Raw genomic sequence first — 144,179 nt, 5'->3', positions numbered from 1 at the left:
CCCAGGCCTCTCTGGATTCTGCTGAGTGAGGGGGTGAAGCTGTTTCTGGAATGTGTAAAATGGAAATGTCCTAGGCCTCTGTGCTCTAAGGTTAAGTGAATGTTCTCTGCAAATAGCACTGGTTTGGTGCAACGTGGAGGCACTTCAACAGCGTGTATTTACAGATAAAATGTTAAAGAACAGGAATGGCATTTGGGTGTGAAATCGAACTTTCAAGGTGGTGGTAGGTTGGTGATGGGAGAAGGAGATAACATTTAGCCAGTGCCAAGTACTCCTTATCCAGTGTGAATAGAACTGGCATTTTGGTCTGCTGAAAAGTCAGTGGAAGCGGGGAACCGCACAAAGTGATATACTTATACCTCAAGCATTTTACTTTAACTTAAGACATGGCTCTGTACATTTCTTTGCCAATCTATTGATTAAAGCTCAAAACCCTGCCTTTAAGTACAAGTCCGTGACCAGTGTCCCAAATCATTATTCTTCCATAGACCACATCTGCAATCCATCATCTAAGATCTCCAGTTTAAGACTCTTTAAAGTGGAGCAGGAACTTACAGATACGTGTGAGCAATGGACAGTCTTTCTCGATGTTTGCTGTTTCCCCTACTCTTTTACAGTTGTCTCACATGCATGTAATCTGATAGTAATTTATTTTAACTGCTTGCCTTTATGGAGACTCTCCAAAGCATTTAAGTTACTGTGTCATAGAAACAACAATGCTCTTTCTTTTGCACTCATATTTCATGGATTTAAGTAATGCTTAATTAAATCACATATTACATATTGTAGTTACAATTAGCAAAACAGGTTTGATAACAGATGCACCTAATTTTGGAATGCCTCTGTCTCAGCAGGTGAAGGAGGGCATGTAGGAAGGGCACGGGGGCCATAGGCCCCTACCTGGCCTCACTCAGGGAGACACAGATGGTTAAAATGGCAAGGGGGTTAGGTAGAAATTGGGTAAAGAGAGCTTCTCTTTGTTATTTACTCTACTGCATTTAATCCTTATGATGAGTTTGCTACTATCATCTCTATTTTACAGATACAATATTTGAAGTCCAAAGAAGCTGGATATCGCACCCAAAGTCAAACAGCTAGAGAGCAGTGAACTTGGAATGTCAATCCAGATCTGTTTGGGCCCATATGCAGGCTCACTGAGGACTAAGGTTCTTTTAGGGAGTGATCTCTTCACCTGTAACCTCGGATTTTTGAAAGAATATACAAGTTTACATATTGACTTGGAAATGTGAGCAGGAACCTGGTCCTTCAGCCGTGACGATTGTTCCTTCTTCTAAATCAGTGGTTCTCAACGTGTATCCCCTGACCAGCAGCAGCAGCATCTGGGAGTTTGTTGGAAACGCGAATTCTCAGGCCCCATCCCTGATCTATTGAATCAGAGCTCTGAGTCCAGCAAGCTGTGTTTTGAAAGCTCTCCAGAGATTCCAATATGTGCAGATACATTCTGATATTATATATTATGATACGTATTGAGACCCACTGCTCTGTATGTTTTATTCATTCATTCATTCATTCATTCATTCATTGGAAAAAATGTCTATTGACCGTTGTGTGACAGAGGCCGGTTAACAAACGATTAATGCAGAAAGGGCACCTGACTTCCCGGAGCTTACATTCTACGATGTAGCTGATTCTCTACCACTGCCCAGGTCCTGATGCTCCAGGCTGGCCCAGCCAGAAGCCTGCTCCACAGACTCCTGAAGATCTTCTCCCACTGCCCAGCAGAGAACTGCATCTGCTGCTCACGGAGTCATCCAAACAAACTGTATTCTTTACAGTCCTGGTAAGAAGCATCAGCTTCCATTCCTTTGCTTGGATTGTTCCCTTTATTTTTATTTATATTGTGATAAAGTATGCCTAATAAAATTTACCATTTTAACCATTTTTTAAGTGAACTCTTCAGTGGCATTAACACATTCACAATGTTATGTAATTATCACCACGATCCAGACATTTTCATCATAACAAATAGAAACTCCATACTCATTAAATAACTCCAGGGTTAGGTGTGGTGGCTCACACCTGTAATGCCAGCACTTTGGGAAGCTGAGGTGGGCAGATCGATTGAGGTCAGAAGATCGAGACCAGCTTGGCCAACATGTTGAAACCCATCTCTACTAAAAATACAAAAATTAGCTGGATGTGGTGGCATATACCTAGAGTCCCAGCTACTCAGGAGGCTAAGACAGGAGGATCACTTGAACCTTGGAGGTGGAGGTTGCAGTAAGCTGAGATAACACCACTGCACTCCAGCCTGGGCAACAGAGTGAGACTCAATCTGAAAAAATAAAATTAAATTTTTTTAAAAATAAATAAATAATAAACAATAACTCCCACTCCCTCCTCCCCCCACACCATGGCAATCACCCTTCTACTTTCTGTCTCCCCCACACCGTGGCAATCACTGTTCTACTTTCTGTCTCTATGAATTTGCCTATTGTAGGTACCTCAATAAGTGGAATCATACGATATTCTTTTGTTACTGGCTTATTTAGCATAATGTTTTTGAGGTTTATCCATGCTGTCATATGTATCAGAATTTTCTTTCTTTCTATGGCTGAATAATATTCCATTGTATATGTATACTAAACTTGTTTATTTATCTGTTAGTGAACACTTGGGTTATTACCATATTTGGCTACTGTGAATAACAGCTATAATATTTGTGAATAATAGCTATATTATTGTAATTAATAGCTATTATTGTGAATAATAGCTATAACTATTGATGTCCATTTTAAACTGAGTTGTTTTATTTTTGGGTTGTTGTTGAGTTTTATTTGTTCTTTATATATTCTAAATATTATTCCCTTATCAGATATAGGACTTGCAAATATTTTATCCCATTCTGTAGGTTTTCTTGTCACTCTCTTGATAGTATTATCTGATGTACAGAACTTTTAAATTTTGATGAATACAACTTATCTATTTTTTATTTTGTTGCCTGTGTTTTTGGTGCTATATCCAAGAAATCATTGTCAAACACAAAGTCATGAGATTTTTCCCTTACATTTTCTTCTAAAAATTTTATAGTTTTAGCTGTCAAGTTTAGACTTTTGATCAATTTTGAGTTAATTTTCTTATATGGTATGTGAGTCCAACTCATCCTTTTGCATGTGGGTATCTGGTTTTACCAGCATCGTTTGTTGAAAAGACTGTCCTTTTGCCATTGAATGATCTTGAAAACCCTGTCAAAAACAACTAACTGTAAACATGAGAGTTTATTTCTGGTATCTCTGTTCTATTCTATTTATCTATATATCTGTCCTTAAGCTGGTACCACACTGTTTTGATTACCATAGCTTTGTAGCAAGTTTTAAAACTGAAAAGTGTGAGACCTGAAACTTTGTTCTTCTTTTTCAATATTATTTTGGTTATTGGAAGTCCTTTGAGATTCTTATACATTTTAGGATAGCTTTTTCTATTTCTCCAAAGAATGCCACTGGAACTTTGGTAGGGATTACATTGAATCTCTAGATTCTTCTGGTTTATATTGTCATATTGACAATATTAAGTTTTCTAATCCATGAACATAGGATGTTGTCTTATTTCATTTTGCTATAACAAGATACCATATCCTGGGTAGCTTATAAACAACAGAAATTTATTTCTCACACTTCTGGAGGCTGCCAAGATCTTATTTAGTGTCTAGTGAGGGCCTGCTTCCTCATAGATGATATTTGCTCCCTGTGTCCTCACATAGTGGAAAGGCAAATGAACTCCCTTTAACTTTCTTGGTAAGGACACTAATCCCAGGTATGAGGGCTCCACTCACATTACCTCATCACCTCCAAAAGGCCTACCTCCTAGTACCATCCCATTGTGGGTTAAGATTCAATGTAGGAATTTGGGGGGCACATAAACATTCAGATCATAAGAGATGTTTTTTCATTAATTTAAATCTTTTAGAATTTCTTTCAGTAATGTTCTGTAGCTATCTTTCAACTGCCTGGCTACTTGTATTCTTAAGTTTTTATTCTTTTGATATTATCATAAATTGAATTGTTTTTTAAATTTCCTTTTCAGGTTGATAACTGCTGTTTATAGGAGTGAAAGTGATTTTTCCAGTGTTGATTTTGTATCCTGCAATTTTGCTGAACTCATTCATTAGTTCCAATGGGTTTTGGTTTTTTCCTTTTTTGGTTTTTTTCTTTTTGAGGACTCTTTAGGGTTTTCTATATATGAAGTCAAGTTATCTGCAAACAACGATGATTTTACTTTTTTATTTGCAATTTGGAGGCCTTTGATTTCTTTTTCTTGCCTTCTTCCTCTGGCTAAAACTTCTGTATCATATTCAATACAAGTGGTGACTCCAGCCTGGGTGACAGAGTGAGACTCTATCTCGAAAAAAAAAACAAAAACAAAAAAAAGAAGTGGTGAAAGTATTCCTGATCTTAGGGGAAAAGCTTTCAGTCTTTCACCATTGGGTACAATGTTAGCTGTGGTTTTTTTCATATATGGCCTTTATTATATTGAGAAAGTTTCTTTCTGTTCCTAGTTTGTTGAGTGTTTTTAGCACAAAAAGGTTTTGAACTTTGTCAAATGCTTTTTCTGCATCAAGATGATCGTATGTTCTTTTCTTTCACTTTGTTAATGTGGCATATTACATTGATTGATTTTTATGTGTTAAACCATACTTGCATTCTGGGAATAAATCCCAGTTGGTCACGGTGAATAATTATCTTAATATTTGCTGCTGAATTCAGTTTGCTAGTATTTTGTTGAGAATATTTGCATCAATATTCACAAAATATATTGGTCTGTAGCTGTCTTTTCTTATAGTATCTTTGGCCACAGAATGAGTTAGAAAGTGTTCCATTCTTCAAACTGTTAGTCCAGAATGATGTCTTTTTCTCAGTTCAAACTATAGATGCTCTAGTTTTCTCCCTAAGGATGGGAAGAGGGCATTGAGGCAAGCCTGGAGAGGAGCTTGGGCAGCAGGGTCATGAACTTTTTTCTTTCATGAAGGAGGAATACAAGCAAGAGTTTTGTATTCAGAACATTGTGCAGTATTTTGGAATGGAACACTGGAGTGTTTAGAGATCTTAGTTTAAAAACAAAACAAAACGATTGATCAAATATGTACAGTTTCTATTGTTCCAGATTTTTTAAAGCTTGTATTAAAAGGATGATATATAATTTAAAAAAGAAAGTATTCCATTCTTCAATTTATTAGAAGAATTTGAGAAGGGTTTATTGTAGTCTTCCTTGTTTTAAAATTATTTTGTATGCTTCTTTTTCCACCACCAGATTTTAAGTAAGTATCCTTATTTTCCCTTTTCCTCGTACAGTCCACCCCATCCCAAGAACCAAACTTTGCGCTTTTCACACAGTAGGTTCTCAATAAAAGTAATGAAATTAGTATTAAAGTGTCTGATCTTTGGAAACCCACTTTTGGAAATCTTTGGCTTTCCTGTATCTGACTTCCAAATAGTTTGCACTTTCTTAAAGTATACAACTTGAAACTACTTTTGGTAAGTTCAGATGATCATACTCCACTAATAGGTGAGCATTTTGATCTACAGTTTCAAGTGGCCTTGCCTAGCCAACAGCAATGTTTGGGCAGTGGCATCATTTTCATCTGTACAATAAAGTAGGCATTTAAACATTTTATTGCATTTGTCCCTTATTGTCTTATAAAAATAGAAAGAAAAATGAAAGTATCAATAATTGTGATTAAAAAAAAAAAGAATAGGTCTCATAAACTTAACATGGTTGAAATCATGATGCAAAACATTAGGTATGCTGAAAGTGGAAAATTTTAACCTTGGTTGGGTGTTCTTTGGAATTAAGTTGGTTGAGACTGGGTTCAACTGTGAAAAAAAGAACACAATTAAAGAATTCGAAAAGCATGTCATCAAATTTCAAGTCAAAAGGCATAAAGAGCAATTTTACAATTTTTTCTAGCTCCTTGAGAATATAACCCTCCCCTCTTATAATGCATAAATGCATTTTAAGTTTTCACATATTTGGCCAGGCGCAGTGGCTCACACCTGGAATCCCATCACTTTGGGAGGCCAAGACAGTGAATCATCTGGTGTCAGGAGTTCAAGACCAGCCTGGACAACATGGCGAAACCCTGTCTCTACTAAAAATACAAAAATTAGCTAGGTGTGATGTCACATACCTGTAGTTCCAGCTACTCGGGAGGCTGAGGTAGGAAAGTCACTTGAATCCAGGAAGCAGAGGTTGTAGAGCCAAGATTGTGCTGTTATACCTCAGCCTGGGTGACAGAGTGAGACCCCATCTCAAAAGAAGAAGAAGAGGAAGAAGAAGAAGAGGAAGAGGAAGAAGAAGAAAAGAAGAAGAAGAAGAAGAAGAAGAAGAAGAAGAAGAAGAAGAAGAAGAAGAAGAAGGAGGAGGAGGAGGAGGAGGAGGAGGAGGAGGAGGAGGAGGAGGAGGAGGAGGAGGAGAAGGAGAAGGAGAAGGAGAAGGAGAAGGAGAAGGAGCAGCAGCAGCACTGGCCAAGATATGGAGAAGTTGGAACACTTGCCCACTATTGCTGGGAATGTAAAATTATAGTTGCTGTGGAAAATAGGGCCTTGAACAGGTATTTGAAACCTACGTTCGTAGCAGCACTAGTCACAATAACCCAAAGGTGGAAACAACTCAAATGTCCATCAACAGATGAATGCAAAATCAAAATGTGGTATATCAATACAATGGAATATTAGTTAGCCTTACAAAGGAAGGAAATTCTGACACATGCTTCAAGCTGGTTGAACCTTGAGAACATTATACTAAGTCACAATAAGCCAATCATAAAAGGATAAATACTTTATGATTCCACTTATATGAGGTACCTAGATTATTCAAACAATAGACAAAAAGTAGAATAATGGTTGACAGGGGATAGGAGGAGGAGAGAGAAGTTAGGAGTTATTGTTTAATGGCAATACAATTTCAGTTTGGCAAGATGAAAGTGTTCTGGAGATTGGTTGCACAACACTGTGAATGTACTTAACACTACTGAACTGCACAGTTAAAATAGTTAAGATGCTATGTTTTATGTTACATGTAGTTTATCAGTTTTTAAAATCCTCAGAAACACTGTGCAACATAGTGAGACCCCATCTCTACAGAAAACTTTTTAAAAATTAGGCCAGCATGGTGGTTCATGCCTGTAGTTCCAGCTACTCATGAAGGCTGAAGTGGGAGGATCACTTGAATCCAGGAGGTCAAGGCTGCACTGAGCCATGATTGTGCCACTGCACTCCAGCCTAGCTGACAGAGTGAGATCCTGTCTCAACAAAGGGAAAAAAAAAAAAAAGTCCTCAGAGACCAGTCACCATGGAAATGTACTGGAAGATGTAATTTAGAGAAAAAAAAAAAATCATAAAATATTACTGAGTGTCTTTAAAATATATATATAGGCAGGGTGGACATGGTGGCTCACTCCTGTAATCCCAGAACTTTGGGAGCCCGAGGCAGGAGGATCACTTGAGCCCAGGAATTCAAGATCAACCTCAGCAATATAATGAGGTCCAGTCTCTACAAGAAACTAAAAAGTAGGCCAGTTGCGGTGGCTCGCACTTTTAATCCCAGCACTTTGGGGGGCCGAGGTGGGAGGATCACTTGAGCCCGGGAGTTCAAAACCAGCCCAGGCAACATAGTGAGACCCCATCTCAATTTATTTTTTAAAAAAATTAGCTGAGCATACAGGTGCACACCTGTAGTCCCAGCTACTCAGGAGGCTGAGGAAGGAGGATAACTTGAGCCAAGATCTCACCACCACACACCAGCCTGGATGGCAAAGCCAGATCCTGTCTCAAAAAAAAATTAAAAATAAACCCATACAGGCAAATTTTATAATTAATATTAGTACTGGGCAGATGATCGATTTTGTTAATGGAAAAATGCATATAGAAGATAGCAGCTTTAAAAATCTGCTAAGGGGAACAAGATGGCCGAATAGGAACAGCTCCAGTCTCCAACTCCCAGTGTGAGCAACACAGAAGACCGGTGATTTCTGCATTTTCAACTGAGGTACTGGGTTCATCTCACTGGGGAGTGCCAGACGATCAGTGCTGGTCAGCTGCTGCAGCCCGACCAGCGAGAGCTGAAGCAGGGCGAGGCATTGCCTCACCTGGGAAGCGCAAGGGGGAAGGGAATCCCTTTTCCTAGCCAGGGGAACTGAGACACACAACACCTGGAAAATCGGGTAACTCCCACCCCAATACTGCGCTTTAAGCAAACAGGCACACCAGGAGATCATATCCCACACCTGGCCGGGAGGGTCCCACACCCACGGAGCCTCCCTCATTGCTAGCACAGCAGTCTGTGATCTACCAGCAAGGCAGCAGCGAGGCTGGCGGAGGGGCGCCCGCCATTGCTGAGGCTTAAGTAGGTAAACAAAGCTGCTGGGAAGCTCGAACTGGGTGGAGCTCACAGCAGCTCAAGGAAACCTGCCTGTCTCTGTAGACTCCACCTCTGGGACAGGGCACGGTAAACAATAACAAACACAGCAGAAAGCTCTGCAGACGCAAACGACTCTGTCTGACAGCTTTGAAGAGAGCAGTGGATCTCCCAACACGGAGGTTGAGATCTGAGAAGGGACAGACTCCCTGCTCAAGTGGGTCCCTGACCCCGGAGTAGCCTAACTGGGAGACATCCCCCACTAGGGGCAGTCTGACACCCCACACCTCACAGGGTGGAGTACACCCCTGAGAGGAAGCCTCCAAAGCAAGAATCAGACAGGTACACTTGCTGTTCAGAAATATTCTATCTTCTGCAGCCTCTGCTGCTGATACCCAGGCAAACAGGGTCTGGAGTGGACCTCAAGCAATCTCCAACAGACCTACAGCTGAGGGTCCTGACTGTTAGAAGGAAAACTATCAAACAGGAAGGACACCTACACCAAAACCCCATCAGTACGTCACCATCATCAAAGACCAGAGGCAGATAAAACCACAAAGATGGGGAAAAAGGAGGGCAGAAAAGCTGGAAATTCAAAAAATAAGAGTGCATCTCCCCCGGCAAAGGAGCGCAGCTCATCGCCAGCAACGGATCAAAGCTGGACGGAGAATGACTTCGACGAGATGAGAGAAGAAGGCTTCAGTCCATCAAATTTCTCAGAGCTAAAGGAGGAATTATGTACCCAGCACAAAGAAACTAAAAATCTTGAAAAAAAAGTGGAAGAATTGATGGCTAGAGTAATTAATGCAGAGAAGGTCATAAACGAAATGAAAGAGACGAAAACCATGACAGGAGAAATACGTGACAAATGCACAAGCTTCAGTAACCGACTCGATCAACTGGAAGAAAGAATGTCAGTGATTGAGGATCAAATGAATGAAATGAAGCGAGAAGAGAAACCAAAAGAAAAAAGAAGAAAAAGAAATGAGCAAAGCCTGCAAGAAGTATGGGATTATGTAAAAAGACCAAATCTACGTCTGATTGGGGTGCCTGAAAGTGAGGGGGAAAATGGAACCAAGTTGGAAAACACTCTTCAGGATATCATCCAGGAGAACTTCCCCAACCTAGTAGGGCAGGCCAGCATTCAAATCCAGGAAATACAGAGAACGCCACAAAGATACTCCTCGAGAAGAGCAACTCCAAGACACGTAATTGCCAGATTCACCAAAGTTGAAATGAAGGAAAAAATCTTAAGGGCAGCCAGAGAGAAAGGTCGGGTTACCCACAAAGGGAAGCCCATCAGACTAACAGCAGATCTCTCGGCAGAAACTCTTCAAGCCAGAAGAGAGTGGGGGCCAATATTCAACATTCTTAAAGAAAAGAATTTTAAACCCAGAATTTCATATCCAGCCAAACTAAGTTTCATAAGTGAAGGAGAAATAAAATCCTTTACAGATAAGCAAATGCTTAGAGATTTTGTCACCACTAGGCCTGCCTTACAAGAGACCCTGAAGGAAGCACTAAACATGGAAAGGAACAACCAGTACCAGCCATTGCAAAAACATGCCAAAATGTAAAGACCATCAAGGCTTGAAAGAAACTGCATCAACTAACGAGCAAAATAATCAGTTAATATCATAATGGCAGGATCAAGTTCACACATAACAATCTTAACCTTAAATGTAAATGGACTAAATGCTCCAATTAAAAGACACAGACTGGCAAACTGGATAAAGAGTCAAGACCCATCAGTCTGCTGTATTCAGGAGACCCATCTCACATGCAGAGACATACATAGGCTCAAAATAAAGGGATGGAGGAAGATTTACCAAGCAAATGGAGAACAAAAAAAAGTGGGGGTTGCAATACTAGTCTCTGATAAAACAGACTTTAAACCATCAAAGATCAAAAGAGACAAAGAAGGCCATTGCATAATGGTAAAGGGATCAATTCAACAGGAAGAGCTAACTATCCTAAATATATATGCACCCAATACAGGAGCACCCAGATTCATAAAGCAAGTCCTCAGAGACTTACAAAGAGACTTAGACTCCCATACAATAATAATGGGAGACTTCAACACTCCACTGTCAACATTAGACAGATCAACGAGACAGAAAGTTAACAAGGATATCCAGGAATTGAACTCATCTCTGCAGCAAGCAGACCTAATAGACATCTATAGAACTCTCCACCCCAAATCAACAGAATATACATTCTTCTCAGCACCACATCGTACTTACTCCAAAATTGACCACGTAATTGGAAGTAAAGCACTCCTCAGCAAATGTACAAGAACAGAAATTATAACAAACTGTCTCTCAGACCACAGTGCAATCAAACTAGAACTCAGGACTAAGAAACTCAATCAAAACCGCTCAACTACATGGAAACTGAACAACCTGCTCCTGAATGACTACTGGGTACATAACGAAATGAAGGCAGAAATAAAGATGTTCTTTGAAACCAATGAGAACAAAGATACAACATACCAGAATCTCTGGGACACATTTAAAGCAGTGTGTAGAGGGAAATTTATAGCACTAAATGCACACAAGAGAAAGCAGGAAAGATCTAAAATTGACACTCTAACATCGCAATTAAAAGAACTAGAGAAGCAAGAGCAAACACATTCGAAAGCTAGCAGAAGGCAAGAAATAACTAAGATCAGAGCAGAACTGAAGGAGATAGAGACACAAAAAACCCTCCAAAAAATCAATGAATCCAGGAGTTGGTTTTTTGAAAAGATCAACAAAATTGACAGACCACTAGCAAGACTAATAAAGAAGAAAAGAGAGAAGAATCAAATCGACGCAATTAGAAATGATAAAGGGGATATCACCACCGACCCCACAGAAATACAAACTACCATCAGAGAATACTATAAACACCTCTACGCAAATAAACTGGAAAATCTAGAAGAAATGGATAATTTCCTGGACACTTACACTCTTCCAAGACTAAACCAGGAAGAAGTTGAATCCCTGAATAGACCAATAGCAGGCTCTGAAATTGAGGCAATAATTAATAGCCTACCAACCAAAAAAAGTCCAGGACCAGATGGATTCACAGCTGAATTCTACCAGAGGTACAAGGAGGAGTTGGTACCATTCCTTCTGAAACTATTCCAATCAATAGAAAAAGAGGGAATCCTCCCTAACTCATTTTATGAGGCCAACATCATCCTGATACCAAAGCCTGGAAGAGACACAACAAAAAAAGAGAATTTTAGACCAATATCCCTGATGAACATCGATGCAAAAATCCTCAATAAAATACTGGCAAACCAGATTCAGCAACACATCAAAAAGCTTATCCACCATGATCAAGTGGGCTTCATCCCTGGGATGCAAGGCTGGTTCAACATTCGCAAATCAATAAACATAATCCAGCATATAAACAGAACCAAAGACAAGAACCACATCATTATCTCAATAGATGCAGAAAAGGCTTTTGACAAAATTCAACAGCCCTTCATGCTAAAAACGCTCAATAAATTCGGTATTGATGGAACGTATCTCAAAATAATAAGAGCTATTTATGACAAACCCACAGCCAATATCATACTGAATGGGCAAAAACTGGAAAAATTCCCTTTGAAAACTGGCACAAGACAGGGATGCCCTCTCTCACCACTCCTATTCAACATAGTGTTGGAAGTTCTGGCTAGGGCAATCAGGCAAGAGAAAGAAATCAAGGGGATTCAGTTAGGAAAAGAAGAAGTCAAATTGTCCCTGTTTGCAGATGACATGATTGTCTATTTAGAAAACCCCATTGTCTCAGCCCAAAATCTCCTTAAGCTGATAAGCAACTTCAGCAAAGTCTCAGGATACAAAATTAATGTGCAAAAATCACAAGCATTCTTATACACCAGTAACAGACAAACAGAGAGCCAAATCAGGAATGAACTTCCATTCACAATTGCTTCAAAGAGAATAAAATACCTAGGAATCCAACTTACAAGGGATGTAAAGGACCTCTTCAAGGAGAACTACAAACCACTGCTCAGTGAAATAAAAGAGGACACAAACAAATGGAAGAACATACCATGCTCATGGATAGGAAGAATCAATATCGTGAAAATGGCCATACTGCCCAAGGTAATTTATAGATTCAATGCCATCCCCATCAAGCTACCAATGAGCTTCTTCAAAGAATTGGAAAAAACCGCTTTAAAGTTCATATGGAACCAAAAAAGAGCCCGCATCTCCAAGACAATCCTAAGTCAAAAGAACAAAGCTGGAGGCATCACGCTACCTGACTTCAAACTATACTACAAGGCTACAGTAACCAAAACAGCATGGTACTGGTACCAAAACAGAGATATAGACCAATGGAACAGAACAGAGTCCTCAGAAATAGTTCCACACATCTACAGCCATCTGATCTTTGACAAACCTGAGAGAAACAAGAAATGGGGAAAGGACTCCCTATTTAATAAATGGTGCTGGGAAAATTGGCTAGCCATAAGTAGAAAGCTGAAACTGGATCCTTTCCTTACTCCTTATACGAAAATTAATTCAAGATGGATTAGAGACTTAAATGTTAGACCTAATACCATAAAAATCCTAGAGGAAAACCTAGGTAGTACCATTCAGGACATAGGCATGGGCAAAGACTTCATGTCTAAAACACCAAAAGCAACGGCAGCAAAAGCCAAAATTGACAAATGGGATCTCATTAAACTAAAGAGCTTCTGCACAGCAAAAGAAACTACCATCAGAGTGAACAGGCAACCTACAGAATGGGAGAAAATTTTTGCAATCTACTCATCTGACAAAGGGCTAATATCTAGAACCTACAAAGAACTCAAACAAATTTACAAGAAAAAAACAAACAACCCCATCAAAAAGTGGGCAAAGGATATGAACAGACATTTCTCAAAAGAAGACATTCATACAGCCAACAGACACATGAAAAAATGCTCATCATCACTGGCCATCAGAGAAATGCAAATCAAAACCACAATGAGATACCATCTCACACCAGTTAGAATGGCGATCATTAAAAAGTCAGGAAACAACAGGTGCTGGAGAGGACGTGGAGAAATAGGAACACTTTTACACTGTTGGTGGGATTGTAAACTAGTTCAACCATTATGGAAAACAGTATGGCGATTCCTCAAGGATCTAGAACTAGATGTACCATATGACCCAGCCATCCCATTACTGGGTATATACCCAAAGGATTATAAATTATGCTGCTATAAAGACACATGCACACGTATGTTTATTGCAGCACTATTCACAATAGCAAAGACTTGGAATCAACCCAAATGTCCATCAGTGACAGATTGGATTCAGAAAATGTGGCACATATACACCATGGAATACTATGCAGCCATAAAAAAGGATGAGTTTGTGTCCTTTGTAGGGACATGGATGCAGCTGGAAACCATCATTCTTAGCAAACTATCACAAGAACAGAAAACCAAACACCGCATGTTCTCACTGATATGTGGGAACTGAACAATGAGATCACTTGGACTCGGGAAGGGGAACATCACACACCGGGGCCTATCATGGGGAGGGGGGAGGGGGGAGGGATTGCACTGGGAGTTATACCTGATGTAAATGACGAGTTGATGGGTGCAGCACACCAACATGGCACAAGTATACATATGTAACAAACCTGCACGTTATGCACATGTACCCTACTACTTAAAGTATAATAATAATAAATAAATTAAAAAAAAAAAAAATCTGCTAAGGGCAGACACAGTGGCTCACACCTGTATCATGCTACTTTGGGAGGCTTGAGCCCAGGAGTTGGAGACCGGCCTGGGCAACATAGTAAGATTCCATCTTGACAAAAATAAATAAATTAATAAAATTAAAATTAGAATCTACTTTAAAAACATATTGTATTACCAAAAATTAATTAAAACAATAAAATTCCTTGTTGGCAATATTTTGTATAAATAGCTATCCTAGCACACACTACTATTATAGTTTTTTTTAAAACCACAATTCTACTATAAATTGGTACTTTTTTCCTAGAGAACAATTTGGCAACGTGTAATAAGGTCTTAAAAAATGTTTAGCTCTTCCAACCTGGTTATTCCACTTTGGGGGATTTATTCATTCAATGAATAGTCACTAAGCATTTTCCTTTTATGCATTAGGCACTGTTTTGAGGACTGTGAATACAGTGGTGAAGTCCATATAATCCCCGCCCTGAGAGTTTACAATCCTACAGAGGGAAAGAAACACATTTATTGATGGAGTGAATATATATTTTCCATGCTCACAATCCAGGTGAGGCAGGAGAATAGGGTCTGGAGGCAGGGAACCTAAGGCTGTTTCAAGCCACCTTCCTAGAACTAAACTGAAAGGAAAACCCTAACTTTCCAGCCTAAGTGACAAAAAGACCAGAGTCTACTCCCTTTGCAAACTCCCTACCTTTTCTGCACAGCAGATGGGAAATTGGCTTTCCGCAACCAATCAGACTGGTTGCAGGCCAAGTCTTTGTTTGCATAGAAGCCTAACTTTGTAACTTCATCCTAGCCTCTCATTGGTTGCCTTTTGCAACCAAGCAGATGTTTGCACAGAAGTGTGACCTTTGTAACTCCACTCCAGCCTCTGGTTGGCTGCTTTCTGCAACCAATCAGACTGATTGCAGGCTACCACTTCATTTACATGAGGTGAGCATGAAGTGGCCAATGGGAAACTTCTAGGGGCATTTGGACCCAAGAAGATTCTGTATCTGGGCCCTTGAGCCGCTGCTCGGGTCTGCCGCACTGTGGATTATACTTTCGTTTTCGATAAATCCCTGCTTTCGTTCTTTTGTTGCTTTGTTCTTTCTTTGCTTTGAAGAACATTTTGTCCAATTCTTTGTTCAAAACGCTAAGAACGTGGACAACTTGCAGTCGCGACCCTCTACCAGTGATACTTGCTTCCTCTTTGTGTTAAATGTACTCCAAATCTTCTTTAAGAAACACCCCGCCTGTATCCCAGCACTTTGGGAGGCCGAGGCGGGCGGATCACGAGGTCAGGAGACGGAGACCATCCTGGCTAACACTGTGAAACCCCGTCTCTACTAAAAATAAAAATAAAAAATAAAAAATTTTAAAAAACATTAGCTGGGCGAGGTGGCGGGCACCTGTAGTCCCAGCTACTCGGGAGGCTGAGGCAGGAGAATGGCGTGAACCCAGGAGGCGGAGCTTGCAGTGCGCCGAGATTGTGCCACTGTACTCCAGCCTGCGCGACAGAGTGAGACTCCATCTCAAAAAAAAGAAAAAAAAAAAGAAAGATAAAAAAAGAAACACCCCTTCCTCATTTTCCACCCTGTGAATGGATGGTCCACTCATCCAGCTACACCTATTTTAAGTCAGTATTTGTATTTCACCGTCTGGCCACTCGGATTGGTTCAGAGATGACACAGAACTCATTTGGAGCTAATGAGATGAATAAAGATGTTTGCTTGGGCTTGTGGCAAATACACATTTTCTTCTGCCTTATTGTATAAAGGTATGAGGCTTGGGGCTGCTGTAAGCATCTCCATTTCCTGGACTGTGTCAGCCTAAAAATGAAATAACTCCTGGAGAAAGCAGGGCAAAGACATTAGAGAGATGGCCAGATGGTGCCCTCTGAGTCTCAGGACTGAAAGGCGTGTAGTCAGCTGTGCTACACTTGGACTTTCAGTTGTGTGAGCCAATATGGCCCCTTTTGTGTATAAGCCAGTAAGAACAGCACACTGTCACCTACAAAGAAGGAAAACCAACTTATACACATTTGGTGTCCAGATGGGATATCACAATAGAGTGACACGCATTGAAGTGGTGACCCCAAGGATGGTATCGGAGAGAAATCTGACCCAGACTCTAGTAGGGGAGCAAAGGCTTTCCATTAGTAAATGCCATTTTAGTTGAGAGCTGAGGCATATAACTAAAGAAATAGCTAAGAAGAAAAATAGAGCAATTTATACCAATTATAGCAAGCTTATTTCTAAAAAAAGAATATATTGGAAATAATCCAAATGCTCAACAATGGGTGCATTATTAAGCACACTATTTCATATAAATATAATGTAATACATACCAATATGGTGACAGCCATGACAAATATGTGCACAATTTGGATACGTGGTAATACTCAGTCTGGTTTTGTTAAGCACTCTCAGCTCAGTGGGATATTAGCTCGAAATAGTTTAATGTTTTTCCAATCACCGTGCTCTGTCAATTCCCTGCTTTCTTTACCTCAGCAACATTTTTGGCAGAGCCGTGGGTTTCCAGTCACTTTGAATTATTCAAATTCCAGGCTCAGGTCGGATTCCAACCTGAGCTCATCCCTCTCCCACAGCTCAGCAGAGCTCAGGGCCCTGTTAGGAGGGAGGATGTGGGCTGCTCTCACCGGCCCCTCAGTGCAGCATCTTAGAAGGAAGGTGTAGACGGGGGGCAGGGGTCTGATTTGAGGATTATTATTCTCTTGAATCTCACTTATTCTCAAGGCCTAATTCCTGTGGTGTTCAAGACCAGAAGAGGAAGAGAGGCAGAGTTCAGGACCCTGTGTTGAGAGTGACCTCTCTTGCTCCCAGGCCTCACTGTGGCCTCTGTCTCCTGTCTCCTCCATCTTCTGGCTCCTTGTACATGGGGTCACAGGAACTATGCTATCCCTTCCCAACTCTGTGAGTTGCCTCCAACGCTGGGAAGGGGTACTAATAACCATTACCCAAGGCCTTGCTTCCCCCTCCACCTTTACCTGCTCCTATAAGCTTTTTACTTCCAGAAATTTCCAGAAAATAAAGTGCCTTTTTGTAAATTCACAAGTGCTGCACAACTCCAAGAACTACAGACCAATCTTTTCCAACAATTCCCCAACTGCTGTTTCTCCTGCTGACAGTATCATTACGGGACTGCTGGTTTATAGTAATTCAGCAAGGATCCCATCTGGAGAGAGGTAGTAGTCTTTGCTTTAGGCAGGTGCCCTCAAGCTTTACAATGAATTTTCTTATGGGCCCCTTCCAAAGTTTACGTTTTAGGAAACTGACACAGGACAGGCAAGCCTCCAAATTGGGGCTTGGCCCAGAAGGGTTCTTGGTTTCACCGGGGGAAGAAGTCAAGGGTGAGCCAGTGGTGTTAGACAACAATCCTTTACTGAATGGTACTGCTCCTTGTAGAGCAGCACTACCTCATAGGCAGCATGCCCAGAGTCAGCAACGCATGGGCTCTTGGCAACTGTGTTTATACTCAATATCAATTATATGCAAATTAAGGGGCAGGTTAATGCAAATTGAGGGATGGGTTATTTAAAACTTTCTAGGAAAGGATTGGTAACTTCCAGGTCATTGCCATGGCATTTGTAAACTACCATGGTGCTGGTGGGAGTCTCTCACGCTAATGAGCAATGAGGGCACCTAGGGATCACTTTTGTCACTATCTGCTGGTTCCTGACGGTTTTTTTGCTTCATCCTGTCTGAACCAGATCCTGTTTGGATCAGCAGGGTTGTGACCAGAAAGCAAGTCTAGCTGGTCTCCAACCTCAAAGGCTTGTTGCTATGAACTTTGGACACTTCCCAAGTCCCAAAGACTTCCAACTTTGGTTCTCCCAATTGTTTACTCATATGGGTGGGCAGTAAGGCAGGTGGTTGTTGGAATGATGGTAGGGAGGAGTAGGGCTAATTTGATGGTCTTCTGCTAGGGAGGTGCTGGCCCCAATTTTTGGCAGCTTTCTCCAGAATGTAGGGTACTTAAAGCCTGTTATTTTTATCTGTAGCCCCCAGGGCTAATTCCAGGACAACAGTCCTACTAAACACCCAATATCATGTATTGTTTAAGTCTCATATATCTCCATGACTGATTTTCTGTCTCTTTGTTCTATCAAGGACTGGAAGAAGAGTAACAGAATCTTCAACTGTAATTCTGCATTTGTCTATTTCTCCTTTCAGTTCCTTCAGTTTTGATTTTTTTGAGGCTTTGTTTTTAGGTGCTTACATATTTAGAATTATGATGTCTTCCTGACCCCTTTATCAATATAACATATTCTTCTTTATTTCTGGTAATATTTCCTGTTCTGAGATGTAGTTTTCTGATATTAATATAGCCACATCAGCTTTTTTTTTTTTTTAAATGGGTAGTGTTTTCATGGTATATTTTTTCTCATTCTTTCACTTCTAATCCACCTGTGTTTTCATATTTAATGAGCGTATCTATAGACTTCATATAATTGGGTTTCGATTTTTATATCTAGTCTGGCAATATCTGACTTTTGATTGTAGTGTTTAGATTCTTTATTATAATTACAAATACAGTTAGAATTGAGTCTACCATATTGCTATTTGTATTTTATTTATCCTCATATTTTCTTTGTTGCAATTTCACTTTACCTGCCTTATTTGGATAACTGGTAATATTTTTAGGATTTCATTTTATCTCTAATATTGACTTATTAGCTATTTCTCTGTTTTCCTTATTTTTAAGTGTTGTTCTAAGATTTAACATACGAATTTTTAGCCAGGCAGGCTGTAGTTCCAGCTACTTCAGAGGCTGAGGTGGGAAGATCTCTTGAGTCCAGGAGTTCAAACCATTAGTGTGCAATGATCACTCCTGTCAATAGCCACTGCACTCCAACCCTGGGAAACATAGCTGAGAATGACTCTCTAAAAACAACAAAAACAATATTATACTTCTTCAAGTATAATTAAGAAACCTGTAGGCTGGGTGCGGTGGCTCACACCTGTAATCCCAGCACTTTGGGAGGCTGAGGCAGGCAGATCACCTGAGGTCAGGAGTTCGAGACCAGCCTGGCCAACATGGTGAAACCCCATCTCTACTACAAATACAAAAATTAGCCAACACGGTGGCATGTGCCTATAATCCCAGCTACTCTGGAGGCTGAGGCACAATAATCACTTGAACCTGGGATGCGGAGGTTGCAGTGAGCCAAGATCACGCCACTACACTACAGCCTGGGTGACAGAGTGAGACTCTATCTAAAAAAGAAAAAAGAAAAGAAACCTGTAACACTATACTTCCAGAGTATACTTTCTGTCTTTACGCTATTGCTTTAATAGATTTTTACTTTTACATATGTTATAAACCCCGTAATAGATGGTTACTACAGTCATACACTACATAGCAATGTTTTGGTCAATGATGGATCCCATACAAAACAGTGATCCCATAAGATTGTAATTGAGCTGAAAAATTCCTATCACTGGGTAACATTGTAGCACAATACATGATTTACATGTTTTGGTGATACCGGCATAAACAAATGAACTGTGCTGTAGGTTATATAAAAGTATAGCACATATAATTACTTACAATATGTAATACTTGATAGTGATAATAAATGACTATGTTGCTGGCTTACGTATTTACTATACTATACTTTTTATTGTTATTTTAGAGTTTATTCCTTCTACTTACATTATAAAAAGAGTTAATGGTAAGATAGCCTTGACCAGGTCCTTTGGAAGGTATCCAGAAGAAGGCATTGTTATCATAGGAGATGATGGTTCCATGCGTGTTTTTGCCTTGAAGACTTTCCAGTGAGACAAGGTGTGGAAGTGGAAGACAGTGATGATCCTGACCTGTTGTAGGCCTGCGCTAATGTGTGTGTTTGTGTCTCAGTTTTTAACAAAAACTTTTAAAATGTATTTTAAAATCTTTAAAAATAGAAAAATGCTTATAAAATAAGGATATAAAGAAAGAATATTTTTGTACAGCTATATGATTGTGTTTTAAGCTAAACACTATTAAAAAAGAGTCAAAAAGTTAAAAAAATTTTTTAATTTATAAAGTAAAAAGATTACAGTAAGCTAGGGTTAATTTATTATTGAAGAAAAAATATTTATATAAACTTAATGTACCCTAAGTATATAGTGTCTACAAAGTCTACAATCATGTACAGTAACGTCCTCAGCCTTCACATTCATTCACCATTTACTCATTGTCTCACCCAGAGCAACTTCTAGCCCTACAAGCTCCATACAGGGTTAGTGCCCTACACACATGTACCATTTCTTATCTTTTATACTTTATTTTTACTGCGTCTGTTCTATGCTTAGCTATGTTTAGATACACAAATACCATCGTATTATAATTACCTACAGTATTGAGTACAGTATCACTCTGTAGAGGTTTGTAGCCTAGGAACATAGGCTATACCATACAGCCTATGTATGTGGTAGGCTATACCACTGAGGTTTGTGTAAGTACACACTGTGATGTTCACACAATGATGAATTTGCCTAATGATGCATTTCTCAGAACATATCCGCATTGCAAAGCAATACATGACTACAGTTTGCTTTAAATAGTCAATTTATCTTTTAAGAACATTAAAAATAAGAAAAAATGTCTCATTTACCTACATACTAATTATATATGGCATTTTTCATTTCTTTGTGTAGATCCAAGTTATATCTGGCTTCCTTCTGTCTGAAAAACTTCATGAAGAATTGTAATTCTTGTAGTGAAGGCCTACTGTTGAGAAATTCTTTCAGCTTTTACTTATCTGAAAGTCTTTATTTCACCTTTATTTTTGCACTGGGTATAGAATTCTAGATTGATAATTTTCTCCTTTTTTCTTTCAGTACTTAAAAGATATTGCATCATTGTCTTAAGGTTTACATAATTTCTGACAAGAAGTTTGTAATAATTCTAATCTTTATTTCTCTCTGATATAATGTGCCTCTTTTTTCTCCAGCTATCTAATACTTTTAGGACTTTTCTCTTTATCACAGGTTTTCAGCAATTTGATTATAATGTGCCTTGGTGTTGTTTTAATTGTGTTTATTCTGCTAATTGGAGTTTGTTCCTAGAACTGTGGGTTTATAGTTTTTATCAATTTTTGGAAAATTTTCAGGGACTACTTCTTCAAGTGTTGTATTTTGTTTATTTGTTTGTTTGTTTTTGTTTTTGTTTGTCATCTCTCTTTCTCTCTTTCTCTCTCTGTCTCTCTGGATTCAAGTTCATTGCTCTTTTCTTCTAGAGTGTCTGATCTGTAAATTCCACTCAGTAAAATTTTATTTTCAGATGTTATTCTTTTCATTGGCTTCTCTTTTATAGCTTCCATTTCTCTCATGATTATATTTATGTTTTCCTTTAAATATTTTAGCATATCAATCCCATTCATAATACCTGTTTTAATGTTTTCGTCTGATAATTTCATCTTCTTTATTATTTTAAAGTTTTTTCTTGACTGATATTTTTACTGGTTATGTGGCACTTTTTTGTTTCTTATAAATCTAGTAATTTTTTATTGATGTAGCCATTTCTTTCATTGTTGAGTGCTAGATTTTATTTTATTCCTTTACAAGTTGGAGTTTGTTCTGGCAGGCAGTTAAATTACTTGTGGATCAGTCCGGCCCACTCAAAGCTTGTTTTTAAGCTCTTATAAAGCAGAACTAGGGTAGCCTTTACTCTAGGACTAATTTAGTCACATTCCTAAGACATGACCCTTCTGGGGTCTCTGCTGAGTGGGATCTCTGTAATTCAAGGAAGTCTCCCTGCCCTATGGCTGGTGGCCATTCAGATGATTCCCACTTCTGTGTAAGCTCTGGAAACTTTTTGGCTTACAGCTCTCTGGTAATTGTTCTTTTCCTGGAAATTGTTCTTTGCCCCACCTTGTGGAGTTTTATCCTAACCATATCCTGACTGGTTTTTCAGACTCAAGGGACCCCTGTTCAGATTTCTGGAATTCTTTCTCTGTAGAGTCCTCTCCTGCCTGTTCTCTGCCCCACATTCTAGCTGTTTGACCTCCCTGAACTCTGATGTATTTTGTCTCAATTTGGTGAGATTTCCACAATCTGGAACCTGGACTGTCCGTAGTTCAGTGTCTGAACACTGTTGTTTCACGTGTTTTGTTCAGTTTTCTAGTGTTCTAGGTAATTTTGTACTCTTTTATTTTTCTCCTGCCTATAAGTGTAAGTCCCTTTCAATGAGAACTAGAAAAACAAACAGAGATATAATAAGTTGATGGGACTTTATTTGGGGATAGGAGTGCAGTAAAGAAAATTACAGCAAGCTGTTTATTAGTATGAGTTTGTAGGCTTGAGACAGATGGGGCTAATCTACAAATATATAAAATACTTTCTTATAAAGAGAAGCAGAAATGAGCTGAGGTGATGCCCAGCAGGCAGATCTATAGGTGGGAAGGGCTGGGCTAACTGTTCTAAAAGTCGAATGCAAAGAGAAACATTTGGGTGTTTGTTAAAAGGCAGATTCTATGCGTCCTGCAAGTGATCCCATGGGCCCCCCATAATTTGTATTTTTAACAGGTGCCCTAAGGTGGTACTGATGCAGTTGGTCTGTTGGCCATTCTTGAAGAAATACCAGCTGAGGATCCTAGGTAGGGAATCCTCATATGAACCCAGACAACTCCATCTCAGGCACACAGGTAGGGTCCCCTATGTGCATGAAAGGCTAGAAGAGGAATCATTATGGAGTGAGAAAAGAGATGTCAGAGAGGAAGCAGTTGGCCTTCAGGACCAGGTAGAAGTGCAAGGGATAAGGAGAGTCAGAGCAAGAAGTGACAGGGTCTTGGGTGCAAGAATTGCTTTCCCTTGGCCAGGTGCATAGACCGTCTATGGAAGGTGCACCTTGGGATGAGGTAGCAGAAGGCCTCCAACAGGGAAAACCTCAGACACATGAGCAAGAGCAGCCCTGAAGGAAAACAGCTGGAGTCAAAACAGAATGAAAACCTCACTTTGCTGGCTGCATAACAGCAACTACAAACACTGATTTAGATGAACCTTTTACAGTGATCTAGTCTTTCTCATGAAATACTCATGTCCATTTCAGTGAGCTCTCTAGGGACACAATTTCAGCTTTGTAGTGATTCACGGTGGGTTGTTACATTGGCCAAATTGCCTTAGTGCTGTATTGACGAGCTCAGTTGAAACAGAGAGAGCTGAGTTTATCTCTTCATCAGGGTTCCTAAAAGCCCAATCTCAGCAAGAATTCTAGATTCAGGTCGACTGAGCACTGTTCAGAATGCTTTATTAATTTCCTCTTGATGTATCACCAGCAAGAGTAAAATCTTTCTACCCCGACCAAGCCCGCTAACCGCCACTAGGGCTTAAAGCCCAAAGAGAAGATGTTCAACTCCAGATAAAGGAAATACACCAGAGGCGTCCTTGGAGACAGGGAATGTGTACTCTGACAAGCAGGCCCGCTGCACTGTCCCTCAGGGCAGGACATGTACTTGGACCGGTGGGGAAGGAGAAAACATGGAACTTTCAAGTTAATTAATGACAGTAAAGAGGACGAGAACAGAGGTAAAACAATGGGGCAAAGTCTTCCTGGCTTAGTTTATGGTCTTTGGTGATTGAGAATAGCTCACAATGCCAAAACATGGCTCTGTTCAGAGGGACAGGCATGGAAGAAAGAAAATATCATTTCAATGAAGGACCAGCCTTCTGTACAGGAAGTCAAGAAATCTCAATGTCTTGGGTTTTTTTAAGTTAATCACAGTTCTGTGGTGGGATGTCTCAGAAGAGTCACAGAAACCTTATTATTAAGAGGATCAATAAATTAAGAAGGAGACCTTCTTAAATGAAAAAATTCACTTTGTAGAGAAGAAAAGCTGTTTTCAGTTAATACATGGTTACTGAGTATCCACAGATTATTTTTCTTCTCTTTGTGAATGGCAGCAGCATTTCCCGAATGAGTTTTGCCCAATATTCAACCTTTGGGATGCTCCATAGGCCAAAGAGTTCCATCTTCAAATTTCAAGGGAACACTGCCTACTGTCTCTCCCTGTGGACAGTCATTATGCACATAGGTATATTAAAGATACTGGGTAGTCTCATAGCATGGAAACTTACTTAATTAAAAAAAAACTTATTGGGTCCTAAACCTGATTGATAATGGAATCCCTTTTTTAGATGATCCCTGATAACATCCTGAAGCTTTACTGAGCTCTGAAGCACCCTCAGAAGTGTTCGTAAATACCACTAACAGAATTGGACTCTTCCATGCTTGGTCAAAATATCCTCAAAGGTTGACTTACACACCTAGTAAGATGGCCAAAATAAAAAAAAAGATTACTGATAATGCCAAGTGTTGGAATACATGCAGAGCAATACAAACTCTCACCAATTGCTGATGAGAATGCAAAATGGTCCGGCCACTCTGGAAGACAGTTTGGTGGTGACTTAAAACATTATATATATATATATTTATATATATATATGCTGTATCAACCAACAAATCTACTTCAAAATATTTTTTTAATTTTTTAAATTTTGATACATAGTAGTGTGTGTATATATATGTATAATAGTAAATATTTTGGGGTACATTTATGGGGTACTATTACAAACATGTAATAGTACATATTTATGGGCTACATGTGATTTGTGACATATTTACAGGGTACATGCATAGAATGTGTAATTATCAAATCAGGGTACTTAAAATACCATTTTTGGTCAACAATGAAAACTTACATTCACACAAAAACTCATCTATGAAAGTTCATAGCAGTTTTACTTATAATTGCCAAGAGCTTCAAACAATCCAAATGTTATTCAGTGGGTGTATGAGTAAACACACTGTTGTACATGTGTACAATGGAATGCTACTAATTAATAAAAGAGCAAATTATTCATACACACAATATGGATGAATCTCAAATATATTGTGCTAGGTGAAAAAATCCAATCCAAAAAGTTGCATATGGTATGATTCTACTCATGTGACATTATCAGGGGAACCAGCCCCCAATATTTCAATGTAGGTTCTTTTCTATTTTCCCTAAGTGTCAGCCAGTCTGAGAAATAAAGGGAAGGAGTACAAAAGAGATAAATGTTTAAGTTGGGTGTCTGGGGGCGACATCACGTGTCGGCAGGTTCCGTGATGCCCTTGAGCCACAAAACCAGCAAGTTTTTATTAACGATTTTCAAAGGGGAGGGAGTGTGGGTCGCAGAGATCACATACTTCAAGGGCAACAAAATATCACAAGGCAAATGGGCAAGGCAAAGTCACAAGGTCAGGACAAAACCAGAATTGCTGAGGAAGTTTCATGTCCCACTGTGCACACATTGTCATTGATAAACATCTTAACAGGAAACAGGGTTCAAGAGCAGAGAACCGGTCTGATTAGAATTTGCCAGGCTGGAATTTCCTAATCCTAGCAAGCCTGGGAGCACTGCAGGAGACCAGGGCATGTTTCATTCCTGGTCTACAACTGCATAAGGCAGACACTCCCAGAGTGGCCATTTTAGAGCCCCCCACCACTGCTGCCCCGGGAATGCATTCTTTTCCCAGGGCTGTTAATTATTAATATTCCTTACTGGGGAAGGAATTCAGCAATATTTCTATTACCTGTTTTCAGTAATAAGAGAAATATGACTCTGTCCTGCCCAGCTCTCAGGCAGTCAGACCTAATGGTTATCTTCCTTGTTCCCTGAACATCGCTGTTATCCTGCTCTTTTTTCAAAGTGCCCAGATTCCATATTGTTCAAACACACATGCTTTATGAACAATTTATGCAGTTAATGCAATCACCACAGGGTCCTGAGGTGACATACATCCTCAGCTTACAAAGATAATAGGATTAAGATATTAAAGTAAAGACAGGCATAGGAAATTATAAGAGTATTGATTGGGGAAGTGATAAATGTCCATGAAATCTTCACAATTTATGTTCAGAGACTACAGTAAAGACAGGCATAAGAAGTTATAAAAGTATTAATTTGGGGAACTAATAAATGTCCATGAAATCTTCACAATTTATGTTCCTCTGCCACGGCTGCAGCTGGTCCCTCCGTTCAGGGTCCCTGACTTCTCGCAACATGACATTCTGGAAAAGGCAAAAATGTAAGAACGGAGAACAGATGGGTGGTTGCCAGGGACAAGAGTGTCTGATTACACAGGGAAAACAAAAGATATTTCTTTTTTTTTTTTTTTTTTTTTTGAGGTGGAGCTTTGCTCTTGTTGCCCAGGCTGGAGTGCAATGGCACGATCTTGGCTCACTACAACCTCCGCTTCCCGGGTTCATGCCATTCTCTTGCCTCAGCCTCCTGAGTAGCTGGGACCTGCCCACCTGCCACCATGTCCAGCTAACTTTTTGTGTTTTTAGTAGAGACAGGGCTTCACTATGTTGGCCAGGCTGGTCTTGAACTCCTGACCTCAAGTGATCCACCTGCCACGGCCTCCAAAAGTGCTGAGATTACAGGCATGAGCCACTGAGCCTGGCTGGGAATTCTTTAAGTTGTTGAAATTGTTCTGTATCCTGCCCGTGCTGTTAGTTTCAAGACTCTATGCACATGTAAAACACATAAAACTTTACACCAAAAAAGTAGATTTTACTCTCTGTAGGTTTTTTAAATTAAAATAAAAAGATGATGCTGCTGGCAATAATTATCTATGTAAGAGCATTTTAACCCAGTAATATCATTCTACAAATTTACCCTATGAGTAAGTTTCTACAAGTACCTAAAGATTCATGTACCTGGTTACAGAGCAGAGAAAGTACAGAGGCTGCGTCTGGTTCCCACTGTCACAGCCATTGCTGTGTCACAGTACATTGAGCTCCACAGAGACAGCACTGGGGCAAGGGAGAGCTGGACTTGCCAGACAGGCACTGGGCAGCTCTGTGCCTTGCTGAGGAAAGATAACTAAGCATGGTCGAAGGAAATCCTAAGAAGCCGAGAGGCAAAATGTCATCATCTGAATTCTTTGTGCAAGCTTGTCAGGAGGAGCATAGGAAGAAGTACCCAGCTGCTCCAGTCAACTCCTCAGAGTTTTCTCAGAAGTGCTCAGAGAGGTGGAAGACCATACATGCTAAAGAGAAAGGAAAATTGAAGACATGGGAAAGGTGGACAAGACCTGCTATGAAAGAGAAATGAAAAGCCATATCCCTTGCAAAGGGGAGAGAAAAAAATAAGTTCGAGAATCCCAGTGCACCCAAGAGGCCTCCATCAGCCTTTTTCCTGTTCTGTTCTGAGTATCACCCCAAAATCACAGGAGAACATCCTGGCCTGTCTATTGGTGATGCTGCAAAGAAACTGGGAGAGATGTGGAGTAACACTGCTGCAGATGACAAGCAGCCTTACGAAAAGAAGGCTGCAAAACTGAAGGAAAAATACAAAAAGGATATTGCTGCATATTGAGCTAAAGGAAAGCCTGATGCAGCAAAGAAGGGAGTTGTCAAGCTGAAAGAGTAACAAAAAGAAGGAAGAGGAAAAGAACAAGGAGGAAGAAAATGAAGATGAATATGAAGAAGATGATGACGATGAACAAGTTGGTTCTAGCAGTTTTCTTTTTCTTGTCTTTAAAGCATATAACCCCCCTGTACACAATTCACTCCTTTTAAAGAAACACATTGAAATGGGAGGCTGTGTAAGATTTATTTTTAACTGTACCGTGTCTTTTTTGTATAGTTAACACATTACTGAATGTGTCTTTAGATAGCCCTGTCCTGGTGGTATGTTCAATAGCCACTAACCTTGCCTGGTACAGTATGGGGTTGTAAATCGGCATGGAAATTTAAACAGGTTGTTGTTGGTGCACAGCATAAATTAGTAACGAAAGGGGATGGTAGTTTTTTCATCTTCGTTTGTTTCTGATGTAGCTTATATGAAATAATTGTTGTTCTGTTCACTGAATACCACCTTGTAGTTGCAAAAAAAAAAAAAGTTGCAGTTGTTTTGTTGACATTCTAAATGCTTCTAAGTAAATACAATTTTCTTTATTAATAAAATAAGATTCATTTACCTATTTATTCATTCATTTAATCATTGTTTGTAATAACAAAACAAAAGAAGAAAGGGAAGAAAAGACAAGAAAAGAATCTAGGAGAAGTTCATACATACAGAACCACTGAAGTAAACTTCTAATAATAAAATACAAATCAGTCATTAAAAATAACAAAATAATCAACATCTTAACCGAAAAGTGAAAGGCACAGAGTAAGGAATATTCCAAATTAAAGGATACCAAGGAGATAATAATTTAGTAGAACATGGGATCCTGGACTGGATACTAGAGAAGAAAAAGAACATGAGTAGGACAATTGGCAAAATGTGCATATGGCATATACATCAGAAAATCATATTATGTAAACATCAATGCCTTGATTTTGACCATCATAATTAATTATGTAAGATGTTAATGTTTATGGAATTTGGGAAAAGGTATATGGTAATTTTCTCTAATTTTTTTGTAAGAAATTAGCTTAAATGAAAAGTTTTAAAATACAGAAAAAATAAGAAACCATCATAATAAGATAGAAACTTACCAAAGTTCCTGTTTTTACACCCCAAGGGACATAAGACACAGGAGAGAAAGACCAGGGGCTGCCTAGGGTGGGAAATACACTAAGAGATACCTTTGGGAGCTAAGCTATGAGGTCACAAAGGCATAAGAATGATGCAATCGACTTTGGAGTCTTGGGGAAGGGTGGGAGCAGGTAAAGGATAGGGAACTGCACTTGGGTACAGTGTACACTGCTCAGGTGATGGGTGCACCAAAATCTTAGAAACCGCCACTAAAGAACTTACTCATGTAACCTAAATAAATAAATAAAAGACTTACTGTTCTTGTGAAAAAGAAAGAAAGAGAGAGAGAGAGAGAAAGAAAAAAGGAAAAAAAAGAAAGAGATGGCTATGGCCAGGCACTGTGGCTCACGCCTGTAATCCCAGCACTTTGGGAGGCCAGGGCGGGCGGATCACCTGAGGTCAGGAGTCTGAGACCAGCCTGACCAACATGGTGAAACCCTGTCTCTACTAAAAATACAAAAATTAGCCAGGTGTGGTGGCATGTGCCTGTAATCCCAGCTACTTGGGAAGCTGAGGCAGGAGAATCGCTTGAACCCGGGAGGCAGAGTTTGCGGTGAGCTAAGATCACGCCACTGCACTTCAGCCTGGGCAACAAGAGCGAAACTCCATCTCAAAAAAAAAAGAAAAAGAAAAAGAAGTGAGAGAAAGATGACTTAAAAGCACTTGTGCAAGATAATGGGAGGATCTTAATGGGGAAACTGAGTATGCAGGAACTGTCTGCAGCTTTGCAACTTTTCTGTAAACCTCAAACTACTCTCAAATAACTATTATTATTATTATTGTTATTAAACAGCAAAAAAAAAAAAGAGAGAGAGAGAGAGATACCCTCATAATGCTAAGATCCCAAAGGGGTATACTCTCAGTGCAAGAGCAAATCTGAAGTAAGCTTGTCCTCAGCCAGAGTAGACTATGAAGAAAATTGCTGTCTCATAAATTGGCATATGGGGGAAAAAAACTCAGGGATTCATAACCTCGTGGTAGTTCTCAGATAGTTTTGTAGCCCAAATCCATACTATTTTTATGCCTAGAAAAACTTCAGACTGAATCTTTTTAAAAACCAGGTTCTGAGTTAATAGTGCCCATCTAGGCCAGGCACTGAGGCTCACCCCTATAATACCAGCACTTTGGGGGGCTGAGGCAAATGGATTGCCTGAGGTCAGGAGTTCAATACCAGCCTGGCCAACATGGAGAAACCGCCATCTCTATTAAAAATACAAAAATTAGCTGGGCGTGGTAGCTGGTGCCTGGAATCAATCCTAGCTACTTGGGAGGCTGAGGCAGGAAAATTGCTTGAACCCAGGAGGCAGAGGTTGCAGTGAGCCGAGATTGCACCATTGCCCTCCAGCCTGGGCAACAAGAGCAAGACTCTACCTAAAAAAAAAAGAAAAAGAAAAAGAAAATAGTGCCCATCTAGCAGATACAAATCCTTCCTGAAGAAAACTGCTTTTGACAGGGGACACAAAGAATTCCCACAAATACAATTCCAACAAATATGAAGTCACAAAAAATATCACTTAATACCAAGAAAACAAATCTCCATGAGATGGATCCAGGAAAAACAACAGAATCAAATCCACAAGGACTTCTGAAATTTAAATTAGACATAGAATATAAAAGAATATATGCAATATTTTTAAAGAATAAAAATATTATATGGGCAAGATTTGGAAAAATGAAAAACATAATTTTTTTTTTTTTTTTTTGAGACAGAGTCTGTCTGTTTCTGTCGCCCAGGCTGGAGCCCAAGCTAGAGTGCAGTGGCGAGATCTCGACTCACTGCAATTTCTGCCTCTTGGGTACAAATGATTCTCATGCCTCAGCCTCTCAAGTAGCTGGGACTACAGGCGTGTGCCACCATGCCCGGCTAATTTTTGTATTTTTAGTAGAGATGGGGCTTTGCCATTTTGGTTAAGCTGGTTTCGAACTCCTAGCCTCAAGTGAACTGTCCGCCTCAGCCTTCCAAAGTGCTGGGATTATAGGTGTGAGCCGCCACACCCAGCCAAAACATGATAATCAAAATTTAAAACTCAATGTTGGTTTAACAGCAGATGAGACACAGATGAAGAGAGAATTCATGGAATAAAGAATAAATATGAAGAAATTATATAGAATAAGGTGTAAAGAACAAGAGATAGAAATTTTGAGTCAGGTGCGGTGGTGCATGCCTATAGTCCCAGGTACTCAGGAGGCTGAGATGGGAGGATCCCTTGAGCTCAGGAGTTCCAGACCAACCTGGGCAACATAGCAAGATCCCATCCCAAAAAAAATTTATCAACACAAATTAAAAAATGTTAAAAAATAGAATAAATGTTTTAATTTTAAAAATAAAAGAAATTTTGCAAGAATTTCAAATATGATGTGAAGGGTACTACACATATGTATGAATACTACTGAAGGCCATCTTGGAGGCCAGCTCCCACAATTGTGTCATTCAAGTCTTCTATATTCTTATTGATTCTTTTTACCAACTTGTTCTATCAATCACTTAGAATGGAATGTTGACGTTTCCAGCTGCGGTTGTGAATATATCTATTTCTTCTTTAGTTCCATCATGTTTTGCTTTATGTATTTTGAAGCTGTGTTTTTCCATATCTACACACTTGGGGTTGTTATAGCTCATTAAGGAAATGGCCCCTCCATCATTATAGAAAGGCTCTTCTCATCCCTAGTAAAATTCCTAGTTTGGAATTTGACTTTGATGTTAATATAAGCACTCCTGCTTTGTTTGCTGTTCTCATCCATTTACTTTTATCCATATATGTCATTATATTTAAGGTGGGATCATCCACATTCCTTGGCTTGTGGCTCCCTTCCACCATTTTCAAAGCCGGGAACAGTGGGCAGAGTCTTTTTTATGGAGCCATTTCTCTGGTTCTCAGCAGCCAGGAAATGATCTCCACTCTTAAGCACTCATGTGATTAGATTGGGCCCACCTGGATAATCCAGGCTCCTCTCCCCAGCACAAGACCCTTAACCTGGAGGACCTCAACCTCTTCAAAGAGCTTTCTGCGTGACTGAGTACTCTAACCTTTCTCTCTTTCTGAGGTCTTAGCACAAGACTGTGCAGCCACACCTTTGATTTAGCACATTTGAAATTCAGTCCCCTGGTTGCTTTATAACTTACAACCTTGAAAAAATTATTATTTTGTAGATTACCTGGATTTTCTTGTCAGGTAGGAGTGACATGTTCTTGCAGTATCCTAAGCAACTGTGGAAACTCTACTTAATATGTAATAAAAGCATTCTTTAAGAAATAAGGAAAACAGGAGAGAATATTATTGATTGTGAGGGTAATAATCACAATCAATGATTGTGAGGGTAATTGCTAGTCATATAACTGAGAAGTTGGTTCGAGACATCCAAATGCATAGAGGGAAAGATAAGACCTGTGATGGACTTTGTTTTTTAACTTTTCGATGAAAAACAGAAAAAGCCAATGTCCAAAGATAGGATTCCTGGTTAAAGCATCCCCAGGCCCTCACAAAAATTGGCATATTTGATACCATCTGATAAGCTAAATAAATGCTCTCTGGGGTACCCTCAGCTCAGCTGACCTCCGTTACCAGTCATTGGCACAATACGGTCAGAGATTAACACAGCACATTTTTCTCCTTCCCACCACCGTGGACACCACCACCATCCGAAGGTCGAGGTCAGGGCAACTCCAGCATTTACAATAAAGGGCAATATGTATTGGGAGCTAGCAAAATCAATCCAAAGGTCTAGGGGGAAAAAGAAGGTATCTTCCTTGGGTCCTGTCTCTTGCCCTAAATGGAGATAAAACATGTTTCTAGTTCAATACTTCAAAGGGCAGGGATTTGTCTCTGTCACAGAACTGGAGACTTAGAAGAAACTCCAAATGTAACTCCTCACCCTGGGCAAAACCAGCATAAAGTGGTTTGTGGAGCATCAGTCAAGACCAGGAACAGTGCCCTACATATATATGGAGAAGATGTGTTCATCCCTTGAGTCAGGGCTGAGCCTATGTATAAGAACAATTTATTCATTTATCTGGTATCCGTTTATGTTATTTTTTGACATATTTAATAAAACTAACTAAAACTTATGTGAACGATTTTAGGTATTACATGATCTCAAGGAATTTCTACATGGTGGGTTTTTTGTTTGTTTCTTCTGTTAGAACTCCTGAGATGCTGTTGGATCAAGTCAAAAAATCAAAGAAACAGCATCAAAAATGAAAGAGCAAGTTTAGTCTCTGCCAAGTTCACTCCTCTCCTACACGTCGCAGTTGGAGGGTGGGGAGCTGGCATAAAACCAATACGTGCTTCTCTCCCATCGGTGTGGAAAGTTTTTTGTTTTCTTATCTTTAACGCGTCTGCTGAAAATATCTCGCACGAGGAAGGCTGTCTTCTTACAGAAGTCCTGAGGGATACACGATCTTGTACATATGTTTACAAAATTGAGGGCAGCAAAGTATGAGGGTATTTGAGGTCACTTGGATCTGCGCACAGCAATCATTTGGAGGCTGCGTCTTTGGCTCCTTATTTGTGCCTGTTTAAGTCTGGCCTTGCATGGGAGTCCCAGAGGAGCAAGAAAAGCAGGCCAAAGAAGATACAGAAAAGACTCCAGCATCCCTGTGACGTCATGAAGGGTCTGCTTGCTGCTGCCCAGAGTGAGTCGGCTTCGCTGTTCAAGTTCTGGTCCAGTGCCCGTAGGAAGAACACATGCCCTGTAAATGAGGAAGAGAGGGCCTGCTCTCTGCCAAGGTCTAGTTGCACATGAACCTGAATCCTAACACAACCCAGCAAGATTAATATTGTATCCCATTGGGCCAATACCAAAACCAGCTCATAAAGGTTAAGTAACATGTTTAAGGTCACACAGTAAGTAGCAAAGCAAAGATTCGATCCCATTAAAACCTTCCCTCTTTTTGAGGGCACCACACTGCCTTCAAAGAGACACATCCTGAATTAGGATGTGTCCACCCTCACCCTGGGAACCAGCCCTACCTGACAGATAGAAAAGCAGAATACAATTGACTGTCGAACAACATGGGTTTAAACTGTGCAAGTCCACTTATATATGAATTTATTTTCAATAAAAGTTACACCAAGTTCAGCTACCTCTCCTGCCTCCCTTTCCACCTCCTCACCTCTTCCCCCCCGATACCCCTGAGACAGCAGGACCAGCCCCTCCTTTTTCTCGTCCTCCTCAGCCTACGCAACATGAGGATGAAGGCCTTGATGATGACAATCTATTCCACTTAACGAATAGTAAATATATTTTCTCTTCCTTATGTTTTTCTTCTCTTTTTTTTCTGAGATGGAGTCTTGCTTTGTCGCCCAGGCTGGAGTACAGTGGCTCAATCTTGGCTCACTATAAACTCTGCCTCCTGGGTTCAAGCGATTCTCGTGTCTCAGCCTCCCAGGTAGCTGGGATTACAGGCGCCTGCCACCATGCCTGGCTAATTTTTGTATTTTTAGTAGAGACGGGGTTTCACCATGTTGGCCAGGCTGGTCTCAAACTCCTGACCTCAGGTGATCTGCCCACCTCAGCCTCCGAAAGTGCTGGGATTACAGGCCTGAGCCACCACGCCTGGCATGTTTTTTGTTTTTTTTTTTTTTGAGACAGGGTCTCCCTCTGTCACCCAGGAAGGAATGCAGTGATGTGATCATAGCTCATTGAAGCCTCAACTTCCCGGGCTCAAGTGATCCTCCCACTTCAGCCTCCCAAGTAGCTGAGACTACAGGCACAGGCCACCATGCCTGGCCCTGGTGTGTGTTACACCCTCAGAGCTGGTGGCTCAGTAGGGCTTGGCAGTTTTGCAATGCGGTGAAGATATGCAGAGACATACGTCAGCCAGTCAAGTTCAATTCCAGCTCTGCCTCTCCTGCTGGGGGCCTTGGGGCAAGGCCTCACTTGAGTTTCCTCCAGTGTAGGCGGTAGATATTAACAAGATTCACCTAATAGGCCTAAGGGAGTGAGTGGACTAAGGGAGATAATCCACAAATCCACAGAGCAACCTGCACAGAGCAATGCATGATAAATATTATCTATCTTGATTCTTCTTCCTTGCATTTCCCATCATTTGCAATTGCATATTCATTTGTGTGATTATTTGACTAATAACTGTCTTTTTCACTAAAAGACACGCTTGGTGAAGCCAAGGACTGTGTCTGCTTTGCTCACTGGTGAATCTTCAGTGACTCCCAAGCACAGTCTGACACCCAGTAGATGATTGGCAAATGTGTAGTGAATCGGTGAAGGTATGAGGAATAGAAAGCACTTAATACATGTTTGTTGGACTGTAAAAGAACAAAACGCTCTGGAAATGGCTGGTAATGTTTTTTGGCCTTGGTGCTGTTACAACTTGTGACATTGTAAAATATATATTTGGTCTTTATCCCGTTTCCTGGCATTTAACTCTTACAATCCTTGGAATCTCCACAGTGATGTATTTTTGTATGCTTATATTGGTGGATAGCTTTAGGATGGGCCCAGTCAGGTCACCAGAAAGAATAAGGCATAATTAGAGGACTGGGACTTTTAGCCCCATCCTGTAACCTCTGGAGAGGGGAGAGTGGCTGATGGCCAGTGGCCAATGACTTAATCATGCCTACCTAATGAAGTTTCCATGAACTCGAAAAGGGCAGGGTTCGAGGAGCTTCCAGATAGCTGAACACGGGAAGGTTCCTAGAGGGTTGCATGCCCAGAGAGGGCATGGAAGCTCTGCGCCCCTTCTCCCATACCTCACCCTATGCATCTCTCTGTCAGTATCCTTTGTGATATCCTTTATAATAAACTGCTGAACATAAGTTCGTGTTTCCCTGAATTCTATGAGCTGCTCCAGCAAATTAGTTGAACTCAAAGGGGTATCATGGGAACCCCAACTTGAAGCTGGTGGGTCAGAGTTCCAGAAGCCCAAACTTGAGACTGGTATCTGGGGTCGGGGGCAGTCTTGGGGACTGAGCCCTCAACCTGTGGGGTCTGACGCTCTCTCCGGGTAGACAGTGTGGGAATTGAATTGGAGGACACCCAGCTGGCGTCCTCTACAGAACCGACTGCTTGCTTGGTGGTGGGAGGAAATCCCCTCCACATCAGATTAGATTGTTGTGATGTAAGAGAGAAGAAAGTTTGAGTTTTTCCCAGATGCATTTCTAAGGCAATACACACATGTTTTGAAACGCAGATTTTATTATTATTCAGGTCTGATGAAGCCAACAGATCAGAAGACTGCCATTGATAAGGTAGCTTTGTTGCAATTACTGAGAGGAAGAGGCTGTCACTCCTCTACGTGGGGCACACAGGCAAGCACTAGAGTTGGTTTAAGACAGCGGGAGAGGGGAAAACCGTGAGCAAGGCTCTCTACTGTGGTTTCCGAGGAAAAGAGCATGCAAAACAGGACAAGAGGGTTGAGAACTGTCTTGTCTGAGTAATTTCAGCCAGTAATTTCTGGAGTATAGGGACTGTGCCTAGTTGTTTGCTACCTAGCCCTGGGGTGATGAGGGCAGGGAATCATGGCCTGGCCGGGAGTGTAAGTGCAACAGAGGAAGTGTCACTGATGGGCATTCTAGATTGGTTGGTTTGCATATGAAAGGTGCACTCTCAGGCCAGCCCTTGACTTTCTGGGTTCAAGAAATTAATTAGCCCTGGGAGGGGGAGTCCCGCCAAGATAGCAAGGCCCTAAAACAGCAAAGCATCAGAATACAGAAAATAAAAAGACACAGTTAATACAACATGCAATCGGGGCACCTTCGAGTGCATATGTTTCCATAAAAAGTGCACACAACAACAACAAGTACACAAAACAGCCTTTCTAAAGCCACACGGACATTGTGAGAGAGTTGCTTGACTTCTCGGGATCCTAAAATGGGAGACAAAGGCAGGCAGGAGGTGCAATTTTAAGAGGCTGTGCTCTCAGCTGGTGACCGAGGCCCAGGGAGGACCGTGTGGGGAATTTCTGTGCCTCCTCCAGGGGGCTCTGTTCTCCCTGCCCAGCCCTATCCACCCGCACACCTGTTCCTCTGCCCTGTGACCTTCCTAGGCTGACTGTTTTGAGGGGCCTCATCTGAGAATGTGGCCGGGGGTATTTTCCTGAACTGTGCTGCCTTCTCTGACAGACGTGCTTCCCATCTAAGACCGCTCCACTCTGGCCTCCAGGGGCCTAAGCTTGGCTGGGCCTTTTTCACTCGGATGAGCTTTCATCGTGTTTCTAGCAACTACACTGTGGTGCAGCAACTAGAACCACCAATTATGGAGCCAGGATGCTCCTCATTTGCAAAATGCAAATGATGAAATTAAAGTTAATAAGACTTGCTCATAGGGTTACTATATTAAGTAAGTTACTCTACCTAGAACATGCCACTTACACAGAAAGTATTATGTAAATGTTATATTTGCATACATTATAGCACTGCCTAATAATTAGGCAGAAATGACAATCAGCTCAGAAAACCATTATAATTACTGATCATTTTAACAAGCTTATCAGGTTCTTAGTTTTTCCTCTTTCTCCCTCAAGTATTCCTTGTCAGACACTTACTGGACCCACGCTAAGTGCAGGGACTGAGCTAGTCCCCGGAGGCAGATGTGGAAACCTGCCATCACAGAAGAGGAACAGTAGCAATCATTTGTTGAACGTTTACTATCAGATGGCATTTTAAACACTTGGTACAAATGAGCCAACTTCATCCTTGCCACATCATTAAGGGATGGATATTGCTAGTCCAATCTTACATGCAAAGAGAATGTGGCTGGAGAGGCTCAGTATTTGCCCCCTCTGCAGTAGTGCATGGCAGAAAGGATCCAAGCAAGCTGCACGCAGGATGTTCTATGATGGAAATTCACACAAGGAGGAGGCAGAGCACCTGCCTGGAAAAGTGACTCAAACTGAGTTTGGAAGGATAAACAGCGGTTGGCCCAGCAAAACGGGTAGTTAGGATAAAGTCAAACTATACAGAGAAAAAAACACGTTTCCAGAAGTGGAAGTGTGTGGGGGGCCATGCCTGGAAGATGCCAGTGTATCTGTGAGGTGTAAGACATGAGGCTAGAGAAGTGGGAAGGCCCAGGCCATTCTCTAGAAGATTCTATAGCAGTCCAGAATTTATTCTCAGGGGTTAAATTCAGTCATTTTGTGTATCCTCCTAGCCATTTGAAATAGCCAAACTTTCAACCACAAACTCATTTAAAAAAAAAAAACTTTCCATTATTTGTCTTTGCAGATGCCAGAGGTGAAATCTTAAAACCATCTGGCCTGCCTTTGACCTTCATGGGAAAACCTAAAGTGTTCTGTCTTCATAGGACTAGATGTTCATCAAATCCAATTACCTCTGCCAGCTGCACCGCTCACCAGGAGGCAGGGCTCTGCTGGGGACGAAGAGAGGCAGACAAAGCAGACCGTCCCCAGCCCCGCTTCCCGCTGCAAATTAAGCCAGGCATCCACTGTGCTGACTCACCACCTGGCTGCTGCCGCAACAGCAGCTGCAGCCTGTTAGCACTGAAGAGTTTCTCTCCTCACCAGTCCCATTAGTGTGACCAGCGAGGGGGAGGATGAGTAAGCGTCTGTGTTCAGCTGGGTGCTCTGGCTCCTGCTGTCTCTTTATTGGGCTCTGACCTCCAGGGGCCCGGCGGGACAGCCAAGCGCCAGAAGCCAGCATAGGCCTGCTGCCTCCCAGAGTTCTGTGCCTAACTGGGAGACAGCTCAGCAGAAGAGATTCTCAGTCCTGGCTGGCAAGCATTGCTCAAGGAGCTTCGGATTCAGAGAGACTGGGTAAGGCGGCCCCTCTCTATCTGTAAAGCACCATTGCGATTCCAAAGTACAGCCAGGGTCAGCGCTTCACCGGTCTGTATTTGCCAGCTGTCCTGCACATGTGTCTTTGATAGGACATGTGGGAAAGCCCCTTGCAGCTCCCAGCAACCAAATATAGTCCTTCACATATCTCAGGGTAAGGCACTCTTTACTTTTTCAAAGTGCTTTCATACACCTTGTCTCATTTGAGCCTGTGAGCAAGGGGAGGAGGCCACCGAAACCCCAAGGTGCACTGAATGCCCCTGATGCTTTTAATCATGCAGCCAATTAGAGGCAGGGTTGGAACTATGCACCTTGCCTCCCTGGCTCCTGGTCTGATATTTTTCATGGCCTATCATGTAGTCAGGCATAGATCCTATTAGTGTGGTTATGCTTTCAATTATTCAATACTTCTGTGTTGCAATGCACCGCTTATGTGGAACTGCTTGTAAGTGGCCATCGTTGACTTCACCAATGAATCTGCTCCCCCTCTGTCGGAGAAACTACTGAGTCATTGCCTCTAACCCCTAGCAAATGTAAAATACCTTTGCAACAGCTGGAAAAAGAAAATCACTGATGCCACAGAATCTCCTTCATTCTCACAGACTAGGTAACAAAAGGGGAAGAAATCATGTCAGCTGAAAGATCTGGGGAGGAATCAATTTGGGACTGCTAGAATCGCAGGAAGTTTTTGCTGAAGGATCAGAAACCCGTGCAAGCCAACTCAAGCAAAAGGTTTATTGTACAAGATACAGAGCGATCTAACAACTCAGCTGTAGGAAGTGCAGCTGGGTCTCCAGGGAACCAGAGAATGAATGGCAACCGTTTCTCAAGCCACATCATCTCTCATCTTGGCTTCTCTCTGTACACCTGCTCCTGTATCCTCCCTATGGACTGGCTTCCCCTCGCTGTTCACGGTTTCTGCTCCACAACTTCAGTTTGCTTATGGCTTTGCCTAAGTAAGCGTCATCATGAAACTCGACTCCACATAACTGTACTTGGAACCTAAAGCTAACCAAGTCAGTCCCCAGAATCGGAAGCATCCCTATTCCAGATTCTCAGGGAGAGCATCTGACTGTTCAGCTAGGCTGGCAGGGCCCACCCCCCTGTCCACTCATCTGATTCCAGGGAGGATTGAGTCTCATGGGATGCTGCCTAGATCTAACCCGGCTGTGGGGATGACAGGTAAAGAGACCAGTCACTTAGAATTGAGCCAAGACAAGCACTCAGATGACTCTATCCCAGGAAGAAAGGCAAAGCCTCCCTTCTGAAAGCCACTCAACAAGCAGGTCATCAAAGTATGTTGGAACACAGGTTAGAATAATAAATAATAGGCCAGGTGTGGTGGCTCACACCTGTAATCCCAGCACTTTGGGAGGCCAAGGTGGGTGGATCACCTGAGGTCAGGAGTTCCAGACCAGCCTGGCCAACATGGTGAAACCCTGTCTCCACTAAAAATTTTAAAATTAGCTGGGCATGGTGGTACATGCCTGTAGTCCCAGCTACTTGGGAGACTGAGGCATGAGAATTGCTTGAACCTGGGAGGCGGAGGTTGCAGTGAGCCAAGATAGCACCACTGTACTCCAGCCTGGGCGAGACGACTCTGTCTGAAAAAAAAAAAAAAAATGATATATAATAATGTGTGAAAAACCACGACACACGATTGTGTGTAATGAGGGCAAAATACCTCATTTCCCAACAAACCTTACAAGAAAAAAAAGCCCTGCCAGATTAAACAAGAATATGAGTCTCTTCTAGATGAGATTCTGAAAACCTGAATAAGAAAGAAAAATGCTGGACCAGGACTCAGAAATCCTGAGTTTTCATTCAGGCTTTGCTATGAATTTTTCGTTTGGTGGCCCTTCCTTCTTCATCTAGCTAACTTCTAATCAAGACTCAGATCCCAGGGCTGAGGCCAGTGACTTACTCCTGTCATTTCAGCGCTTTGGGAGGTGAAGGTAAAAGGATTTCTTGAGCCTAGGAGTTTGAGACCAGCCTGGGCAATATAGTGAGACCCTCTCTCTGCAGAAAATTTTAGAAGTTATCTAGGTGTGGTGGTGCATGCCTGTATTCCTAGCTACTCAGGACGCTAAGGCAGAAGGATCGCTTGAGCCCAGGAGTTGGAGGTTACGGTGAGCTATGATGACACCACTGCATCTAGCCTGAGCAACAGAGTAAGACCTTGTCTCAAACAAACAAAAATGCTCAGCTCCAGCAAGTTCCTGCTCTGGGCTCCCACTGGACCATCTACATACCTCCATCATGGCAGCTCCCCATTGTCCTAAAATGGTTTGCCTACCATCTGTCTCTCTCACTGGAAGTACATTCCTCTAGCATGGAGCCTCTGTGTCCTCAGTTATACCCCCATGCTTTCTGCTGCACTTGACAGATAGTACTCAATAAATATTTTTCAGCTGAACTGATTGTGAGAAGATATTTATCTGAGCTGCAAATAAAGGCACACACACTGTTGTCTCGCTGAAAACATTGAGCCCTTTGTGGTAGGAGATTGGGTACCACTTGATAGACAGTAGAGACCACAGGGACAACCAGTACTCTAGAGCATAGCCAGCCCCACCTGGGACACTGATGTATCCACCTGCCATATGTGAAAAGAGATAAAATTTTAGGATCTTCGAAAGGTACTGTGCTAAGAAGAAAAGTTAAGCCCTGCAAACTGAGTCATGTAACAGGACCATTCTTTTCCTCCGGTGCATGACCACTTCCTGACTTTTGTGTTGAGATGTTATATGTCAACCAGACTTCCCATTCTTCATTCAAACCTACACAAAATGATACTGGAGACCTTGTGGTTGTTATATCCTTACAATAGGATGTTAAGTTACCCCCTTAGCGTGGAATCAATAGTAGCCAATCAAATCCTATATCTGCATGTTAGCCTCTGTATGGAAAATGTGATTCTGTTCAGCACCTCCATTTTTGACCTCATAAGCGACCCTCACTTTTCCCCACACAAGGACACGAGGAGCACTGATCACCATTCTTTGGTGATGGTCACCCTCACAGTGCACTTGAATAAACTCTCTTAACTAGGTCCTAAGCCTTTTGACAATTTTAAGTTGCCAAATATCAGGAAGAAAATGTGCACATTCTCAAACTAAAAATGAATAAAGCCACACCACTACTGATGCTTTTCAAGATATATTTTATTACAAAAGAAAGTTTGAATGTAAAAATAAATAGAGCAACATCAGCACAATGGCAGAGTATGACGCCCCAATCTCTTCTCCCCCAACAGAAACTTTTTTTTTTTTTTTTTTTTTTGAGACAGGGTCTTACTCTGTCACCCAGGCTGGAGTTTCCGCTTTAAACTTTTTAAAGTTTAAAGTTTAAAGCAGAAACTTAAAAAAAAAAATGTTTTTATTGAGTCCAGGAGGTGGAGGTTGCAGTGGCTCATGCCTGTAATCCCAACACTTTGGGAGGCCGAGGTGGGTGGATCACTTGAGACCAGGAGTTTGAGACCAGCCGGGCCAACGTGGTGAAACGCTGTCTCGACTAAAAATACAAAAATCAGCTGGGTGTGGTGGCGGGAGGGGCGGGGTGGCACTTGTAATCCCAGTTACTCGGGAGGCTGAGGCAGGAAAATCACTTGAACCAGGAGGCAGAGGTTACAGTGAGCCGAGATCGCACCACTGCCTGGGCAACAGAGCGAGACTCCGTCTCAAAAAAAAAAAAAAAAAAAAAAAAAAAAAAGCAGAAACTTTCAAAATAAAAAAAAAGCATTTGTAACTGTTTTAAAAAATAATCTAATGTTTATAGCAACCATGAGTCCAGAAGAACACCCTTCAAAACCATACCAGGAGGGCAGTGTTGTCTGCTGGGTCCTGGAGGCCTTCGGTGTCGACGCTGCTCTCACCATGCCTTGGATCCAGACTGCGTCACAGCCTCTCTGGAGACGTGGGCCCTCGGAACCTCTTTAGCGATGGACTCCAGGCCGCAGGCAGCCCAGCGGCAGCAGCAGCAGGATAACAGAACCTCTGGATGCACTCTTCCTGGGAAGCTTTGCTAATTTGCAGCTGCTGCACCGTGTTCCTCATTAACGTCTGTCAACTTAGTCGTTACATCATTTCACTGTAGTGGCACGGACTCAGCTCGGAATTCTATATGGAAAAAACACCTGGGTCCCAGTCTTTTATTGGTCTCAACACAACCAGAAGTGCCTGCTCTTGAGGCTGGTGGGCCTCTAGGCAAGATGTCCCTGCCCATCAGGATAAACTGCTGGGCATCCAGCTATGATAATGCCCTCGAGGACCCTGTGTCCGTGACTCCTCCTCCATCGGACACGGGCAGCATCCACTGGAAGGCAGTGATTCCAGAGTGCAAGTATCAGTCCCTCACCGAGGAGAAGGAAGGAGAAGCCAGCCTACCCGCCCCTGCCATGACAGTGTGGCACGGTCCCAGTGGTGAAGTCTAAAGCTACCCATATCATCACGAATTCTCTGCTCACAAAACAGACCCAGGAAAGTACTCAGCATTTTGGGCGACAGGCAGGGCTGAGAGGTGCTGGTTACACACCCTACAAGGGCCTCACCACGGAGGAGACCAAGTACCTTTGAGTGGCAGAAGTGCTCCACCAACTGAAGCTACAGAGTGGAGAGAGAACAAGACAAGAGAGGCAGCCTGCATCGGCCCAGTCTGCCCCAAGCTGCCCTCCTCACTGTTCCCCTGAGCAGAGGCCCAAAGGCTGGTTCACTTCTGGTTCTTCCACAGCCTTACCTGGCCCAGATCCCTGCACTCCTCACTCTTCCCCTGAGCAGAGGCCCAAAGGCTGGTTCACTTCTGGTTCTTCCACAGCTTTACCTGGCCCAGATCCCAGCACCATGGATTCTGGAAGTGGAGATAAGGACAGAAACTTGTCAGATAAGTGGAGCCTCTTTGGACCGAGATCCTTTCAGAAGGATGATTCTGCAAGTTTTGCCACCCAGGCCTACCGAGGAGCCCATAAGCCCTCTCCAATGGAACTGATCCGTGCCCAGACCAACCACATGACTAGAGATCCAGCAACCTTGAAGCCACCCAAGATGGACATCCCAGTGACGGAAGGGAATACACAGCTGACACAGACCCATCATCTCAAACCCGGTGACTTGAATGTGCTCACACCTACTGGCTTCTGGAGTGCTTTCTCTTCCAGTCCTCTGGTAAAGAGGGTTTCTTGCCCCATTCCCCTTTTAACTTGGCTCTGACATAGGAAAGATATATGTATATCTTTCATATATATATATATTTGTTTTGTTTTGAGACAGAGTCTCGCACTGTCACCCAGGCTGGAGTGCAGTGGTGCAATCTTGGCTCGCTGCAACCTTTGCCTCCCAGATTCAAGCGATTCTCCTGCCTCAGCCGCCTGAGTAGCTGGGATTACAGGTGCTTACCACCACACCTGGCTAATTGTTGTATTTTTAGTAGAGACAGGGTTTCACCATGTTGACCAGGCTCGTCTTGAACTCCTGACCTCAGGTGATCTGCCCCCCTCGGCCTCTCAAAGTGCTGAGATTATAGGCATGAGCCACCGTGCCTGGCCGGAAAGGTGTATTTTTAAAAACCTGTTAATTAGAGGCTAGAGCTGGAGACATTATTGGTTTTTGAGAAACATTAGTACAAAGCTTGCCCTTGTGTGGAAGAAGCCCTTTTGTACTGCTTTAAAGCTAGACTAAATCATCTCGGCAGGGATGTATGGGGGACCTCATTACCTAGTTTTTCATCATTTACCCTAGATAAGAACTTTAAGAGGTGCTCACTGACTCGCTGAGATGACTCTGGCCCTCTTGATGGCTGGTACTGGGCTCCAGCCTTGTCACTTAGGGAACCCAAGATCTGTTTGGGACCTGGGTACAGGTAAAAGCCAGACTTGGCAGGGACCCCTCTCTCTAGGCTGAACCTTGAGTCCCCCTGCTTTTTGGTAGACCTAATGGATCACTGTCCTGCAGCCAGTTCTTCATGTGGGGCACTAGAGGCACCCAGTTACTCTAGAGGCTGAGGCAGGAGAATCATTTGAACCCAGGAGGCGGAGGTTGCAGTGAGCCAAGATCACGCCACTGTACTCCAGCGTGGGCAATAAAGCGAGACTTTGTCAAAGAAAGAAAGAGAGAGAGAGAGAGAGAAAAGAAAGAAAGAAAGAAAGAAAGAAAGAAAGAAAGAAAGAAAGAAAGAAAGGAGGGAGGGAGGGAGGGAGGAAAAAAAGGAAGGAAGGGAGGGAGGAAGGGAAGGAGGAAGGAGGAAGGAGGAAGGAAGGAAGGAAGGAAGGAAGGAAGGAAGGAAGGAAGGAAGGAAGGAAGGAAGGAAGGAAGGAAAGAAGGAAAGCTTTTAGTAATTTCACAAAGTGATATATCTAGTAAATGACAAAGCTAGAGTAGTTACGTCTGAGCCCACAGCCTTAAGCTCTTAAGTGTTAGGCTAAATAGTTGAGAAGTCAAGATGAAGAAAAAACATGGTTAAGAAATTACAGTCTGGGCCAGGCATGGTGGCTCACACCTATAATCCCAGCACTTTGGAAGGCGAGGCAGGTGGATCACCTGAGGTCAGGAGTTCGAGACCAGCCTGGCCAACATGGAGAAACCCCATCTCTACTAAAAATACAAACATTAGCCAGGCATGGTGGTGTATGCCTATAATCCCAGCTACTTGGGAGGCTGAGACAGAAGAATTGTTTGAACCCAGGGGGCAGAGGTTGTGGTGAGCTGAGATCACGCCACTGCACTCCAGCCTGGGCAACAGAGCAAGACTCTATCCCCCCCCCCCCACCCCCCACCCAAAAAAAGAAATTACAGTCGGATTATCCTCTAGAATTATATCTCATTTTGTCTTGATTGGAAGCCAAGAATATACCAAAAAATTAAAGATTCCTAGTGGCCAATGCAAAAAAGGAAGAAAATGAATTATAAAATTGTGATATTGTTAAGATTAATAAAAGTTTAGGATGGCCCCAATTTGATACCTCTCAGTACCCTGTGAGTCTTTATAAAGAGAATAGTATGTGATGTCATAGATAATGTCTTTGACAACATCTTTACAAAAAAATATCATGACCCGTTTTATACTCATGCATTTGCAATTCACTCACTTAATCACAGTCAGTATAAAGTCAAATAATGTGAGTTGAGGAAGTTCTGTATGAGGCCAAACAAACGTCGTCTCATTCACAGCTCTCTGGAGAACTGGTTTGAACCAAGGTTGTATGTATGTGTATGTATGTGTTTCTGTGGTGTGTGTGTCTGTGTAAGAAAAAAATGGATTGTATTTTCTTCAGAGAACTTACCATACATATTTTAATAAGAATTATATAGAGGGCCATGGCTGTGATTTCTGAGGTAAAACCTGGAGTACAGGTAGTCTACGTTGCTGACTTAAAACACGGTCCCAGGCCGGGTACAGTGCCATGTAATCCCAGCACTTTGAGAGGTTGGGGCAGGTGGATTGCTTGAGCTCAGGAGTTCGAGACCAGCCTGGGCAACATGGTGAAACCTCGTCTCTATGAAACATACTGAAATGAGCAGGGCATGGTGGTGCCCACCTGTAGTCCCAGCTATTCGAGAGACTGAGGTAGGAGGACGGATTGAGCCTGGGAGTGCAGAGGTTACACTGTACTCCAGCCTGGATGACAGAGCCAGACCCTGTCTCAAAAAACAAAACAAAACAAAACAAAAAAACAAAGCCCCAGAGAGAGACAGAGGTTAAACTTGAGCAACTAATAAAGATTTACACCAAAACAGCATGGTACTGGTACCAAAACAGAGATATAGACCAATGGAACAGAACAGAGCCCTCAGAAATAATACCACACATCTACAACAACTGATCTTTGACAAACCTGACAAAAACAAGAAATGGGGAAAGGATTCCCTATTTAATAAATGGTGCTGGGAAAACTGGCTAGCCATAAGTAGAAAGCTGAAACTGGATCCCTTCTTTACATCTTACACAAAAATTAATTCAAGGTGGATTACAGACTTAAATGTTAGACCTAAAACCATAAAAACCCTAGAAGAAGACCTAGGCAATACCATTTAGGACATAGGCATGGGCAAGGACTTCATGTCTAAAACACCAAAAGCAATGGCAACAAAAGCCAAAATTGACAAATGGGATCTAATTAAACTAAAGAGCTTCTGCACAGCAAAAGAAACTACCATCAGAGTGAACAGGCAACCTACAGAATGGGAGAAAATTTTTGCAATCTACTCATCTGACAAAGGGCTAATATCTAGAACCTACAAAGAACTCAAACAAATTTACAAGAAAAAAAACAAACAACCCCATAAAAAAGTGGGCAAAGGATATGAACAGACACTTCTCAAAAGAAGACATTTATGCAGCCAACAGACACATGAAAAAATGCTCATCATCACTGGCCATCAGAGAAATGCAAATCAAAACCACAATGAGATACCATCTCACACCAGTTAGAATGGTGATCATTAAAAAGTCAGGAAACAACAGGTGCTGGAGAGGATGTGGAGAAACAGGAACACTTTTACACTATTGGTGGGACTGTAAACTAGTTCAACCATTGTGGAAGACAGTGTGGCGATTCCTCAAGGATCTAGAACTAGAAATACCATTTGACCCAGCTATCCCATTACTGGGTATATACCCAAAGGATTATAAATCATGCTGCTATAAAGACACATGAACACATATGTTTATTGTGGCACTATTCACAATATCAAAGACTTGGAATCAACCCAAATGTCCATCAATGATAGACTGGATTAAGAAAATGTGGCACATATACACCATGGAATACTATGCAGCCATAAAAAAGGATGAGTTTGTGTCCTTTGTAGGGACATGAATGCAGCTGGAAACCATCATTCTCAGCAAACTAACCCAAGAACAGAAAACCAAACACCACATGTTCTCACTCATAGGTGGGAAATGAACAATAAGAACACCTGGACACAGGAAGGGGAACATTACACATCGGGGCCTGTTGAGGGATAGCATTAGGAGATATACCTAATGTAAATGACGAGTTAATGGGTGCAGCACACCAACATGGCACATGTAACAAACCTGCACGTTGTGCACATGTACCCTAGAACTTAAAGTATAATAAAAAAAATTTTTTAAAAAGAGTTTAACATGTTGAGAAATTGCCAAAAAAAAAAAAATGTACCTGGATGGGGTCACCCTACCTAAATGTTATAATTTGCTTTTGATCAACATGAATCAACATTATCTCATAAATATTATTTTTAAATGTCAACAAGCAAAATTCTAACCTATTCTAACCAATTTTAAGAGAAATATGTAAAATGTGAACCCATATGCCAATGCTATTTTGTGTTCCTTCTGTTGTTTTCAAAATATAAAGAGGAGTGACTCTTACTGTTTAATTGTAAATAGGAATTTTAATCTCGTGAATAATGACCAGGACTTGCAATCATATTATAGGTAAAAGCACATGAGACGGCTCCCTTTAAACTATAGCTTTGATTATGCAATACAGCATTATGGTTTGAAAGATGTTCTTCTCTCTTTTTATAATGAAAATAAAGTGCCTTATAAATGAAGATTTTTATTAGGTATTGAAATAAAGCAGTAAGAATAAAAAGAATTTGGAATAAAGTGGGAGTGGTGCAAAAGAAGTATTAGTAGAACATACATCAAAATATATGAAGTTGTCAAATAAAATATTACTTGAAATGTCAGCCAGGTAATATTCATCATGCAGCTTGAAATATAGAACAAAATATTCAGATGTTTCTATTTAAGTCAGAAATAACTAATAAGCCTACCACCAAAAAGTTAAAAAGTCACAATTTGGCTCATCAAAAGATATCCCTGGGTTTCAACATAAAAGCAAAACTATTAAATTCATTTGAGAATCATCTATGATCATTTTTGTTCATGAAATGGTTTGCATAATATAGATTGAAATTAATGGTAGCTGAGATCCAAGGGCTCCGTAAAAGTGAAATATATTGAGTGCAAATCTTAATGAGAAAGAAAATGAAATGATAATTAGGGAGAATGGGCTGACGTATTGATAGGACTAATTACAGAAACCAGAGAAAGTTCATTGAAGAAAAATGTGAACCTGTATCAACTTTTTAAGCAACATTTTTACTGCGGTTGCGTATGGTAAAGAAATTATAAATTTATGTTTAAATTATGATGCTGATTTGGCCAGGCATGGTGGCTCACACCTGTAATGCCAGCACTTTGGCAGGCCGAGGCAGGTGGATCACGAGGTCAGGAGTTCAAGACCAGCCGGGCCAAGATGGTGAAACCTCATCTCTACTAAAAATACAAAAATTAGCCAGGCGCAGTGGCAGGTACCTGTAATCCCAGCTACTTGGGAGGCTGAGGCAGGAGTATCGCTTGAACCTGGAAGGCAGAGGTTGCAGTGAACCGAGATCGCATCACTGCGCTCCAGCCTGGGCAACAGAGTGAGACTCCACAAAAAATTAAAATAAAATAAAAAATTATGATGTTGATTTTAGACGAATTCCTTAAATTCAGTTTTACTAGCATTAAAATAATTTGGTCAAAATACTTTCCTTATAGCCTCATTCACATAATACCTTCGTAATTACATAGCTGGATGGCACATTAATCTTCATGGCATCACTAGAATGTAAGCTCCATGAAGGCAGATTTGTCTGTTTGCTTCACTACTATACCCCTTGCACCTATAACAGTATGGTGCATAATTGCTGCTCTAGAAGTATTTGTTAAATAAATGAGTGAATTTTCTGTAAGATATGTCATTTAGACACAGAAGTAAAATGTCCCCAAAACTGGGAAATAAGGTTAACCCCTGAGAATAAAACTCATAGCGAGTAGGACATATGAAAAGACGATAGTTATCTGTCTTAAAAAGAATAATTTAAAAGATTATCTATATATATAATTAAATAATTTAAAAGATTATCTATATATATGAAAATAAGGAAACTTAGGGCTCCTGAGTATAATCAGATATGGGATATTGTATCTGTGAGTCATGATATAAACATGATTGCAACCAAGAAAATAAAAGCCTAATTTTTTACATGTTGTTAGAAGACTGTATCTAATGGAAAAGTCCTGGGGAATAGGGAATAAGAAATGAAATTTTTTTATTTCCCTGGCTCCTTTACTAGTAAACAGATAAGCTCCATGAAGGCAGATATACTTTTTTTCCTGTTTGGATGGATGGATGGATGCATGGATGGATGGGTGGATGGGTGGGTGGGTGGATGGGTGGATGGATGGATGGATGGGTGGATGGGTGGATAGAGAAAAGGGTGAAGGGAAAGAGGAATGGAGGGATGAGTGGATGAACAGAGATTTATTTGATCATTTATTCATGCATGTATCAAAGAACTTGCCCATGCTAATCCAGCACGATTCAGGAGAAAATTATGAAATCTGGCAGAGGGCTCTGGTCACCAGAATGATATACTCTATTTTAAAAGAGAGATAGGTCATTGGACTTTACTGTGCCTTGGTTCTATTAACAAACAGTTATTGAGCACTTGCTATTGAATAGTTCTCAAATGAGATATCAAGACTCATGGGAGGTCATTAGGATACAGAACCAGTTGGCTGTGATTAAAACAATAATAAGAGTGGTCTAAAGAGGGTAGAACTGTATTTCTCTCCTGTGTGCATGTCTAGAATAATATGGTGGCTCTGCTCCATGAAGTCACTCCACAAAGAGTCAATGTGCTCTTCAGGTTAAGTTAAGCTATGTTGCCGGAAAAACAACCCTGAAATCTCAGCAGCTTAACAATGAAACACTCTTTGGTTCTTCCCCTGCTCATGCCAGTGGCTGCTGTGGATCTGACTGCTCCTCTGGGAAGCTCATTCAATAGTGGTGCAAGGATTCACATTGATGCTGCCTTTTTATCAAGCACCAGGCTTAGAGACACGGCCAAACCCCTAGCAAATTCAGCCAGGAAAGCAACAAGAAGCCCCTTTTTGATTTTGACAGTTTACTACGTACATAAGCCGTGAAAGGAAACACAGCCAAAGGTGCCCACTCCAGAAGTCCTTGTCCCACACACCAAAAGGATGACTCTGAAACAAGAGGCCCAGTGAATACAACATGAGTTGCAGGACACCCCGTTGCAGAGGAGCTAATTCCCACCTCTAACTATGTGGTTTTATAGTCTGCAGCTTTATTCTGAGAGAGATGGTGCACCAAGCCCCACACCTCCTCAGAACCCAGGAGGCAATGGGAAAGGGTATAACAGCTGAGCAGGGGCAGAGGGAGGCTGTGGGCGGGGGGCTCAGAGCAGCTCACACAAGCCTGTCAACTTCTTGTGTTCTGAAAGGGCCATGAGGCATGCTGACAAGACTCAGATTCACTGCAGGGCAAGCTGGTGCCTAGGTGGTCACTGTAGATAGTGCAAGTTCACCGGGGTGTCATGTGGAGCTGTTACCTACACCTGTATCTCCATCATCCCCACCTGTCTCAGAGGAGAGGATCAGGCTGGAGAGTTGTGTGTGCTGCAGCCCAGAAGCCATCGTACATCACAATTGAACACAGCTCTGCCTGACTGCTGGAGGGGAGTCGGGGAGCTCCAGGGTATTTAGCAAACTGTAATCAATGTCACTGCCTCAGCAGGTATGGCGCTCAAGGCATGGGACCCAGGCTCCTTCTCCCTGGTCATCGACCATCCCCCAAGCATTTGCCTCATCTGTATGATCCAAGGTGGCTGCACTCCATAAAGCAGGAAGGACAATGTATTTCCCTTCTTTTTGAAGGAATGACCCTGAAGGTGTGTGCACTACTTCATCTCACATCCCACTGGCCACATGATCACTTGCTGCAAGGTAGACTAGGAAATCTAGTCTTTATGTTTGGTAGCCATGTGCCTGGATTAAACTTCATTATACTGGAAGAAGAGGGGGACAGATCCAGGGACAGTGTGTAGCATTGGTCACAGGTATGTTGGGATCATTTGTAAGGTGTTTTCCAGGTAATCTGGCACCAATAAAAGTTAAAATATTGAAGCTTGTGAATGGTTTTTTGCAATTTGTGATTTATATATCTTTCATCGTGTTTCATTTTGACATGGTTTTGAAGGAAGAGGAGAGCTGCAGGTAGCACATTTGAGAAAATGAACCTAATCTTGGTGGAAAGGCCTACATGAAATACCCTTTAGAACAATGCAGCTCCTTTCACATAACGTCATCCTCTGCAAGCAACCCCCCAGATGATGAGTCCAGCTTCCCGAAGATTATGAAACCAGGTAGAGCTCGTGCCTTAGTTAAGAGCTTAAATAGCACGGTCACTGTTGATGAATCTTGTCCATGGTGAAAACTCTTTTTATTTGGTTATCATGAGATTGTAAGTTAGCTCTAAGTATCTAGTTGATGTTGATTTACTGACATAGTGAAGTTTCTAAAGCTGCTAATAAGCTTAATTGAGTCCCCAGGACATAGGGACTCTGAATCAGGGGCCTGCCACACTGTGAGCCCTGCCTGTGCATGCAGCCAGCTAACTTCCCTCTAAGTGGTTTCTATTGCAGGCATGTCTCAGAGCAACGGGTTATTCTGATACTGTGCAACCTCATAGCCTGAAAACACATGTTTACACCAGCATGATTTCCAACCAGAAGCTGCACTGTAGAGGCAGAGCATGTTCATACAGCAGCATCCCTTTGGGATAGGAAGCACTACTGACATCACCAAGAATCACAGAAACTCTTACGGCAAATACACAGGAATTCCCAAACGCCTTTTCCCCAGCACTGAAAAATAGGACCATTCCAGTAGTTCTGATTTAACATCTGATTTGAAATTCATTGACCAGGGGAGAAAAAAGAAACAGATCTCATGCCAGCATGATACCTTGAAAATAAAATAATGAAACTACCAAAAACCCAAGTCAGAAATACATTGCAAATATAATAAAAGGTGTACAGCACCCTGCCTATCAATTTTCTTAAATGATCTTTTCATGTTCTATGGAAATTATAAACATAGCTATTCTCAATAAATGTGTAATTTGGGTGGAGAAAAGCCCAGAGCTGGCATAAAACTCATCTCTGTCGGTAGGTTTTCAGATGTTTCTAAAATGAAATAGAGCAGAAACAATTTCAAAGCTCTGAGAAAGTGAGCTGTTTCAAAGAGGTAGCAAATAAAAATGAAACACCTGCAAATCCTGCAGAGACATGTACGGCATCATCAGCCTCCGGCTTCCAGGCTCAGTGGTGGAGATTCTGATTCCAGTAGGATTGTGTCCACATTAGAAACTCCAAAAGGCAGCCTTTTCTTTTTGGTTTTCTTTTCTATTTTCTTTTCTCTTCTCTTCTCTTCTTTTCTTTTCTTTTCTTTTCCTGTGCCAAAACATTCTTTATTGCCTACAGCTACGGAGAGCAACTAAAGCTTAATGAACCAATGGCCAAGACCACAAAAACAATAGTAGCTAAGATCGGGGTTTTTCTTAAATTCCATTATGTATTTTATCATCACTGATTCTGTTATAAACCCCAACTTCTGACCTTTGAGACCAACTTCGGTGTCTATAGAGACAACCCACCAAACCCTGTCTCCAAGCTCTGTGATGTCTCAACACAAATGTCCTTCTCCTGCGCCACTCTGTCCCAAGTGGGCAGAATAGAGCTTGTCTGACTACCTAGAATGACTCCAACCTGGACATTTGAAGACATCAACAACGCCCTTTCCAATCAAAACCTCCGGAAGAACCGTACCTACTAACAACCCTCTCTGAAGCTGCCTGGCGTGTCCTCATTGAAGTGCACAACCTAACCTTCACCATCTAGTTCTTGCTTATCTTTAATCATAACAGCTTCTAAGAACATTTCCTATGGCTTTTGATTTAGTGATGGTGGAGAGGGGAAGGTTCCCATGAAGGTTTAAATATTGTTGGTTTTATCTCATAATCTCTTAATCTAAAATAACCCTTTCACTCTTTCCTTTCTTTCATGACACTGACGTTTTGAAGAGTTTCAAAATGCCCCACATTCTGGTTTTATCTGATTGATTCCTTGTGATATCATTTGCCTTGTTCCTCCACCCCCTGACTTTCTCAAAGTTAGGTCTACAGCAGTGCTGTGCAATAGAAATCTGTAAACCTGCCCAGTGCAGTGGCTCACACATGTAATCCCAGCACTTTGGGAGACTGAGGTGGGTGGATTGCTTAAGCCCAGGAGTTCGAGACCAGCTTAAGCAATATGGCATAACCGCATCTCTACAAAGTAAAAAAAAAAAAAAAAAATTAGGCAGGTGTGGTGGCATGCTTCTGTAGTCCCAGATACTCGGGAGGCTGAGATGGGAGGATCCCTTGATCCATGATCACATCAATGCATTCCAGCCCAGGTGACAGAGCAAGACCTTGTGTCAAAAAAAAGGAAAACAGAAAATATCTGTGAACCACATACATTTTAAATTATCCAGTAGCCACGTTTTAAAAAATGTAAAATAGGTAAAGCTAATTTTAATAATTATTAACATTAACTCACAAAATGCTGATTTCAACACAATATTTTCAAATTATCAGTGAGAGGCTGGGTGCAGTAGCTCACACCTGTAATCCTAGCATTTTGGGAAGCTGAGGCAGGTGGATCACCTGAGGTTAGGAGTTCGAAACCAGCCTGGTCAACATGATGAAACTCCGTCTCTACTAAAAATACAAAAATTAGCTGGGCATGATGGTGTGCTCCTGTAATCCCAGCTACTTGGGAGGCTGAGGCAGGAGAATCACTTGAATCTAGGAGGGTGGAGGTTGCAGTGAGCCGAGATGGTGCCACTTCATTCCAGCCTGGGCAAAACAGTGAAAGTCCATCTCAAAATAAATAATCACTGAGAGACTTTACATTATTTCTTCATCCTGAGTCTTTAAAACTTAGATACTACATGCCTACAGCACATCTCAATTTGGACTAGTTACATTTCAACACTGAATGGCCACACATGGCTAGTGACTACCATATTGAACAGTGCGGGTCTACAGGCTTGATTAGATGACAGGTAAAATTTTTGGCTGTGATACATCTTAGATGGTGGTATGCATTTCATGTTATACTGCCACAGACCACTATTTGATGGTAGTGTTTATTGTTAACATGGACCGATATTTCTATAATAAAGATACTTTCTTCCCTAATCGTACTCAGCAAGTAATCCTCGGGGTAATTCTTTAGTACCATGGAAATATTTTTGGAACAAGTGAAAAAAATTGACTATAGACTGGACAATATAGGGTTTTATGGAATTTGATTTTTCTTAGGTAAGAGATGGGCATTATGGGATGTAGGAGAATGTCCTTTTTACTAGGAGCAGGATGAAGTTTTTAGGAGTGAAATATGTTGGCAACTTCTTTTCACACTGCATTAGCAAAACATATTGTGTGTGTGTCTGTGTGTGTGTGTGTGTGTGTGTGGAGAGAGAGAAAGAAATAAAGCAAATATGTCAAATAGTAACAAGTTTTTAACATAGATAGAGTATATAGATGTTTATTACACTATTTTTTCAACCTCTATAATTTTGAAATTTTCACAATAAAAAGTTGGGGACAAAATTTTTTAAATAATAATAGTGCTTATTCTCTACCTAGGACTGTACTAAAGGATTTTTGTGCATTTCATATTTAATCCTTGAAACAACAATACAAGGTAGTTATAATTATTACCCCAGTTTTTCCTGACAATGAAACTAAGGTACAGAGAAGTTAGGTGGTTTTCACAAAGTTACACAGATAATTTTATCAATGACAGGTGAGATTCAAATTGAGTATATCTAACTTGGAATTCGTGTTCTGAATAACAAAAGTATATTGCCTCCTGAGCATTCAAAAGAAATATTTCAAGTTCAGAAAAGTCATTTTTCTAGGTCTTGATAACCTCAATCTTTATTCTGAAGACCAAGCAGCAGTGCGAGGTGAACCCAGAGAGAAGAAAATCCTAATACAAGACCCCAGATGACAAGGCCACATACCATGACGGTAGTCCAAGGCAGCTGCCTACTTGCAGGACCAGATTCACCGTGTTCTTACATCAGGAAACCTTTGCACTGGCTTGGTCTGTTTCCAGGAACTGGAACCGATGGTTTTCTCCAGCCACTCACAGGCAACAGGCCAACACAAATAATTTCAAATACGACTGGCTCTTAAGCCAGGTTTTATTTCAACTCACTTCTCTCATTGGCTATAGGATGACAAGGATGACGACAGCCACTATTTACTGAACCCTTATTGTTTATGTGCCACACACTGTTCTAAGTTCTCTTCATACAGCACCTAGCTTAATTCTTTCAACAACTCTGGGAGGCATGTTCCAGAAGAAAAATGAAACACAGATGCTGAAGATAGTATGTAGTGCTGAGATAAAACAATTCCAGAATACTTACTTCTCACCACTCCACGGCAGAGTGAGAGGTGCCATCCCCAGGGAGCTCGTGTGCACTGGAACTGGGCAGAAAGGCCATGAGCTCCTGGGTAGCAGCCGCTTCATCATATTCCCCACTAGGAACCATGTGTGGGGATGGCGTCAGGGGGGACATTCGTACCCACTGGACACCTGGGCTGGCATTTGATGAAGCCCTTTAAAATCCACTATCTTGTTCAAGGTGCAGGACCACACTGGAGCCAGTCGTTATTACCTCCATTTCACAGAGAAGAAAATGACACTCAGGAAACTATATGATTTATCCAGAGTCTTACAGTTACGAAGTGGTTTCTGCTATGTAAAAAAATAAATGTTGGTTAAATGAAAGCATGAATGAATGTATACACATACATATAATTTCATAAATTTAGAAACACATATGTTTTATAAGTCACACATATTTATTCACCAGAGAAAACCTATGGCCCCAATGCCCAAGGATCTCCTGTCAATAGAGGTAGCCTGATGCTGAGGACTGCAGGGAGCACCTGGCAGAAAGGAGGGAGGGAGCTGAGGCCAACAGGAAGAAAGAAAAAGGACCTAGGGCCGAATCCACAGATCTGAGCAGGCACAAGAAATCCAAGGCAACACCAACTCACCACAAGAAATCGGAATCCAGATGAGAGCGCAGGGCAGGTGGAAAAAGGAGCACCTATGAACAGTGATTCTGCTCGTGAGGAGGTCTGGGGTATTGTCCAAGACGCCTGGTCTGGGCCACAGGGCCTGACGGCACGGGTAGAAACTAGAATGTGAAGGGAGCTAAGGAAAAAGAGGCTGGAGGGGGTAATATGATTTGACTGTGTCCCCACCCAAATCTCATCTTGAATTGTAGCTCCCATAATTTCCACATGTTGTGGGATGGAGCCAGTGGGAGATAATTGAATCATGGAGGCGGTTTTCCCCATACTGTGCTTGTGGCAGTGAATAAGTCTCACGAGATCTGATGGTTTATAAAGGGAACGTGCTTTTGCTTGGTATTCATTTTCTCTCGTCTGCCACCATGTAAGATGTGCCTTTTGCCTTTTGCCATGATTGTGAGGCCTCCCCAGCCACATGGAACTGTGAGTCCATTAAACCTCCTTTTCTTTATAAATTGGCCAGTCTTGGGTATGTCTTTATCAGTAGCATGAAAATGGACTAATACAGGGGGCAACCTACCCCTGACCGGTCACTTTGGAAAACCAGCTGAAGAGAGCTCCCCCTGAGCTAATTTGGAAAAGGCACCTGCTCTGGGTGGACAAAGGTACAAGCCTCTGTAAAGAGAGCTCAGGTGATTCTGGTCCCAACTTGTTCCCTCAGCCAGGAACCTTTGGGCAGTGCACAAACCATACAACTGTATGAAGCAGACTTGAAGTTAAGCAGGTAGTTGGAGAATCTGCATCAGATACCTCTTTGTCCCACTGCAGAGTCTCTGGACCTCACCTGTCTCTCGTTCAATCTGTGTGGATTTTGACCTCCTACAGACACAATCTGACTGCACCAAACCTCTTGCCCCGTTCTATTGACGGAGGCCTCCTCCCCACTCCCCCACCAGGCGCCCAGACAATGCAGGTGCAGCCCACAGGGCAGGGGTAGAACATGCCCTCCTATTAGCTCTTTCTACGCTTGGTGCCCCACGCCCCTCGCTCCTGCTCTCTGAGATTGAACTCCATAATAAAGTAACAACACCTATGTCCTCCGTATCTTACTTTGCTTTCTGGAAGCCTGCACTAAGGTAGAATCAATGCAAGCCAGGAGCCCACCCAGAAAAGTGCACATACAAGCAGAAACTGACATGGGGTCTCAGTGGGTTTGTGGCTGCCCTGAAGGCCAGTTTTAAAACCTCAGCCTTGAGGAGAAAGGTAGAAGTTACAGTTCCTCAGTAGAAGCATGTTAGCTTTTTCTTATTCCCGGACACACCCCAGGTCTCTGATTCTGAGAGTGCTCAAGAATTAAGCACGGAGAAGGGAGCTCAACACAGCAGAGAGCAGCCTTCAAATACTCGCCAGAAGCCCAAGCCTGGCCAGAGTGAGGCAGCCGTCAGATTACTGAAGAACTAGATGAAGATTTAAAACGGATTCTGAGATGAGAGAGGGCATTTCGCCCCCACCACTCTCCGGGTTTTAAGCAGCCATCTCCTAACCTCTGCTTACAGTCTTTTCACAAAAAGTCCTTTGCATCTTAGCAAGAAGCAACAAAATTGCTCCAAAAGATAAACAAAAGGTTAATTACAAAACCTTGCGAAGCCCACAGGCAAGAACAGCTATTTACCTCCCCAGCTCACAGCTCTGCCTGCCCTGCTGCAGGTGTCTGTCCAATGCATGCAGCCATCTGAATCACTGCACCTGCTCCCACCACACAGCAAAAGAAAATACCACCTGGGATTTGGACAGTTTTCCATAAAGCATTCCAAAGTGAGTATTCCAAAGACAGAAACGTTTGCCTTTTTGGAGACCTTGAAAGGAATCTTGGCATTTCTCCCCATTGTCTTCTAAGGAGGGAAGAAGAATCCCCCAGACTGATGCCCCATCTGTGATGAATATGCGTTCAAGAAGCTGGAGGAAACCATTAGCAATTGCTGCATGCACACGTAAGGCACCAGCCTTGGACATTCATGCTATCATTTTGACAACCTGTCAATCAAAACTGGCATCCAAATGCCAACCAGAGAATCCCAGAAGAAAGTGGACATTTAAGTCTCCCCAGTGCCCTTGCTCCACGCAGACGTGCCGTGGATGAACAGCTGCTTTTCACCAGCCCAGCTCCTCTGAAACTTCCCCTTGCAAAGGGAGTCACCAGACCCTGCATTTCCAGCACAAGCCAGTGCCAGCAGCAGTACCTGTCACAGGAGCCTCATCAGAAAGTCGAATCTGGCAGAGCTGTCTTCTGCCTGTATCTCCAATCCCAATGACGATCAGAACTAGGCACCTGGCAAACAGGTGATGAAAACCTCAGCCCCTGGGGCATAAAGCAGCCCTCCTGACATTTGCTGGATTAGGGATGAATGCATCTGGAAATTGACACAATCAGGAAGCTAATGTCACACTTCCAGATTTTCTGAAAACGTAAGCTGTGGGTGTTTAGTGAAACGACGACACATTGTAATAGGGAGCATCAGCAACACTTTGCTGTGGTAAACTGCAGCCTCCGTACAGTCAGGCCATGCAGACGCACACAGTGCATGGAAAATTTAATTCACACAGTCACTTGTTTTTCCAACATTTATTCTACAAAGATGCATTCATTGACATTTATGGAAGCAAGTTGGTGGAGCGCAGTTTTCAAATTGCTCTACTCTGCTGGAAGTCCAGTATTCCCAGGGCATTCTTCATCCAAGTATTAATTGAGCACCTACTATGTGCCAGGTGCCCATTCCCAGTCCATACTCATAGCTCTGAGTAGCACAAACAGGATCCCTGCATACGTGGAGTTTAACTTCTACTAGGAAAAAGGACACCAGACAATATGAATAGGCAAAACACCTAGTAAACTGGAGAGCAAAACATACTGAGGAAAAAGTAATGAAGCAGGGAAAAGGCGACAGGATGGTCAAGGTAGGTGGGTGGGATTTTAGATGGAGTTTCCAAAAGTCATGATAAGACCGGGCGCGGTGGCTCACGCCTGTAATCCTAACACTTTGGGAGTCCAAGGATGGTGGATCACTTGAGGCTACAAGTTCAAGACCAGCCTGGCCAACATGGTGAAACCCCGTCTCTAACAAAAAAATATAAAAATTAGCCAAATGTGGTGACACGCACCTGTAGTTCCAGCTACTCAGGAGGCTGAAGTGGGAGAATCGCTTGAACCTGGGAGGCAAAGGCTGCAGTGAGCCAAGATCATACCAGTGCACCCCATCCTGGGCAACAGAGCAAGACCCTGTCTCAAAAAAAAAAAAAAGTGGTTTTTGAAAGGAGACTCCTTGGAGGTTTTGAAGGAAGATGGAGGTTCAACCACTAGGACTATTTAGAAACAATCTCTAGGATGAGTGACCGCAGGCAGTAAGAGAAAAGAGGGAAGAAACTAGTGAGAGCTGGGACTGAAGGAGAGTGAGAAATCGGTTATGTCCTCCAGATTTTCAACTCAATTCAATGACCAGAAATTGGCAAGTTTGAGAAGGACTTGCCCGGAGGCAATGGTGATGCTGGGGAGTGGAAGGTCAGGGAAGTTAGAAAGTCTAGAGAGAATTGTCAAGAACTAATCCTTGAGGACACCAGTATTTTAGGCGAAGGGAGAGAAAAAGGTAAGCAAGAGCATTAGAGATAGTCGAGGCCCTAGAGGATGCAGAGAGCCAGCAGGGGGTCCGACCAGCCAAGGGTGTCCAGCGATGGTCAAGGACCTACCACACATTCGTGAAGCCAGGTGGCTGAAGCTGACCCAGTCATCTTTCAGAGGGCAGTTTCAATGGGAAGGATAACAAAGGAACAAAGGTAGACTCCTTATAATTGTTGGGTAGTCAAGAGAAAAGGCTGATGGACCTGTGGGAGGATAATAGGATCGATATTTAAGATAAATTAAGAGTATTCTCTGTGTGTCTGTAAACAGCAGCAGGGAAAGTGATAGAGACTTGAGAGACAGAGGGCTACGGTTAAATGGCAAGAGATTGTGTGCCTGATTTAATCTGTTATAAAGCTCAAAGAGGGCTTAGAGAAAATACCAGTGTAGGCTGCATGCCAAGTCAGAGAATACCAGACACTGAATGTCACCGGCACCCACATTTGTCCCCACAAGAACAGCCATTCTCAGTCTTTGAAATGGCCACAGTTGAGAAACAGTTGGCCATGCCCTCCAGCATGACATTAAGATATAAGAAGAAACAGGGCTGACCGTGCACTGATTTGTGCTTTCTGTGGGTGCTTCTTTATCATCACCTTGGCATCCGGCCAGGCATTACTGCTGGGATTTCCCATGGCCTCATTTTTCTGAGTGTGTTTCTTGCCCCAGGCCCCAATACACTTTCACCTCCATTGAGCCTGGTCTGTGCCATTTCTACTGAGTCACACCCCTTCAATCCTCCTTTGTAATGAAAAGCCACTCTCACTACTAGTTGTGTTCATTATGGAGCATTTCACAATTCCTTCCCCTCGTCCATAACATTTATGTTCTACCATCAACCAGAACTTCACATTAAAACCATTATAACAATCCAGTCTCCACAAGCTCCTAACATCCCAAAGCTATGCTGCTTCATGGATGTTTCTTCCTCTGATGAAAAAAGACATCTTCTTCCCAACAGGTGAACCCAGCAGGAGAGAGGGAACAGGATTTTGTAAAGAATCAATCCCCATGACTCCATTCCTTTCTCCCACAACAGAGCTGGCTCTAGAGTTGAGGGGAGGGCAGAACAATCAGGGGACTCCAAAGCCGAGGAAGGAGGTGCCAGACCTAGGGATGCCAGTGAGGCACAGTGGTCATGGTGGCAATGGGGACCAAGCTGCTTAGAGGGACAACAGGGCAGGCCAGAGAAAGGACATTACAAACAGGCTCATCGGGTCAGGGATGGTGGCTCACACCTGTAATCTCAGCACTTTGGGAGGCCGAGGCAAGAGGATCACCTGAGCCCAGGAGTTCAATTCCAGCCTGGGCAACATAGCGAGATCCCATCTCTACTTAAAAACCATTAGCCAGGCATGGTGGCATGCACCTGTAGTCCTAGCTACTTGGGAGGCTGACGTGGGAGGAGCACTTCAGCCCAGGAGTTGGAGGCTGCAGTGAGCTAGGATCACACCACTGTACTTCATTCAGCCTCTCAAAAAAAAAGAGCAAGGGAAGCCAGGAAGAGTCCAACGGGGAGTCTCAAGTATGATTTCTCACATCAGCAATGGCAGATGGGCAGGAGTGGCAGTCCTGGGAATGCGGGTCAGGACATTTCAGAAGGGTCCCCATTGTGGACATGAGGCTACAAAAAATACCAGCAGGAAACAAGAGGGAAGACTGGGAAAGAAGAGAGGTCACCAGCAAGCAGGAGTGATTAGGAGAGGTGGCCCAGACACACCAGGGAGGGAGGGCAGAGAAGTCAGTGAGTGGAGATGGCAGAATGGTGTTGGAAGGACATGGGGACAAGAGGGCACAGGGCAACAGAAGTAACATCCATTAGAGACACACGAGAGACATACAGGCTGAGGGGGAAAGGGCGAATGTCACCTCTCCGTCCAGCCACTGAACTTGTCTGCTGGAAGAGCTGGAAAAGGTAAACAACAAAGTAAAATGAAAAAAAAGGAGTGTTCAGAAGTTACACAAAGGAATGAGGAATCAAAAATGACACCGCTGCTGCCTCTACAGTGGCTTTTGTGAGACATAAAGCAGAAATGTGTGAGCTTATTAGACAAAAGAATTCAGGCTACAGCCTGGCATGCTGGCAATAAATCAAAGTAACCTCTGTGAGTTATGAGACACCAGGGCCGGGTGCAGGGGCTAACGCCTGTAATCCCAGCACTTTGGGAGGCCAAGGAAGGGAGGACTGCTTGAGGCCAGGAGTCCCAGACCAGCCTGGGTAGCATAGTGAGACTATCTCTACTAAAAACTTAAAAATTAGCTGGTTGTGGTGGTGTGCACCTGTAGTCCCAACTACGCGGAAAGCTGGAGGCAAGAGGATCGCTTGAGCCCAGGAGTTGGAGGGTGCAGTGAGCTAGGACGGCACCACTGCACTCCAGCCTAGGCAACAGAGTGAGATCCTGTCTCCAAAGAAAAATGAAAAAGAGAAACCAAGGAAAAAAAAAAAAATACCCAAATCCCTTCAAGTACACACCCCCTGCTTGCTTTTTTTCTGGAGACTTCACATCACTCCTTAACAATGGGCAGTTTCCACAGCTGCCGTAGGAGGCCGAGTCCAGGAAGCTGCAGAACACAGGCTGTGAAGGAGACCCACCCACTGTGGTCCACAAGCAGCAGTCAAGGGCAAGGTTGAGAACGGGGCTGTGTGTTGTCTGTGCCACTGGGGGTCCCCGATGTGCTACTGTCCAGGACCGCCCAAGGCAACATCCCAGGCAGAGTCACCCCGCTGAGCCTTCTCTTGCCCAACTCCCCTTACACCCACCCCTCCCTTCAGGTGTCCGCTCTCAGCCAAAACCAGGGTGCCACGTGGATTCCGTGCAGGCATTAAGGATCACACCCCAGGCCCTCAGGGGCGCCTCTCACCACCCAGGCAGGTCTCAGTTCAAATATCACCCCTTTCTCCAGCCGCTGAACTTGTCTGCTTTGCTGCCAACCCCGCGACCACCCCGTGGCCTATTTGTTTCCTGGCTCGTTGTCAATGTCCCCTGCTAGAAAGCTCCCTGAGGACCAGGGCCGTGTCTCCGTGCCTGGTACAGACAGGTGATTCACACACATCTGTCAGGTGATGAGGGGTCTAGAGCCACAGCAAGTCCGGTGGGGACAGTCTCTCTGAAGCCCAGCATTTCGCCATCCCGGCAGCTGAGTCCCTGACTCTGCCATGTGGAGAGCTGGCTGGGCCAACTCTCTTTGCCTGTGAGATCTATTCCAACAGGATAAAAATGAACAACAGAGCCTCCATATTCGCCAGCCGGAAAAATGTTTCTTCTACCCTATGAATCAGCAAAATGGAGTTAAAACAAATTCTTTGCTGAGGAGCATTTGGAGTTCAAATAGAAACGATTGTGAGGAACCTGTGACTGCTTCCCCTGAAACGGGAACACAGCAGAGAGCCCTTCAGAGCTGTGCAGGGAGGAGGTGGAGACCCAGCCTTCCCTTCTTCCTCCCCTTCCCTCAAGGCTGACCGCCTGGCAGCCGCTGCCAACTCCCTTCTAAAGGCCCTGCAGTGCCACCGCCAGGACACCTGACAAACTGCTCCACATTCGTCAGCTCCCCCAGCATTCCCAAGGCAGAGGAGGAATTTCCAGCACAGGAAAAACTAGCCAGGGCTCCATGAAGGCCTCGGAGACAGTGAGTTTCCGGTCTGGGCACTTGAACCAGGGGCAAACCTAAGACCGTGATTTTAGCTCCCGCTGGTTTACAGCCCGTGTCCTTGAAAGGTCGCCGCTCACACCAACACCCATCTCCAACTGTGAACAAGAAATGGCGCCACCAGACTCTCTTCCAGGCTCCTGCAGGGCGTTCACCGCAGAAACAAAACTCTGTCAACACAAAGCATTAAGTGAAAGGATGCCAGACCAGCCCAAGCCACTTCTGGTGGCCAGAGCTTCGAAAACCTGTCCACACACAGTCTAGATGAGAAAAGGGAACGGATGACTTGCACGGTGCGTAAGGCAGGACAGTCCCTCAGCCCCCACAAGACAGCACAGGAAATAAAATCAAACGTGGGGCGTAAAACACAGGCGATTTCTCTTAGGTATCAAAGACATTCATTTTATATTGTCTGCTCCAATCACATCTGCTTGAAACTGTAGTGTAAAAAAAAAAAAAAAGTCTTTGCTTAAGGATGATCCTTCGAATAACTTTAAAAGTCTGCATTTTGGACTAATTAAAAAGGGAATTCCAACATGAATCCCACAAAGATAGTGAATAAGAAAAATAGTAAATATCCCAATTGAGAAATGTGCTATTACAGAAGATAATTATATAAACATAATTTACATAAGAAATAAAAATGGTAAATAGAAAAACGTATAATCTCTTAGTAATTAAAGAAATTCAAAACAGAATAACATCTCTCGCCTATCAAGGAAGCACAAAGAAACAAACAAAAATCAATACTATTAAAGTTGACTCACTAGTAGGAAAATAAATTAGTACATATTCTAGGGGCAATTTGGCAATATTTATATAAATCCTTTAAAAACGATGTGGCTTTCTGACAAATAATACAACTCATGAGAATTCATCTTCTGAAACTAGTTCAGCTGCAAGCACCATCTATAAAAGGGAATTTGGAAAGATACCTGTGTCTAACCATGGGGTACTTATTAAATAAAACAACAGTATCTACTAAACAGACTACCATGCAGCCAATAACAAATATATGTTGAATGTTTTCACTGACCCAAAGTTACTTAAATATTACACAGGAAAAAAGGTAACTTTTAAAAAATGCATTTATGATCCAATTTAGCTACTACATATATTGATATGCACATCTTTATATGTACACATAGTAAAGGGACTAAAACTAGATACTCCAAGGTGACAACAGAGGCTTATCTGGGTAACTGAGACTATGAATGAGTTTTTTAAATTATCTTTTTATTTTTCCTTTCTGAGGTTGCTATAATAAAAATATATTGCTTAGGTAATAAGCAAAAACAATGAGGATTATTTATTAAACTGAATAGGAAAAAATTCCTAAATGAACTTCACAGAGCTAATACAGGAGGAGCAGGCAGGAACCCTGGCACCTGTGCTAAAGATCACCCACCTGCCTGAGGTGTCCGCTATCCCCACCCAGAGCACACACCTCGGGCCACAGACTCTAACTTTCCCTGACTTCTTCAGAAAGCATACTTAGAGGGAAGGCAGAAAAAGTGACATATTCTTGACATTTCAAGAATACTTCCCATGTTTCTTGAAGAATCTGAAAGGCAAAGATAGTTAAACAGGGCTGAATTATATAACCATGTACCCAAAGTAAAAAGCCAACTTTTATGCAGTTCCTAGTGTGGATGAGGGAACACCAAGCCACTGAACCAAGACGAGAACCAAACACGGAAAGGTTCCGAGAGTCCGCAATTTTTCTACTGAATTAATCTCATCCCAGGGTCAATTTTCAGGATTCTATTGCAATACTTACTGCATAAAACTATGTATTAAAAAATAGTAAGAAAAACACGATGTAAAATACATCAAAATATACTACATACAACCCAAAGGATTTTCTATGTATACCAATATTACGAATTAGAACATCTTAAGTCTTTCATTCTCCAGCTCTTTCAGACCATGCAGCCAAAGCCTCTGCACAATGTCCCTGGCAGCACTTCTGTCCCATGGCCTCAGGCCGTATATCTTTTCTCTCCTTCATGTTTGGCCTTGTGGTACTTGAGATAGTCATTATAGAGCTCCTTAAAGATGTCTCTCATTCCCGGCTGCAGCGAGGCCCGCAGGAACTGGACGTCAGGCTCGATGCAGAGGTCCAGGACGAGGTAAATGCCCTCCTGCAGCAGACTTTTCACAGCTGGATACAAGGTCACCTGGGGAAAAAGGCAAACCTCTGTGAGAACAATTGGGGGCAGAGATCAAGCCACACCACCTGCCGACAGTATCTTGGGAAGGACTGAGAAGTGATTTCAAACTGATCTCCAAACTGAGAAAAGATCGACATTCACTTTCAAAACATAATTTTGTTGCTAAGTCAAATATTTAAGTCCTCATATTTTTAAAGTTTGTATTTTGGGGAAATAGAAGCTAACTCAAGCAAACACAAACCTGGAACGAAACTCCATGAAAGCACAAGTGTGGCTTTCCTGTTCAGTAAATGATGCTTACATGTTTACCAGGGACATTTAAAAAACCTGGAGTCTTTACATTTAAAAACCTTATAAGAAGGTAAGCTGCCTGCCCATTGTGTCAAATTCTTCCACGCCATCAATCACCTTGGAAGCTTTGCCAACCCTGTGGGACAATGACGACCACGTTCACTGTAACACTGTGACTCCATCTCACCCCAGAGCAAGGCAGCAGGCAGGCTCTGACATGACCAAAACAGACCACTGATAAGCCCACACTAGTAATTAGATCACATCATATCACCCAAGAGCAGAAGTGATTCATGATTGCCACTTAATAGATTCTTTTTTGATTTATGTCAAGAACAGCACAATAGGCACTTAATTCCTAATAGCCCTGGAATGGCTAAACTGGTCCTCATGCCTAAAGATGCACTTCTCCCCTGAAGTTCACGGTTAACTAAAATCTGGAGCACAGGAGTGGGCGTGGCAGCCAGCTCCAACCTGGCTATATCTGATGCACCACCCAAACTTTCAGAGAAGAGACTCAGACTAATATCAAACCAACCTAAAAGGCTGGGGGAGTAGGTTCTCTTCACACTTACCACATCCATTCAGGTTTCAACTAAATGGGGGCTGAACAGAGCTTGAAACCCTAGCAACTGAAACTAAAAAGCAGTAGTAATGAAGAGTTCCGGGAACGGATGGTAGTGATGGCTGCACAATATAAGAAAGTATGTAATACTACTGAAGTGCACACAGAAAACAGTTAAGCTGGTAAAATTCACCTTATACTAGATGTATTTACTATTACTTTTAAAAAGTAGAAAAAAAACAAAACAGTGGTAAAGTACCAGCAGACAGGCCTGGAATTTGGCTGATCATTTATTGCTACCCTGATAACCTGAAAGAGTTAATGTGTCTCTGCAAACACAGCTTATAATGAGGATATATTTTATTAACCAGAAGAACTGATTCACAAAGGCAACCACTGAGAAGTACATTCCTAAAGAGGTAATTTGTTTCTGTCTCTAAGATGATGCTATTCTTCAAAGTTATGATCCTTTTCATGTGATAGTTCAGAAATTTCTGACAAGTGATCATCTTGAATTTTACCATTTTATAGATGATAGGAACACTCAAGGACCGAAGATAGAATGGCATGTCTGTGAATTTTACAGCAAGGTAATTGGGAGGGAAAGAAAAAAACAAAACAAAACAAAACAAAAAATAGACAAAAACACAAACAAAGTCCTTGATCATACTGGCAGGGTGAGAGCTTTGTAAGTGGACTACTTGTTCATACTCGTTCATTCATTTATCACTTCCTAAATAAATAATTCCACTTCCAAAGGCAAAAACTGAGGTTCAGTGACCTCCCCAAAGTCACACAGCTAATAACTGGCAGCACTGAGACTTGAACCTAGGCAGTCTGAGCCCAGAGCCCATGCTCTGAACTATTCGCACCGTTTCTCAGTAGTGAAAATGCAGCCAGACAGCCTCTAGCAAAGAGCTAGGAAGGCCAGTAGGTTTTAGACAACACAACCACTTTAAATCTTTAGGTTTCAGATAACTTATATATAAAACAAGAAAAAAGTCAATTTCTACAAGACTAAGATCATTGGCCAACAAATGAAAACGTCACTAAGTAGCTTTTAAAAACCTTAGATAAGATGAGCAGCACAAACTATTCATTCTAACGTATCAACATACAGATGGTCCCTGACTTAAGACGGTTCAATTTAACACTTTTTGACTTAACATTTTTTGAATTAACAATGGATTTATCCAGATGTAACTGCATCATTAAGTCGAGGAGCATCTGCACTTAACTATGGTTCAACTTACGATTTTTTCAGTTTTACGATGGGTTTATCAAGTATTGAATGCATTTCGACTTATGATATTTTGAACATACTATGGTTTTATCGGGACACAGCCCCATCCTAAGTCAAGGAGCGTCTGCAGAGGGACATTGTAAATTTGGTCTACAGGTGAAAAAGAAGATGAAAGTAACCATAATTTCCCCGCATGTTTCCACGGGGACTCATTACCGCTTGGAGGAAAGAAGACAAGCGGGCCTCTGGAGCTGCCCCTTCTCCTGACTGACACATCTCACCAGGTCATCTTCCCTGACTACTGACAGGTCCCACCAGCAATACTCAACTCTGCAGAAGTACAAGGAAAATGCAAAGGAGACCTATTTAGCATTAGATCTGGCATTTAATTAAACTTAAAACACACTGATCTAGAAAGATTTATGGCTCTCTCAGTAGAAGCCGCTAATGCATATGGAATATTTTCTTCATTACTGAATTTAAAAACAAATGAAAGATAAAACACAGACTGTGGTGCCAGTGGATTCTGGGAGGCTGTGGCCCTAGCTAATTCCCAAGGCCTCTGGCTTTCAAGATTAAAAATAAAATATAACTAATGAGCATAAATTAGACATGAATAATGAGGCCAGGAAGCCAGAGACTTTTCATAAAGTAAATTTCAGAATAATAATTAGCGACTTAAGGGTTCAAATTACTGCTTCTCTTCTTGGCCCTTAGTGAAGTGATATTACTATGTCTCATTTTATTATTCAGTAAGACAGAAAATAGTGCCAGCTTTTCTTTCATCAAAAGCTTACATGTTAATAACTGGTGTGCTTGGGAAACATTAAGATTCCATAAAAAGGCCAAATAACTGCAAGGAAACCAAACTATAAGCCCACATCTTGGTCAAAGGACAGCTTGAAGGGGTGTTCTCAAGATCCGCAACTCTTACCAGGTGTGGGCACTCACATGGCCAGGCTGCCCCCATGTCCTCACCCACCTGCCAAGGTGAGCAAGGCCAGCGGGGTAGAAATTATTTAGTAGTTCTAGATATATCTAAAACAGGAGCAGGGATGAAAAGTGATGCAGCTCCAGGTTTTCTAAGGAAGTCCATTCAACCCAGCCTCCCTGGACAAATGCTGACACCTCTACCCTAACAAGCTTACTCGTGATTTTACTATCGTTCTTACAAGATTTACAAATGGGAAATGGATATTTTACAGAGAGATTGAACACAATATAAATGTATATCTATACATACAGAAGAAGACAGACAAAAAAATACACCACACTTTACTCAAGCCTGTGACAGTCAATTTAAACCGAGATTTATACAGCCTAGATTTATAAAGTTCTGTAGTAAGCTTACTATGGGTCACAGAGGGTCCTATAGAATTTTGAAAATAGCACAATGACATTCCAAAGTAAGATAACTGTTAAATGGCTGGGCGTGGTGGCTCACACCTGTAATCTTGGCACTTTGGGAGGCCAAGGCAGGTGGATCACCTGAGGTCAGGAGTTCGAGACCAGCCTGGCCAACATGGCAAGACCCTGTCTCTACTGAAAATACAAAAATGAGCCAGGCATGGTGTTGGGCACCTATAATCCCAGCTACTCAGGAGGCTGAGGCAGAAGAATCGCTTGAACCCAGGAGGCGGAGGTTGCAGTGAGCCAAGATCGCACCACTGCACTCCGGCCTGGGACAAAGAGCAAAACTCCATCTCAAAAAAAAAAAAAAAAAGATAGAAGATAACTGCTTGAATAATGAATTATCCAGAACGCTGAATCAAAAAGTCAGATTAATTTGGACAAAGATATTTTTTCTCAATCTATCTGAACAACCACCTTTATCTCCACCTTGTCATCTACTTTGAGTGTCTGAGAGCAGCTGAGTCACATGAATGATACACCTCCAGAGTAAAGATACATGAACTCTTGCAGCTGAGGGGACCCCAGAACCCTGAGGTCTAGAACCCCTCTTTCTAGTCTCCATTAAGCCTGGTCCTATGAGAGCTCCTGTTCTTGGACCTGAGTAATATTTCCTCTCCTTTTATATTACTCAAGAAACCAACCAAAATAGACCCCAGGGTTTGTGCTGGAGCAAGACACATAATCGAGCATTTTCTGTACACAAGGCACCACTGAGCCCTCTGTATGTCATTTCATTTGGTCCTTATAATAACCCTGCAGGAATGCTGCTAACACCTTGAAATACACAGGACTCCAGAGACTGGGGAGGCTGAGGAGGAAGGAAGGCCTGAGGCTAGGAGTTTAGGACCAGCCTGCACAACATAGCGAGACCCCATCTCTACAAAAATTTAAAAATCAGCTGAGTGTAATAGTACATGCCTGTAGTCCTAGCTACTCGGGAGGCTGAGGCAGGAGGATCATTTGAGCCCAAGAGTTCGAGGCTGTAGTGTGCTATTATCGCACTAATGCACTCCAGCCTGAGTGAGAGAGCAAACCCCTGTCTAAAACTTGCACACAGCAACAGAGAACTGTCAGACCCACAACATCACTTGCCATTTTGGTTGAGAAATCCGGCTTAAGGACCATAAACACAGCACTTGGTGAAAGACATTGAACCCGATTTTACCTTCTGTACCTCCAACACATACTGGGCCACCATAAATGGGGAAAACACAGTGAAGTCCTCAGCTCGTGCGGCGATGTGGCTGTACATCCTTTCAACCAGGCGTGCACACTTTAGGACCGTGGGCAGGTCATCTGCGCTTCCTACAGACAGCAAAGGGTTTCCCAACCAATTAGTTCAAAAACAGCACATTTTAGCTCTTCTATGTTAGACGTCTAATACAGGTGAAAATCATCTCAAGTGTTACATGTTTTCCCAGACTCTTTAATTGGCTTATTTTGCAGACAGAATAAGGGAGAACAGATATGTCCAAACAGTTATCTACACAACAAAGGGAAGGACACTTTAAAAACTCAAGAATGCTCAGGTGTTTTTAAGAGTCTAACCAGAAAAGTAATCAAGATTTTTAGGATGAAATCTGGGATTACTTAAAAAAAAAAAAAAAAAACCAAGATGGAGTTCTATAAGAAAGGCATAAAATGGAAAAAAAAATTAAAAATTATCTTAAGGGGAGAAAATCATTTACCGACATATGATTTAAAAAATGAGATACCCTAAATTATGTCTTTGCCTCCTTAAGTTTCAGAAATTGTTTGTGTATGTGCCTTTTATAGCTGGACAGACATAGGACTCAATTATCATTAGTAGACATTCTACTGTCTTCCTAGATTTACTTCTGATTCCTAGCTCTTTTCCTACCATATAGTTTCAGGACCATCCAGGGCCTCTTAACAAACTCCTCCCAAGAATCCTAATTGCATGTGTGTCCCCACAGCCTGAGTTACAGCCCATGGGGAAGTTCCAGCACACACCAGAGCACCTTCCTGCTGTCATTCAGCACAATGGTAGGCATGTTTTTATAAGACTCCAGAAAACACAAACAAATCCATAAGGACAAAAAGCAGATGGGTGAAGGGCTGGGACCACAGTGGAGAAAAAACTGCAAAGAAGCCAGAGGAATCTTTTAAGGATGATGGAGAATATTCTGTATTTTGATTGTGGGGACAGCTTCACACATACATAAAACCCATTAAATTGCATACCTTAAACAGAAGCAATTTGTTATGCATACATTGTATATAACTCAATAAAGTTGATTTTTGGAATGCATACCTTTTTTGAAGACCTGAATAAGCATACAAACATCTTTTATAGACGTAATTTTTCTAGATCAATGTAATTGTACTAAACTACATCACTGTTAACATTCATGTAGCATTTCATGTAGCATTTTAACAGAAAATATACTTTGGTGATATGCTTTAATATTTAAGATCGACTGTTTCTTCTCTTTTCAGACTATTCAACATATTACATGAATACATAGCACTTGTTATTTTGGCCACCAATTTAATGCATGCCCATTAGAAAGAGCATATTAAACACCAATAAAAGAGAGAATAGGCCGGGCGCGGTGGCTCAAGCCTGTAATCCCAGCACTTTGGGAGGCCGAGACGGGCAGATCACGAGGTCAGGAGATCGAGACCATCCTGGCTAACACAGTGAAACCCCGTCTCTACTAAAAAATACAAAAAAAAAAAAACTAGCCAGGCGAGGTGGCGGGTGCCTGTAGTCCCAGCTGCTCGGGAGGCTGAGGCAGGAGAATGGCGTAAACCCGGGAGGCGGAGCTTGCAGTGAGCTGAGATCCGGCCACTGCACTCCAGCCTGGGCGACAGAGCGAGACTCCGTCTCAAAAAAAAAAAAAAAAAGAGAGAGAATAAAAGAGTTAAAACTCTACTCAGTTAAGCCATGAATATGTCTGAGAACCAGGTCTTAGACAAGATGATGAAGCTACATTCACGTGAACACAGCACAGAGTACCAGAAGTGTGATGTGCTCCTGTGCTTCCTCAAATACATGACAAAGGACACGCCTGTGGCAGTGTGACCAGGCTGTGCTCCACCACCTTCGCAAGGCCCCTTCCGTCCAGGCAGACATGACTACAAGAACAGGGATTCCTCCTGGCTGAGCTCAGACATGATGGGAGAGGCCTTGACACAGAACTGCAGGCAGCTATCACCAACTGGCTGAGGCTGACATGGGAGGGGAAACTTGTTTACTAAGGCTGCTCCTAAATCAATTCACAATATTAAGCTGATATACTCCGCATCAGACACAGGAAGAAGTGAAATATCTAACTGTGCCACTGACTGATCCCAAAACCAGGGAGAGGAATTGAAGCCTAGTGTTAACAATGCCCTTTCCCTTTTCTCAAAAGTTGTCTGGTTAAAGGGCTATTGCTTAGGTCTACAAAACTGAACCACAATGGTGGGAGAGAAGCTGAGCACCACTCGTGTATTTCCAGTTGGCCCAGAACTGCGGTCACAGGGTCTTCTCTGACACCCTGAGTTGAGTTATGGTCCCAGAGCATCTGAGCTGACACCCTGACCTACCGCTTAGCACATCAGACAGTACAGGGCTGGTACACGTGATGCAATTTCGAAATACTGCAATATAAAATAGAAAGTCATGCAATTTTGGTTTTTATACTGTTTTTTTTTTTTGGAGACGGAATCTTGCCCTATTGCTCAGCTTGGAATGCAATGGCGCAATCTTGGCTCACTGCAACCTCTGCCTCCCGGGCTCAAACAATTATCCTGCCTCAGCCTCCTGAGTAGCTCGGATTACAGGAGTGCGCCACCATGCCCAGCTAATTTTTGTATTTTTAGTAGAGACAGGGTTTCACCATGATGGCCAGGCTGGGCTTGAACTCCTGACCTCGGGTAATCTACCCACCTCAGCCTCCCAAAATGCTGGGATTATAGCCATGAGCCACCACGCCCAGCCAGCAATTTTTAAAATAATGAAAGTCTCCCTCAAATTAGAAATTCAACAAGAATCAACTTCAAAGCTGAAAAATGAATTGTACACATAATATATGCTATTGTCATATGGCAGTTAGTGTTTCCCTAGTAAACAAACACACCCTTGCCAAGGTGAGGCTGCAGCAGTGAGCGGAAGGACCTTATCCCTTTTATAAAATGAGATTGCTCTATACCTGCCTGTTCCTTTTCATCTCCCTGTTGAACTACAAGCTCCTTAAGGGCAGGAATGGGGTTGTAAGTCATTTTTATATCCCCTTTATATGATATACATACTCAGTAACCATTTCCTAAATCTGATATTTTTTTTTCCCAGAAAAGGAACTATTTCAATAAGGAGATGCCTGATTCATCCACTGTTTTGGATAAGATAAAATGTGCCCATTTGAAATTAAAAAAAAAAAAAAAAATTGAGTATTCATTTGATATCAACACTTCTCTTATTTAAACACAACTGAGTAGTTTTATTTTCAGTAACATATGTGGCCAGCAGCCAACACCTCACGATAAATACATTTGAAACCGTATCTAATGTTACTCCAAATTACCTTTGTCCTTCTGCCGCCCTTCACGCATAACTGAAAACACCAATCTATTGAAAGAGTTCAAGAAGGAAGGGATGGCTTTCAGCATTACCTGTGATGACAGATAACAGATTGTAAAAGTACATATGTGATTATTTAAGTTTTTCTACTTTAAAGGAGTTCATACTTATTTATTTCTTAGCCTTGTCTATTGGGACACTCAAACCAGTTGTGCGTGCCCAGGGGTAGCCACATCTTTTCGCCTGGACATGCTGGTGTCACTGCTCATCCATCTTGTATTAGACTCTTTGACCCTTATTTTAACTATCGAGGGTAGAGACCCCCACACTGCATAACTTCAGGAGGTCTATCAGGCAATCCTGGTTTGGAATCGGCTTTTACTCTAAGCTGGTGCTAATCCATTCTGGAAATGGGTAGAAATAAACAATAATAGGAACAGTACCAATTAATATATTCAAGTATCATTGGTACAAAAAGAAAAAGATTATGTTAAAGCAAATGCACTTAAAATGGGGACCAAAACCACTCAATTAATAGTAGTGAAAAGCTCTGCTTGAAAACTTCATCTTGAAAAATGAGATTTCAGCCGGGCACAGCAGCTCCCACCTATAATCCCAGCACTTTGGGAGGCCTAGGCAGGCGGACCACCTGAGGTCAGGAGTTGGAGACCAGCCTGGCCAACATGGGGAAACCCTGTTTCTACTAAAAATACAAAAATGAGCCAAGCATGGTGCCCGGTGCCTGTAATTCCAGCTACTCGGGAGGCCGAGGCACAAAAATTGCTTGAACCCAGGAGGCAGAGGTTACACTGAGCCAAGATCGCATCATTGCACTCCAGCCTGATTGACAGAGTGAGACTCCATCTCAAAAAAAAAAAAAAGAAAAATGAGATTTTGATGACAGAACATGCCTCTTTTATATTTTATCATCTTTAGGTCTGAATCACAACCACACACCGTCCAGAAGAGCACCACCAGCCACATGTGACTACTTACATTTAAATTAATTAGAATTAAATAAAATTAAATATTCAGTTCCCAGTCATACTGGCCACATTTCAAGTGGTCAAGACAGCTGTGGCCAGTGGTTACCATGCTGGACGATGGAGACACAGCACACGCCCACCACTGCCGACCACTGCTGGACAGTGCTGCGCCATGTATGAGAGTGAACAGACAGTAAGTCAAGTGTTGGGATTATTCTCTTTGGCATAATTTGTCCAACAAAATTTTTGACAGCATAATACCACATTCTTCATGTCAAATTACTGACTTTTTGCAGCATATTCTGAAAGAAGTCATTTTTGCAAAAGTATTCCAGCGTTTCATCCAGTTCCCCAAGGACCCTCTCTTAATCCTTTGCTATCATACTGATGAAAAGCACACAAATCCTTTTGGAACTATCTGGGTTCACACTCTGGCTCCTTACGATCTTGAACAAATCATCTAGCTCTTTTTTGTCTGTGTGCACCTCAGTTTCCTCATCTGCAAAATGAAGACGATAGGTTGTCGCGAGGACTGAACAAGCTAAGCCATGTAAACTGCTTGGAACAGCACAAGCTGCTGATCATTCTGCTGGGTACGCTGGCTGTGCTGACTTCTTGCTATACCCTTTAAATGTACCTAAGAGGATTCTGGCTGCGTGTTTGCATCCGCGTGGGCCTGCCACGCACATTGCTGATGCGATTCTGGCTGCGTGTTTACATCCGCGTGGGCCTGCCACGCACACTGCTGATGCTGTGGTCAGGCATCAGATTCCCTACACAACTCCAACAGATGAGAGTGAGCTTTGATTAATTCACATCATTCGTTACTGTAATACCATGTCATTATCCTGGTCAATTTTCTCCATTCGTTACATGATCTAATTCCACCTACATGGTCATTTGTTAATGGTTTTGCAAGCAGAAGAATCAAGCTGCTTTCTAATACTACTTTCATCAACTTCATGAAATCCTGCACCTGTAATTTCAGTTTGTAACTTATGGGCATTGCATTTATATTGTACAGTCACATACAAATCTAACAACAGCAGAGAGATTTTAAAACAAAGATGCTGACAGGATAAACAGGGCCAAAGGCAACTGTTAACGGGGGAAGGCGTTATAGTTAGATCCAATTTCATGAGTATTTAGCTTACCAGAGAGTATTTTTCTTAAAAACTGCATTGCTGGCAGGTCTCTATCCTTAGGACATCAAAACACTTAAAAATATCTGAATGTGCATGAATATATGATACACAGCGATGCACTACAAAACCATATTCTGGTCAAAAGCACACTGTATAAAACAACTGTGGTCCTATAAGATTATAAGATTGTATTTTTAATGGAACACTTCCCTGTTTAAACGCACAAATACTCACCATTGTGTTACAACTGCCTACAGGATTCAGCACAGTCATGTGCTGTATAGGTTTGTAGGTTTATAGCCTAGAAGCAACAGGCGACACCCCACAGCCTAGGTGTGCAGCACGCTGTACCATCTGAGTTTGTGAAAGTATTATATGATCTATGGTGTTTGCGCAACAAAAATGCCTAACGACACATTTCTCAGAACATGTCTCTGTCATTAAGCGATGCATTAACTGTCATATTTATGAGTTCCTACACATATAGTCAGCCATACATACAGTGGTGGCACCATGAAAAGAACACTGATCAAAGATAACAAGTCTTGAGTCTAAGGTTTAGACTCAGCTAAGTGACATTGGTGAAATCATTTGGTGGCACTGAGCTTCAGTTTATTCATCAATAAAATGGGATTAGTGCCTCCTTCACGGGCTTGCTATCGGGCAGAACATATCAAATGTTCAATAAATGTTAGCTGAACTGTAATTTTTTCTGTGGACATTTATCCCCAGTTTCAGTTTAACTTAAAAAGGAGCATACTACAAAACTGGAACTCAGGATGCCTCATTCCCTATATCCATTTGAATTAAAAGCCCAGCAAGAAATCTATGCAAGTGAGTGGCTTATTTAAATATGTGGTGAGCAAAAACAGAATAATTTCTAATGAGCTTCCTTAAATAGTACAGATTGTGTATCCCTTATCCTATAGCTTTGGGACCAGAAGTGTTTCAGATTTCAGATTTTGGAATATTCGCATATATATAAAATGAGATATCTGGGAGATGGGACCCATCTAAATATAATTTAAAAATTCATTTATGTTTCACTATATATAGTTTATACACACAGTTGAAGGTGATTTTCTACAATAATTTTAAATAATTTTGCGCATGAAATAAAGTTTTGACTGTGTTATGACTGCAACCAGTCACGTGAGGTCAGGAGTGGGATTTTCCACTTGTGGCATGATGTCAGCACTCTAAAAGTTTCGAGTTTTAGAGCATTTTGGATTAGAAGTGTTCAACCTGTAGTATACAAACACTATTCAAAGCGCCAGATCCAGTGAAGAAAAACTCGCTCGCAAAGCCCAGTATGAAGGTCAAGCATTTTTATGCTTGAGAAACCACTTGGCTCGAAATTTACTAGAACAGAAAGTTTGCCTGGCAATTCATTATTTGTATTATTGTCCTGCAATAGTAAAGTTTTGCTGCCACTTTTCTAAAGACTTCAAGTACCCTGCTCGCAGAGGAAAAGTTGCCTGCCGCTCTCGCCCTCCTTCTCACCTTAGGGTGACACTGCAGGATTGAGAAGAGCACGTTGTGCAGCCTCAGGAAGATGCTTCCATACTCCAGCGGCTTCAGATGGTCCAAAGGGACAGTGAGAAGGATGCTGAAGGCCAGGCTGACGTGGTGGGGGTTGCCGATGGCCTCCTCCCCCTGCCGCAGCAGTGCCGCCAGGACGTCTAAGACAGGCCCGATCACTGTGAGGGACACAGGCTGCTCCTGACAAGCTTCTCGGTTTAGGAGCTAAAGGGCAAGATGAGACAGAGGAAAAATGAAAGTAATTCCCCAAGGAAATAACACAAACACTGTAGCACCGAGTGACTGAGGTAAAGACGTCTGTGCTCCAAAATGAATTGATGTAGTCAGTGGGCAGTTAAATACCATTTGTTAAACTTCTTACAAATCAGCTCTAGTGAAAGATATTCAATTAACGATTTAGAAAATACAGAGAACAGACCCAAGAGGAAGGATAGCTCAAAGTCCTACCTACGTAACCTGGGACAGCTCACCTGTGACCCTCCTTCTCAGACACACAGCAGCCCTGGTGAGGGCTGTCTCTTACAATGCTCACTGTTCTGCTGTGTAGACCCCTGCAATACCCTTTGGGTGGACATAAGCAGATTCTAGCCTGGTGTTCTCATCAGTGAGGGCCTACCACACACATCATCAACACTGCCTGCCTGTCAGCCTGGGTCACCCCATATATAGCCCACATGCCTCTCCTGATGCTCACCACACATACTGAGTGACGACGACCCCTGCCATCCACCAAAACGGATGCTCAGGAAAATGACAAAGCAGCCAAATTGGAAACAAGAGAGAATATTAAGTCTGTTTTTTAGGCCCTTTTGCCCCAGGAACATGCTAACCCAGGGCAATTCTCTCAGGTAGCAACGGCTAGAATTAGGGCAGAGGATGATGGTAAAATAGATACTGCTCCTTCACACCTAAGTGTAAGAACACCCAGGTCAGGGTTTTTAGAGGGCAGGAGACAGTCCCAATCTGAGCCAGATTTTTGTTCTAGTGAAACAAACAGCCTAGCAACAACTGGACACAAATTTTAACATTTGAGTAAGATTGTAACAAAATAAACTCCTATCTGCAACATTACTATGCCATCCTATAAAGCATTTTATTCTCACTGTATCATAGGCCTTAAACACACACATACACATACACACACACATACACACACACAAAACTCCTACAAATAAATGAGTGCATTAAACTAACCACAACATTTTGTGGGGACAAAGAAAGCCCCAGAATTCCTTGTATTATCATCTGATTAAATAGGCATCTACAAGCTGGCTGAAGTGGCATGCACCTATAATCCTGGTGACTTGGGAGGCTGAGGCCGAAGGATCACTTGAGGCCAGGAGTTTGAGGCTGCAGAACACTATGTTTGCACCTGCAAATAGCCACTTCACCTTAGCCTGGACCACACATTGAGATCCCATTTCTAAAAAAATAAAAAAACATAAAATTTTAAAAATTAAGCAGGCCTCCACGATAGCCTCCCTTTATCACTACATCCCTGTTTTTACTGCCTGTCTAATGCTTCCCAATGCTACTAAATGTCCCTTGATACCACCTCCCTTCCACTGTTCCAACTGTTGATACCAATGTGTTCAGGAAGGACACACAAACTCGGCATCCTGCTCACCGTTGTCCTCAGGAAGCAGCCCACACACACGCTCTGCATAAAGCCACAGGGCAGCAGACCCCCAAAAGGCTGACTTCTGTCTTTATAGGAAGAGGGAGGGGAGGAGCTGGAGGACACATCTCCAGAGGGTACTCACTGTTAAAGCCGTGACTATCTGGGGACACGCACGCCACAACAGACTTGCTTTCTCTCCACTGAGTGGGCAGTTGAGTAGCAGCCTCAGCAATGTAATAGCTGACACAACAGCCTGGGGTAAAAGAGAAAAAACTTAGCAGCAGAGATAGCTTGTTCTTTCTTAAGAACTCCACCTGGGGAAGGAGCCTGCTCCCTGGGGCTGCAGCGTTGGAGTGGATTGAGAGCCCTGGTGTCAGGGGACGTGGATAAGGCCTGCTTGGGGTTAAGTCCTGGGAGGGACAACCTTCACATCAGCACACAGACAGGAAGGAAGTGAAGAAGATGAGCAGAGCTGGGGCAAAGTCAGGGTCTTTCAGCAGCATCTCACTAAACCAAGCACATAAATGGGCCAGAACAGTGAACTGCACAAGGGTCACACACTGTGACCTAATTATGGAGAGCCTGTGTTGTCAAGGCTCTGTCCACGCAGAGGACACTGGCTGTTACTTCACTGAGCAACGATGCATGCTTACAGACAGGAGGGGCTGGAGGAAAACGTGAAAACAATCGGATTAGGTGCTGTGGTCGCGGGTGCTACATGCTGATATGAGGGCAATATGGCCCAATCGGGTCACATGTTTCAAAATATATGGTGGGAGGGGTCTTAAGCAAAGAATGAGCAGAATTTAATTTTTTTTTTTTGAAACTGAGTCTCACTCTGTCACCAGGCTTGGAGTGCAATGGCATGATCTCTGCTCACTGCAACCTCCACCTCCTGGGCTCAAGCAATTCTCCTGCCTCGGCCTCCCAAGTGGCTGGGATTACAGGCACCCACCATCACAACCAGCTAATTTTTGTATTTTTAGTAGGGATGCAGTTTCACTATGTTGGCCAGGCTGGTTTCGAACTCCTGACCTCATATAATCTACCCACCTCAGCCTCCCAAAGTGCTGGGATTACAGGCGTGAGCCACTGCGGCCGGCCAGAATTTAACTTTTATATGTATCAGTATTGTGAATATGTAATACTTAGTATTTTACACAGTAAGACCACACATTTGTAATTTGAAAAACTTCCCCTTCGAAAAATAAGGTTTTAAACCATGAGACATAGGCAGAGCCCTGCCTTTACTGGGTGCCAGGCATTTCACACTGTCAGTGAGTTTCTACTTCAGCCTCACACCATCCTCTTCTCCCCGAATGCTGTGCAGCCCACCCTACAACCCTAGCCAAAGTCCTGGCTTCTGCCTTTCACTCTCTTCCCTTCCCTGCTCCCTCTGACTATGCACACCCCAAAGCCCCATCTCCACTCCCACTCTCCTGCCCACCTACAGGTTATCTCCCCACCAGGGCCTGCCCCCCCACACCACTTCTCCCTGTTCATCTTCTCACACTTGTACATCCCATCCCCTGCTCCTGGCAGCCCAATACGCGCCTGCACGGTGCAGTGCACGCCTCCCTTCCCCTCACCTCTGCTCCCCAACCAAGTCTCCTGCATTCTTCAGGGCACAGCTGGAGTCTCACTTCCTCTGGGAAGTCTCCTGACCAACTGGTCCAAACAGAAATTTGGGTTTGTTTCTTCCCCTGCCCAAATCAGTACCCAATCCCAGTGTGCTGTATATGACCAGGAGTCAACAAGCCATTCATGAGGCAGAAAGAATATGCCTAGACCACAGACCTTGGCTGGAGTCTCTGCCCCGCCAACCACTGGCTCTGTGGCCTGTGGCCTTCTTCCTTGTGTAAGAGACGTCTGACCGGTCCAGTGCCCACAGGCATTCAGAGAAGCAAATCCCAGCATGTGAGCTCTGTGCAAAGGCACTCAGCAAGTGCAACACCATGCAGGCTGTATCAGTGACTTCCGTCAGAACTGAAGCGGCAGGCTAACTGAGGTGCTTCTCAGATGCTGGCATGAGGGCAGTATGGCCCAATCAGGCCACATGTTTCAAAAAACATGGTGCGAGAGGTCTTCAGCAAAGAATGAGCAGAATTTAACTTTTTTATGTATCAGTTTTGTGAACGTGTAACACTTAATATTTGACGTAATAAGACCACACATTTGTAATGTGAAGACTTCCCGTTTGAAAACTAAGGCCTTCCCTACGCCGCAGCCTGGGCTATCCCACAGGCCAGGGCTCCCTCTCACAGACTCCCTCTTTGCCTAGAGTCTCCACCAGTTAGAATTTGTTTAGTTTTAAGGGTGACACCACATCTCAAATCAGTTTTCCCATTTGAGCCGACATGATTTCTGAGCCTGCCACACAAGGAGGGAGAAGCCGCCCACCTGCGCATCTGCTTTCCACATGTTACTGACGTCCAGTCCCTGGAGAATACACTGCATCACCAGCCTCAAGTCCTCTGTCGTCCCAACCTCTAACATTTGGGTGAACAAGGCTCCCAAATGAGGCTCAATATCCTGAGTGACCTGAACAGGAATTTCAGGATCTGTATGGGTAAGAAACCAAAACTGTTAAGATGTGACAGACAGGTGAAATAAATTACCAAGTAGTCACATGATGAAACTGCGCACAGCTGTGGCCGCCATCAAACATCACCAAGTTAGGGGCATGGTGATACAAGCACTGGTGGAAAAAGCAGGTACACGTATTTAGTGTGATACCATGCTCTCACACACACAGCTGCACCTGTGCATTGTGAAATTTGGGTTTGTTTCTTCCCCTGCCCAAATCAGTACCCAATCCCAGTGTGCTGTATATGACCAGGAGTCAACAAGCCATTCATGAGGCAGAAAGAATATGCCTAGACCACAGACCTTGGCTGGAGTCTCTGCCCCGTCAACCACTGGCTCTGTGGCCTGTGGCCTTCTTGTGTAACACAAGAAGTGTTATCTTTTGTAACACAAAAACTTGTGATATCACAAGATATCTTGTGTTATCTTGTGTAACACAAAAACACAGAAGACGACAGCCATGCTTAGGAGGTAAACTGCGAACCACAGAAGACAGTGATTATTGCTTTGTGCCGCTGACCCTTGAACAATGTTTGAACTGCATGGATCCACTTACACACGGGTTTTCTTCTGCCTCTGGCACCCCGAGACAGCAAGACCAACCCCTCCTCTTCCTCCTCCTCAACCTACTCAATGTGAGGATGAAGAGGATGAAGACCTTGATGATAATATACTTCACTTAATGAATGGCAAATACATTTTCTCTTCCTTATTATTTTCTTAATAACATCTTCTTTAGTTTACTTGATTGTAAGAATATAATACATAAATACATACACAAAACATGTGGTAATCGACTGTTTATATTCTCAGTAAGGCTTTGGTCAACAGTAGGCTATCAGTAGTTTAGTTTCCAGAGAGTCAAAAGTAATATAAGATTTTTTAAATAGAATTGTTTCAGAAGGATATACATGAAATTTTTTACTGTGCCGAGGGTTGGTGCCTTAACCCCTATGTTGTTCAAGGGTCAAATGTATTTTATTTCTCTACTTTCTTTGTGTTTCTCTTATAAAATCGGTAGGGGTGCAAGAGTGGGTGATATTTTAAACGGATGGGAAAGTCATAAAGATTAAGAGAGCTCCATTTTTCAGGCCTGGATGTAAGGAAGTCACCCAGCTGTTTCCCATCATCCCCAGTGTCCTTGGGCCCACAGTTTCACAATAACGCCCAAAGCCAGGGCACTCAAGGCCCTTTATCATCTGGCCCCAGGTCATCTTTCCAGCCAGCTCTTCAGCCCCATCTGCCTATTCCACATTGCCAGAATACCGTCCTGCTTTCCCATCTTTGCTTACTATTTACAGCACTGGGGGAAAGTGGACTTTGGGTGGTAAAGATCTAGATCCAAGTCTCCCATAAGCTGTAAAATCCTGGACCCACGATTTATCTGAGCCTCAACTCCCTCATCAGTGAAGTGGGCATAACAGCACCAACTCCTGTGGCTGGCAAATAAAAAAAGGTCACAGAGTTCACAACACAGTGCCCTCACCTGAAAGGCTCCCATTTCCACCTGCTCTAGCTATGCTTTAAGGGCTACTCACACGTGGCCTGTATGTGGCCTCTCCACCGAGTCCCATAGCTCTGGTTCACTTTATGGCGTCTCCCCCACCTTTGCCCTGTGATGTGTGCGAATGTCTGTTTACTTAATTACACAGGCCAAAATCAATACCTCACTCATCTCCAGAGTAGGATACAGCCTCAAACATACAAGCATTTTAATTGTGTTTTTCATGTTTCTGGAGACAGGGTCTCACACCATCACCCAGGTTGGAGTGCAGTGGCACAATCATGGCTCACTGCAGCCTCAACCTCTTGGGCTCAAGGGGTCCTCTCGCCTCAGCCTCCAGAGTAGCTGGGACCACAGGTGCATGCTAACCGCACAGGCTTTTTGTACAGATGGGGTTTTGCTTTTTCACCCAGGTTGGTCTCAAACTCCTGGCCTCAAGTGATCTCTTGGCTCAGCCTCCCTAAGTGCAGGATTACAGATGCCAGCCAGCACTCCCAGCCAAGAAGTATTTTTAGAAATGTTGGTTTCTGTAATTGAATTCAGGCCCTCTGTTCTACTATCAGAAGACATTCTTTTCAAAAGGCCACCTCTGAGCCACCTTTAAGGACACAGGGAGAACTCCACGGCTGGGGCACCTGCACGGTCCCTCTTCACACTCCCTCTTCCTGCCCAAAGCCTTGGGCCACTCCTCATTTGGCATTTCTTCCAGAGCACTCACAATTCTGGCACTTCCCTGGACAGTGTCTAACAGCTCACATGGAAGAGGCCTGGACACAGCAACACCCCAGGCCCATGAACTGAGGGCACAGTGTACCAGTCTGGCCTTGCCCAACCCTGACCACGCTGTGACCAAGGGGCTCTGTCCCTGGGGAAATAAGGTACCAAAAGTTCAGGGACATACAGTTAGGACTTAAAGACTGCCTCAACTCGGCCAGGCATGGTGGCTCATGCCTGTAATCCCAGCACTTTGGGAGGCCAAGGCAGACGGATCACTTAAGGTCAGGAGTTCAAGACCAGCCTGGCCAACACGGTAAAACCTCATCTCTACAAAAATTCAAGAACTAGCTGGGTGTGGTGGCACACACCTGTAATCCCAGCTACTCGGGAGGCCGAGGCAAGAGAATCACTCAAAGCCGGGAGGCGGAGGTGGCAGTGAGCCAAGACCGTGCCACAGTACTCCAGCTTGAGTGACAGAACGAGACAATGTCTCAAAAAAAAAAAAAAAAAAAAAAAAAAGGGATTGCCTCAACTCAGCAGGGTTGAAGAGGAAAAGGAGGACACAATATTCTGTTAACTAAAGGGCACAAGGGCAGAGCTTCAGACCACCAGTTGCCGTTTCTTGGGCCAGTCACTTAGAACACTATAATTAGGCTTAATAAAAGACTCGATTTTAGCCCCCATTAAGAAGGTGAACACCATTCACTAAAAGACACCCTGACACAGTAAGACAGAACAATGTAATATCAGAGCCTTTCGGTTAATCCACAATCCAGCCAGAGACAGGTTACTGCAAGGGAGACAACAGCAGCGTGATTTGGCCCGTGGCACTCCAGTTCTGGCGCTGGCACAGGCAGACCAGATGGCTCTACTTTCTGCGAGAACCCATTTAACCCTCACGTACTGAAAGGCACGCCTGTGGCCCCATCCGTCACAGCTTCTCCACCCAGAAACACAGACCTTAACGTGTGCTTAACACGGACGTTAACGTGACATTAACGAGGGTCAGATTTGGCTGACTTGCAGACCTCACCTCAAAAGACTGACCTGACCCCAGCCCTTTTGTTACCACCAAAACAAAAAAGAAAAGACCCCCCCCACAATTGTGGTGTGTGCCATCTTGAAACAGAAGAAATCTCTTCCACTAACTGTTTGTTTGGGAGGAGTAAAAGTGTATTTTATTTGTATACCCTAATAAACGTAACAAATCTTAATCGTCTTTCACTATATTTAGAGGAAAACCTCAACAAACTCTAAATGGGCCTCCAAAAACATTATCATCTATTCCCTGCTTAAGGCAAGTTTAAATCATAGAAAAGTATTTTGATTTATTCTTATTAAAATGCAACATTAAAGTGGTACAAAATAAGAAAATAGCAACAATCACCACCTATTACACTGCACTAATACAACACATGTTAATGCAATAATTATTTTAATTTTTGGATGCCTTTCTAGCCCTTTTCTGCATGAATATATATTTTACATAGTTGTAATTGTGGCATATTTAACATTTCATATTGTACTTTTTTTGCTTAACAATATTTTCTATATATTTCTAGCCCTTGTCTTCATAAGAGGTTTCAGAATTATAATTTTAATGGCTGCCTAGTAACCCATTAACCTTTCACCAAGGGGGCTGTAAAGGTCGACTCTGTGCAGGAAGACATGAGCTCTCTCGCTTTGGGACTGTGTATGAGGTCCTAGTTTGCTGCCTGGAAGGCTACCTTCAGACTCAAAAACACTCTGACGACATCGTAGGTAGCCTGGGTCCAGTGAGCACCTGCACCTGGCAGCACCCCAATATGGGCGGGGTGGGGGGGATTGTGTGTGTGAACTAAGGCAGGCACAGTCCTACCCTCAAGGAACTGTAAGAGGCTCTTTGGAAATTAAGTGATTTGGCTGGGCACGGTGGCTCACGCCTGTAATCCCAGCACTTTGGGAGGCTGAGGCAGGCAGATCATGAGGTCAGATCGAGATCATCCTGGCTAACACAGTGAAACTCTCTATGAGGTCAGATCAAGATCATTCTGGCTAACACAGTGAAACTCTGTCTCTACTAAAAAATACAAAAAAATTAGCCAGACGTGGTGGCAGATGCCAGTAGTCCCAGCTACTTGGGAGGCTGAGGCAGGAGAATCACTTGAACCCAGGAGGTGGAGGTTGCAGTGAGCCGAGATCATGCCGCTGCACTCCAGCCTGGGTGACAGAGCGAGACTCTGTCTCAAAAAAAGAAAAAAAAAAAAAAAAAGACATTAAGTGATTTGTACTTTTTTTTTTTTTTTTTTTAAATGAGACAGGGTCTCACTGCGTCACCCAGGCTGGAGTGCAATGGCAGGATCAAGATTCACTGCAGCACCGACCTCCCTGGGCTCAAGTGATCCTCCCACTTCAACATCCTGAGTAGCTGGGATGACAGACACATGCCACCAAACCTGGCCAATTTTTGTAGAGATGGGGTTTTGCCATGTTGCCTGGACTCAAGCAATCTGCCCCCTCAGTCTCCCAAAGTGCTAGGATTACTGGCGTGAGCTGTCACGCCTGGCTCTGATTTGTACTTTTTTAAAAAGATACAAAAGATTTTTATACCTTTTTAAAGTCAATTTATGGCATTGAAAGTCTGATACATAAGAGTCTACTAAGGATGCAGGTATCTATGTATCTCATTGCAGCCAGGACAAGTTAAAGGCTAAAAAGCTGAAGAGGAGCAGATTTCAAAACTAAAAACTTACACAGAACAACCTCCAAAAGAAGTGAGCAACTGAGGTACAGAGCAACATACGGAGGAGGCTGCTGTTTGCACAGAAAGTAGGGAACTAGTTGTAGCGGTAATTGCTAATGTATGCCTAGAATGTAAATAGAGGGCATGAAGTCGCGGGTGCTGGGCCTAGGAGGGAGACCTTCTCACTGTCCACATGTGGTACCTTTTGAACACATCACATGCTCACTTATTCCCAGTTCCAAAAAGGGGAGCAGTGGAAACTAGACCCCTATAACACAGAATTAGCTCAAGAGAAAATAACTTACCTGCAAGAACTCTTCTCACAGAATGAAACACGGAGGTAAACACGGAGTCCTTTTTGGGATGGAGTTCTGGGGCCAAAAACAACAGAGTCAAAAACTGCAAGGCTGCCCGAAAAGACTGATCATGTCCCGCAAGAGCTGGCAGCTCCAACAGTATCTGAGAGTAAACACCCTGGTAGAGGGCAGCATGGGAGAGCAGCGTCCTGTCGGTTACTTGGGAAACGTTGGCTCCTCCATCCCTGCAGTGCTGACCCAGGTCGGCTTCCAAGAGCGTGCTGACGGATGAGATGAGGACGGAGGGAAGGTGCCAGCCCTGGGCCCCTCGCACTGAGCAGAGCTGCAGCACAGCTCCCGTCTGCAACACAGCCTGCTGCAGCAGCTCGGACAGTGCTGCTGGGGCCTCCGGGCCCAGCTTCTGCTCTTTGAGGAAAGGTCCCAGGACATGGCACAACCTGGTTAAAGACACCAGAAGGAGCTGCCTGCCCTGGGGGTTCTGATTTTCCAATTGTTTGCCAGAAGCTGCTTCCATGTATGGTTTGGAACTAGAGAGGAATGTGGTGATTTTTCTAAAATTGAGCAACAAGCTCAGCTTCATTTGGATGAGCATCTGCATTAGCTCCTCTAAGAATGTACCTATCACTTGGAGGAATTCCAGCCAAGTGGGATCATCCATCTCAATAGGGAACCTACCACTAGCTTTGAACAATGAAGTCAGTACAATCTCAAAAATATCACTACCATACATGATTTTGAACACAGAGCGAGCACTTTTCCCCTTTTGCAGGTAACCAAGAAGCTGGTAGCAAGTCATCAAGAACTTGAGAGCCAGTGAGGAGGAGCAAGAGCATCCTAGTCTGGTGATGGCCATGGACAGTAACAGAAGAAAATAATGCACATGATAGGGTGGCAAGAGGCTGTCCAGCTGTAAAGCAGAAATCACTTCCAAAAGCCCTAGGATGCTTTCCAACTGCTCTCCCTCCAGCTGGATGGGGAAGTCACTCTTGACCAGGGATAGTAAGTTCTTGGCAATTTCTCCTCTAGGTTCTAAACCTTCGGGTCCAGCTTTTGCAAATCTGTTTTCCCAATGACCCACAACCATGTGGTCCTTTTCAAAAAGCCAGGGAAGCTGCTGACTGACAAGACCTGAGTCACGCTGGGCACCAGAACACAGAATGCTGGAGCATCTTGCGGTTATGCACATTAAGAAAGCAGAATGAAGGGACTGCATCTCTGGAAAGAGAGGGCTATGAAGGATGGCTTTGGAAATTTTTTCCAGTGTGACGTATGCCTCTTCCTCTAGTGAGCCTTCCTGGGCTTTGCCCATTGGTAAAGTTCTCAGCAGGACACTGGCCAGGTATCTCACATCATCTGGACACAGATAGGATATCAGAATGGTGAGATTTGACACAATCAAGTGCCAGTGTGCTACAGGGTATGTGAGTCCACTCACTGTCCCAACTTGGCCATCCCAGGAAGCCACTGTTCTCTGATTCAAGCTTTTTCTGCTGGAACCAATAATAAAGGCAGCATCGCACCTCAAACTTCGGAGGGCTTCTTCAGACCGGAAACTAGTGTGCATTAAAGTCCTTCTCATTTTCTGCAGGTACAGCTGTTCCAAGCAATATCTACCAAGAGAGCTGAACTGGGCTGTAAACTTCTCTATCTTCTTCCAATGCTGTGTTTCTACACCTGGGAGCAATGAAGGGAGGTTCGAGATCTCCACAGCAACACCTATAGGGGCCCCAGACATAGAGTGATACTGGCTACAGTTCAAACTTAACATAGCGTCCACTTGGGCCCAGGTGTAAGCAAGCAAGAGTGCAGAGTCACTGACCTTCTGTAGCCACAGCTCTGGCTCTGGGCCTAGGGGGTCCAGGAGAAGGGCCAGCAGGGGCTGCACCAGTTCCCTCAGCATCCGCTCCATCATGCACTGCGTCCGTCTGACAATGGGCAGGGGCGTGCTGCTATCCAGGCTCCTCATGTTGAACATGATGCAGTGCAGCAGCGAGCTCAGTGACAGTGACTTCAGGGCCATGTCAGCATCACTCTGCAAATAGGGCAAGACTAAAGACTGGAACTTCTCCAGCACAAGGGACCACGTGTCCAGGATCTGACTCGGAGGCAGCTCCAGGAGGCATGCAGACAGTACCGTGGAGGGGCCCGAGGCCAGCACAGGCTGCCTCAGTGTCTCAGCAGCTGGACGACAGATCACCCCCAAAACTTCTTCAAACAACCGTGGCACTTGTCGGAGTTTGGCATAAGTCTGGAAGACAGTATGAATAAGCATCTCCTGGGCTTTTTTGGTTCGAAACTCTGTTACTTCTGCATCGATCCATGCCGAAGCCAGCAGGTCATCCAGGTCTGGCTCCAAAATCAAATGATTCAGAGAGATCAAAGTCTTCAGGCAGCGGAACCAGGCTGGTATGGGTGCTTGTGCATGGTTTATCAGCAGCTCAGCCACATGCCGGTAAAAGCGAAACTGAGCCTCTTCGTGCCGAATCCTGTCGGCAGCGATGTTGTAGATGTTGTTGTTGGCCACTGAGTTTAGTAGCTGTTCCACAACCAAAAGCTCTGTGGTCCAATCTGATGTGGACAGGGCTTTGCTCTGCTCCTCCTGCAGGTGTGAAATCTTCAAGCAGCCAAACAGTCTGGGGAGAACCTGGAAGCAGAGAAGCTGGTTTCCCTCCTTGAAGTAGGACTCTAGAAAGAGCTTATACAGCAAGGCCACTGAATTGGCCACAACAGCGGTATGAAGGGATGCTGCACAGTAGCCAGCACTGACCAGCCTGGTGAGCACGGTGTCGATGGGAGCCAGAAGGTTCTTCATGGCTCCCGCTTTCACATCCCCTTGCTGCTGGTCCAAGAGCTCCTCCTTGTAGGATGACAGCAGCTCAGGCTGAAAAATTCCTCCTCGGAACACGGCCTCAATCTGACTTCTGATGTCCCGGCTCAGCACCTGCCTCAGCTGGCCCTCACCAGCCTGCGTCCATGTGCCCCCGGAGAGTAAGTGCCTCAGGACCAGGCACGGCTGGAGCAGGTGAGCTGTCACATCCCCAAAGGCACGTCTTGGGTTGACCTGCTGCTGCAGGATCAAGAGATAATGGCCAAGGGCCAGGTGAATGACCTCAAACAACTGGGCTACCACGGCTCCTTCTGGCTGCCTGCAGGCCGACCAGCAAAGCTGGCTCAGCAAGGTCACCATAAGCTCCTGTTTGGCCGTGTAGATGACAGCAAGGGCAGGGGTTGACAGGATGCCCTGGCAGCATCGAAGGACAGCACAGATGTTTCTTTGGGAACCCCGAAGAGAGAACTCAGTTATTCTTTCATTTATGATCTGAAGAAAGAAAGAAAATTCATTACTGACCTTAAACTCATATACACAAGAAAAGTATCAAAAAAAAAAAAAAAAAAAAATCAACAAACTCACCCCTTACCCTCATCTTGGTAAGAAAGAAATGCCCAGATTACCATATTTCAATGAACTTGACATAAGCTTAATGCATCAAAATAAGGCAAAGCACCTGTTTCAATTCCTCCACACATCCATCTTCCATCAATGCAAAACCAGAAAAGGATCCGTGCCTTTGTAAATTTGTTGTCCCTTTTTTTAAAGCTGGGTTTTAAAGGGCTTAAATGCCAAATATCACTTTCCCTTAGACCCTAAACCTGCAACTGAGCTTAGATATTACCAGGCAGAAGGAAAGTAGCACTTAAATTATGACCTTGTGGTCCAAAATACATGTTTACAGGCGAGGCACAGTGGTTCACACCTGTAATCCCAACACTTTGAGAGGCCAAGGTGGGCGGATCACTTGAGGTCAGGAGTTTGAGACCAGCCTGGTCAACATGGTGAAACCCGACTTCACTAAAAATGAAAAAATTAACCGGGCGTACACCTGTAATACCAGCTACTTGGGAGGCCGAGGCAGGAGAATGGCTTGAACCTGGAAGGTGGAGGTTGCAGTGAGCTGGAATCAAGCCACTGCACTCGTCTGGGTAACAGAGAAAGACTCTGTCTGAAAAAAGAAAAAAAAAAAACACATTTATAGTCAATTATACTTTTTCTATTAAAAAGAAAAGTCGAAGCAAAAGACACTCTTTTAAAAAGGAAAGTAGCTGGGCATGGTGGCTCATGCCTGTAATCCCAACACTTTGGGAGGCTGAGTGCAAGGCAGATTACAAGAGGCCAGGCGTTTGAGACCAGCCTGGTCAACATGGTGAAACACTATCTCTGCTGAAAATATAAAAATTAGCCGAGCATGGTGGTGTACACCTGTAGTCCCAGCTACTCAGGAGGCTGAGGCACAAGAATCGCTTGAACCTAGGAGGCAGAGGTTCCAGTGAGCCAAGATCACACCACTGCACTCCAGCCTGGGTGACAGAGACTGTATCTCAAAAAAATTTTAAAAAAGGAAAGCAAATGTTATGTTGCTACTGCTTATTATTCAGCAAATCTATTGTCTACTGCTCTCAAAATTCCAAAATTTACAAACACCAGAAATTATGAGAACCAGGCAGATTCATTCACTCACAGGTTAGGTGACTTGCTCCCAGCCTTATGGAACCTGAGAACCAAACCTATCCCAGGTGCTAAGTTATCAGGTGCCCCAATGAGATAGGTATTATTATTTCTATTCAGGTAATTGCTGGTCGTGGACTTTTAAAGTTACTCTGGAAAGGCTGTAACAAAGATGACAAATCCTTAAACATCAATGCACTATTACGGTGATCTCCAAATTTTTGATTATACAACTCATCGATTTTTCCTGCATTTATACTCAGTAAGTGTAATTTATTTATAAATTATCCACATATGCTACAGCACTAACATTTTATATAATTATGAAGCATACATAAAAATTAAGTATGGCTTTTTAAACAAGGAGACATTCTAAGATTTTCTTCCCATATTCCAAAAGACCATTTGAAACAAGCCACTTTGGTGACCACTGGTTTATTATTTTCAAAAGTGACCCAGTTTGGAACATAATCTCAAGAACTGTTAAGCCTTATGTGCCATCAGGCAGCTCAACCTTCGTTCCTCTCCGTTACTAGCCTCTAATGATTTGCTCTCTGCCTCCACACTCATGAGGGTGAGGCAGTGTTATGGCTTCACAGCCCAGGCTTTATACTCAGGCAGAGTGAGGTTCAAATCCCAGCTCTGCCACTAACCAGCCATGTGACTTTAGGAAAGTTAAACTTCTTTGAGCCTAGCACACATTAAGTGTTCATTAGTAGTAGTTTTTATCGTATCTAGCTATTCTCGTGGTGTATAAACACACTCAGTTTTGACAATGAAGTTCCTACTTCTGATCCGAGACTTTAAAATCACTTTCAGTCACAAACTGCGGAGGCCCCGAGTTGCCGGCCAAGCCACCAGTGGCACTTGTGGCTCAAAGGCCATAGCGGGGTAAAAAAAAAAAATACCTTTGAGGAAATTTCTGTCTGGATTTTGGCCTTTGATCTCCCTCCAGGCCAAAAGAAAGGTGAAGAAGAAGAAAAACAAATGAGAGAAGCATAATTTGCTAGCTACCTTTTCCAGTTAAAAAGGTAATCAATGACCTGTTTATGAAATCGTTCTAAGCTTTTTTTGAATATTAAATAACAAAATGCTTATAGCCTATGATACACATTCAACAGTTATTATTATAATTCCAATAATATTACATCCTTCTCCCCTACCTTAATATTTCCTATATCTTCATACAACTGACACTAAAACAAGTTTCCAGCATGAAGAAGAAATCAAAGGAGATGCATGCAACACATAACAGGACAACAGAAGAGTGAATTACCTTGACTAGGGAAATCTGAAGATTAATGGTCTTTCCATTCTTGAGGAGATTCTGCAATTTTCTGCTATGTAAAATGTTATCTATGTACATCCAAAGTCTTTCAACAATATCTTCCTTCAGCTCAAGTTTTTTCTTATAAAAGGCAACTAATGATTGTCTTGCCCAGTCAAGTAATACCTGAATTTGAAGGAAACATACACTGACAATAAACTTATTTGCTAAGAGAGAAAGATGTTAGACATCAAAGGGACATTACAGGTATAACCAAATCCAATTGCCACGGGGGCGAACCTCTCCTTTAAAACTTACCTTTGGTAATATTACTTAAGTGTTCAGGTATTTTAAAATGTTTATTATTAAAGGATAAGAACGGGAAAACAAATTTGTCTTGTTAGGGCAAATTAAAAGTTTCAGGTGAAACTCTAACACGTCTTACCCCCTTTTCCGAGATTATACAGGCAGACCTCATTTTATTGTGCCTTGTGGATACAGATATTGCATTTACAGATTGGAGGTTTATGGCAACTCTGTGCCAAGCAAGTCTACCTTTATTCCAACAGCATGTGCTTGCTTCGTGTCTCTGCCACATTTTGGTAATTCTCCCAGTATTTCCAACTTTTTCATTCTTATTCTATCTGTTATGGTGCTCTGTGACCGGTGATCATTGATGTTACTATTCTAAATGTTTTGGGGTGCCATGAACTGTGTCCTTCTAAGTCAGTAAGCCTAATCAATAAATGTTCTATGCATCCTGATTGCTCCACCAAAATGCTATTACCCTGACCAGCTATTTTCCCCTCTCTCCTTCTCCTCTGGCCTTCCCATTCCTTGAGACACAATAATATTGCAATTAGGCCAATTAACCCTAAAGTGGCCTCCAGGTATTCAAGTGGAAGGAATAGCTCCATGTCTCTTACATTAAATCCAAAGCTAAAAATAATTAAGCTTAGTAAGGAAGCCATGCTGAAAGGTGAGATAGACCAAAACCAAGCCTCTTGAGCCACTTAGCCAAATTGTGAATGCAAAGGAAAAGTTCTTGAAGGAAATTAAAAGTGTTACTCCAGTGAACACCAAATGATAGAAAGCGAAACACCCTATTGCTGATATGGAGAAAGTTTTAGTGGTCTGGATAGGAGATCAAACCAACCACAATGTTCCCTTAAGCCAAAGCTTAATCCAGAGCAAGGCCCTAACTCTCTTCAATTCTATGAAGGCTGAGAGAAGTAAGGAAGCTGCAGAAAAAAAAGTTAGAAGCTAGCAGAGGTTGGTTCATGAAGTTTAGGGAAAGAAGTCATCTTCATAACATAAAAGTTCCAGGTGAAGTTATCTAGAAGGTCTAGCTAAGATTACAGACAAAGCTGGCTAAACTAAACAGATTTTCAGTGTAGAAAAAATAGCCTTCTATTGGAAGATGTCATCGAGGACTTTTTTTTTTTTTTTTTTTTTTTTGAGATGGAGTTTCACTCTTGTCGCCCAGGCTGGAGTGGAATGGTGCAATCTCAGTACACTGCAACCTCCGCCTCCCAGGTTTGATTCTCCTGCCTCAGCCTCCCGCATAGCTGGGATTACAGGCACCCACCGCCACGCCCGGCTAATTTTTTTTTTTTTTTTTTTTTTGTATTTTTAGTAGAGATGGTGTTTCGCCATGTGGGCTAGACTGTTCTCAAACTCCTAGCCTCAGGTGATCCACCTGCCTCTGCCTCCCAAAGTGCTGGGATTACAGGCAAGAGCCACTGTGTCCAGCCACCATCTAGGACTTTCATAGCTAAAGAAGAAAGTCAACGCCTAGCTTCTAAGCTTCAAAGGACAGGCTGACTCTCTTATTAAGGTCTAATGCAGCTGTTAACTTTAAGTTGAAGCCAGTGCTCACTTACCATCCCCAAAATCCCAGGGGTCTTAAGAATTATGCTAAATCTACTCAGCTTGGGCTCTGTCAATGGAAAAACAAAGCCTGAATGATAGCATATCCGTGTACAGCATGGTTTACTGAAGATTTTAAGCCCGTATTGAGACCGATCGGAACCAAACGATTCCTATCAGAAGATTACTGCTCTTGGGTGACCAAGAGCTCTGATGGAGATGGACTAGGAGATGAATGTTGTTTTCACAACTGCTAACACAACATCCATTCTGCAACTCATGGATCAAGGAGTACTTTTGACTTTCAAGTCTTATTATGTAAGAAATACATTTCCTAATGCTATAGGTGCCATAATGATTTATCTGATGGATGTGGAGAAAGTCAAACTGAAGATCTTCTGGAAAGAATCACCACTCTAGATGCCAGTAAAAATATTCATGAATCATGGGAAGAGGTCAAAATATCAACATTAACAGGATTTTGGAAGAAGCCGATTCCAATCTTCATGGATGACTTTGATGGGCTCAAGACTGAAGTGGAGGAAGCAACTGCATATATAATGGAAACAGCCTGGGAACTAGAATTAGAAGTGGAGCCTGAAGACGGGACTAATAAAACTTGAACGGATAGTTGGTTCTTAGAGATGAGCAAAGAAAGTGGTTTCTTGAGATGGAATCTACTCCTGGTGAAGATGCTGTGAACATTGCTGAAATGACAACAAAGGATTGAGAATAGAACTTAAACTTAGTTGATAAAGCAGTGGCAGGTTTTGAGAAGAAGTCCAATTTAGAAATAAGTTCCACTGTGGGTAAAATGCTGTGTCTTTCATGAAAGGAAAAGCTCCATCAATGCAGCAAACTTCACTGTTGTCTTATTTTAGAAGTTGCGAGTCACCCTAACCTACAGCAATCACCACCCAGATCATCAATATCAAGGCAAGACCCTCCAGGATGATGACTCCCTGAAGGCTCAGATAACCAATAGCATTTTTGGGCAATGTTTTTAAATTAAGGTATGTACATTTTTTAGGCATACTGCTATTGCATTCTTAATAAACTACAGTACAGTATAAACATAAATTTTATATGCACTAGGAAACCAAAAACTTTGTGTGACTCACAATATTGTGATCTATTTCGGTGATGTGGAACCAAACCTGCAGTATCTCTGAGATATGCAACTAAGTTTTAAAAGTTAGAAACACAAAGACTGCTCAGAACGACCACAGAATGTATCAGACACACAAAGCAAAAAAGCAAGTAAGAGTCGAAAGTCTGGGATTTGTGTCCTGGCTTCCCCCACATTGCCTGCAGCTTAACCTCTAATGCTATTAATATTATATGTCATCTGGGAGACAGACATAGTTGATATGAAATCACACAAGTGCTTTATGAAAAGGAGGACTGTGCCTATACAGGTTCCATTACCGTGTCATGTTTCCTTATTCACAAAACATTGAAGAAAGGTGGTGAGGCCTCAGCTCATGATCCCAGAACTGTCAATAACAGTATGAACAGTGACAGATGCCAGAAGGAATAAAATCTCTCAGTATAACAACGGCAGAAACTTTGATCCAGTTGGCTGCTAGAGCATCCCCTTTGTTTCACCCTGGGCAGACTTGCCAGGTGATGGCCATGCTGCCAGGATGACTCCCAAGTGCAGCCAGGTGTAGAAAGCACTGGCTATGACCGCTGCTCTCCGCACCACACCTCATCATCACTTCACACGTCATCCACCTTGGACGCATTCTGTGCTGTCTTCTTTGACAATAGGGACTGGATGTGTATTAATCCAATTTCATGAGCTTGTCATCCTGGTGTTTATCATGCCAACTATTTTTTAGCCTAAAAAGCCTGAGAAATTCTAACAAAATGCAATGCCTTTCTTGGTACCTAGCCTATTTCCAAAATGACTTTATACAAATATTAACATTTCTCTACTTCCCAACCTTCAATTTATCCAATCCTGAGGATTTTTAGCAAAGCACCACCAACCGATTACGAAACATCACTTCGGATTTATAACCAAATGCAGCTATCAATGGACTTTTAGAACCTAACTTCCATAACTTAATTACCAATGTGTTCATTAATGCATATACTTAATTTGTAATATAATGTCTCCAAACAAAAGAAATGCTAAATTCGGTGGGTTCATTTATTTATTTTAAAGAGACAAGGTCTTGCTCTATCGCCCAGGCTGGGAGTGAAAGTGGCACAGTCATAGCTCATTGCAGCCTCAAACTCCTGGGCTTAGGGATGTTCCCACCTCAGCCTCCCAGGTAGTGGGGACTACAGGCAGATGCCACCATGTCTGACTAATTTATATACATATATATTTATATATATTTTTTTAAGAGATGGGATCTTATTACGTTGTCCAGTCTGGTCTAGAACTCCTGGCCTCAAGTGATCTTCCTGCTTTGGCCTCCCAAAATAGAGATTACAGGCATGAGCCACTGCCCCCGACCTAAATGAGGTTTTTTAACAGAAAAAAAAAAAAAAAAAAGTATTAATGAAGTACCTGACTGATTACTTTTTTCATTGTCATTACATTTAACTTCCAACAAAGTTCCCTCCCCAACTTTTTCTCTACTTTTTTATTTTAACCAATTGTCAATATCCAAATTATACAAGTGATAATTATCTTGACAGACTGTAAAAATATGAGTTTCACATTAAACTTACTTGTTCTTTATTTGGAAGAAAGCACTGGTGAGAAATCCAAGCAAAGTGAGCTAGTTTTAGTTTATCTTCCCAGGAGGTTGTCTTGCTTTTAAGCTTAAGGGAAATGCCAGAATAAACAGCAGCCATGGCTAGGCTTTATCTACAATTTTAAAACAATGGGAAAAAAAAAAATACTATAACAAGGTCAGACTGAGGAGGCACCAGAAAGCCAACAATATTGCATCTTATTGTTTACTTAATATGTATTCTTTTAAAAGTTTTTAATGAATCAACAGATTTGTCGGGGTAAATCTACATACAAGATGCTTGACTCCATGAATTTTCTGGGGGAAATTCAGACAAAAGCAAGCAAAAGATGGACCGCACACACAGAAGATGGACTATATGTATTCCAACTGTGATCAAACATCACTTCCACAAAGGTGAGTGTGCAGGAATTCAACAAGGCCAATATCATTGTTTACATTACTTGTGGAAAGAGTCATTCATACATGGTTTCAAATTGAAAGAGGAAAAGATACATAAGCAATATCTGGAGAAAGTAATGTGTCTCCAAGTGAAAAAGAAATCCCCAAAGGAATACTGTTATTTCAGCTGCAACAGTAACCTTCCGCTAAGACTTTTATTCAGTCATGTATAAATTTACAACGCACATACACACTTCAAAAAAGATACAAGAGATACTTGCACAAGGAAAACACTAAAAATAGAAAACAAAAAACCGTTAAGTCTCGGGGATAGCAAACATACCAAACACCTACAGTTACTATGAAACTGGTAAACTTGGCTTTGAGTTTCCTAAAAGTTATAGAGAAAAGGAACGTTAAGGAACGTTTTCATTTTAGAAATTAAATTATCCTTCACTCTACTGCAGAGAACAAGAACCATCAAGTGCTGTCAGTTTTCCTATTTTGTCAAAATGTCCAAAACGAATTCAACGATGCCTGACTTCTAAGTTCAATACCACAGACCGCCACTGCGACAGCTACAAAGTGCATAACAGGTGTTTGCTGAACTGGCTACAAAGACAACCGAGATGCTCTCCCCAGCTCCGCCAGAGTTCGGCTCTCCCGGCCTGCAACCGCCCTTACCGGGCAATGCGAAGTCCAGGGCGGACAGCACAGCCCTGCCAGCACTCCCTGCCCAGCAGAAAGAGACCAAGCAACAAGAACCAGGGGAGAGCAGCTAGATGCCAGGAGGGAGTCTGCCTTCGCGAATGAAGCGTGCCCAGTCGGCTCTCGCCCAGAGTCTGCTGGCGGCACCGGAACTGGGCAGGGTTGGGGGACCCCCATCCCAGGCCCGGCCTCAGGTAGAGAGCTCTCCTCAGGACCAGCCCCAGGTGGGGGACTCACATCGGAACCTGGCTGCAGGTAGGACCTCACCGCGGGTGGGGACTCACCTCGGGACCCGGGCCCGGTAGGGGGCTGACCTCGAGACAGCTCCGGGTAGACGGCGGAGGATGGCAGCAGCGGCGGCGGCTGGTGTCCCGGTCCCGCAGTCCCACCACGTGGGACCGGGCCCCGCGCTCCTTCCGCCCGACGCCGGCGGCGCAGCGGGGAGGGGCGGCACGCACGCCAGGCGTCGCCAGCCGAGCGCCGAGGCGCCTCGCCCATTGGAGGAGACGGTTGCGCGTTGGAGGCCCGAGCGGCCCAGCCCGCGGCCCGCTCCGTGTCAGTCAGTCATGGAGCGGCCGCCCAGAGCGGCGGCGGGGGCGGCGGGGCGCGGGGCGCGGGGGCCCAGCTGAGCCGACCATCGGAGCGAGACCCTGCGGCAGAGACGACGGAGGCGGAAGCAACCCGATCCCGGAGGCGGCGGCGGCGGGGGGAGCCGGAGCCGCCTGGGATGTTCAGTGAGTGCCGGGCGCACGGGCGGGGAGGGCCGGGAGGGTCGCAAGGCGCGCGCGCGCGCGGGCGGGCGGGGGCCGGGGCGGTGGGGCCTCGGCTGGGCGCGCCTTGGCTCCCGCCGGCGGGCGGTGGGGGTGGGGCGCGGGAGGCGGGGCGGGGGGGCGGTGAGCGGCTCTGCGCGGGCGCGGCGGCCGCGCCTCCGCCCTCGGCCTCCCCGAGTCGCGGGCTGCGGCCGGCGGCGTGGCCTGCAGTCGGCGGCTACACCTGGACGGGCGTCGCGTTCCTGCGCAGGGGTGGGTCCTGCGGCTTGGATGCCGGGCTCGGGGAGGAGGTGGCGGGCGCCCGCGGGGAAGGTATCCCAGTTCCCGACAGCCAGGCAGGGAGCACGGCTCCACAGCTCCTTTGCACGTAGGGGAAAAGGAAATGTCTTTGCGGCGAAGTCGGGATTCAACTTTGCACATGGTGATCGTGCGTGGGTGGGTGTGGAGTCGATCTCCGCGTGTGACACGGGGGAGCCAGAGTTAGACTAGCTGCTGCAGGAGAGTGCCGACCTGCAAAGTGTCTCTCGGGGCTCTTAGCCTCATGACAGCAAGGTAAGGTTGGTGCGCCCATGGCGTGGGACGGGTTCACCATCCAGCTCGCGAAGCTGCCAGGCTTTTGAAAATGTATTCGATAAGGCGTTGGTCCGAAGTGAGTGGATGGTTAGAAACAGTGGTGTCATTTTAGACTTAGCGGAAGTGGAGTGCAGGAACGCTACATGCAGTTCTCCCATCAGTTGTGAAAGTCGTTGTAATGCGGATCTCGCAGTCTTTGTGGTTCTGGGATCAGAAGGTGAGTGCCAGTCCCATGCGGTGTCTGTCTTAAATTACTGCACCTAAACTGACCTTGCAGATTGAAATCTCGGAATAGTGACTCCTGCTAACAAGCAGTTGGGAGCTGTGCTGAGAGGAACAGTAAGGGCGGAGTATGTCTTACATTAGGCGATTCAAGTGTGCCAACACCTGAGTTGGGGATGTAGGAGAGGACACGGAGGCCGTTCCCCAGTTCCTGATCACAGCTCTAGTTGGAAGTGGGAGTAGGGAAGGGAGTTTTGTGCCTAATAGGTTAAATGCATCTGGCCACATCTTTAAACTTTGGAACAGCATAATGTAGTGGATAGAGCTTGGTGACAGTAGACCTAGGATGGAAACCATGTAGCCGTCTGCGTAACCTCTCTGAACTATAGTTTCCTCATCTATAAAATGCAATGATGAGGAATAACTTAAACGTGGAATTTTTTTTTTTTTTTTTTTTTTTTAGGAGACAGGGTGTCTCTATGTTGCCCAGGCCTGGGCTCAAGCAATCCTCCCGCCTCAGCCTCCCAAAAAACGACCTTTTTAAAGGTACCCAGAAAAAGAATGATGTATATGAAAATGGCTAAATGTTAACTATTATGATTTCCTTTTTGCCAGATACCTTCTAGGTTCCCTGTAGGCCTAAGTTTTTTGCGTTAAATGGAATACATGCTAATTTTTTAATGAATCGTAAATCCTTCCTGCCTTAAAAATCAGTCTTAAGCTAGAAAATTAAAAGATGGGGTTGTTTTGAGTATTTTTCTTTGTCATCAACAGATTAGATTAGTGTATCTTGGAATAGTTTTGTTGCTCCTGCCTCTAAATGTGAGGCTTATGTGAGCTTCTGTCACTGTGAAACTAGGTAAAGGCCTCACTTAACTACTCAGTAACTGGTTTTTGACTTTCCAAGCAATATGTCAGCACCTGTGAAGGACATCTCTGGGGAAAGAAAGGGGATTTTGTTTTTGCTAATTTATTTTGCTGGAAGGGTACTCTAGGGATCATCTGTTAAACCAGCATTACTCAATGGACAGTACTAGAAGTCAAGTTTCCAGCCTATTTTGTATGTGACTGGTGGCTTCTCAGGTAGTAAGTGTTCTGATCATTCTCTCAACAAGCATCTAGTAAGCATTCACTGTTGTGCTCTCTCAGGAAGCCCCTGGTCATATATAGAATCCTTTGAGCAGCAAGATGCTATAGAAGGTAAGAGCTCAGAACCTTCAGCCAGATGGCCTGAGTTCCCATCCTGGCACCGTGTGACTTCATTGGGCCTCAGCTTTCCCGTCTGAAGAATGTTACCTACGTCAGGTTTGTTGTGAATTTAAAGAAGGCAATCTGTGTAAAGCACTTAATTTTAAGTGCCCGAAGTCTCTTAGCGCCAGGTATGCTCAGTGTTAAGTATTCGCAGTGGTAGTGTGTGAAACAGACAAGAGTAGGGTTGAGTTCTGTGATAACAGATTTGTTCCCTGGGTCCGAATGTGGAAGGGACTATGATCAAGGAAGCTTTTGGGAGGAAGAGATGACTAAGCTGAGCTGCGAAGTGTGGGTGGGATTTAGTCAAACCAGGTTGCAGTGCCAGTGTGGCAGTGCCTCCAACTACTGGAGAGCCCCTGAGGGGAGAAGGTGGAGCATGACCCACCAGTAGAGTAAGAAGAACCACGGATTGGTCCAGTGAGGTAAACAAAGGCAGATTAGAGTAACCTGGAAATGACACAGTAGACACTCAGTTTTTCTATCCTTCACACTAGTGGAGGCATTTGAAAGTATTTTGTTTTGTTGTGTTTTTTTGAGACGGAGTTTCACTCTTGTCGCTCAGGCTGGGGTACAATGGCGTGATCTTGGCTCACTGCAACCTCCACCTCCCAGGTTCAAGTGATTCTCCTGCCTCAGCCTCCCCAGTAGCTGGGACTACAGGCGCGCGCCCCCATGCCTGGTTAATGTTTGTATTAGTAGAGACGGGGTTTCACCATGTTGACTGGTGGTCTCGAACTCCTGACCTCAGGTGATCCACCCGCCTCGGCCTCCCAAAGTGCTGAGATTATAGGCTCGAGCCACCGCACCTGGCGGCAGTAAATGTTTTTAAGCTTAGCAGAGATAACATCAGATTAGCTCCTTGGAAAGATTGTGCCTATAGTAGTATAGTATTATGTTGAAAGTAGGGCCAGGTGTGGTGGCTCATGCCTATAATCCCATCACTTTGGGAGGATCACTTGAGCACAGGAGTTTGAGACCAGCCTGGGCAACGTAGTGAGACCCCGTCTCAACCAAAAAAAAAAAAATTTTTTTTTTTTTCTTAACTACCCAGGTGTGATGATGTGCATGCCTGTGGCCCCAGCTACTGAGGAGGCTGACTCAGGAAGATCCTTGAGCTCAATCAAGGCTGCAGTGAGCCATGATTGTGCCGTTGCACTCCAGCCTGGGTGACAGAGCAAGACCTTGTTTCAAAATAAAAAGACTTATTTTACTTTTATTTTTTATTAAAATTTAAAAAGTCTTGGATGTTCCCTGTCTGCCCATGATTTCAAAAGGAAAATGGCGGTAGAGTTGGATATTTTATTCCAAATCTCAAAGCTGAGACAGCACTTACAGAAGGCATGAAGAAACCACGCAGCCTTCCCTCTTAAAAATTATCTTCAAGTATGTATTGTATATGCTTGATCACAAGCAAGGTTTTCCCCCAAAATTCTCATGTTTGGGGCTCCCCTGTTACAGGGCACTCTTTCTCAGTCTATTTTGAACAACAAGGTGGTGTTTGGGATATTTATTCAATCTTACCAAATAAGTGAAACCAAAAAATAGGAAAGATTAGGTCATTATTCCTGATAGGGGTGGGGAGTATCACAAAGTGCAAGTGTTAAATGCCACACATAATTTTTCCAGATCGCCAAAAAAAAAAAAAAGGCATGTGTGCGTGCATGCACATATATACACACACACATATATATGTGTGTGTGCACATATATGATGGTGAATGAAAAGACGTTCTGCTCACCTGAACAGGCATTGATGGCTTGGGTTGAGATTTCCAGCAACAGCATGTGGATTGAAGAAGTGCCTTATTGTAACTGATTTAGTAGATGGGAAAGGTAAAGTGCTCTGGAAATGGAATTTGATGTTTCATAGTGACTTAATTCATCACACACACTGGTGTCTAAAATATTCATGAATAGCTGGAGTGAATTTGTTTAGTGAATTCATATATTGCCTTATATATTTTAGATATGTGTAAATTGATAGAGATTATAGTTAGACATTTGATTTTCATCTATAACCCTCAGAGTTTCTCTTTTTTTAAATTAAAGTTGACTAAAAAGTGTTCTTTTTAATTTTCTTATTGCAAAGGAAACGTGGTCATAGGTTTGGGCTTACCTTTTAGTGGGACATTTTACAGAAAGAAATTAGCTGCTGCTATTTCTCTGCTGAAGCAAATTGTCTTTTTCCTTATTTTTTAATTTGAAGAAGATTTGAAGAGTGATGTATGTTGTCAGTGTTTCTAAACACTATAAAGGCCGGGTGCGGTGGCTCAAGCCTGTAATCCCAGCACTTTGGGAGGCTGAGACGGGCGGATCATGAGGTCAGGAGATCGAGACCATCCTGGCTAACAAGGTGAAACCCCGTCTCTACTAAAAAATACAAAAAACTAGTCGAGCGAGGTGGCGGGCGCCTATAGTCCCAGGTACTCGGGAGGCTGAGGCAGGAGAATGGCGTAAACCTGGGAGGCGGAGCTTGCAGTGAGCTGAGATCCCGCCACTGCACTCCAGCCTGGGTGACAGAGCGAGACTCCGTCTCAAAAAAAAAAAAAAAGAAAACACTATAAAATACTTCCATTTATAATTGTCTAGTAGTCAAAGAAGATAGCCCCCCAGTAAGGTGTATCAAGGTGAATGGGTATTTAATAACTTTACAATGTTTGGCAATAATAAAAGGTAGCTGTGTTTTTAAAACAAAATACTAACTTTTGGAGACTTTGTCATTAGTAAGCAGAAGTGTTATGCAAAACTTTGTGAATTAACTTTTTTAAGCTAAGATGCTGATGCATTAGTTTCACCATGTAATGTCATGCTGTAGAACTCTGTTGTCCGATACAGTAATCGTTGGCCACATATGACTACTTAAATTAAAATTAATTAAAACAATTCAGTTGCTTAGTTGCACTAGTCATATTTTGGTTGCCCAGTCTCCCTGTGTGGCTAGTGACTACTGTGGTGAACAGTGCAGACTTAGAACACTTCTGTCATTTGTCAAAAATCCTCTTGGACAGTACTGCTCTGATATGAAAAGTTGAAGATCATTCCATCCACTTTGAGACACACACACACATATAAATGTTTTAATGAAGCATCTCCAAATCCTCATGTACTGCATTTGAATTCAGTTTCAGGAACAGTGATAAACAGGAAAACATGCTACCCCTTATTTTGAGAACAGGACAGCCTATTTCTGTCTACAGTGGTTGCAAGTAAAGTATTTGTGAACGTTTTCTTTATGTAGTCAAGCATAGTAAGTAGTGTAGAAAGCCATTCTGTAGATTGTGCCACACTCTTCCATGTTAATAAGATTTGTATAGAAGCAATTTTTCTGTGCTGTAAAACAGTATTAAAGTAGAAATTCAAGAAGATCATGAGCTTAAAATAAACTCTTAAGAATTCTAAGAAGCTAGATAGCACTCACTTTATTTTTAAGATGAGCTTCAAAGATAAGCCCTGTCCTCAGGGAACTCTCCATCTGTTTAGGGGAACTGAGGAAGAGTGATGGCAAGAGGGGACAACCTGCCTGAGGGCTGGGGTGATTTAGGCTTGGGTGTAGTCATTAGATTTGAAATGTACTTTGGCTGCTTTTCAAAGGACCATATGATGAGGGCCTAAAGGTGGAAGAATATTGGAATAGTCCAGTTGAGAAGTGATTTGTAGAATCGGGCTTAGTGGCATACACCTGTGTTCCTAGCTACTTGGGAGGCTGAGCTGGGAGGATCATGAGCCCAGGAGTTGGAGACCAGCCTGGGCAATATAGCCAGACCACTCCTCTAAAGAGAGAGAGAGAGAGAGAAGCATTTGTGCTGTCAAATAGCAAACCGTCAAGATAGGGCAGCAGAAATGGTTGAGTTGCACTAGCCACATTTTATTTTTTTAAGTTGAGAGAGAATTCCCATTTAGAATAGGAGTTGGTGGCCTCTTCGAAGTAAGGGTGAGAGAGAACAGAGTCTTAACATCATGACTGGCTTTTTGGGGGTTTGGTTTTCTTTTGTTTTGTTTTTGCTTTGATGGTGGATAATGGCACCATTAAGCCGACTAAGAAAACCGGGAGAAGGTAGAGGTATTGCAGGTGGAAATGTCTGTTAATCGACTGAGTTCAGAAAGGTGATCTGACTGTAAGTCTTGCATAGTGGTGTGGGGAAGCAGGGAATGTGAAGAAGCAGTGGCAGACAGGACTGGGAGGGCAGAGCCACGAGAGAGGCTTGCAGTGGGAGGGACCAAGGGAGTTTCAAGTAGGAGGTGAGTTCAGCAGCATCACATCCAGCTGAGAAATCATGAAGGATGGTGCTGGAAAGTGACCGGTTAGATCAGACAAGAGTTAAGGAATCCTAAGTCTCAGTAGCCTGCTGAGGTCAGAAGCAGGGTCAGCTGGCTGGGTGAGGAGACTGGTGAAGGTTTAGCATAGCGTAGGTGGAAGGCTGTAGGGTAAGTAGCTGATGAAACAAGACTTCTGGAACATCAGCTGATGTTGGAGAAAATCTATTTCTCATGACATCTGTTTGCTGGATTTCGTGATTTCCACCTACTTTCTACCACTGCTATCATCCCCACCAAAACGCCACATTCTTCACTGCATCCTGAGCCCAGCTACGGCCTTATCCATGTGCCATTTTATTTCTTAGGACACCCTGGGAAAAAACACAGCTTCTAATTCAAGTATATTTCTGTCAGTCTGAGCAAAAATTGAATATGAAAGGCTATCATAATTTTTAAATTATATGAGGTATGACTGAAACGGAAAGTACTATGGCTCATTTATTTTTCAGTTATGATTTATATTTTCACAAAGCTAATTGAATATACTTTATCATGATGATTAATGCAAAGCTAGGGTTTTAGGTCCAACTTAGACTGATCGTTTGATAGATATTACAACCATTTAGTTGCTGTGAGTGAAGAGAACTAATAAGTTACCTAGTAGATACTTTACAAAAAATGCAAAAATAATTTTTTTCATCTGTTATAAGCGTAAATTTACCATTGGGAAAAAAGTACAATTACTCAGAAAAGGCCAACAGTCAGAAGTCTCAGTTGAAGGGCTGATTTGAGGATTGTGTAGTGAGTTTGCCTGAATTTATCTTGAACTCACCCTTACTCAAAACTGCCACCTTACTGGGGCAGGGGGAGGGATGGGGAAGCCAGATAGTACTCTTTTGGCATTTCATGGAACTGTGTAGTACTTTAACCTGTGACGTGGTGGGTGAGGGTACCTCCCAGTACTCCTCTACCATCTGTGTACATTAGAGCCTAAGGGGGGTGGGGATGGAGGGATAGGATGCAGCGTGTAACCACTGAAGGGATTGACCAGACTAGAGTTCCACACTGACAGCATCTTAACAGAATGCCTGGGTTCCATGTATCTCCACCTCCCCACATTTCTGTAGTTGAATGTTAAGTGTGGCTGTGGTTTTCCCTGCATAGTTGTTACATTGAAATGATCGTGTGTGATTTTATATAGCAGCTTGGTTGAAGTATCTGGCAACTGTTGATATATGAGAATAGATATACATTGTGTCAAAATCCTCATTTTGATTTCCAGAAATACTAACAATGTGATATGAAGAGCAGAGTATTTGACATCTGTTTTTACCTCTGAAAGTTAGGTATTTTATATAAATTGAAAATTATGAGAAATTCTGAAATGGTAACAAAGAGTATAATTATATCTAAATCCAATTTCAGTTTGAAAGATTTTATAATTATAGGAAAAGCTAGGCAGGTAACGGAATTGCACTGTTCGTCTCATGTATGAGTCTCTCCAGAGACTTGGATCTAGTTTAAGGAGAATTTTTTTCTTTTGGATATTAGAACTCTGGAAATCAATCTGGGTGGAGGGGACCGAGTTATCTCAGGTTCATTAATTATCCATGTCACTTGAAATATAGGTACATTGGAATAAAACCCAGCTAAGTTGATTGGGTCGTTATCTAGTATTTGAGTTCAGCATGGTTATGCAAGAGAGTCACTGCCAGAATTCCTGCATTTAAGATCCATGGCCCTACAGTTGGCTCACCACCCCCACTCAGGGAAGTGCCCTTATCATAAATGGTAGTTTGGACTCAGAGAAACTGCTATTTGGGGCAGCTAATTTAAGCACATTTGTTAGAATCAGTTTTACAAACTAGCTTCTAGCAATCTTAAATATAGTCAGTGTTGACTATCATTCATTCTTACTCCGTTCTGTTTACTCTTTCATAACTTCACATCTTTTCCCTTCCTCCTCAGACACAAAGGTATATTGTCTCACCTTGAGGACACTGTGTCATCACAGAGTCTGTTCTCCCTATCAGTCATTCGTGTGTCTTTCACACGCAAGGGTTTTTCCTGTCAGAGGTGATCTGAGAGATCCAGGCCCATCTGCCTAGAATGCTCAAGGATGTACATCGATACGTGCATGCATTCCCAAGTCAGCAAAAGATCGGCAGTGTAGAAGTTGGAAAGATTTCAGTCTCGGCTAGAGTAGGGAATTGGGCTGGCTTGGGAAAGTCCACAGACTAGGAGCTCTTGAAGTTAGGTGAAAAGCAGCTTTAGCAAGTGATGGGAAGAGGCACTGGTTGGATTGACTCGTCTTGACTTTGGGCCACACAGGAAAGGACAGTACTGTCACAGCCTCTGTGTGCATTTAACTTTTTTCATCTAAATATAACACTGAACCAGAATCTGCAGGGCTGGAATTATTTAGACATGTCCACACACTCACGGGATTCTTATGTCTAGCCAGGTTGGAGGATCGCTGGTAGAGAAGTGCTGATCAGTGGCCACAGAGAATGGGAGCAGGGACCCCACTCTCAGAAGTATCAGAATCCCTGGATTAGCAATTAAAAAAAACAACTTAATTAAAAAGTAACCCAAGTCATCAATACAGTGAGAGAATAACACACCATACACAATCAAGGTGAATTTCATAGTGAGAAGAGAGTTCAGTATTTAGAAATTTATTATTGTGTTTCATTATGTCACTGCTTCACAACCACAATGTCCCTTCTTTTTAACTGTCACAGACCTAGTACCCCTTCTTTGTAACAAATATTTTGAACTCTTTGGCAATCCAGAAATAAAATGCACATGCCGGGCACAGTGGCTCAAGCCTGTAATCCCAGCACTTTGGGAGGCCGAGACGGGCGGATCATGAGGTCAGGAGATCGAGACCATCCTGGCTAACACGGTGAAACCCCGTCTCTACTAAAAAATACAAAAAACTAGCCGGGCGAGGTGGCGGGCGCCTGTAGTCCCAGCTACTCGGGAAGCTGAGGCAGGAGAATGGCGGGAACCCGGGAGGCGGAGCTTGCAGTGAGCTGAGATCCGGCCACTGCACTCCAGCCTGGGCGACAGAGCGAGACTCCGTCTCAAAAAATAAATAAATAAAATGCACAGATAATGTAATCTTTCTATGCATATGGTTTAATATATATATATATAATGTCCTGACATTTTATATTTGTATGTGTATATATTTGTGGTTGTGTCTCTAGCCTTCACAGTTTGCCATGTTGTATGACTTTTAGGGAACTGAAAAGTGGGTCTTCAGAGTGTTATTTTTAAAGGGCTCCCACAAATCAGTTTAGAAGGAAATAATTACTTGCAAATGGTATTGGGACAGTGTGTTAGCTACAGTCACTAGGCAAAACATTTGTTTGGTTATTCACCACACACTAAAAGAAACTGCAGTTGGACAAAAATTAGATACAAATAGTTTTTTTATGTTTAAAGAAAAATAAGACCAGGCATGGTAGCTCATGCCTGTAATCCCAACAATTTGGGAGACCAAGGCAGGAGAATTGCTTCAGCCCAGGAGTTTGAGACCACCCTGGGCAACATAGCAAAACCTCTTCTCTACTAAAAAAATAAAAATAATAAATAAATAGATTTCTGGAAAAGGTGGAATTTTACATCTTAAAAAAGAATGGAAAGGCAGACATGGTAGCTCACACCTGTAATCCCAGCACTTTGAGAGGCCAAGGCAGGTGAGTCATTCGAGGTCAGGAGTTCGAGACCAGCCTGGCCAACATGGTGAAACCCCATCTCTACTAAAAATATAAAAATTAGCCAGGTGTGGTAGTGTGGGCCTGTAATCCCAGCTACTCGGGAGGCTAAGGCGGGGAATCACTTGAACCCAGGAGGTGGAGGTTGCAGTGAGCTGAGATCATGCCATTGCACTCCAGCCTGGGCAACAGAGCAAGACAGTGTCTCAAAAATAAAAGAATGAAAGAACTCTCAAAGGAAAATACTAATAGATGTAACTGAAACTTAAAACTTAAACGCATGCAAATAAATGATCAAAAACAGATCTCCCACACAAAACAACTGGGAAACCTTGATTTAGAAAATGTTGCTTTGGTTGGGATGATCGTGTGTGTATGCGTACATGAAATGCATTCCAAAATGGACACAATATTTTGGTCCTGGAGGGGAAAGTATGTTTTACATGATAGCAGTGAACCCACAAAATTCATCCAGCTGTCTTTGGTCATCTGGACTGCAGTATTTGTTTCTGACAAAGTAGTGTTTGAGGCCATGGCAATACTAGGGGTTCCTGTCATTCTTGATAATAAACTCAATAGTCAAAGGAAACAGTGCCTCTTTTTTTTTTTTTTCTTTTTCCTTTTTTTTATTTTTGTGAACCTACAAATTAGCTTGAATTATTCAAAAATAATTTGCTTCTGTTCAGGTCACTTCCTACCACTTTCTTTTCCTTTCTTACAGGAATTTATGAGACATATGCTAACACATAAACATACCCTCTTAGTGTTGTGCTACCTTTCTGTACCTGTGGTTTAAAATAAAGAGTGAAAAAGGTAAATAATATTATACAATTAAAATGAAAACACATTTTGCAAATCCCTGACTTGGAGCTGGCAGCCTTTTCCTGGCTATTAAGCAAAAATATCACAATCCCCTTCACCATTGTTAACTTCATACTTTGTTAACATCTATTTATCCAGTTTCTGTGGTCTTTGATTTGGCACTGCCTCCTGCCTGCTTTTTTGGCTAGTTCACTGCTAATTAACACCTCTCTCACAGAGTAGGCAGGAGAAATCAAAGGCCCTAAATTTCAGACTGGCCCTGTTTGCTCTTTGTTAGCTTCTCTACTGAAAAGTTTCATGGGGCTGATTGGAATCTTGGTATTAAACAGCGTTTGGGGGTGATCTAAGGACTTTATTATCAATGCTTTTCGTATTTTCTATAATTGAAGTTCGTTGTATTGTCATTGGAGAAACAGACAAAATGGAAGAGTATACCACGTTGGTATTAGGGAACTTAGATTTGCGTCTTAACTAGGCCACTTAGCCACATGGCTGGTCTTCCTCTCCTACGTATCCTACCCATCCGCGATGGTGCAGTTGGGTGGGTTGCTCTCCCAGGCCCCTGATGTCTCTGCATCCTGTGATTGCCTCCCTCGAAGGTCATGAAACGAGTGCGTACCGAGCAGATTCAGATGGCAGTGTCCTGCTACCTCAAACGCCGGCAGTACGTGGACTCAGACGGTCCCCTGAAGCAAGGACTGCGGCTGTCACAGACTGCTGAAGAGATGGCGGCCAATCTAACAGGTAATGGTGGGGGTTTGTCTGGTGGGGTGAACCTGGAGCAGGAGAACTCACGTCAGTATCCATGTGGGATTGCTTCTCTTCTCAAGACAGTGCCAGAGACAGCAGACTGACCAAAAACCTCAGTGAGCTACGTTAAGTGAATGATGTTGGCCTCAGAGACCCTGTCTGTCATTCAGAGCCATACTCACATGCCACTTCTGATAACCTCTGTGGTTCTCCTGGCTAAAGTCATTTCCTTCCTCAGGACCATTCAGTTACTTTATCTATACCTGAAAGTATGTGCAACTTTTTCCTTCCGTAAACAATTAACCTACAAGACCCTCAGGGACAGGGTCTCCCTCTGTCCCCTTCTTGCACAGGTCCCCTCTCCTCCAGCATGGAGCTTCACATGTGGAAGTCAGGTTTGTTGAATGAATTAGTACTTCAGGATCCATAGTTGGAAATATTATTATTATAGACATATTCCTGAAGTTTTTTAAGTTTGTTTTTGTTTTTTAATGTTTTGAAATCAGATTCTATTTTAGAAAAACTTGAGTTGACTCCATCTGGATTAACAAGTACGGTCATCACTCAGTACCCATAAAGGATTGGTTCCAGGACCGCTCCATGGATACCAAAATCCACGGACACTCAAGTCCCTTCCTGATAAGACGTGGTATAATATTTGGCATAGTAGGTTACATCTACACACATCCTCCTGTATTCTTTAAATCATCTCTAGGTTGCTTATAATTCCTAATACAATGCCTACATATCACCTCATTCACATGGATTCATCATGGTATTCAGCACCTGGTAAATTCAAAGTTTGCTTCTTGGGACTTTGGGGTTTTTTTTCCCCAAAAAATTTTTGATTTGCAGTTGTTTGAATCCATGGATGTGAAACCCACAGATACGGAGGGCCAACTGTAGTTGTTAGCTATTTTGTGAGTTCATGTTTCTATGTAATATGACTCTCTTTTTCTTTTTTTGTGTTTTTGTTTTTTGTTTTTTGAGAAGGGGTCTCTCTCCATCACTCATACTGGAGTGCAGTGATGCAGTCACAGCTCACTGCAGCCTCAACCTCCCAGGCTCAAGTGATCCTCCCATCTCAGCCTACCGAGTAGCTTGGACCACAGTCATGCACAACCACCTGGCTAATTTTTTTTTTTTTTTTTTTTTTTTTTTTTTTTTGCTTGTTATTCTTGTTAGAGATGGGATCTCACCATGTTGCCCAGACTGGTCATGACCTCTTGACCTCAAGTGATCCTCCCACCTTGGCCTCCCAAAGTGCTGGGATTACAGGTGTGAGTCACTGCACCCAGTGTAACAGGACTTGCTTTTACTGAACTTATTTACTAGAGATTCTGGGGGGGAGAAAATGCTGGGATGCTTTAGGGTGATTATAAACTACTTTAATGACTGTGTGTGGAGGTGGAGTTAGCAGTGATTTCTGCAGCTCAGTCCTGGTTCCCTTTCTTACATGCTCAGGCTACATTCTTCTCTCTTCTTTGTTCCTGGACTTTCTCTGCTCTTCCAAGTATCTGTCACCACCTGCTCCATTTCTTAATGGTTTCATCCTCCATCCTAGCAGCAGCAATTACCTCAGTGCCCTCTTTTTATATACCTTCAAAGTCAAGGACCCGGGCTTCATTGACATTGCCATAGGAAGGGAGTGCTAGGACAGTAACAACCTGAGGACGCTCTCAAAGGAGTGGTTCGTGACTCCCTCTGAAACACAAACAGAAGCCTAGTCAGCAGCCTGCCGCCACATATTTCAGGGTCAGATCCACCTGTTACTCCTTCCCTTCAAACTCCTCAGAGATACCCTTAACCAAAACAGGTCCAGATTATGGGCTTAGTATAGAATACTGAGTGCCTTATTGTTCGAATAGGAGAGTCCATTTATAACACCTCTATCCCACTGTAAAGTAATTCTTTCTGAACATGCCATCCTAGCTGTTTCAAAAATCTGCTGCCCTGCATCCTTTGGAACCAGCGAGCAGTAATTCTTGCTGCTGTTGATAGAAAGTAGGAATGAACAATATTAAACAGTCTTCAAGAACTTTGCTCATCTAAGTTGTCTTAGTTTCAATAGAATAGCTTATTAGGACAAAGTGTTGTTGCTGGAAAACCACCAGGAAAAGTGAGAAACATGAAATATGATTATTGGAAGATTTTGTCCTAGATTTTTCCATTAATTAAGTAATCTGAAGAATTCTGTCTTTTTTCAGCAGACATTTAGTGAACATCTGCTATAGCCCACGTGCTGAAAAGTTCTAGAGATAGCTACGATTTGACCCTAGCTCTGAGAAGCTAAGTGTTCTAGTTGGGAAGTGAGGCAGTGATTGAAGAAGAGCATGAGATAGTAAGTTCTGTGAGGGGGGAGGTTCAGTGGTAGCACAAAAGATCATCCAAATTAGGCTGGTAAGCCAAGGAAGGCGCCTGAAAAGGCCTTGTGATTCCTGACATAGTTGGGGGTCAGTAAATAGTTGAAGGAGTGAGCTGAGTTGGAAAGGAACCATTAGATATTTACCAGGGAACAAATTGGAGGAGGATATCCAAGTTTTCAAATGTGAATTTTAGAAAAATCAGTCTAGTGGCAGTATTGATAAGGCAGCCTAGGTTAGAATCGGGGAAAGTAGTTAGAAGACACAGTCCAGTAAGAGGTGAAGACCGCCTCAGTTGAGGAAGTGGTGATGGGAGTGGAGAGGAGAGGATAAATTTTAGGAATCTGTAGGATTTAGTGACAGAATAACTAAAGGTGGGGGCAAGGAGGAGGAAGAGGAGCCCCGCCCTTGCATGCAGGCTTGCAGCAGGTCCTCGCTTCTGGCTTCTCTTCCTTCTCCTGGAGTAGGGTGGCTTTCCTCTCACCTGTGATTCCCTTTCTGCTTGTTTCCTGTTATGGCTCCCTCAGTCCTGCCGCATTCATCACCATTTCTCCATCCACATTCCATTGTCCAAAATGCATTCATGTTTCATTCAGGATACGGTTAAAGGTGGCTTCCCTTGGTTTTTAGCCACCTTTTTTCCCCAGTATTCCCCACTCCTCTTGTAAACAGGAGGAGAATGGTTTTTGGTTTTTGGTTTTAGAAAGCATAAACTCTCAGATTAGAGATGAAGTGTGTGTTTACATACTGACTATTGAGACTCCAACCTTGTTTCCCCCGCACCAATTCATCTGCCCGGGATACTGCAGCCAGGCACCCCTGCTCCAGGAAGGCAAGTAAACGATCCTTCCCTGGGGAGTCTAACTTGCCCAAGAAGAAATACCAAAAGACAGTGATGTTGGGACATTGCTCACCCTGGTCACCCTGGAGGGTGAGCCTCACCACCCAGAGTGCCTCACTGTAAGACAGCCAGGGGCCATTGAACCCTAGAAGAAACATATAAGAAGGGCAGATGGAAAGAAACAGAAGAAAACTTCAAAAATACCTTGTTTCAAATACTTAGGATTCAAAAATCATAGCCTGTTTGGGGAAAAAAAAGAATGTTGAGAATGAAAAAACTTATCAATTAGATACATGATAGTAAAAAATAAAAACTCATTAGGTATTATAAGTAATCTAGGGGGAAATAATCAGTAGAAGGGCCAAAAGGTGAGGAAGGCTTTCAGAAAGTAGAGCAAAAAGACAAAGAAATGGAATAATAGGAGAAAAAAAGAAAGGATTGGTTCAGGAGATCCGACCTTGAAATTATAGGAGTCTCAGAAGATAGAGAATTATCAAAATGATTCAAGAAAACTTCGCAGAACTAGAAGACGTGAATTTCCAGATTGAAGGGGCCCACTCAGTGCCCAGCACAGTGGTTGACAATGAACTCACACGAAGGCACCTGTGAAATGTCAGAACATAGGGTCAGACATTTCCTGATAAATCTCGTGAATTTATGTACTTGTCTTCTCTCATTCACCTAGTCCTGTGCTTTTTACCTTTCCTTCCCTGGCCCTCATTTTATTGAACTTCAGGAGGGAGGGGAGAGAAACAAGTGTCATCAGTCTGTCGTATTTAACCAAGACCCAGCACACTTTGGAAACCTGCTGAAATGTCAGTTGCTGTGCATGTGTGCACAACACCCTCCTCCACCCTGCCATATACTGGATTAATAATCATCTCTCTGTTTCCTGCCCTGTCTTGTGTATCTTCTCTTTAGTGCAATCAGAGTCTGGTTGTGCCAACATAGTGTCTGCAGCCCCTTGCCAGGCAGAACCCCAGCAATATGAAGTACAGTTTGGACGACTGCGGAATTTTCTCACGGGTAAGTACTCAGTTCTAGAACCTTTTCTTATTAAGAAAACAGAGTAATACAGACCAATTCTGGGCACACTGCTTATGAGTTAGCCCTGCTCCACAAGGAGCAGTAAAAAGAAAAAAATAGAGTAATGCAAATTTCCCTTAGAACCAACTATATTCCACGATTGGTATGAGATACTAGGGATTTGAAGGTACTCTTAACACAGTTCTTGCATTCAAACTTATGGTCTATTGGAATTCCTGAAGAGTTCAATCATGAGGTTTAAGTTTACAAGGGCAGAGCTCTGGGTGTTTTATTCACTGTTTTATTCATGGCCTTCAGCACAGTGACTTGTGACTTGTATTGAATAAGTAGAAACTGTCAGCCATGCAGAGAAACATCCTTAAATACAGCACATTTGAAATGTACATTATCTCTCTACTAATAATGTAGTACATTTCACAATGGGCTTTGCCCCTTACTTCCAAAAGTGCAAGTAAATAGTCCTTATGAATGAACAGGCAAAAATACTAAAAGTTGTCATTTAGACCAGTTTGTGAGTGGCAAAATGACCACTTGAGATATAAGAATAAAAAAGATACTATACCACATATTAGGAAGAAAAACATTAAGAGCCCCAGAAGATAAATGGGAAAGGGATGTAAACATAAAAATTTACACCAGGATAACTCACTTTAGCAGTCAACCAAGTATATTAATACTTCACTGCAAAAATCATTGCAATTCTGTAACAACAAAATTATGCGATTGAGTTTATTTTATTATATACCTATGCTTCAATGATTAAAAAATACAAAAATGTATGTAATGTCATTAGGGTCATCTGAGTGACTGAGTGACTCATAATGGAAATAAGTCGTATCCATGACAAAAGCCATCTCACTGTCATGAGTCAGAATATATCTCTCTTAAAATTATACATTTGTTGATTTACCTTTGTGTCTGTTTTCCTCATTAGACTATACGCTCCATGAGGGCAGGGACCATATCAATATATCTTAGTACAGTATCTACCCTGGCATGTAGTCAGCACTTAACATAAATACAGGCTGAATGAATGAAGGAGACAGGCTCAAAGAAGCCAGATAATTTCCTTCTTTTTTTTTTTTTTTTTTTTTTGAGACAGGGTCTTGTTCTGTTGCCCAGACAGGAGTGCAGTGGCATGATCATGGCTCACTGCAGCCTCGACCTTCTGAGATCAAGTGATCCTCCCAACTCGGCCTCCTGAGTAGCTGGACCACAAGCATGTGCCACCACACCTGGCTAATTTTTTTTTTTAATTTTTTTGTAGAGACAGAGTCTCACTGTGTTGTCCAGGCTGATTTCAAACTCCAGGCCTCAAGGAGTCCTCCCATCTTGGCCTCCCAAAGTGCTGAGATTATAGGCACAAGCCACCACACCCAGCCAAGACATTTCTTTCTAAACCAGCTTCCGCACCACTAGTATGGTGAAAATAAATATGTCATGGAGAGAATAATATCATAGTTTTTTAACTGAGTAAAATAACTTGCTAAAAACTGAGTTAAATTTTTCTTAAAATTGCTTAACGCCTCAGAAACCAATGCCAATGATAAAAAATATCTCTAAGTTCTTACCTCTGAATGAAAGAAACACTATAAATTCAGTTTTTCTTTTTTTATCTTTAGTGGAAATTGATCACTGCCCTGAAATATTTAACATTTATATGATATGCAGAATTAATGAAACTTCCTTCTTTTCAGTTTAAATGTAGTAGACTCATTTTACTAAAGCCTTAATCTTCATGATTTTTCGTTTTTGTAACTATTAAACAGACTGTTCTCTACTTATGAATTCTATCACCCAACAACCGTGAAACTGATAAGATAACCCCCCAGAGGGTTTGATTTTGTAACCCTTATTTCCTGTAATATTTTGACCATTTTCTCCAACTGTAGACTATAGTAAATATAGATTCTTTGCTTTAAAATGCTAACCATTATGGGGGCCAGATAAAAACTAGGATAACTCTGTGTGTAAGGCCAGGTGTATTATTTTGGTTTATATATTGATTACTTTATACTCATCTTTTACCATTAAAAATTACTACCACAAGGATTATTTGGCCAGAACTTTACATTTCAAAAGATTATAATCTATCAGCCATTTCCTTTAGGTTCTTTGTTTCTGAACTGAGAAAGTTGTCTGTTATTAAGTCTGTAATTTGATTCTTTAATCCTTTGGTTTAAAGGATCATTATTTAAAAGGGGTTAATATATGTTGATCACTTTGGACTTCTGCTCCTGGAATATTTTTCTCTACCCTCAGGTCTCTGAAGAGCTTATAACCAAATCAAATGAATAGTTATTTCCTGAACATCAAGATAAAGTATAAGATATACTCATTAGTCTATTTTAGAAGGATTCCTAACATAAAAACACTATAGGTAAAAGTTTTTAAATAAAATTTGAATATCACAGAAGCATTTTCACAGACCAGCATGAGATCGGTTTCTGAATTATATAGGAATTGCATTCAGAATGGAAAGAGAAAGCGATTTGGTTGGGGGTAGTCAGGGAAGGCTTTCCTGAGCGGGAGGTAGGATTTAAGTCAGCACTTGAAGGATACGCTGAGTTTCAGTAGACTGGAAGAGGAGGAGGAAGAGGAGTGATTTGGGTAAGAAATAACATGAGCAAAAAGGCAGGCTTGACGACTCTACAGGAACAACTAAGGCTTTGTTGAGAATAAGACTTTCAGGCTGAAGATCAATGAATATTAGTCTGAAAGCAGTTTGTAAAATTATGTGTAAGAGGAATGGCAAGGAGACTGACTGTTAATTTAAGTGCTTGGCAACATTGAGAAATGAGGTGAGAAAGGACCAGAAATTGACAGCATTGTGGAATTGCAAGGCAGGAGCTTTATTTCATAGTCAAATCACCAAGGTGGAATCTCCCAGGCTCAGAAGTAAAGGAGGAAGAAGTGGCAATGGCTCAGACTTTTAAGACTGGAGTGGAGATGAAGGTTTATTGAAAAGAAATAAGTCAGAGGGTTTATGTTTTTTAAATTGTCATGACAGTGGCATCCTACTGCATAGCTTGCAGTGAGAAATTTGAGGCTAGGATTTAGGAGAAAGGTAAAGACTTGTGATAAAGAACGTGTAGCATCAGCTATAGGGAGATGCAAATTAAAAGTCTTAAGAAATGATAAAATCTCAAAGGAAGATACTAGGGAAAGATATAAGAGAATCTATATCTGTATCCACCTGAATGTATTTTTCCTCCACAGGTTGTCTGTAGATGAGAGATTCTGTGAGCTCACCTGTTGCCGTAGGTCCTTTCTTCAGGAGGTGTAGTGGGAAGAACACAGACTTTGGAGTCAAGCAACCTCTGGATTTGAACCAGGGCCAGCTGTGACTCTTAAACATGATCGTGAATGTAAAGTGCCTGCCTCCTAGGAGGCACACACCCAGTGTTAATTCTTTAGAGTGAAATGAGCATTTGAGGATTGACGGGAGGAAGAGGAACCAAAAAGGGAGTGATGGCAGGACCAAGTAGTGTGGGATTTCAGAATAAAGGACAGAGGAGTGCCAGTCAGTAGAGCCAAACCCTGAAGAAAGGTAGAGGAGAATGAGGACCAACAGGATTAGTTTTGTTTAATTTAGTAGATACTAAATTAAACAATTTCCGTGGACTACTAATTTCCATGAACTCGTGAACAACTCCATTGTTCTCTCATTTACCACCAGTAGAGTTGGGCACCAGGCAGGCATTCATTACATTTCAGTGGATAGATAGAAGGAAGAAAAAGTGTACTTTCAGAGGATATGTTTGTTACTTTTGCAGTTAGAAAAAAATATATTTTAAGTGAGTACACTTTCAGTAAAATATAGAGTATGTTATGATTGCAAGGGAATAATTAAAAATGGGAGTTGGAATTCTGAATCTCACCTTCTTCCAAATTGATCAATTGTTTTGTTTTATACCCAGCACACTGTTCTCTTCAGACACGAGAGAGCAATTAAGCAATTTTGAAACTATGAGCTGAAGCAACAGTGAATTTCAGTAAGTTTTAAAGTAGTACATCACTATTTCTTGATAGCTAGGTTTTTTTCTAAACTTACTCAATTAAAATGTCTCTCATTTTAGAAAATGAGCCAGAAATTCTGTTTCTAAGGAGTTGAAAACAATCCTTCATCCTAATAGAATACAAAGGAAAAAGAAATACCAAAATCTAGTCACAGTTCTCCAAAGAAACAGAGCCAAGAGCCAACAGGATGGATATATAGAGGTTTACTTAAGGAATTGTTTCATGCGATTGTGGAGGCTTGGCACTTTCAAAATCAGGGCGGGCCAGCAGGCTGGAGACCCAGGAAAGAGTTAGTGTTGCAGTTCAAATCCAAAGGCGCTCTGCTGGCAGAATTCCTTGTACTAGGGGAAGATAAGTCTTTTTCTATTAAAGCCTAAACTGATTGATTGATTGATTGATTGATTGGATGAGGCCCACCAATTTTATGGAAGGTAATCTGCTTTACTCAAAGTCTGCTGACTTAAACATGTTAATCTCATCTTAAAAAGAGAAAAAAAATACCTTCACAGAAACATTTAAGATAATGTTTGACTGTGTACCATGCCCCCCCCGCCTCACCCACAGTTTGACATGTAAAAGTAACCTTTCAAGTCCACTCCTTGTTAACTTGACACTCATATGCATCTCCTTATTCCATACTTAATCACCAAATAAAGAGAATAACAAGTTCATACTTCCACCTAACCTGATAAAATTATCCTGTGTACAACCAAAAAACACACTAACCTTTTCCCTAAAGGAGGATGCAAAGTCCTTGGATGTTGTTTACTCCTCTCCATGATATTCTATAATTTCAATACTGTGAGGTAAACAATACTTAATACTTAAATACTGTGATATGGAGTTAGTAATCTGGCTTGGCACAGTGGCTCACACCCTTAATCCCAGCACTTTGGGAGGCTGAGGTGGGTGGATCACTTAAGGTCAGGAGCTCAAGACCAACCTGGCCACCATGGTGAAACCCCATCTCTACTAAAAAAAAAAAAAAAAAAAAAAGAAAAAAAGATACAAAAATTAGCTGAGCATGGTGTCGCATGCCTGCAGCTACTTGGGAGGCTGAGGCAGCACGATCATTTGAACCCAGGAGGCAGAGGATGCAATGAGCCGAGATCACGCCTCTGCACTCCAGCCTGGGCACCGGAGTGAGACTCCATCTCAAAAAAATAAAGTCAGTAATCCGATGTTATATGATAAGGGGACAAGAAAGGAAAGAATACAAAGATACTTGCTTTTTGTATATCTATATATAGATATTCACACCCAAACATTCATAACAAAATAAGAAATACAACAATTACAGTCCTCATTTCTGTAACTGGTCACATGGTGGTAGCTGGTATTCGTGGCTGCCTCCTTCCACTACCCATTCTGTATTGCCTTTGCACTCATCTTGCAAGCTGATCATGGTTTACCTGGTGACCCAAACCTTCATTCTTCAGGTGCGTGGGCCATTCACAGTCCTGTATGGATTGTTGTCATTTTCGTCAACCGTAATCACAGGGCAGGGTACAGAGATGTCCTAAGGGATCTCCTTAAGCCAGACATACTCCTCCTCACCTCCATTGTGTAGTAGTTCCAGTTCCTCTTGGGCAGGATCAATCACCCCAGCTAACACTGTAACTCCTTTCCTTGCCTATTGATTCAGAGGTGTGAGGAGCCCAAAGTGACTGGGTGGCTGTCTTAACTTCCAGTTCAGTGGGACGGTTGTAATTTTTCATCTTGTAAATAATGTATTTGAGTTGGGATACATTTATTCTAAAATGCATATTATGAATATTGTACAGCAGATTCATTCACCTTGTGATAAAGTGAAATAGGGTGTTAAGCAGAAATAATGTGCAGATGTCTTTTATCATCAAATTAGGGGGCAAGATTCACTGATGCAGTATTCCTCAGTCTTAAACCCTATATTGATGTCTTTTCATTAAAAAAAAAAAAAAAATGCTACCAAAACATAAGTGCTGACTTAAAACATTTTTATTTTGATTTATTTAAATATGTACAAACATTATACTAGATATAAAACCTTTATGGTTATTATATTTCTTTACGAAACCCAGACTGATTACAGATAAGGAACAAGCAAAACTTCAAAAGCAGTAAAGTTGAAAATAACACTGAGTGAATGTAACGAATGGGTTTTGCCAGAACTAACTTGCTGCTGCAAGCAGGCATCTGGACAGCACTGGTGACTGCGATGCGGGCTGGTCTCAGCTCCCTGAGGGGCTTCTGCCCTGCAGAGGCCCTGCTCTCTCCCCACTGTGTATGAATCACATCGAAGCCTTTGCTCCCTCACAGCGTGCCTTGAGCACTTATTTAGGTGTCAAATATACCTCTGTTCTTTTCTCATTCACCCATGAATTCAAGCTATATACCTTTTAAATAACATTCTCTGTCTTATAGTTTCATGGTGCTAAACTCTCAAATTAGTAAGTAGTTGAGTCTTAATGACATAAAATGGTCTTATTTGTAAATTATCACTGCAAAAGAGAATTTGTTAGCCAACAAAATCAGAATGAATATGCTGATGAGACAATTGTGGATAAAGGCTGTCACGTTAACATGGGACACGCTAGCCTGTATAGCCAGACATGTTAATGAACCCACTAAAGTAAGTGCTTTGATTTTACTTGAAACAGTGGATGCCAGAAGTAATTACAAAACACAAACTAGAGCACTAAAATCACTTGTCAGTACTTAACTTGTTAAGCGGACATCCAGATAATTCTGAATATACTGTGTGTTAATTATTTTTCACATTATCATCAAGTTAAAAATTGTGAAGAACTCAGTCTTCCAAGAATATATCCAAGTACCCTCAGATATCTGAGGTCCCCAATTTGAAGAAACACTAATGTATTGGGAAAAAATACTAAATCTTGAAGACCTGGGTACAAGCCACTGTATTGTTGTGAACTCTGGCAAGTCACTTAACCACTCTGGGCATTGAGTTCCTGAGTTGTGCCCCGCTTCAGGCCCTGATTTGCTGGACTTCAGAGTTCATGCTCTTTCTTCAATCAAAAGGCCTTGAAATTCCAGAATCCTGTGTTGGGCTTATAGTTCAATCAGTACTCTTAAAAATGGGGTCCTGGCAAGAAAGCGTTATGTGATGGTGGTGATCCCCAGGAGGGATCACATTATTCTGTAAGATTATGCTGATTATAAAGCCCTCGTTTTCTTTCATTATAGATTCTGATTCCCAGCATAGCCACGAAGTGATGCCTCTCCTCTATCCTCTCTTTGTCTACCTCCATCTCAACCTGGTCCAAAACAGTCCGAAGAGCACAGTGGAAAGTTTTTACAGCCGCTTCCATGGAATGTTTCTGCAGAATGCTAGCCAGAAGGATGTCATTGAGCAGCTACAGACCACTCAAACCATCCAGGACATCCTATCTAACTTCAAGCTTCGAGCATTCCTAGATAACAAGTACGTGGTCCGTCTCCAAGAAGACAGCTACAACTACCTTATCCGCTACCTCCAAAGTGACAACAATACTGCCCTGTGCAAAGTCCTCACCTTACATATTCATCTTGATGTGCAGCCTGCCAAGAGAACAGACTATCAGCTATATGCCAGTGGCAGCTCCTCCCGCAGTGAGAACAACGGTTTGGAGCCCCCTGACATGCCCAGCCCTATTCTGCAGAACGAGGCTGCCCTAGAGGTCTTACAGGAGAGCATTAAGCGCGTCAAGGATGGGCCTCCCTCCCTCACTACCATCTGCTTCTATGCCTTCTATAACACAGAGCAGCTGTTGAACACTGCAGAAATCTCCCCCGATAGCAAGCTGCTTGCTGCTGGGTTTGACAACTCCTGTATAAAACTTTGGAGTTTACGATCCAAGAAGTTAAAATCAGAGCCCCATCAAGTAGACGTGTCCCGCATCCATTTGGCTTGTGATATTCTGGAGGCGGAGGTATGAATACCATTTTTTTCTTCCCTGTACCTGCCTTCCTAATTTCGTTAGAATGTCCTTACAAACATGACATATCTTAGAATGGACTTCCTAATTTTCCTCATCCTACAGCGGAAGCCACACTAATGCCATGTAACCTGTAGCCATTGAATTCCTGCACACGCCTAACCTAAGATGCAAAAACAATTTATAGCAACATTAACTTAACATTATTAGTGAATGGTCAGTATTTATACTATGTGAAATGTGGATAATAACACTAAGCCTAATGAAAGAACTGTAGCTAATATTGACTTTAGCTGAGATTTGCAGTAAATATACTCTTATGTGTGTGCACATTTGCTCAGGCGTAAATAATCGGTAGTAGGATAACTGAGTCGAAGGGCCTGCATTGTAAACGATAATGAATATTATTTTCCCCACAGAAGGTTGTGCCATTTCACAGTGTCAGCAACAGTAGTAAGAACACTGGCGTCCCTGTACCCTCACCACACTGGATGGTATTAGCTTTCTGAGGCCAGTGCATATCCTGTGGCTCGATGTTCCACAGGGTGTTCCCAGACCCCACTCGGAGAAGTAACACAAGAAGTAGAGTTGCCAGCTCCCCCGTCAGTCAGTGTTCAATCTTGTTTGACTTGTAACCGTTTAGGACAGTCATTGAAAAGGGCAGGCGCAGCTTGGATTTCAGGTCACCAAAATTCACTACCTTAGAAAAAATGTGGGCCAAGGAAGATAGAAATTAAACTTCACAGAACTAACTTTCCTTCAGAGTGGTCCTTCTTCAGGACCACTGGCTGTGGGCCAAAATATTTTTGTCTTATCACCACTGACATTCAGGTAGCTTTGCCTCACATTACTTTGGATGGAAAATTCTTTACACAATGTTGAAAAATTAAGGAGCAAAAAAATCAGTCTAATTAAATTACAGTTAATGATAAGGATGTTAAGAATATTGGGTACCCTAAATTAAACCAGTGTTTTCCTGTTCCTGTTTTCTGAGTCCGCTTCCAGTTAGGATGGCCTTTGAATTTTTGATTCTTGCAACCAAGACAGTGTAATTGAAGGATTTATGATAAGTAAAGAGTCTAGATTCCTGTGTAGAAGCTTTAATTTCTAGAATTTTATAGTTCTCTCCAAAATATTTTTTATTACATTCGTATTTGAATTTTCAAACACCTCTTTTCCTTGGAGACAGTTCTCTTTTTGGGAGTTCTTCTGATAAAACTGAGGAATACTGCCTGCATTTGCTTTCAATTTTCTGTAAATACAAAAAATAATTATTTATACTGACCTTATTAGCTTTGATGATACAGAGTGGATATTCTGTGCATTAAAAATTAATATTAAGGAAGATAGCATTATGACATCTGATAACAGTAGACCAAAATAAAACATTTTAAGACTCTGGCCACTACTGATAACTAGCTCTGTGACTTGTGCTGTGTATATTTCCGGGTATCAGGAGTGTATCTGAAGACTCAGAAGTGAGGAACCGCATGCAGAATTCCAGGAACTGAAAGAAATTAAGTTATGGCTGGAGTTAGGAGAGGGGCTAAGACAGGAAGTGATGTGGTGATACTGTCTTATATGAGCAATTACGGCAGCCAAACTAGAGTAGTGGCAGTGGCAAAGGAGACATGGACAGACTAGAGGAGAGCTCAGTTATTCGATTACTGTAGGGGACAAGGGAGAGAAAGCATCAATGGTGACATTTGTGTTTCAGGCTTAAACAGTTGGATGTCCCATCAAGAAGAGAGCAAAAGATGTCATTGGAATGGTGGTTTTGTTTAAACATTTCTGGCTTTCCATCCTTGTTCGTACTGAAAGTACTGTAGATGCTAGCTAGCCTCTGCCTTTTTTAAGAATAAACTTTTTTTTTTTAACTTAAGAACTAAAGCTGAGATTCTCCTATTCTGTTGTTGAGGGGCTTCCTGCATGGGATTTCTGCCTGCCCACCCATTTTATCACAGCAATTTGGGAAGTTTTCTTTTTGGTTTCTGACAAGTATTTGTGGGGGGGGAAGCCAGGCATAAATTAGTTATGATAGTTGGTGTTTAATGTTTCTCCAGTGAAAATTTGGACTTTTCTTTTTCCCTTGTAGAGTGCATAATTAAAACAGACTATTATTTTGAAATGAAAGATTGAATATTTAAAAAAAAGAGAGAGACTCTTAATACAGGAGCCACAAACTCATATAACTAGAGAAACCAAAGAGGTAAAAGCAAGTGGTGACGCCATATGGATTAATGAGATGATAGAAAGTACAAAATCACTATGTAAGTCAGATTAAAAAGCCAGCTTGCACTCTCTGCTTTCATCTTTTTGAAGCAATAACTATTACATAAATCAGTGAATACAATATTTCAACAGTATTTGAAATGGTGTTCGCACCCAGCAATTCCACTTCCAGACATATATCCAAGAGAATGGAAAACGTGCACACAGGCACTTGTACATGAATATTCATGGAAGCATTATTCACAATAGCCAAAAAATGGAAACAGTCCAAATGGCCATCAAGATGAATGAATAAATAAAATGTAGTGTGTGCATACAGTGGAATATTATTTGCCCATAAAAAGAAATGAAGCACTGATGCAGGCTGCAACATGGATGAACTTGAAAACTTTATGCTACGTGAAAGAAACCAGTCATAAAAGGTCACCTACTGTTATTCCTTTCATAGGAAATATCCAGATAGGCACGTCCGTAGAGACAGAGAGGAGAAGAGTGGTTGCCAAGGGCTGGGCAAGGAGAATAAGAGTGACCGCTAATGGGTGTGGCATTTCTTTGTGAGGTAATGAAAATGTTCTGTATTAGATAGTGGTGATCATTGCACAACTCTGTGAATGTACTAAAAATCATTGAATTGTACACTTTGAAAGAATTATATAGTATGTAATTATATCTCAGTTTAAAAAAAAAAAAGGAAAACTAACCAAAATCTTCTATGTAAGCATAAAATTTTCTGTTAATTATGCCAAATAAAACTGAATTCACAGCACTGTCCTGTAGCTTCTCTTGTCTCCCACTCGAAGATCATCTAGGTTAACCTTTGGAAAGGTGTTAAGTGACATAGCAGTCCCTTGCTTTTCACCTTGGTATGAGCAGCCCTCCTCCTGTTTCAGACACTGAGATGAAAAGTGAAACCTTCATTCTCCATCTTTTGTTCTATATGAAATGGAGATAGAAATGATATCTGGCCGGGTACAGTGGCCCACGCCTGTAATCCCAGCACTTTGGGAGGCTGAGGCAGGTGGATCATAAGGTCAGGAGTTCAAGACCAACCTGGCCGAGATGGTGAAACCCCATCTCTACTAAAACAAAAATTAGCTGGGCGTGGTGGCGGGCACCTGTAATCCCAGCTACTCAGGAGACTGAGGCAGGAGAATCACTTGAACCCGGGTGGCAGGGTTTGCAGTGAGCCGAGACCGCACCACTGCACTCCAGCCTGGGTGATAGATTGAGACTTCGTCTCAAAAAAAAAAAAAAAAAGAAATGATGTCCAACCTTTACCCCTGTTGATTGATACCTATGTATTTTTAATATTTGAGCAACATGGCAAAACCACAGAGATACCAAACCAAGGATTTGCTCTTCTTTCTTTTCAGCTATGTGTGCTACCCTCACCACTACCAGCACCTCCCACCTTAACTCAGCAATAAAACAGCTGTGTGCAATTCATTTATATATCTGGTGGTTTTCCCCTCAATCTGGTCTTCTTTAGGTTTGAAAAATAAAGAAGGCATATTAGCATCAATACTCAATTCTATAATCTGTGTGTAAAATTGTCATTTAGATTAATGCTATCCAATGGGAATATGGCATGAGCCTTATAGTAATTTAAATTTTTCTAGTAGCCACATCTAAAAAGGTTAAAAATTTGTTAAAATTAATTTTAATGATGTATTTCATTCAAACTAATACGAACAAATTATTTCAGCATAGAAGCAATATAAAAAAATTATTCATGAAATCTGTTACATACATCTCTTTTGGTCCTAAGTTTTAGAAATCTGATACGTATTTTACACGAACAGCACATGTCGATTCACGCTAGCCAGTATCCAGCTTTTCTGTTCTAGTTCAGGCTGCTGTCATCTCTCACATAGGTAGCAGTGATTCACTTGCTTCCAAGTCTAATCTACTCATAAGTCCAGCCAAATTTAATGTCTTCCTGTTCCACTGACAGCTAATGAGAGAATAGATGGAGGCTAAATTCCAGACCCCGAGAAAGGACCCCTGGTCTGGGGGAAACGTGAGCGTGAGCTCTGAGGTCGTTGGAGCCGCCGAGTCCAGGAGCAGACAGCCATAGCAAATCTGAGGTTTTAGGGACTCCACAGTCCAGAGCAAGGGCAGCAAACTACAGCACAAGGGGGGCATGAGATGATACGTGATCTCTTTCTGTTTATTTTTCTTTTTAAATTTCTATTTCATGTATGTTTCATAATGTACAGAATAAGATTTATTATTACATGAATATGCTTTACAAATTAAACATTTCTATTTGGGATGCATACCCAATTACTGTGGAGTGTGCAGGCTGAATCGTAGGGTATGGTATTATCCTGTCGGCAGGAGAGAGAAGTGAGAACCTGTGGGGTTGGGCCCTTGTAAATCAGCTGCTCGACTGCTCTGAGGCCCGCGTGGGACTGGTTGAGCCACACAGAAAATGTGGCTGGGTTATTTTAAGCTGTGGTCCTGGCAGAGGGCTGACAGTGATAGCTAGCAGGAACATTCTGGTTTCTCCATTCCTTGGTCTACAGAGTCAGCTGGGCACGTTTCCACCAGCCCGGGACTATCATCAAGATCCCTGGGGAGCGCCAGCTGTACTCCCAGCCCGTGCTCCTAGCCCATGCACCTCTCCATCTCCAACTGTGATGCCTTAACCACTGCAGAGGTGAAGGCCACTTCCATAGCTTCTTGTTCCAAATGAAGACCACTTACCCCTCAGAGGCAGTAATATGTCCTTTAATTCACAGTTAACTTTCAAAGGATCTTTGTTTAATTCATCTGGTGTCATTTTTGTTCCCACAGCCTTTATATAAACTTTCTGGTGTAGAGCAGTGAGTCATTCTTGAAATTTTAAAGTGTTGTTGTAACTTCTTTGGAAAGGAAAATTACTAATATTTTTGGTAGCACTCAGTTGAACCTTCAGCTCCCAAATACTTATGTATTTTTAATGTTGAGTGTTTGGAATAGCCATTTTGAATATTCATGAACATCAGTGTTTATTTTCTCTCAACTTTTTCTTAAATATGTACACATGGGAGGCATTCATTTTATTTTGAATTTAACCATTTTCAAGTAGGAAAAAAAAGGGTGCCCTTTTCTTATACAAGAACCTAAGGCTGCCGCAATGAACCAACAAAGGTGACTGGTTCAGGAATCTTCATCATACTCCTTTCTTCTGGTATTTAATTAAAACCCATTTTAATTGATGAATTCTGGGACAGAAGAGACAGCTGTAGTTTTGAGGAGTTTATCTGTGAGGGAATAAAGGGAAATGAATTTTGAAAACAGATGGTATACTTGTAGGGAGGGGACCAAGAAAGGGGACTCTTTCCGAGTACCATTAGTTGCCGTCTTTTCTGTCCTCACACACAGGAAATTATTTCGAAGAATCACATGAATCGCTTGGCTTTGCTTAAAGCACTTCTGAATCCACGCCTTGTTTGGTTACTTTGGGGGAAATGTTTTTTGAGACCCTCCAGAAAGTCACTTTAAAAACTTCATTCTGATTTATTTTGAGACACCAAGCAGTTTGTGGCTGGTCACCAGGCAGTGGGGGCTGTGATTTACTAGTAACTGTACCTTTCTAGCTTACTGTTAATTATTAAAACATCCAGGTTTTATTTTGGCTAAACTCCTCTGACAGTTCTGGGTTTTGTTTGTTTGTATTTGTTTTTGTTTTGGGGTTTCTTTGGCACAGGGTCTCACTCTGTCCCCCAGGCTGGAGTGCAGTGGTGCCATCAAAGTTCACTGCAGCCTGGACTTCCCAGGCTCAAGGGCACCTCCTACCTTAGCCTCCCAAGTGTCTGGGACCACAGGCATGCGCCACCATGCCCAGCTAATTTTTTACATTTTTTGGTAAAGAGTCTCCCTATATTGCCCAGGCTGGTCTCCAACTCCTGAGCTCCAGTGATCCTCCCGCCTTGGCGTCCCAAAGTGTTGGGACTACAATGAGAGCCACCATGCCTGAACTAATAGTTGTGTGTTAATCCTAATGTGAGGCTGCGCGCGGTGGCTCACGCCTGTAATCCCAGCACTTTGGGAGGCCGAGGCGGGTGGCTCACCTGGAGTCGGGAGTTCGAGACCAGCCTGACCAACATGGAGAAACCCCATCTCTATTAAAAATACAAAATTAGCCAGGTGTGGTGGCACATGCCTGTAATCCCAGCTACTTGGGATGCTGAGGCAGAAGAATCGCTTAAACCCAGGAGGCGGAGGTTGTGGTGAACCAAGATCACGACGTTGTACTCCAGCCTGGGCAACAAGAGCGAAACTCTGTCTGAAAAAAAACCAAAAATCTTCAAGTGATACCACATCTGCCTTCATGTGTTGCATGCATCATTAACCCCCATCATGGGAGTAAGGGACTAATGTCAGGACTTGACAAAATATTGTTGTCAGTTAAATGGAGTAAAAACGGAGAGCAGTATGGCTTATAAAGCAGCTAAAACTGACAGATGAAGGCAATGCCCAAAGAAAAGAAGAATCTAAGAGCCTCACAGAAATTCAAAAGTAAACATTTTCAAATGGCACACATCAGAAGTAACCATACAAGCTATCCTCAATCGAAGGGTAAGGTCCACAGTCATCACTCTATAATGGCCTTGCATTTCTGCATCTTTTAATCTGATATAGTCTGAGCTGCAAGGTGAATTTAAGGAGAGCAATTTGTAAGTCGTAAGAGACTTTTATTCAGTTATGAGTTATCTTCCAGGGGCAAGGCCACTGTCATTTGCTGGATAGATGCTATTTCCCAAGCAGTCTCAGTTCTCTGCTTTTTTTTCTCCTGGACTTGTTTTCCTTGTCAGACCACTGAACATTTTTTTCTTGTGTTTATTTTCCCACCCCACCCCAATGTTCCCAGGATGATGAGGATGATAATGCAGGCACAGAGATGAAGATACTGCGGGGACACTGCGGACCAGTGTATAGCACGAGGTTCCTCGCGGACAGCTCAGGGTTGCTCTCTTGTTCTGAAGACATGTCCATCAGATACTGGGATCTGGGGAGTTTCACCAACACTGTGCTGTACCAAGGACATGCCTATCCTGTGTGGGATCTGGACATCAGTCCATATAGCCTGTACTTCGCCAGCGGGTCCCACGACCGCACCGCCAGGCTGTGGTCATTTGATCGGACGTACCCGCTGAGGATATATGCAGGACACCTGGCAGATGTGGACTGTGTCAAATTCCACCCTAATTCAAACTACTTGGCCACGGGCTCAACCGACAAGACCGTCCGGCTGTGGAGCGCTCAGCAGGGGAACTCGGTGAGGCTTTTCACAGGCCACCGCGGCCCCGTGCTTTCTCTAGCCTTTTCTCCCAACGGTAAGTACTTGGCATCTGCTGGCGAGGACCAGCGGTTGAAGCTGTGGGACTTGGCCTCTGGGACCCTTTATAAAGAGCTGAGAGGCCACACAGACAATATCACCAGCCTCACCTTCAGTCCAGACAGTGGCTTGATTGCCTCTGCCTCCATGGACAACTCGGTGCGCGTCTGGGACATCAGGAACACTTACTGCAGTGCACCTGCCGACGGCTCCTCCAGCGAGCTCGTGGGCGTGTACACCGGGCAGATGAGCAACGTCCTGAGCGTGCAGTTCATGGCCTGCAACCTTCTTCTGGTGACTGGAATTACACAAGAAAATCAGGAACATTAATTTTTTAACTTTGTGGGAACGGACTGGGGTAACGGTGGAAAGCCTCCAGTTGCAATCCTTTAATGAGCTGAGATTGAATCATTGACTGTGAAAGAGCCCCCTCCTCCCCTCTCTCCTGGGCCCTCATTCCGGGCAGGTCCCCCATCACTCAGCCCCGCAGTGTTGAAGGCCAAGGTTGGGGAGGGGGGCAGAAGCGAGGCAATGATGAGTGACCAATAATTAGGATGCCCTGGAGGTCACTCACAAGTCCTCATGAAGATCCTACCGTGACCTCGCGCATGCGAGCACCTTCCTGTCTCTGTCGCATTCTCCCCATCTGACCGGGCCTGGGTTTGGTTAGAGGGTGGCTGTAGAGCACCCTCAGGAGAAGCGGTGCCGCAGGGGTCACGCGTGGTCCAGCCCTCGGGTGCGAGGGAAGTGCTTGTTGGCAGAGGGATGCGGGGCGGGAACGAGGAAAGGGGAGGGGATGATCCTGGCAAATAGTCTTTCCTTTTCCATAATTACAGAGAACCAGGATTTTTTTAATTATTGTTATTATAATTATAATTATTATTATTATTGAGATGAGGAAACCTAGCACTGGCAGAGGGCACCTTCTCTGCTTTTAATCTTTCAGGTTTGACTCCTGGCACTGGCTTTGATACTTGGAATTTTGAGGTTCAGGGAATTCAGAGAATTTGGTAGCACAGTGTATTGGGAGAAAGGGAAATTTCGGGTGACAGATTGATCACCCCGGCTGACATGTTTCTGGAAGCGGGTGGGTGGGTTTGACTGAGAACATTTTGGGCTCCTGCAGTGATGGTGGGAAAGAAAAATTCTTTCCATAGCTGCACTTCTCTTAATCATTCTCTCCCCTCAAAAGAAAGATTATGATAAAGAATAATTTGGAGTAATAAGTAACAAGATAGAATTAGAAAAATGTTGAATTTCCAAATCACCATTCAGAGGTGTGGCTTTTTCCACGTCTTTTTCTCCTGCAATGAACTGCTCCCACGTCCTGCACTGCAATACCAGTCTAATGAACACGTTGTGAAACGAATCGTAAGTATGTACGCACGCATATCAAACTATGCTCTGAGGATAAAGCAAGTTCTAATTTGTGGAAAAAGGATTAAATATTTCTGTTTTCTGAAAAGAGTTATTTTGTATTTTGTTTTCTATTAAAATGTATTTAGTTTCAAAAAAAAAAAAAAAAAAGTGTTGGCATCTCATTTCAACTCTGAGGACAGGCGGGTGAGTGTTCCGTCCTGGGATGGTGTGCCTCTCACCTCTCATCAGGGCAATAACCCGTCGGTCACCTAGGCCACACTGTCCCCAGCGAAGGTGCATTTTTATCTGTTCTTGGATTCTGTTTAGCTTACTTTGAATCATGATTCCCTTAGTATTCGCTTGGATTATTGATGGCATTTAATGCTATTTGTACATCCAAGATTGATAGTTGCTGACTGGAGACAACATGTATTTTACCATCTAGAGTCATTTGATGAGATCCTACTTCTCGCTTCCTTCAAAGACCCCACTATAAAATCTCCAAGGGGCATAAGAACTGGGCTGTTAAATAAATTCAAACTATGTATGGAACAGTTCCAGATAAAGGACTCATTCAAAGTAAAGTGAACTTCAAAACATAATTTTCTCAGCCGGGTGTAGTGGCTCACATTTGTAATCCCAGCACTTTGGGAGGCTAAGGAGGGCAGATCACCCAAGGTCAGGAGTTTGACACCAGCCTGGCCAACATGGCGAAACCTCGTCTCTACTAAAAATACAAAAATTAGCCTGGCGGGCGCCTGTAATCCCAGCTACTCAGAAGGCTGAGGCAAGGAGAATCACTGAACCTGGGAGGCAGAGGTTGCAGTGAGCTGAGATCGAATCACCGCACTCCAGCCTGGGAGACAGAGCGAGCCTGTCTCAAAAAACAAAAACAAAAACAAAAAAAAAACATAATTTTCTGACAAGGACACCAAGAATCATTAAGAAGTTAAGTAGGAAGACTAGAATTCTAGCCAGTTTTTTTTTACTTGAACCTACAACGCTGATTAATCAGAAATGTTTCTTATTTATAAAATCCATGTATTTGAGACACTGGAAGAAGGGTCCTTTGGTAGTAGCCTGATGGCATCACCGTCCATGTGTTCTGCAAGTAAAGCCTGGTGTTCAAATGTCTTCTGATCTGTAATAAGCAAACTCTTAGGCGAGATGCTGTGGTATATTACCAGAAACAACAAAATCTCTAAGTTGGACAGAATTATTCTCTGAAGTGAAGGTATATCTCTGACAGGATGATTTGGAAAGGTTTTGTGTGGGGGGGGCGGTTAGTGCAGAATCTCCATTAAACACAAACTGTATGAGATGAGTCTTCACCTCACCAGTCATGTCCATACCTTGTGATTTAACTTCAAGCTCTTCATGAGCTTAGTGGGCTTTGCGTTTTTTTAAAGGAACATATTTTAATGTAGGATAATTTGACTTTATAGACTGCCCATCAAAACTCTCCCAAATTCCTAAAAGTATCAAGAGGGATGTGCGCATGTGCCTGTGTCCACTCGAGTGCTTGAAGGTGTGGTCACGCTCTAGAGATTGCACTCTTTTCTCCAAAGGGTAGGCGTTTGGGACTTGCACCGTTTTGTAGACATACTTAATGCGCAGCAATGCTCTGTTACTCTTCCACGTCTGACATGGAATAGTCACAGGTCTTGAATATGCTCCATAGATTCAGTATCCTTAGGTTCTAGCAGGAGGGTATAGCCATAGATATAGAAAAATATTTTTTAAAAACCTCCAAAAAAGAAAGAAGGATATTTAATAAGCATGTAGGTAGTACTTACCATGGGCCAGAAACTGCTCCAAGAGGTTTATGAAAATTAACTTATTTTATCTCAGAAACCCTCTGAAGGGAGTGTATTTTTATCCCCATTTCACAGATGAGGAGTCCGAGGTGCTGAAGGATTAAGTCACTTGCCAAGCATCACAGCTGGTCGTCGAGGAGGCCAGATTTTAACCTGGGCATTCTGGCTGCAGAACTCCTGCTTTTGTCCCTACTCTGTTGTCTCCCTTCATTCCTGCAGGACCAGGTAAAGACGGAACTGAGGTTAGGAGTAACCAAATGTTCCCGGCCAAAGTTACAAGACTCTTGCTTCCCTCTGCCCAATAAACTAGCAGCAACAAGCAGGATTAGGACCTGGCAGTAAGAACAGACCTAAATAATATATGGCTAAAAGAAACTTCAGGCCATACGCAGTGGCTCATGCCTGTAATCCCAGCACTTTGGAGGCCAAGGTGGGCAGATCACCTGAGGTGAGGAGTTCGAGACCAGCCTGGCCAACATGGTGAAACCCTGTGTCTACTAATACTAAAAAATGAGCTGGGCCCACGTGGTGGTGCATGCCTATAATCCCAGCTACTTGGGAGGCTGAGGCAGGAGAATCACTGGAACCCGGGAGGCGGAGGTTGCAGTGAGCCGAGATCGTGCCACTGCACTCAACAGAGTGAGGTTCCATCTCAAAAAAAAAAAAAAAAACAAAACTTCAGAATATTTTGTTATTCTGAACCACAATGATAAATCTCTGAAATGTGTATAAGGTGAGGAAGTGTTTAAGCAGCTGAGGCCAGGCATGGTGGCTCACACCTGTAATCCCAGCACTTTGGGAAGTTGAGGCAGGATTACTTGAACCCAGGAGTTGAAGACCAGCCTGGGTAACATAGTGAGACCCTATCTCTACAAAAATTTTTTTAAAAATAGCAGGGCGTGGTGGCTTACTACTGTGGTCCCAGCTACTTGGGAGGCTGAACTGGGAGGATCACATAAGCCTGGGAGGTTGAGCCTGCAGTGAGCCATGATGACACCACTGCACTCCAGCCTGAGAGACAACACAAGACCCTGTCTCGTAAAACAAAATTTTTAATAAAATGTGAAAATAACCAGCTGAAATTTCTTAGAATGACAGACTCAGAAAATCAGACTGTAATGTTAATTTAGCAAGAGACTGGCCACATGGAAGAAAATTAAAGCAATGAATAAAGATGAAACAGGGAACAATTTAAAGTTTTTGTATTCAAGATTCAGCTTCTAAGGATATGATTACCACCTTTCTGTTTGTTTTATTTACATGTTTAAAATGTCTTGGTGGCATAAGAAAATGTATTGAGCATGGTAGGCTTCTGATTTTGTTATTGCCCAGATTGGTGTTTTTAAGTGTACGGATTAAAAGATTAGTCTGTGCTTCAACTTGGCTCTCAGTCACATATTTTAGAAAGGTATTCATTATCTACCCAGCCCAGACCAAAAATTCTTCTTTTTTTTTTTTTTTTTTTTTTTTTTTGGAGACAGAGTCTTGCTGTGTCACCCAGGCTGGAGTCTAGTGGCGTGATCTCAGCTCATGCAACCTCCACCTCCCTGGCTCAAGCAATTCCGCTTCCTCAGCCTCCCGAGTAACTGGGATTACAGGTACATACCACCATACATGGCTAATTTTTTGTAATTTTAATAGAGACAGGATTTCACCGTGTTGGCCAGACCAGTCTCGAACTCTTAACCTCAGTCAATCCACCTGCCTCGGCCTCCCAAAGTGCTGGGATTACAGGAATGAGCCACCGCACCTGGCCAAAAATTCATATTATTGACACCTACATAGCAGCAAAGTGAGTCTGAAACTGCATTGTGCTAAACAGAAAGTCTCTATTATAAAATTTAAGGAACACACTTTTTTTTTTGGAAACGAAGTCTCACTCTGTCACCCAGGCTGGAGTGCAGTGGCATGATCTTGGCTCACTGCAACCTCTGCCTCCCGGGTTCAAGCAATTCTCCTGCCTCAGCCTCCCAAGCAGCTGGGATTACAGGCATGTACAATCACACCTGGCTGATTTTTGTATTTTTAGAAGAGACGGGGTTTCATCATGTTGGCCAGACTGGTCTCAAATTCCTGACCTCAGGTGATCCACTTGCCTCGGCCTCCCAAAGTGCTGGGATTATAGGCGTGAGCCACTGCGCCCAGCCAGGAACACAAATGTTTCTTGTCAATTTGACCAATTGAAGGACAACTTACTAACTTAGCTATGATCGACTGAAATCTCTAAAAGAATTTTTTATTTAATCTTTTTTTGAGACAGAACCTCACTCTGTCTGCCCAGACGAGTATAGTGGTGTGAACACGGCTCATTGCAACCTTCGCCTCCTAGACTCAAGTGATCCATCTCAGTCTCCCAAGTAGCTGGGACCACAGACTTGCACACCATGCTAGGCTAGTTTTTTAATTTTTGTAGAAATGAGGTCTCTCACTATATTGTCCAGTCTGGTCTCAAACTCCTGGGCTCAAGCAATCCTCCCACCTCAGTCTCCCAAAGTGCTGGGATTATAGGCATGAGTCACTGTACCTGGCCTAAAAGAAATTTGTATATAAAAAATGTGAGTTTCTACTATGAGTGGACATTGTATCCGTGGGTAGAAATATAGTGGAAAGCAAAACTGATATAGTCCCTGACTTGAGTTTATAGTTTAGAGAGGGAGACAGGTTTTTGTTTTTGCTTTTGTTTGTTTGTTTTTTGAGATGGAATTTTGCTCTTGTCACCCAGGCTATAGTGCAATGGTGCAATCTTGGCTCACTGCAACCTCCGCCTCCCAGGTACAAGCTATTCTCCTGCCTCAGCCTCCTGAGTAGCTGGGATTACAGGTGCGCACCACCACGCCCGGCTCATTTTTGTGTTTTTAGCAGAGACGGGGTTTCACCATATTGGTCAGGCTGGTCTTGAACTCCTGACCACAAGTGATCCACCTGCTTCAGCCTCCCAAAGTGCTGGGATTACAGGCGTCAGCCACCGAGCCCGGCTGAGAGACAGGTATTAATCAAAAACACCATAAAGATATAATTTCAAACTATAGTAAGTACAATCCAGTGTGTTGTGGAAATATATACCAGGGGATCTAATTTAGATTAAGTATTCAAAGAAGGCTTCTCTGAGGAAGTAGTAATTAAGCTTATACCTAGAGGATAAGTAGGAGTTAGTCAGGCGGAGTTGAATGGTGTGCAGACCCCAAAATGAGAAAGAGACTGGTTCACTCAAAGAAGCCCAGTGGGACTGAGGCAGTGTAAGAGAAGGTTGGACAGTTGGCAGGGCCTTGGGCACCAGCGGGAGTTTGGTTTTATCTTCAATGGCATGGAAGCCATTGAAGGATGTTGAAGAGGACAGTGATGTGATCCAGCCTATCCCTGGGTATCATCAGTGACAGGAGGACAGAGACAGCAGATTTACAACTGCAATTCCACTTTAACATAGGATAACTCAACATTCACTGAGCCTGATCTGTGCCAAACACGTCAGGGCACAGCTGATGATGGATACCAGCAGCCCGTGGGGCAATCGACTCAGTGAGGCCTCCAACCAGTAACTCATAAGGACGCGAATCCTGTCACCAACCACTTGAGTGAGTTTGGATGCAGATCCTGCCCAACTTCAGCTTTCAGATGAGACCAAAGCCCTGGCTGACACCTTGATTGCAGACTGGTGGCAGGCCTGGAGGCAGAGGCTCCCAGCTCAGGCATGCCCAGATTCCTGACCACAGAAGCCATGAGGTGACCAGGTGACTCACACCTGTAATCCCAGTACTTTGGGAGGCTTAGGCAGGCAGATCCCTTGAGCCCATTAGTTTGAGATCAGCCTGGACAACCTGGTGAAACCCTGTTTCTTTTTAAAATATATATATATATAGCTGGGTGTAGTGACATGCAGCTGTAGTCCCAGCTACTTGGGAGGCTGAGGTGGGAGGATCACCAGAGCCTGGGAGGTTGAGGCCACACTGAGCCAAGATTGCACCACTGCACTTAAGCTGGGTAACAGTGAGACTCTGTCAAAAAGAGAAGGAAGGAAGGAAGGGAGGGAGGGAGGGAAGGAAGGAAGGAAATGCAGCAATATATAACTATCCTGTCTGTCTGGCTGCACAGCCCATTCTTTTTACTGCTATGCTATAGAAAATAAAATATTAATTTTTTTAAATCACTGGCAACTGTAAGGAACGTAGATTGGAGGACGTAAGAATGAGAGCAAGGAGACCGGTTACAATCATCATAAAAGGGAGGGACAAGGGTGATGTGGATCACAATGGAAGTGGAGAGCATGGACAGGTCCAATGAGCACTTTAGAGGCAGGATTAGCTGGACGTTGTATCAGGGTCGAATGTGGGAAGGGAGGAGAAAAAAGAATTATGGATGACCCACATCTTTCTGTTATGAGCAACTTGGATAGGGTTGCCATGTATTGTGGTGCACAACTACAGAAAGAGGAGGTTCAGGGAAATGGATCAAGAGGAGGTTCAGGGGAAAGGATCAAGAGTTCAGTTTTCAACTTCCTAAGTGTGAGATGCTTTATCAGAGAACTATGTGAAGATAGCAGCTAGGCACTTGGGGAGACATACCTGGAGCTCAGGAGAAGCCTGGGCTTGTGCTCATTTGGGAATTGTTTCCGTTTGAGTGCTTTCTGCTACAAGGGACCGAAATCTGACTCCAGGTGGCCTTTTTAAGTAAGGAATTTTACTGGTTCACATAATGGAAAGTCTGAGGGCTCAGGAGGGTTTAAGGAATTTTACTGGTTCACATAATGGAAAGTCTGAGGGCTCAGGAGGGTTTCATGTGCAACTCACTATGAGCCTACCTCTGTTCTATACCCCACCTGTGCCCTCTTCTGTGGCTGACTTTTCCCATGGTTGTGAGAGGCCTACCAACTGCAACTAGGGCCAGTCCTCACCCATGTCTAGGGGGAGTGTGAGCTCCTGTTCTTCACTCTTAAGCGCAGCCCCTTAAACCTCTCCAGTTTGGATTAGGCCTTCAGTCATTGAACCAGTCCCTGACAAGGTATAGTCATACTGGCTTATAATAAGTTGAGGGCAGTCCCCTAATCCTGACATAATAGGAGAAGAGTGAACATGGGAGTCAAGTACAGTATCTTCCCCAAGTGTCACTGGCATGTAATTGGAATTTGAAGCTTTGCAAATAAATGTGATGACCAACGATAACAGGATAGAGAGAGAAGGGGTAAGAACTTAGACGTATGCCATGGAGTCCACTAAAACTCAGAGGTCAGAAAGGAGTAGCCAACAAAGGAAGAAAAACAGGAAGGTCATGTAAAACTATGAGGCACTTAAAAGGGTATCCCTGTGACCTTGAAATAGGAGGAAATTTCTTTTTTTTTTTTTTTTCTTGAGACAGAGTTTCACTCTTGTTGCCCAGGCTGGAGTGCAATGGCGCAATCTCAGCTCACTCCAACCTCCACCTCCTGGGTTCAAGTGATTCTCCTGTCTCAGCCTCCCTAGTAGCTGGGATTACAGGCTCCTGCCACCATGCCCAGCTAATTTTTTTATTTTTAGTAGAGATGGAGTTTCACTACGTTGGCCAAGCTGGTCTCCAACTCCTGACCTCAGGCAATCCACCCGCCTGAACCTCCCAAAGTGCTGAGATTACAGGTGTGAGCCACAGTGCCCGGATTTTTTGTTTGTTTTTGTTTTTGTTTTTGTTTTTGACGGAGTTTTGCTCTTGTTGCCCAGGCTGGAGTGCAATGGCGTGATCTCAGCTCACCGCAACCTCCGCCTCCCAGATTCAAGCAATTCTCCTGCCTCAGCCTCTCAAGTAGCTGGGATTACAGGCATGTGCCACCACACTCGGCTAATTTTGTGTTTTTAGTAAAGACAGGACTTCTGCATGTTGGTCAGGCTGGTCTTGAACTCCCAACCTCAGGTGATCCGCTCACCTCTGCCTCCCAAAGTGCTGGGATTACAGGTGTGGGCCACCGCTCCTGGCCAGAAATTTTTAAAGAAACGAAAAAGCACTAACCAAAAGGGAAAAGATGGATTCAATTGTAAAACATCTCTTACTCAAAGACACCACAAAAAGAATGAAAAGGCATGCTACAGAATGTGAAAAGATGCTTGTAAAACACGAGCAACAGCAAACTAGTGTCTAGAGAGAGCAAGCCCAGTAGGATGTGCTGTGACTGTGGAATGTTCTGCAGGTCTGCTCCCTCCTGTAGAATGTGACATGAGGAGGGGACTGTTATGTTGTTGTGTGCCTTTGTGTAGAATGTGACTGCAGTAGAGGAATGTTCTACAGCTCTGTCCTGTCCTATAGAATGTGATGTGAGGATAGGAATGTTCTGGAGTTCTGTCCTGTCCTGCAGAATGTGCCATGAGGATGGGAATGTTCTGTAACTTCTGCTGTCCAGCAGAATAGCCACTAGCCATGTGTTGCTACTGAGCACGTGAAATATTGCTCATACAACTGACCAACTGAACTTCTTATTTTATTCATTTAAATTTAACCACGTTAGGCTGGTCGCAGTGGCGCACACCTGTAATCCCAGCACTTTGGGAGGCCAAGGTGGGTGAATCACCTGAGGTTAGGAGTTCGAGACCAGCCTGGCCAGCATGGTGAAACCCCAGATCCACCAAAAAAATACAAAAATTAGCTGGGTATGGTGGCACATGCCTGTAGTCCCAGCTACTTGGGAGGCCAAGGCAGGAGGATCACTTGAACCCAAGAGACAGAGGCTGCAGTAAACTGAGATCCGTGGGCGACAGAACAGGACTCCATCTCAAAAAAAAAAAAAAAAAGTAAGAAGGAGATGAAGAGTGGAGAGAGGTTTTGGGGTTGCAGACAATTTCAGGCAGCTGAGGGGAGCAGAGATGAAGAGATTACTGAAGGTGGCATGGAAGCGAGAAAGAATTGTTCTGTCTGCTCGTTGGTTTTGTTTTGGTTTTATGTATTTGTTTTAATGAAGGTTCCTAGAGCAGGGACTTTCACACTTGTTGACTTCAACCCACATTTGTAGACTTCAACCCACAGTAACTAACAAATGTACTTCACACTGTGTCCTGACATACACATACGCTGTGTTTACTGAATCTAAGACTCCTTTGATTAGAAGATGCACTGTTATCTTATGTACCATTTTTTAAAACTGTCAATTAGATGATGATGAATGCTTTCTCTTCACTTAGAAGTTAATTTTATTTTATGTCTGTGTTTGCTGTTTTTTTTGAGACAAGGCCTCACTAGATTGTCCAGGCTGGTCTCAAACTCACAGGCTCAAGCACTCTTCCTGCCTCAGCCTCCTGAGTAGCTGGGACTACAGATGCACTCCAGCACACCCAGCTTATTTTATGCTTATTTAAAGTCCTTTCCTTTAGACCGTACATTGTTTTTATGATATAAGTGAAATCCACTAGTATTGGTGTTCCTAAAACTTCCTCACACTAAGTCCAACTTTTTGAATTGGTCGTCAGCGTCTAACTATTCCCCTCTGTGCTCCCCGAAACCTTGATCTTAGCAGAAGGTGTTAACAGAGACTTTCATGCTTTATATTCTTTCCTTAAATTGTCATTCAGTATTTTTCTGACCGAGCTGATGAAGATGGAAGTGATGCAGTCCTGCCACCTGGACTAACAACCCATGTCAAATGTCACAATCACCCTCTGGCAAGATGCCATCCCATTATAAGTCCTATCCTCTCCTGATTTCAGAAATGTTCCCCCAAATTTTTAAATTACATATGAGGCTCAACAAAGGGTAGTATATAAGAAAACCATTTCTGGCCAGGTGCAGTGGCTCACACCTGTAATCCCAGCACTTTGGGAGGCTGAGGCGGGTGGATCACTTGAGGCCAGGAGTTCTAGACCAGCCTGGTCAACATGGTGAAACCCCATGTCTACTAACAATACAAAAATTAGCCAGGCACAGTGGTGTGCACACCTGTAATCCCAGCTCCTTGGGAGGCTGAGGCACAAGAATCACTTGAACCCAGGAGACAGAGGTTGCAGTGAGCTGAGATTGTGTCACTGCACTCCAGCCCGGGCGACAGAATAAGACTCTGTCTCAAAAAATATATAAATAGGGCCGGGCGTGGTGGCTCACGCCTGTAATCCCAGCACTTTGGGAGGCCGAGGCGGGCGGATCACAAGGTCAGGAGATCGAGACCATGGTGAAACCCCGTCTCTACTAAAAATAGAAAAAAAAAAAATTAGCCGGGCGCAGTGGTGGGCGCCTGTAGTCCCAGCTACTCGGGAGGCTGAGGCAGGAGAATGGCGTGAACCCGGGAGGCGGAGCTTGCAGTGAGCCGAGATCTCGCCACTGCACTCCAGCCTGGGCGACAAAGCAAGACTCTGTCTCCAAAAAAAAAAATATATATATATATATATAAATAAATAAATAAACCATTTGTATGTGAGATATACTGTGAGGTAAAATTTTTAATATTGGTCACTTCCCACTAATTAATTCCATGGCCCACTAGTGAGGCCATTATGTGCAAGCTGGAAAGGGCAGTAGGGACCAGCTGAACACCAATAAGCAGTGTGCATGGTGGGGAGGGAAGTGGAGACAAGAGGCTGGTATTGGAGTAGGCTGGGGTCAGAAGTCCTGGGGGCAGGCCTGGCCTTGAATTACCAAGGCTCTTCCTCAGTGTTCCATGTGGGAAGAAGGAAAGAAAAGAGACAGGGAGGTAGGTTGTAAATAAAAGAATAAGCTTGTGAGACCATTCAGTATACACTCACTTTAGTCAATGTGGTTTATTTTGGTTCACTCAGATTAAGGCTTATGCATCAGGCTTTGTTCACAACATTCAGCTTTGATAACAGCCTTTTTTAAAACAAGAGGGTAGGTCGGGCGTTGTGGCTCACGCCTGAAATCCCAACACTTTGGGAGGCCAAGGTGAGCAGATCACTTGAGGCCAGGAGTTCAAGGCCAGCCTGGCCAACATGGTGAAACTCCGTCTCTACAAAAATTAGGTGTGGGAGTACGTGCCTATAATCCCAGCTACTCAGGAGGCTGAGGCAAGAAATCGCTTGAATCTGGGAGGTGGAGGATGCAGAGAGCTGAGATTGTGCCTTTGCACTCCAGCCTCGGTGACACAGCGAGACTATGTCTCTAAATAAATAAATAAATAAATAAAACAAGAGGGTGATGGGCTCTAGAGAGCTCAACTGATGCTGGCTATTGTCTGGTAAAAATCACAGTAATTCTAACTCCTTTTGCCTGGACTTGATTTTCTCATAGCTCAGCAGCCTTTGCTGTCAGTCTGGTCTAGGAAAAACCATAGTATGCACAGTTTACTCTCTGCAGCACTGCAGACACTGAATTCAAATATTATGAAATGCGTACATCTATAGAAGAAAGCTGGGCTTTTTAGGGAGGGAGGAAGGGAGTTTTACTTGGCTTGCTGAGTTTGGGCTGGTGCAGGGAGAGGGGTCCGGTGTTTATTTGCAGAGTATGGAATGCTAAGGCCGGACAGGGGACATGTGCTGTTGAATTCCAGCTTGAGTGAGGTGTGCCCGTGGCATTGGGTAAGTCCTTGGCCTCCCTGAGCCTGTTGGCTCACCTATGAATGTAGACATATTTATACCTACCAGGTATGTTGGCAAGATTAAATGACGGAAAGAATATAGGCCCCACCCATAGCACATACTCAATATTAATGTTTTCCTGCCTCACAATAACTCAATCATCTGGGGTAACTTCTTCAAAACATGGAGGTGGAGCTGTGCCAGAACAGTGTGGGAGGAAGGAGAGCCTGCTGGGCTTGACTTGGTCCTCCCTGGGATTTTGCTGTGCTTCCCAACCTTCCTGGCTGAGATCCACCACCGTATTCCCTCCTCTAGTCACCAGCTATGTCAGGCGCTCTGCTGGGCAGCAGGGATTCAAGAGCACAAGCAGACCTGGCCTCTGGTTCCGCTAAGCTGCAGTCCAGCTCCCTCCTTTCCTTGACGCTTTGTTCTGCTTTTGGCTGTACAAGAAGATGCTCAGTCTGAATTGACCGTGGGTTTGGGAGGTGGGGAGAGTTGTAATATTTTGAGAAATGAGGTGAAAAAATGAAGGAAAATTGTTAAAATGGTAATTTTTATGTGATTATATTTCCCAAGAATAAAAAATTAAAGAAAAGATCAAGCACCCTTCATAGGTATGCATTTAGTTATTATGTAAAATCCTCTGCTTCCTTAGATCATATAAAAAATTCAATTCAAGTCTGAGGGAAGAAAATAATTGAAGCAGCATTTGAGAGGGTTAAACTTTAATAGTCAAGTGACACCATAATGTAACTTAGAAATGGTAAGTGAAAAGTCTAATCTCTTACTAAAAATATGGGAAAGCCAACAATTTTGCCTTGAGAAAACGTTAAATTTGGAAGGTCATTTGAGGTAATGAAAATTGATTTTGGTGATATTTGTGCAATACTGAATATATTTAAAACCACTGAGTTGTACTGTTTTGTTTGTTTGTTTGTCTGAGACAGAGTTTCGCTCTTGTTGCCCAGGCTGGAGTGCAATGGTGCCATCTCGGCTCACTGCA

The 144,179-nt window shown here is 42.8% G+C and overlaps 2 protein-coding genes and 2 pseudogenes across 11 annotated transcripts; 3 read left to right on the top strand and 1 right to left on the bottom strand.

The window, feature by feature from the left end:
* The first annotated feature begins 26,946 nt into the window (after window positions 1-26,946).
* LOC119619785 (high mobility group protein B1 pseudogene) lies at window positions 26,947-27,489 on the top strand (annotated as a pseudogene).
* A 14,609-nt stretch (window positions 27,490-42,098) lies between these two features.
* Window positions 42,099-43,817, top strand: LOC103230729 (putative monooxygenase p33MONOX pseudogene; annotated as a pseudogene).
* A 15,082-nt stretch (window positions 43,818-58,899) lies between these two features.
* Window positions 58,900-98,954, bottom strand: URB2 (URB2 ribosome biogenesis homolog). Of its 7 annotated transcripts, none has more exons than XM_007989752.3 (10): window positions 98,694-98,954; window positions 97,295-97,467; window positions 92,747-92,923; window positions 86,955-90,285; window positions 81,521-81,681; window positions 79,263-79,373; window positions 77,461-77,703; window positions 73,831-73,918; window positions 70,464-70,603; window positions 58,900-65,792 (listed from the first exon to the last, which is right to left on the bottom strand). In XM_007989752.3, the coding sequence occupies exons 2-10, from the start codon at window positions 97,418-97,420 to the stop codon at window positions 65,595-65,597; spliced, it is 4,575 nt and encodes a 1,524-aa protein (XP_007987943.3). In that variant the 5' UTR covers window positions 97,421-97,467; window positions 98,694-98,954; the 3' UTR covers window positions 58,900-65,594. The 7 variants fall into 7 exon arrangements, with proteins under 7 accessions (XP_007987943.3, XP_007987942.3, XP_072867944.1 ...); XM_007989751.3 differs by having other exon boundaries at window positions 97,295-97,433; XM_073011843.1 differs by lacking the exon at window positions 97,295-97,467 and adding an exon at window positions 91,484-91,631.
* TAF5L (TATA-box binding protein associated factor 5 like) lies at window positions 98,906-131,994 on the top strand. 4 transcript variants are annotated; one of them, XM_007989757.3, is made up of 5 exons: window positions 98,906-99,143; window positions 110,628-110,772; window positions 114,904-115,008; window positions 122,239-122,963; window positions 130,060-131,994. In XM_007989757.3, exons 2-5 carry the CDS (start codon window positions 110,631-110,633, stop codon window positions 130,855-130,857), a joined length of 1,770 nt encoding a protein of 589 aa, XP_007987948.1. In that variant the 5' UTR covers window positions 98,906-99,143; window positions 110,628-110,630; the 3' UTR covers window positions 130,858-131,994. The 4 variants fall into 4 exon arrangements, with proteins under 4 accessions (XP_007987948.1, XP_072867946.1, XP_007987949.1 ...); XM_007989758.3 differs by lacking the exon at window positions 98,906-99,143 and adding an exon at window positions 99,318-99,431; XM_073011845.1 differs by lacking the exon at window positions 130,060-131,994 and having other exon boundaries at window positions 122,239-122,969.
* Window positions 131,995-144,179: the final 12,185 nt, after the last annotated feature.

Source organism: Chlorocebus sabaeus, chromosome 25, assembly GCF_047675955.1.
Source record: "Chlorocebus sabaeus isolate Y175 chromosome 25, mChlSab1.0.hap1, whole genome shotgun sequence".
Taxonomy (NCBI): Eukaryota; Metazoa; Chordata; class Mammalia; order Primates; family Cercopithecidae; genus Chlorocebus; species Chlorocebus sabaeus.
The sequence above is the reverse complement of the archived record's forward strand: the minus strand, read 5'-3'. Positions and strand labels throughout refer to the sequence as shown.

Bases quoted from the DNA above. Each gene is read 5' to 3' on its own strand.
- TAF5L (XM_007989757.3), top strand. From the start codon at position 110,631: ATGAAACGAGTGCGTACCGAGCAGATTCAGATGGCAGTGTCCTGCTAC. The intron at 110,773-114,903 runs GTAATGGTGGGG...TCTTCTCTTTAG, and splicing joins GATGGCGGCCAATCTAACAG to TGCAATCAGAGTCTGGTTGT. The intron at 115,009-122,238 runs GTAAGTACTCAG...CTTTCATTATAG, and splicing joins ACTGCGGAATTTTCTCACGG to ATTCTGATTCCCAGCATAGC.
- URB2 (XM_007989752.3), bottom strand. From the start codon at position 97,420: ATGGCTGCTGTTTATTCTGGCATTTCCCTTAAGCTTAAAAGCAAGACA. The intron at 79,374-81,520 runs GTGGGCGGCTTC...CTTTTACCCCAG, and splicing joins TGTGGAAAGCAGATGCGCAG to GCTGTTGTGTCAGCTATTAC. The intron at 65,793-70,463 runs GTAAAATCGGGT...CTTTTTCCCCAG, and splicing joins ATGTGTTGGAGGTACAGAAG to GTGACCTTGTATCCAGCTGT.